The 130,228-nt window shown below is 40.3% G+C and overlaps 3 protein-coding genes across 3 annotated transcripts; all 3 read left to right on the forward strand.

The window, feature by feature from the left end:
• The first annotated feature begins 6,561 nt into the window (after positions 1–6,561).
• On the forward strand, positions 6,562–40,334 carry LOC115045130 (exostosin-1a-like). Its single transcript, XM_029504649.1, has 11 exons — positions 6,562–8,455; positions 28,133–28,226; positions 29,764–29,871; positions 30,254–30,373; positions 33,042–33,174; positions 33,703–33,821; positions 34,571–34,666; positions 35,903–35,992; positions 36,129–36,289; positions 36,422–36,593; positions 37,111–40,334. The coding sequence occupies exons 1-11, from the start codon at positions 7,503–7,505 to the stop codon at positions 37,294–37,296; spliced, it is 2,232 nt and encodes a 743-aa protein (XP_029360509.1). The 5' UTR covers positions 6,562–7,502; the 3' UTR covers positions 37,297–40,334.
• Positions 40,335–42,785: 2,451 nt separating this feature from the next.
• Positions 42,786–49,786, forward strand: LOC115044987 (double-strand-break repair protein rad21 homolog A-like). The gene is made up of 14 exons (XM_029504405.1): positions 42,786–42,918; positions 44,194–44,384; positions 44,657–44,786; positions 45,022–45,121; positions 45,284–45,390; positions 45,589–45,786; positions 45,894–46,019; positions 46,293–46,418; positions 46,658–46,881; positions 47,216–47,369; positions 47,544–47,689; positions 48,071–48,250; positions 48,531–48,614; positions 48,837–49,786. Exons 2-14 carry the CDS (start codon positions 44,241–44,243, stop codon positions 49,026–49,028), a joined length of 1,911 nt encoding a protein of 636 aa, XP_029360265.1. The 5' UTR covers positions 42,786–42,918; positions 44,194–44,240; the 3' UTR covers positions 49,029–49,786.
• Positions 49,787–50,088: 302 nt separating this feature from the next.
• LOC115045380 (eukaryotic translation initiation factor 3 subunit H) lies at positions 50,089–98,462 on the forward strand. Its single transcript, XM_029505029.1, has 8 exons — positions 50,089–50,219; positions 56,171–56,327; positions 77,913–78,080; positions 81,899–81,998; positions 84,685–84,834; positions 91,727–91,847; positions 97,583–97,715; positions 98,175–98,462. The coding sequence occupies exons 1-8, from the start codon at positions 50,118–50,120 to the stop codon at positions 98,267–98,269; spliced, it is 1,026 nt and encodes a 341-aa protein (XP_029360889.1). The 5' UTR covers positions 50,089–50,117; the 3' UTR covers positions 98,270–98,462.
• The last annotated feature ends 31,766 nt before the right edge of the window (positions 98,463–130,228 follow it).

Here is a 130,228-nt window from a genome sequence, read left to right on the forward strand (position 1 = left end):
CACATTTCAGGCTTCAAGGGGATGCGGTTATTTTCAAAGATAGAAGAGTGAGAAAAAGGCCCGAAGTGAAATCAAACCAACCGACAGTGGAAAACTTGAAGGGTAAATCCACAGGGAAGAAATAAAAATATCCTCTGACCTTCGGCTGACAAATATCCTTCTGACTTGCTCTGCCTCTCGTTGAAGGCTTCTGAAAGCCTTCCTGCCACTCCAACAGCTCATGAGTGTTAATGCAATAATAGTGAAACCTACTTTGTAAAAACCCAGATCCACCAGCAGCTGCTGAAAACGCTGCAGGCCTGCGGGACCAACATGTGGTCACCATGGATGAGCAAGCACGAGCCCTCGTGTTTCCTTCAAGTTGTGATTGAATTGGATTTTTATTGCCAATGCGTCTAACACACTGGCAGGCACTTCCTTTAAATAGTGTGAGCCAGAGGTTAATAACAGTCATATGGAGAGAGCTGTTTGTTTGACCTGTCATCTCTCTGTGTGGCAGAGCCAAGTTGTATCTCAGTCCTGGAGCAGTCGATGTGACCGTGCCAGAGGACACTGTCCGTCCTCATCATTCAACATTTACTGTATGTGATAAAACTGCTGTCAAGCTTTTGATACAACACTGCTCCCTTTATATGAATGACAAGCACAGAATTCCAAGTTTCGAGGGTAGTTTTTAAAGATGATCTTCTCAATGCTTTTACTACGACATTCATTGGTGCAGCGTGGTGCTCGCCAGGTGAATGGGAGACGGAGGATATGGCACGTGGGGAGCTAAGATGAGTTTAACATCCTTGGAAATGGGCTTCTTAATGCAACATTATTTCAGTGCATTTTATAGTGGGGCAAGGTGGAATGACAGCTGTAATTTAGATTCATAGCTCACCTCCTCATTGACCTGACTCTCCACAAACTGCCCGCTGTGTCCCTTCAGCCACTGGATTTATTGCCCATTTACCATCACACCAAGGTCACAGTCTCAGCAGCAGCTGGGTCAGCTACAGAGGTTTCCTGGAAAGAATCATGAAAGGTTTTCACTAATGAGGTCTCTTACTACACACTTCCTTTATTAACCTTACGGTGCCTTGAGGGTGTCCTCTTATTGTTCACGTTTTTTAGAGAAACTGATCTGAAATTTGCTCTTATAGTAACATGCTAGGTTGCCTGTGATTACAAAATATACGCTTGTTAAGGGCACAATAAATACATCGCAAAAATGACATTTTACCATATACATTAATGTTTCAAAAACATCTTTTATATTAATTGAGCCATTGACTGAAGTGTGACCAAATGGCCTGTGTGTCCTGCCCATTAAGAGCATTGACAGACCTCAGTTCTTATTGACTGTTGGGTCAGGTAATTACCATTTGTCAGTGAAACCCCTCAATGGGCTGACAAATGTTGATTCTCTCTTTCCTGTAAGCTACCTTATGTAAAATAAATTAAATATTGGATAATGATTTTAAGAAAGAGTGACAAAGCTTTATGAACTGGAGTGTTTACAGGTGTCTGTAAATAACTCTGAAGCCGTGCTGGCAGGATGTAAATATATATGCAGGGATGCTTGCTCGTGAACACTGTCCCCTTAGGTCCCATGTGACCTTTTTTAGTCACCGGTTAACTCTATTCAGCTGGACTAGTGATTAAATCCTTTCATGGCAGGAACTTTCACGCCACTGTGAACTGTGTAAGGTGATCAAAGGTTGCTCATTTTGTTGTCCAGTCCCACTGTTATTCTTCTTCATTGATCTTTTTCAGGCTCTGTTAGTGATAGCTGTACACAGAATTTGGCTCTATTTGGAATAAGACAGGATACAGCTTTCCATTGTTTCTGTCTCAATGCTCCTCCTGTCAGCAATCATTTAAGTGACATGTATCAAATTTAATTAGCGCTAAAATGAACTGCCATGCATTGCTGTTATTTAAATGTGTAGATGGGATTTGTGCTATTGTGTTTGCTTTTATATTGTTATATGAATTTAAATATGATCTCTCATGCTTAATGGTATGCGTGAATACACATTAAGTAAAATATCAATCATATGCACAGCCAGTATAGATTTTTCTATGTAATGTAAATATTGCATTCAAGATGATAAAATGGCATAGATGATTTAAATGCATTCTTTCTTTTCTGTCTGATAAATGTGAATTCAAAGTAAATATTTATATTATTATTTATCCATTGTTTTGACAAAGGATATATTATTAATTAATAAAGGCCTGGATGAATGATTAGCAAATATTTACAGTCATAGTAGCAGCAGTTTAACACTACATGATGGGATGTGAGGGAATTTCCCCCTGTCCCTGTGGATGGAGGATTTTATTAAGGCCTTGGTACAGATTTTAACCCTCCACTGTGTGTTTGGTCCAGTACATCAAGACTGACTTGGCCCCATAAAAATGTGTCTGCTTTAAATTTCCCTAAGGACTAAAGGACCAAACGCAAATACAGCACGACTTCTAACTAACAGAGAAGGGCTATAACATCACAAATATTCAATGCCAAAACATTTCCCTGTAGGACTTTTGAGGCTAACAAGCAGTTTCAGGACAAATATCAAATGCTGATTGTGGTAATACTCTAATATCAGATTTGATTAAGCAGCAGATGTCTTTTTTATTGCAAGTCATTATTGCTGTCATGCTTATTAGCATATAAATGGCTTCTAGGCCTACTGAGACCTAAAAGTTATTGCATGTGTAATTGAACCTGAGCTCTCCTTTGTGATTGAGATGTTCCAACACACACACATTGTTTTGAGGGGAAGGTAGCAAGCACATTGTATTCACACACAAATGAACTGACATGCACATTCACACAAGTGATTTTTGTCTGTTCCGATTTAATAACAATCATTAATTCTTAACACATAAGCACAGCAGTGGAAGAAAAACAGCAGGAAGACAATAAGGAGAAAACAATGAGGAATGTGACTGTAATTATGATGTCTACAATTATTGCGACCATACCAGTGATCATCAGACATCTCAACTTTTAGCACCTTGCACAGTTTCTAACAATTTGTGTCATCAGCCACACAATAATGACTGGAGCAGTAAGTTCTAAAGTTGTTTAGTTTCTAAGTTGTTTTTTTTTTGACTGACAGACTGATATTGATATTGACAGATCAAACAAGAGACATGCAAATAGTCACTATTTATTAAAATTACTGGTTGCAAATGCAGTGTATTTTTCACTTTCTACCAAAGGCTGTCTATTGTTCATTGTTGTTGTGCAATGAATGAACAGAATATCAGTCTTTTATGGAGAATAATAAACCTGGAATTTAAACAGGATTGTGACAGAGTGAGAGCTTTTTATAACTACCACTTAAATTTGTATGACAGTCCCATATGACACACACATAGAAATTACTGTCAGAAGCAGAAGTAGACTTTAATCATTCAGTGGAGTTAACCTTAGCCTTAACCTAATGGTGTCTTTCTCTCTGCCAGCAGTTTTGGCGACATTATATCGACAGCATTAAGGTGCTGTGAGTCACCATGAAATGAGGCGATCAGACCAATTGAAGAACAAGATATCTCTTTGAACTTTAAATGTCTCACAGTCTATGACCTTGGTGATATATTGGAAATTTGAAAAAAATTCCAAGATGTGAGTTGCACATTTGGAATACATTCATTTGTAGATGTCTTGTGCATGAAATCTTACACTTCATCCATAAAGATACGTAAATTGCAATTACAATCCACAGACAGCACGTGAACATTTTAATAGAAAGAACATTCACACAACTGATGAATGATGTGATGAGAAAGGAGTTTTTTAGGAATGAATGAGTTTTTATTAGTTTTGCTCCTGAACATTAATTAAGACCATCCAACTCTTGTATTTTGTTTCTGTTCTCAACATCCCAACCCACGCCTTAGCACAAAAACTTCTGCTATCTTAAGATAGCAAGCTTTACACAGAAGCAAAAGATTGGGCTTAAATTAGTGAACTTCAGAGGTGTTTGAGGACAGATTGTGTTGCATTGGGACAGTTGGACTCCCAATTTCCCCTTTTCTAATGTTTCCACGATTCTATGGTCGGTTAAAATGGCTTTCGTCAAATTTAAATTCATCCAAGAAGTGTCTTACTGGGAAGGAAAGGTAGCAGATATATATGAGTATATCAAGTAGCCCTCGAGTTAAATCCTTGGGGTTGATTCAAGTGGCCCTTCCTGCATCAAGGCACTGAAACATCCATTTGTCAAATGAACCCTTCATTTCTCTGTTAGGCCTGATCCTCTCAGATTTGATTTGTGCATTTCAGCATCAGCGCAGATAAATGAGGCTCGTCACCAAGGCTTTCAGTCTCAGTTGGGAATGGACATTAAATTATCACATCGAGGCTGTGCTCTACATGAAAGAGACACACATACACACATATGTAGCACACACATACACACCCACAAATCACTGTGCGTCCATGCACATGTCTAACAATTTTGCATATACCAAACGTTCATCTTTTTCATTTCAGTATATAACTGGAGAGCAAATAACAAATTTGCATTGCATTACAGTTATTAGTGACCTCAAAATGTACCCAGAAGGATATAATAAATCTCCATTTGGCTGTTTAGTTGCTTGGCTGGCTGACTCGCTGGCTGGCTGGCTGGCTGGGAAAACTACGCTGACCTGGGTGCATCCAAATTAGATACTGGCAGGGTTGCATGTATTACACAGTGGGAGTGCTGCTCTGGCTCAGTCATCCCGCTGCTCTAAATCTGGCCAGTGCTCAGGCCAGCAAACACAATGCAACAGGGACGCAGCATCTCTATATTCTCATTAAGATATAGATAATAACTACAGCAATAGATAGATAGATAGATAGATAGATAGAGAGAGAGAGAGAGAGAGAGAGAGAGAGAGAGAGAGAGAGAGAGTCCTTATTTAGTATATCTGTTGGCTTTGAAGTGAGGCAAATTAAAGTCAAAAATAAAAAGGTAAAAATTAGGTACTGTCAAAATTCCACATGAATAGACTGCTTTAAAGAGTTTAAATTAAAATTCTGTGACATACAAACCAAGCACATTGCCACTACACTGCTCAGTGTAGTGGCAAAAACTGAGGAACATTCATCTATCCACATCAGTCACCACTGGCACCCCCCTCGTAAATCAGTTAAAGGGATGAAAGAGTGAAGAGATGGAAGGAATGCCAGAGCAACAGAGGGAATGATGGAGAGACTAAGAAGGAAAAGGCAGGACATAGGTGAGGGAAACAGAAATGGGGGACACAAAGACAAAGGCAGAAGGTAGAAAATAAGGAGGTGGGCATCAAACCACTCCCTGTCTTTGATCAGTGGTCCATGGGGAACTGAGACAGCAGAGATAACTGGTCCATAGCTCCTGAGGAACGCAGACTCACATTCCTCCATGCTCTTTCCCCGCTTCTGCAAAATCACTTGTAGGCTTTCAGACCAGAGCAGCTGTAAAAACACATCATGGCTTCCTACATGCCAGAAAAGACCTGGCTGAAACACTGCGGTGCCATTGTCCTGCTGGTCTACATTCATTAGGGCAATTCCTCTTATGGCAAAGGCCTTTTTTTATCCATACCTCATGTTTTCAATCATATCCTGTTTTCATGTAGACTGAAAATAATGAATTCCCAATGGAGAGGTTAAAGGCTATGTGTGACAACAAGGCAGTGCTGTTGGGATCCAACTCCCAAAACCAAAATCCTGCAGACATAAAATTTTTTTATCTTTCAACAGATCACATTAATACAGGGATGTGAACCAACTCCCTCTGTGAAAAGTTTCCAGCCCAAAGGTCTTGTGCCAAGATGGTTTGTGGTAACCATGACGTATCAGGCAGCCTTACACTGTAAACCCATATATTAAGGGACTGTATAATATTTTTATGAACCAAAGCCCATTGGTGTATCTGCATTCAAATCTTTTAACCTCAAAAGCAACAAGAAAATTAGGGCTGACTGACAGTATTGAACCATAATGCTTCATTTATAATAGGATATGACACATCAAATTTTTTTTCAATAATTGCAGATCCTTCCAACTTGGTCAAATTGTCGTTTAGACAATATTTCATTAACTGTTCAGCCCTAATCAAAAATAATATTTCAGAGAGTCCATGAGGGATTAAATTTACTTTAGCTGTGCCCTTAGCTAATATGGACAACCTTCAGTATAGAGAGCGCGAGAAATCCTTCAAGTGCTCAGGAAAATAAATACCCAATTACTCTAATATGATTTATTCAAAAACTCCAGAATAAGCTGAATGACTAAATGTCTAACTACACCTCGGGGTGTGATGATTTTGCCATTGGATGCGCTGTCTCGATTTTTTTGTCCACAAAAAGCTATCGCAGGGAGAAGGATCTCCGACGGTCCGGCAGAGATCAACAGGCAGACCGCAAACCCCTCCTGTGGCCGAATCACGGCGGACGCTCTCCCGCTCGGTTCCGTCTGGATGTGAATGGGTGTGCTGGAAGCCCCGCCCACCGCGGGGTGCGCCGGCAGCCAATGGTAACGCACCGTGCGCCATCGGGCGGCGTCACATCATCATCAGCAGTCGTCCTGGTGGGAGCAACGCGCCGCGCCGCTCCGCCTGGCTCCGGTCTCTTCTGCACCCCTCGGTCCCGTGTATGCGTGTGTCTGTGCGTATGTGTGTGCCGGGGGCGAGTTCACAGGACCGGACACACCGACGGAGAAATTTGCCTGTCGGCTCCGGAGGGAGAGCGAGAAGGAGAGCTAAGTAGCGGAAGACAGAGGGGACATGTTCGCGGGCGGAGATCAAGGGCTGCCCGGCTGTCTTCACTTCCAAGCGGCGTTAAAGCTACTTTGATGCGACCACTTAGCTAACAAGCTAACTGGGAATGTTTTCAGAAACCAGCCAGGTAGTTAGCCTGCTTGCTAGCTGAGTCATCTGTGGAGATCGCTCTATACACTTAACAGACAGCCACGACACATTTATCTGGGTCCTGTAGTGAAATAAACACGACAACACCAGAGACTAGATGGTAGCTAATTTCAAACAGGGACAATAGTTGACTGTCCAGGCAACAAGTCTGGGAGACACCGCTGCTAAATAGGCTCAAGTTTGAACTCATTTTGTGTGGTGGTGGTGTTATTCACTGCGGGGCTGTGGTTAGCTAGAAAGTAGCATCCTGTGTTACGATGAGCGTTTCGGGCAAAGGAAAGGTAGTCCAGTACAAAGGAAAGTAGGGTGCCCCTTCACATACCCACGTCGGGGCACTCTGCTGCATAGGATAACCTGTTGTCACTCAATCGATGCAACTATTGACGGGGAGACGAGGTGGATGAACATTATAAGTCGCCCACATGCGTTGGATCAGCTCCCGGACTTGTGAAAGGCATCCGAAGCAGAAGGTGGGAGACGTGAGCGCACAGCCCTTGCAGCCCGGGGGAAGATGGCGGAGCGATCCCGCAGGAGGTGGTGAAACCAAAACTTGGGGACTTCTTGGATTTATTGCCAGCCATCTTATCTCAAATCATAGGACACATGCAGGCCAAAAAACGGTACTTAATCCTGTTCTCTGCCGGTGCGTGTTTCATCCTGTTGTTTTGTTTTGGAGGGATACAAGTCCCGCTGTCCAGACCGGGACCAAGCCGGCGTGATGACCGCAGCCTCTCCGGTTATCACCCCGGGGCTCGGTGGCGTCACTTCCCGGGGTACCTGCAGCCTTTCAGCCCCTGGGAGAAAGACCAGCACGATGATCTCAATGAACACATATCACCGAGGCAGAAGAGGGACGCCAACTCTGGCGTGTACATTGGAAAACGCTGCAGGATGGAGTCCTGTTTTGATTTCTCCCTGTGCGAGAGGAATGGATTTAAAGTTTACATCTACCCCCAGCAGAAAGGGGAGAAGATGTCAGAGAGTTATCAGAACATCTTGTCCTCGATTGAAGGGTCCAGGTTCTATACACTGAACCCAGCACAGGCATGTCTGTTTGTCTTGAGTCTGGACACACTGGACCGGGACCAGCTTTCACCCCAGTATGTTCACAACCTGAGGGCAAAAGTCCAGAGCCTTCCCCTGTGGAACGGAGGCAAAAACCACATCATCTTTAACTTATACTCTGGCACCTGGCCAGACTACACAGAGGACCTGGGGTTCGATATTGGCCTTGCAATGTTGGCCAAGGCCAGCATCAGCACAGAGAACTTCCGCCCCAACTTTGATGTTTCTATCCCTCTTTTCTCTAAAGACCACCCTAGGACAGGAGGAGAAAGAGGCTACCTGAAACATAACACCATTCCCCCGTACAGGAAGTACATGCTTGTTTTTAAGGGGAAGAGGTACCTAACTGGAATCGGTTCAGACACAAGGAACGCTTTGTATCATGTTCATAACTCAGAGGATGTTGTCCTCCTCACCACCTGTAAACATGGTAAGGACTGGCAGAAGCACAAGGATGCACGCTGCGATAAAGACAACGCAGAATATGACAAGTGAGTATCACCCAAATACACTCACTCAGAACTATGCACTTAGACTGCATGCAAGATAATTTCTATTTATTGTCTGTCTCATGTTGTCACTGTGAGTTTCAGATTCCACTCTGATCCAACAATGACAAAAAAGATAAAGTAGCGTGGGCTACTATAATGATCTCACTCACTAGGCTTATATTATTATGGGCAGGGGTCTGTTAATTTCTCTGCACCACATATATTTCAATTCATATTTTAAAGTTTCCTCGAATAAGGGCTTTTATCTGTTTTGCTCATGCTCTTTTATCACACTATTATTTCATTTCCTTCTGTTGTTTCCGGATGTGTAAGTTAAAGTTTCACTACCATGACAATCCCGAGCATTATGTCTCTGTCATATCCATTGTTTTTTCTGTATGCTTTTGAGACATGAGGAAATGTGATGAGAATGTATAGCGGCTTGAAGGCAATTTTGCATAGCCCGATTGCCTCAAACAGTTGGGTTCACTATCCAGTCCTACAGATAAGCCTTACTACTTTCTGTGCCCAAATCTGATGAGTAAACTGGCGTCTATCTCTGTGCTTTGGCTGCTGGGATTCATTTCATGTGCCCCCAGACTGTGCTGTGTTGTTACTGGTGACTGTGTGGCGCTGGGTGTTTGACTGTGGCTCTTTGGGGTGGATTAGTAGGGACAAAGCACTGGTGCCAGTAAGGGGAAGCCACTCTGGCCCCTGTTTGCTCAGTCATTTCCCAGACAAACCCAACTGCATCAGCCAGGAATGCCCCGGCCCCTACCTGTGTCCTGCGTGACCCCGCCGTTGTTCGGGGCCCTGCAGTGATTGACCCCAATGTTGTGTCTTAACTATGATGTTGTTGGCTGTTTGGTTTTGATGGCAAACTATTTCATAGTATCCGAAGACGTCAGTGATGACACTACACTGCAACATGAATTGCAGTGATTGTGGGTGAATATAGCCCTCTTCCAGTCCTTTTAACCAGGGGTGTGTTACTGTGTATTTTTTCACATTTTGATTGTTTAGCAGCAATCCTAATGTTTGTGTGCGCCTGTGCAGGTAAATATCAGCTTTAGTGATTCACTCATTGGCCCAGCAGAGGAACATTCTCCATATCACTCTTAAGACAGGAGCTATCTGCTCACTCACTGCCTCTCTCTGCCAGCTGACTGCTCACTGCCAAGTGCTGGCAGGGAGTGATTTCACAGAGTGAGATGGGTGGCATCAGAGCCATAACCCAAAGGAAAAAAATAATCCTTCTGTCATTAAGTAGCATAGAGGGAGAAACAGGCTTTGCGTATCTCACTAGCCCTCACCAGCTTAGCTTCATTGCATGACTACAGAATGTTCAGTAGTTCTCAGTCAGTACATCCTCAGTAAACCACACCACTATCAGTCAACAGGCTTTGGTTTGATCCCAAATCCACAGCCAAATTCCTGTTAAATTATATAAAATGATTTTACTCATTCCAGCCTCATCTTCTCCAGCTGCTCCAACGTTTGAGGTATTTTCTCAGTAAAATCAATTCGGTTCCGAGAATTTTTTGCACTTTAAAAGCAAGAAACATTAATTTTGCAGTTTTTTTTTTTTTTTTTTTTTTTAAAGTTTAGTTTTGCCAGCCTTCTTCATCCAAGCCCACTTTTGACTTTCACTGTGCTGGAAGATATGTACTCTGAGGTCTTACTCACGTTATGACCTTGCATCCTAGAATCAAGATCTCAGGGTTGAAAATGTGTACATCCCTCCATCTTCAACCACTTTCTGTTTCCGGGTCACGCTGGAGTCAATACCAGCTCACTCTGGGCAAGGGTGGGATACACCCTGGACAGGTCACCATCACAGGGCAACATACAGAGAGACAGAGACAAAAAAACCACTCAACTCACACTCAGACCTACAGATAAGTTAGAGTCACCAACTAAACATGCATGTCTTTGGACTCCACACAGAAAGGCCCCAGGCTGGAAACCGAATTCGTGACCTTCTTACTGTGGGGTGACTGCGCTATTACATTAATAGAAGTTTGTTTGGAGCAGATATGCTAAAAAATATCTTGAAAGTGCATCACACAACACAGAAAACCTTTTTGTCCTGTGTGAAATAATAACCTACTCCCCTTAGTGTACTTTGGTTTCATACCTGTTCAAAGGTTGAGACTAGCTGAAATGAATGATATGTCAAACATCATGGCATTCCTTGAAATCAGTGTTTTTCATTTTGGTTTTGGAAAGACTTCATATATGAGTGCAATGTTGTTGCCTATGACCGATGAATCATATATTATCCCTGCAGTAGGATGAGTGTAACCATGATCCCCAGAAGATGTTTAGTTCTGAGATCTAGGTGCGTCTAGCCTTGATCTATGCACAGTTGTGTGTGCCCTTACCTTTAACTACTTTGTTTCAATACTGATCAAAGCATTTGACTGTGTAGACCATCTGATTTTACATTAAGAGTTACTTTTGGGTTTTGTTTTTTTCGCCTGACATTTGGACTGATGCAATGGATTCATGAGACTGTAGAAGTTGAATCAGTTTTACTCTACCCATACCCAGACCCAGACCTGCTCCGTATCCCTGTCCTGGCACCTAGCAGTGCATGGCTTTCCAAGGGAATAGGACTTGGAGGGGCCAAGGCATGGGTGAGGTAGTACTCAAGAAAGGCAGTTTCCAAGGAAATCAATATTTGTTTTTGGGTCATTTTTCAGCTTTCCAGATGATAAGGCTTCTGACTTAACTATGCTGTAAACAATACACTGGCTGGAATAAGCAGCTGGCAGCAAATGTTAACCGTGATCTGAGATCTTACAAATATCTTCTGGGTGTTGCAGCTGTTTGTCAGACTTTCCTTTTTTTTTTTTTTTTTTTATTCATCTTCAACTCTTTATCCGTTTCTGGGTCGTGGGGGTTGCTAGAGCCAATCCCAGCTCACACTGGGGAAGGGAAGGGAAGGGAAGGGTCCACCCTGGACAGGTCAGCACTCCATCACAGGGCCAACACACAGAGACAGACACAGACACAGACCAACAACCACTCACACTCACACTTAAAGACAATTTAGAATCACCAGTTAACCCAAACATAATGTCTTTGGATGGTGGGAGGAAACCGGAGTACCTGAAGGAAACCCACGCAGGCATGGGGAGATCATCCAAACTCGGCACAGAAAGGCCCCAGAAATGGAAACTGAATCTGCAACCTTATTGTAGGGCAACAGCACTAACCACTGTGCCGCTGTGCTGCTGTCAGACTTATTTTGACTGAAGTTATTACATTGGCCTATATGTAAATTTGGTCTTACCAGCTCATGTTTATGTACATATTTATACTTGTCACATTAACATCTTACTCTTATAAAGCTCAGAATAATCTTAAGATTAAAGTGATTAAAATGTTGATTTAAAAAATGTTTGGGTTGTACAGAGTTTCTCATGTAGGTTGACATGTTTGACTGTGACTGGGTTGTGTTGTCGGTTATGCAGCCCCATGGGCCAGACAGTGCAGTCTGTGGTCTAACTGGGTGGAAGTAATAGTTTCTGTGCCTGGCTGTGGTCCTTTGTGCAACAAATCCCTCTTATCCTCTCCCACTGACAACAAGGAAGTTGTGACAGACTGAATGCAGCCTTGCACTGTAATTACCAAGTAATGGCCGTGCCACTTTTGTGTGATGGTTGAGACTTTGTGCTCCAGATGATCCAGATGCTTGGTAAATATATGGCGATTTTGTTGCACTCTGCATGGTCATGCACTTTGTATGTCATGGTTTTTGAAGAGGGGATCTGACTATATCTGGGCAGGACATTGCAAACTACATCAAATTATTAGATTTTGTTGGTTGCAATAACTGTATTTTTTTCCTGTGTTTTCTAACTGTTGTCCTGTGTTTGTTTTGTTAACAGCTTAGACATTTTGTTGAAACTCAGATAACCAAGAGGCTTGGAATGTTATGTTTTATGGTAATAGCTCTATAGTTTTGTGTTTCTTGGACTCTTCGCTACCATTAGGAAGATTGCGTGAACTTTACATTTGATGACATTGACTTGCTCTGCCAGAAGTCATATTTGAAAAAAGATCTGGAGCTTGCAAAGGGAATATATACACCCTGTGTTGTGATTAACCTATCTTTTTTGGCTGCCTGATTATAGAGTTCTTAGTTCTATTGGGTTTGTTGTTCAAAGCCTAAAAACCCAAAGCTCTTCGTTTGGCTTGCTTACTCGTCATGATTTGGCTGTTTCCAGGCATTGGGAAGAGTCAACTTTCTGCTTCTCTCTTCACCACACTCTGTCTGTCATACATCTGCTCTCAGCCACTGTGCACAAGCCTGTGATACAGCCAAAGGAGAGAGGAAAAAATACAGCAGGAGGCAGGTCAGAGGCAGTTTTAACCTCAAACTGAAAGCCTTCTCACAGCTTGTTTCCAATTAAGAGGCCCTGCCAAGCGAGAGAGTATGAGAGGGATAGACTGAGGGACATAGAAGAGTTGGAGACAAACTGAGAGAACGAGTTGGAGGGGAAAATGGCAGCACAAAGAGAGAGAGAGAGCATTGAGAGTCTGAGAACCAGAAAGGCAGGGGGAGAAAGTAAAAGCAAGTGAGAAAAAACACACGCTCACCATCCAACAGTGAGAGGTGAGTCTAATAGCTAGCTGTGTGCTGACGCTGGTCTACTAGGTGTATTTATAGACTTGTTGGATTTTAATCCTCAATATTGGCCAAAGCCCCTGGCAGAGGGCCACTAGCCAACTTGATGCAGGCTTTGCAGGGCTTTGGGAAAATGATAATCATTGGGGGAGGATGGTCAATCTCAAGAGTCCCTGCATATTAACAACTATAGATCCCTTTATTCACAGTCTTGTCTACTGTTTAAACACTTTGGTTTGACAGTCAGGTCCTTACCTTTAACAAGCTCTCGGTACACTTGTTCTTCATTCAGTCATGTCGCAATTGCATCTAAAATCAGGAAATGAAGCTAATATGATTTGATCTAGACAGCAAAAGCAATGCTTGTATTACTGAAAAATAGCCTGCCTTAAATTTGTTTCATGTTTCATGTAACCCTAACCCTAACCCACTATCAGCAACAGGAACATCTCACAAACTGTCAATTTGGCAGTCTGCATGTGGCATCTTTGTATTTCCCAAAACCCCTGACATGTGTAGGTAGATGCAGTTTGGAGGAGGAGAGCATCAGCTCCAGTTGCACCAGTGGCAGAGCCACAAATTATTTACATGTAGCATCCACAATACTCAAAAATACAAAAATCTTCTGTAGGGCCCTGACTAGGAAGACCTTTTAAAGAACTAATATTATAGAGGCACGATTAACATTTTGGCAGGTTACCCTGTTGCGTCTGCAGTTTCTATTTCTGTTATGCTGTGATTTTACAGATCTAAATAAGAAGAGACAATGCGTTATTAAATTCTATGACTTAAGTTTGTTAAAAGATTGCTTTCTCCAGAAGGTTCCTTAAGCTGCCATCCATCATAACTCAGCTCTGCCAGTAAACTACCACAGTCGGCCCTGCTAGAAAGACCCACATGATACAGCAGCCAGTGAAGAAGGCTGGTAACCCACAAAACCACCTTGCATAGATTGCATAATTACTTTTCATCAGATTTGGAAAGGATGCTATTTGTAAATTAATTTTCTGTTGTGCCATGCAAGTCCATGAAAAAAACAGTACAGGTTGAAAAAGTTAGAGGTACCCACAGTGTATGTGCAAAAGCCTCATCAGCAACTCCTCTCTTTTTTAGGGTTTATTTGTATATTAAGTTTCAGTTTTACCTACAACTTATCAAATTTATGTTTCCTATTTTCTCCAGTTGTTCTTAACAATGAATGAAGGTATAGCAATAACAATGCATCCAACATAGGAACTTTTTCTCAAGTGTACAGGATGTTGTATCAGTATGCTACAATGCTTTATCCCTGAAACTCCAGAGAGTGCTTCAGTATGTTCTCATCTCAATTGATGGCCATCTAATTTTTCACTGCCAGGATTTATACAGGGGGATTTTGAGGGTGACCAGAGGATATTATCATCAATGCTCACATCCAATCATTCAATTAATACAACCACTGCCAACTCACTCAATTTCATCTTGAGTTCAGCTAAGGGCCAAAGATTTAATGTCACCTAGTCTAGCCAAACTTAAGAATAGTCCAGATGTGCCAGTTTAAGGTACGACTGGTTGACATATTTTTCTTGTGTATTTGATCATGTGGGCTCAATGCTTTCACTGGTTTTCTACTCTCTCTTGTGCTTCCACGCCCCCTCGCTTATTCAAATTCAAATATGCTTTATTTGCTTGAATAGGTTTTAGCCGCTCTCTTACTCTCATTTGAGACTAGTTGTTCAGGACAGAATTGCCATTTGTTTGCCGTGCTCCCGCTCCATCTCAGCTTTTGTCCTGACAGGATGATGTATGTTTCATTCTTGGCAGCCATGTGCAGGTGATGTATTCCACTTGGAATGCAGGGAGAGGGGAATAAGGAATGGGATGTCCATGTGCCAGGCACAAGTGTGGTCAGTTCCAGGAAAACCATTTTTGCCATATATAGATGGACACATTTCCTTGCTTTTGGACAGTTGTGATAAAGTTTCAATGGGTGAAACTACTAGAGCAGGCAGTGCTGCTAAACAAAACAGATTTGAGAGGTTTGCTTTGGTCCACCTAAAGGTATTGTCTTACAGAAGGGGAAGTTTCAGATAAAAAATTGAATTATTATTTTGGGTGTCAGGTCAGGATGCATTGATAAGAAAAGAATCATGAAGCTTTGACTCGTAGATAAAAGTTTACTTTCAAAATGAAATTACCCTCAGACCTTGAAATAATATAGATATATAGATATGGAAACTTAGAAAACAATCACACAAGTCATTGAATCTCAGGTGAAACAAATAGAAAGAAAGGAAAATAAGGGTAGATTAAATTCCCCAACCAATACTGAAATAGTAATAAACTCCTTTTTTTTGTTAAAGCAGAACTTCTGCCCCATGCTATGGTTAAAGAGAGAGAGTGGATGGGGGTGAACTCTGAAAATAACCTTTGGTGATCCAGTTAACTGAATTAGTTAAAAGGCGAGTGGCAAAAGTGAAGAGAAATCCTATCAGTGTGAAAGTGAAAGGAAGAAAATATAAACTTACACTGAGATTGGTCTGTGCTTTGATTTTTTTTTTTCTTTCTTTCTTTCTTTTTTTTTTGTAAGCCAGTTGCCATTTGTTGATGTGAATAACATGATTTTTATGTAATTTGGACTTAATTAGAAATTAGCTTTAGTGACATAGAAAAGCATATAGAAGCTAAAAAATGACAAAGCGGATTTAAAATCAATAATCAATATATCACTGACAAAGTTATGTTAAGTGCCGTTGTGGAGCATCAAGAACAAAAGATATAACGTTACAGAACTAGCTCGTAATTCATTGAATCGGTATTTGCGTGATGTGGCACGTGTACGGTTCTTTCAAACACTCCGATTAGTCGCTTGGTCGGCATGACAGGGACTTTCTCAATTATCCCTCATGTACAATGAAATGTGTTGTGAGAGCTACATGCAGAATTAAGCAGCACTCTAAAACTACAACCAGCCAAATCCTATGGGCTTGTAATCTTTCAGTTAGTGTCGAGAGTACGCCTGCCAAGCCCTCAGACATTTTTCAATGTCTATAACTCTTGCTTACTGTTTTATATTTTCTTTAAATTTTTTGCACAAGGATTACGGTACAACTCAAATAGAAAAACAAATCTTCCTGAGTGTGTGGAGAGGAAATGACTAATATTAGTACATCTGTCCTTGTATATTTTCAAAGGTACTTTGGCACTGTATCATCATCACCACGTGAGACCATGTTGAGCTGTGTTAATGTAACCACTTTTGGCACCAGTGAAAAAATGTGAGCCACCATGTTGTCGGGCATTGCTGGGTAATGGCTTGGATCATCAGATAAAACTGGCATTCAAACATATGCGCACACACACACGGCCACGTTATCTTTTGCTGCCCTCCATTTTGACAGATAAGAGCTTCAGCCAGCACTATGAGAGGAAGTGAAGCTCTGGCACTCAGGATGATAACTCTGAGTATGTGATAGTCTTAACTCTTCTGTGAAATGATGGCTTTTCTTAGCCTGTTCTTTGTTGTAGTCTTTAAGAGACTGAATCAGACTCGCAATAACCTTTTAGCGACCAAATTATATCAGGAGGGAAAACAACTGAACTTTTGAATCAGAAAATTGGGAATTAAATGGCAAATGGGTAATCTTCACAAAGTCACTAAGCAACTATTTAGTTTACAAAGCGCTTGCTGTTATGCCAAATAGGTAATTGCTGTGATTGAGACTGAAACAACTTTCTAGTGAGACTATAATTTTGTGCCTGTTGGCTAAGCTTCATAGAGTTTGTTTTTTTTTTTTTCCCACCCCTTCTTTCACACAGTGAAATCTGTGACTTCCCCTTGTGAGGTCACTACCAGAGGGCAAGGCAGGAAGTTTTGTCTTTGATCTTTCCCGCTGTTCAAACTAATTACCTGCCTACAGCAACAAGCACTGCTGGCCGTGGAATTCATTAACAGATGATAAAGCTTAGCTCACTCAGAGGGGACTGTTGTGCAGTTGGCATTCTGCTCTGAGGTCTGGAGCTTACGTGAAACATTGACTGGAATTGATGTACAGAGAATTTAAGTTAGTTGGTTAGTTATTGCTTCTTTATTGTAATGATATAAAAAGATATAGTAAAGGGATGATGGCCATAATGGAAAGTAATGATTTCTGATGAAATGGTTCTCACTACCGGAACAGTTAAGGCTTCCATGAAAACAAATTATGACACAAAAGACTTGACTTTTGATATAGAATAGAGTGTATATGTTATTTTAAACATTGTTCTTGCCCCAGCCTCAGGACAAATTTCATACAACAGCTGACGTATGCATACCAACTTCATGCAACATATTCGCACCAAGAGCCGACCCTACCCAACTTGTGAACGGGTTGTGTTTCGATTGGCTATTCGTATCCTGAATTGTTTGTAACAGAGCATGTCTTAGCGCTAATGCGAAGAACTATGATTCTGGGATGATGTAGGCTATGGTGCTGTGTGGCTCACGGTCGGCAAGGGGATTGTTCCAAACACAATTTTCACCTGTGGCTCTCCGGTCATACTTCTGAATATCTGTAAAACAAATGTTCGTTAAGTAGAGTAGTGACTGTGTCAAAGTTTTTGAGATCACTAGATTTTCACCCAGCTGCAGTGAGTTCATATACACAGGTATTAATATAGCTTCATTGTTTTAATGGCCGGCTCATGCTCTTTCCATCAAATAGAATGTGACTGAGTCACAGAGGACCGAAATTTTGAAATTTTAGATCATCTGAACAGAAACATGTCCAAAGAAACCACTGGTATTACTTTGGAAGAGTTGAAAAAGGTAAGAGACCTGCTAATAAAAGGGGATGACCAATTTTAAGAGACCCACCATAACTACAACCCATCCAGTTCTCCCTCTGCTGTTTTTATAACACGTTACACATGTCTTTAATAGTCAGTGCCGCCCATTTTACATAATGTTTGGCATATTCCTTTTCTAGTTGGGTTATAGAACTTTTTATGAATATCAATTTATACTAAATTATATATATTAAATTTTTATCAATCTGTATAGGATGTTTGTCTGTATCTTTGCATCATCTGCTTGCATTCATCTATTATATTTTTCTCTGATCAATAATATGAAAAGGTATTAAGACTAACTTTAACTCTCAGGAAGGATCAATATGGCATCAATGAAAGCCAATTGATGTTGAGGTCTATGTGTGTATTATTGTATCTGTGTGGGATTAGGTCACCCTCCCCCACAGTTATCACATTAGTGTGCGAGGATTTATTAGATGGCTTAAAAACCGATGGGTGGTAGGAACAGTGTATTGCAAAGATAACCCTCCTGTGTGTGAAAGCTTTGTGAGAATGCCAATGGTACAGAAATGCCAGCGTAGGAAGTTGTACACATTTTATACAAATGTATTCTGTATTTAGCCAATGACATTGGTTACCAACTAAGCTGTGCTAATCAATGTAATTATTAGATAATTGTTAGACTTGCAGTACCCACTTGCTGGTAAAAGTAAACACAACACTGTAGAACTAATATGTCTGGCATTCACTGGCTGCGGTGAAACATGCTGGAGCTCTACTGGATGACAAACTTGTTGACTGGCTCTGTGGATGCTGATATCTCAGTGCTCTCAAGAAAAAAAAAGGTTGTTTAACTCAGCATCAGACATGCAACAAATAAAGCACTCCCTCTTCATCTTTAATTTCGAAGAGCATCGACAAAATGTTTGCCAAGTGCCACAGATCCCATTTAGCTGCTTCAATTTTGTGCATCCTCTGGGATAAACTGTAGCATTTTTGCCCCCCCATCATCATTAGTACACCAGCCACCCTGTAATCTCTCATTCTGTCACTGAGGCAATGGGGCCTCTCTCTCTGCTGTGGTCTTGTAATTGTGAGGTAATCATCTTTTCCCTCTTGAGAGCTAAAACACTGTGTTTACACTTGGTTTTTGGCGGCTTGACTTGGCGAGACTCTAATTCACTCACTCAGTAGCGGAATGAAGCTGCGCTTCTCATTATTTCACACTGGCTTTGCAGTCGTAGCTGTACTTTTCTCAGTGTATTACAGACATGTTGTCTTTGCAGATAATTTACTTTTCTCTTTTTTATATATATATATATATATATATATATAGTACATAATCATCCATTATGGTTTTGTTATTTGCCCACTTAGACAGAAAAAACATAATCTTCAAAACATTTAGGAACATTTCTTTGTAGAAACTGCATTGTTTGCTTGGGGTGATTTAAACTTGAATACTTTTTATAGAAATACAGTTTGAGAAAAATGAAATAATCCTTGTATCTATGTGTATGTACGGAATGTTTTTTCATTCTTGTGAACAATGAAATCTCAGTCCCCTCTATTTTATGTAGGCGAAGGCAGAATTTGTACAGAAAGCGATTTCGTTACAGGGAACTGAAAAAAAAATTCTTTCTTTTGTTTCTTTTCTATTTACCCTTTACTTTCATGGAAGTACTTCCAGTACTTTGATGGACCTCCAATCTCTAGGTTGAATTTTGGGAGAACAATTGCATTTTTAGTTGTCGTGCAGAGTTTGGTGGGGACAGTTGAAATAATCCATGTTGGCTTTTCAGTGCTGTCCTCTTGACTGCACTGTCCAAACACCCTCAGCTGACCTTAGCAGAGTTTCTGTGGATATTTGGTTTTTACAATATCCCCTGCTGTGTCCTCAGTCACAACTGTCGCATGACCCCACACTTGTGGTTGGACTCATGCTTCTGGTCCAAAAATGCAGTAGTCCATTGGGATGTAAATGGATAACACAAGTAAACAATATAAACCCTCACCTCTCTTCTCCCTGCTGCTACTCTGTCTTCATTTCACTCTTTCCCATGAATCACTTTCATGAAGCCATCCACTGGTATAAACAAAAAACACTGCAAGCCTGTACACTTTTTACACATTAACATGCTCATGTATATGGGTAATACAGTTTCACTTCTGCATCACCACCTCTTTTCTCAAATCACACCCACACACAAACAAACAAACACATAATACTTCAAAATGGGCAACTGAGTCCAAGAAGATCCTGGCCTAGCAGTCAACTCTTATCTTAATCCTGCTCTCAGTATGGTGGATATTGGGTCAGATCAGGCACAGCCCACAAGTCCATTTGATGGTACATTGATAAATTTATTTGATAGCAGTCCTTATCCTGACCCATCAGACATTACAAAGTCCCCTTGTCCCTGTCATGGCTGTAGTCATGGTTGCTTCGCCATTATAAAGTGGAAACAGTCTGCTGAGTGTTTTCCCCACTTCAAAAAAAAAAAAAAAATGCATGCAGAAACCTTCCACATGTTGATACATTCATGGAACTAGCAGTTAGATTCCTCTCCTTCTGCATCCTCCATCTTTAACTCTCCCCCTATGCATCATTCTTTGCTTCCTTGCTTCAAACTGCCTCACCCTCTCATTTAATCCATCTTTCCTTTACATTACTGTTTCCTAATTCTTATATCCTTCTGTCTCTACCTCAATTTGTTCCTGCTTGGCCGAGGCACAGAGACATTCCTGAACTGGACATTGCTTTTACAGAGCAGCCAGTGCAACGAAAGCAGTCCTGGCCAGGCTCTATCTCCAGCACAAGACCAGGGGCCACTCAGATGAATATGCTCAACTCTTTGCAATGAGACACTCTGACTGGCCTTTGTGTAAAGTGTAGATTAATTCATACGTTTATTAAGCCATTAAGCCATCAACCAAAACCTTGTTGGTTGATAGCTCGACTAAAAGATGTGGATTAGTTCCCTACTAGCTTCCAGAATGATTTTTAAAAAGTGAGATATAATTGAATAAATTACTATCAGTCTCAGATGAAAAATTAGGCAAAATTATTGAAACAGTGTCATGTTTCAAATATAAAAGCTGGTTTGTATTCACTGTCAGTTATTGCCATAGAGGAAAAGGATCTTTGTGGTCACAGCAGTAAAATAATTTCAACTGTATACCTCAAATGTATATTTTTATGTTGCTTCTCTTTACAATCCAGATCTGGCATTTTTGCACGGAGGGCTTTTCCATTAACAGTCATTTCATTATCGCTAAGACTCCCTTGTTCTGGTTCATGGTACCCAGAGAGCACATCAAAGCATCCCTCTCATCAGCCTCATCTAGCTGATGTGTGGCTGATTAGAGAAGTGGGCAAAGCTTCCTCCAAATTCATAAGGGAGTCAGTGAAAATCAGCAGCGATTTTATGATACAAACATTTTCTGGATAGATGCCGATAATTCTGCATTTGGTGAGTGTGTGTTGAACTCACTGGAAGCTACTCTGGGGCATGTATGACTCCTTTTTGAGGAGGAATATTTGTAGAGATGAAAAGGTTTTGCTTTTTGGTCCTCCTGTTGTGAGGGGCTTAAGATGGATGGAGACTCAGAAGTTGACTAAGAGGAAGAAGAGTGATAGAAGATTCAAAGCATGATAATTAGGTGAATTAACCTGGGGTCATGTGGAACTCTGGTAGAGATTGAGAACCCTTCTGTGTGTCTGTAAATGTTTTATAAAGCTGTCTTTGAACTCATTAACCAGAGGAAGATGAGTGAGTCCAGGGTGCCTTGAGGAAATGACTGTGTGCTTTGTTTTTCAAAAAGCCATGTTGGTACTCCCAACATCTTTACTTTATTGACTTCAAGTGGAGTGAATATCCGTCCTTCAACCTTATAAAGTAGGTCTTAAACTGTTGGAAAAGTATCTTCTTTTGTCATAAAGAGCAAAAAGAATTAACTTTCATCTTTTCTATGTGTTCTGAAAAAAGAAAAAAAAAAAAAAAGCACGATGATTCAAATATAATTATTCCACATACTGGAAATCAATGACAACTGGGAACTGATGCTGCAACATCAGGTTAATACCAAAAACTTTGGTATGGAAATCAAAGTTGACTGTCCTGAGTGGTGCTGTTTTTCTGCCAAAGTGCATGTACCATCAAGAGGTAAGGGCAGCCACGTTGTTTGATATGAAATCTGAAGACAAGCAGGCAGAGGAAACAATCACCGCAGCTCATGAACTGCAGGAAGAAAATGATGGTGGCGCAACAGTGAAGTCAGTCATACTTTCACACCTCAGTCTGTCAGTTGAAACTGCTGCTTGTGCGCACCTGCCTATCCGATGCCTATGCAGCCTCTGTTCTCTCTCGCTCTGTTTTTTGCAAGAACTGGGGAATTTCATAGTATTGTTACCTACTGCCAGATTTCTGGTATGTTGACATTTGTATCAGTTAAACACTTATTCCCGCATTCAGTTGCTTTTGGTTTTTCTGTTGCCTGAAAGATTAATTTCCTCAGTAGACACCAATTATCCATAATCATAAGGAAGTCTGCTGTGACTCAAGCTTCACCCTGAAGGGAGGTATGTTTAGATTTTTATTTGGACTTAATTCTCATATTACCTCTGAAATAAACTCTATGTGGGAAGTGGCTATTCATCCAGAATTAAAGGTGTTTCAACAGTGAATGACTTACCGGTGAAAGAGTAGAATAATTAATTATAATGATCCTTCAAATGTCGCGCCACAGCTGATGTTATATGGTGTAAGAATGGGTAGTCTTTTTCAGTTATTTATTTTTTTTTTCTATTGCTGCTGTTATCCACTTTTTCTTTCCTAGTATCATCTAGTCTTCATCACTGCTTAGAGTAGCATTAGTCAGCACCAGTGTTTTAGAAGAGTTGCTCATCTCTCATGGCTGCAGGTAAAACAGTGAAGATTAAGTACACTATTAAGAAGGTGTCAGACTTTGGACATTTCTGTATTTCATTCATAATAGTGGTGCCCATTAATCTCTAATTTTCCCATTCACTGCTGTATTTTAAGCTCCATAACTAATTTAGGTAAGTTAGTGTCATTCTCCTCAGTTTCTCTGGCTACTAAATTATTTATCGCCTATTCTTAAAGTTTCTAGTTATTGCCTGTGTCACATTTGTGGAATAGTTATCACTGTGCAACATGAATCCAGTCACCAGGTCAAGCTTCCAGGGGCCAGGCTCTTTCGTTGGAGTGGTATTGTATACTCATACAAGCTCAATAAATCCACAGCTAATGTCTAATGGCTTACTTTCTTCAGAGGTCTGATACACCCTCCTCATACCAGAGGCCAATCCACTTTCAAATGTCCATCTCTGATGTCTAATTAACCTCATGTAACACAAGTAAGGGACATGCTTTTTAACCCCACGATAGAGCCATTTGATTGCCCTGTGGAGATAATAACATTCATGTAATGATTGCTCCCATGCGTGACAAGGCTGCTTTTTCTTGTCGATTATTTTGCAGGTTATTTTCCGGTCTGTTACAAGACTTTGAAAAGATTTTGTTGTTGTTGTCGCTGTTGTTGGCGGCTCTTCAGGCCTGCCACTGTGCTACCTCTTGGTGTGCTGTCCTGTCAGGGGAAATAAAGCAGCAGGGACTGGCAGTGTCTCAAACTATAGAAGTCGCTCTGATGCGTATCACAGTGATCAAAACGATGCTTTGTGTGTGTCTGTGTGTGGTTCTGTTGCATGTGACGTTGTTGCCATGAGTGGTGCTGGCTACATGGGGCTTAGATACGACATTTGGTTTTTAACTGCTGTTTTTTCTTCCCTCCCTTTCTCATCTGATGACACTCACTTTTACTTGATGCCTTTCAGGATGAAATTCCTCTAACGCTAACTCTAACTTAAGTCATAGTCCTTGCAACAGCCAACTGCTCATCAGCATAACTCAGCTGAGAGAAAAGAGGAGGCAGAAAATGAGATATGGAGTCAATATGGGATGGAAGTTAGATGAGGGAGTAGGATAGCAGTATCTTCATTGTCTCTTAAGGGTTCTCCCTCTAACCAAGATGAGTCAAGGCTGCACTTTTTTTTTTTTTTTTTTCAAAATTGATTACGCCAATGCTCATTTCAAACCATTATGTTTACCTGCACTAAACACTAAACCCTTTAGTTTGTTACCTCTAAATTTTGAAAAAAAACAAACAAACAAAAAAAAAACAACATATGTCACACAATTGCTGAATGTTTGTACTTATTAATTTTGCAGGCTGGGTTTCAGGGCAAGATGCTCTCTATGCAGAAGAAAATTAAATGAAAAGGAGGTGAAAGGAGGATGATAGAAAAATCATGGCCATTTTTATTATGTGGAAGTTGCAAAAACTGGACCAATATTTTTTAAGAGAAAACCCAAATAATTGACTACCATGACCTGGTGTCATGGATGAACACAGCTCTTGTCCTAGGACAGAGGACAGTTTAGTGGCGCCCTCACGAACGTGCCAACTTGTCTTAAATCAGCTGCAGCAACCCTTCCTGTGATTGTGCTCCTCTCTCTGAGTATGTTAGAAATGTATGTGGTCTCTTCGGATTATGGAAGGCAAACACTTCGGCTGTTCTGAGGCTCCTCGGGCACTTGACAGAGTGAGCTGTGCATTTCTCTTTCACTCCATCCGTCCAACGTTGCTAGGAGACTGGTTGATGTTTTATGTTGACCCAGCTCACCTCCTGTTATTCTTTTCTCCTTCTGTGAAACAAACCATATGTCTTTCCTGCACCATTATTAAATGGCATTTTATTATACCCATTATTGTATCAATGCCTAGGATGCTGGTATAACAGTAGATGGTGACAGTCAACCCTTTGGGAGGCAGGTTCAAGCCACTTTTCCAAATAAGATTAAACCGACAGGAAGTTTAATTACTGTTCTTAGTTATGGTGTGGAAATGATGATGATGGATGTAAGATATGATTCACAATTATATCCCCGTTTGGATCTAAATCTGGTGAATTTGTTTACTACCTACATTTCCCATATCTCCTGAAATTATTTTGTAAGTTGCAGCAAAGAAGAAGCCACGGTGACTCTGCCTCCACGTTTTGATCTTTCAAGGCACTTCAGTTCAAAAAGTCAATTTTTCATAACACTAAAAATAAAAATAGAGGTTTAGAATATTTTTTGGTGAACTTGCATTTCTTTGGCATGATGCCTGCTTCCTCCAGTCAACTCGGTGTTGGTAAACAGACAAAAGAATTTCTACTTTTTTTCTTGTCTCAGTGTATGTGTGTGTCTCTGTCTCTCACACTTGCACACAGTGGTCACATGAAGAACTGTCATTTCTGTTGGATGGTTTCTGACCAAGAGCAACAGAATGGTCAGTGAATGTCCACAGTGTGGTCACTCTGATTGAACAGTTGGTCTAACACAAATCTTTGTCGAATGTGTCCATGTCCACCACATGCATTATCTCTGGTGAAGCTCTGTACACAGCTCTGCAGTAGGATAGGTTGGCTTGCAGTTAAAACAGCTGTGCCATTATTCCAACCTAGTCAAGTATGTGGTAAAATTATGTTCATTATATGCATTGTATGCAGTACCTGATTTTTATGAGAAATAAATGATGATGACACAGTGAAATACAGTAGATGGCTTCTGTTAGTGTTAAGCAGTGTAGCATTTCAGATGATACCATACTACGGATGTGTTTGAAAGACAAAGCACAAGCTCATTACATTCAACTGTTTGTTTTTTGTTTTTTTTCAGTGATTTCCAATCTGTTACTGTAAGACAGCTTTGCTCACCACCAGCCATCTGCGTGTCGAAGCACTGAAATTATGGGACAAGGCAGGATTTACCTTGTATCATGTCGAGTTAATTACTGACATTTGTGCAAGACACAGGGTATGATGAACTGCTCCCTGACATCTGTCCCATTTTTCCGCAACATGACTGACCTGTTAAACACCTATGTGTATCACACTTTAGAATTTGGGATAAATAAAATACCAAATGCACACCAGGACATGAGCTAGTTTATGAAGATGATGTTATTTTAACACTCATCCTTAACGTCTCCAGTGACACGCAGTATCATACTGTTAGCCTGCTCCTCCCCACAGGCAGCCATCTGGAAGAGTGTGGAAGAAAAGAGGTATGCATGGAGAGGAACATCTGGTCTTTTCCGAGTTTGCGCTGAAAGGAAATGTAATGGATGGGAGATTTACACCCAGCTAGGCCCATATATGGACCAACACTCTTGTTTTTATAAGCCTGTGAAGTGGTCAGCTCTTATGTGGCTCTCTGGATTATTTGTTTGACATTCATTACAATAGTCATATCTAATGGAATGAGACTAATGAATCAAGTCACAATTTCATAATATATGTGTACAGATGAGAACATGAGCACTTTGTCAAATTGTTGTTGTGGTCTTAATGCATTTCTGTATACATTAGTATGTTACTATAGATAGCAGCAAGCTTAACTGTAGCTTTTAGGCTTTTTGTGGCTGTTAATCTCCTCTAGAGTCACTGTAGTGGCTGTTAATTGTAAATGGTATGTATACTCTCAAGTAGGATTATCCAGATATATATTACATAGTCACAGTTAATTCAAAATTGGAGTTGATATTTTGCATTGCAATCCCATAGGATGTTTTTGTAAATTGTTAATGTAACATTTCATCAAGACCAAGACATTTTTTGGGGATGTACATGGTAACTGCAATGCAACTGCACATGGACAGTGGTGTTAAGCAAAGGAAAAAATAATGTGTCTACTTGTCCAGGACTTGCGTCAGAAAAACTTAGGTCACGCAGAATCTCGTGAGCTCAGCTTTCAGAAATAAAATTAGTGGGGCACATGCCCCCTGAAAACTAATATCCAAACTGGGAGTCATAATTTCCTCAGCACAATGCTTAGTTCTGAATGGCTAAAACTAGATCCATCTTCTTTAAGATATTTGTTTGTACATGTGTTGCTTCCCATCCCCAACTCAATGCCAGTGAACCTTGACAAACCATAATTCAAGTGAAATTTGCATGCATGGATTAAATATTTTTGCCGAGTAGCTTTCTTAGTTCCAACCACAACACTTTGAAGTGGTGTTTTAAAGTGTCAGATATTTCACTCAGTGTGATTATGCATTCCCGCTATAATGGAAAAGCTGGCTTGGCTCTTTGTGTCTTTGCTGATTGAAAAGCGGTATGGAGGGAAGCACTTGTTTGCCACTGAATTCAGAAATCATTTTCTTGACATTTGGCAGGCTTTCATGAGCAAGAACCAACTCAGCCGATTCCATTATGCAACACTCAATGTGGTAAAGATGACAGTTCTGTACACCATGCACTTCAGTTCCTAACCCATCATTGAATGAATTCAATTTGCGTGAATGAATGGTAGCTACTGAGTATCATTGAACTTGTTGCATTGTGTATATTTCTCTATTATGTGTCCCTATGCTGATGCAGTTCCATAACTCGGTGCCCATGACAGTCATACTGACACGCGTTTTGTCTGTGTAGTGACCTGTTGCCTTGAAGCGGAACTGTCAAGGCATTGGGTTTCCAGTGGGAGGGAAATTTACCATAACACTGACAATACATTTAGAGCGAGACAGAAGTGTAGCCTCAGGCATAATAAAGCCACATACACGTACACACACATACGAGGAGAGTGCAGGAGAACAGCTCCAACCACACCCATGATTTGCCCAAAAGACCTCACTTGCCTTTACACCCATATTTGCATTCTCATTTAAATGTGCCTATACATTTTTTAATAAATGTTCACAAATGCTTAAAAAATGACAGATGTATAGTGTGGACACTTTCAGTCACATCTGTCACACTTATAGTAAAGCTGTAGTGCATAACAACCAAATGCAAAAATACACACTTTCTGATAGACTATCCTGCATGTGTATAATATTGACACTGAAGGAATTCCAAGCAGCTCCTTAATCCAAGCAAGTGCTGACTGAGGCTTAGATTGGATGCAGAGCCCGAAGAAGAAACGAGATGTTAAGATGTGCAGGTGAGAGGGCAGGATGTTTAAAGATGCTCAGGAGAGGGGAAGAAAGAGGCGTCAAGTTCAAAAGAATTTTTCCTCAGACTACTTGTGACTTCCAGGTACTCAATTGTAAAGAAGAGATGACTTTTTAGTTCTGTCGTTTACTGTTGCACTGATACTGTTGGAAGAAGCCTGGTTCTGACGTATTAATTCCTTATAATTTGTTCCAATTTGTGATTTTTTTTTTTTTTTTTTTTTTTTGCTATCATTCTGCAGGTATGACTACAGAGAGATGCTGTACAACTCCACATTCTGTCTGGTTCCTCGAGGACGACGGCTTGGTTCCTTTCGCTTCTTAGAGGCCTTGCAGGTCAGGAACACAAAGATTGATGTTGCTCATTATTCCTTGATAGAGTTTTTAATAAATGTGAATAATTCAAATAGGATGCAGTGCTTTGAATTTTAGCAGATGCTGACAGTCTATCATCATTCTTCCAGCAGAAACATAGTAGTAAAGCAGTGGTTAGATCTAGAAAAAGCGGTGGTGTGAGTTACACCCAGTAGCTTTTTCCAGAGTACCTGAAGGAAAACCCACGCAGGCATGGGGAGAACATCCAAACTCGGCACATAAAGGCCCCAGACCTGGAAACTGAACCTTCTTATTGTGGCACAACAGCACTAACAACTCTGCTTGGAGTTGTGTTTTTATTTACAATTACAGAAATAATTTGTGAAAGAGACATTTTTGACTGAGAAGTATAGGGCAATGACTTTGTAAGGAGTAAGTGTGACAATTGGCTGAAGATGAAGGAGGCATGGGAGGGGAAAGTGGTGAAGCTGCAGATGAGGTTGCATACAGAGTTGGCTGGAGTGCAGGGCAAGACCATGGCCTGCTGGTATTAATGATGGAAGAAGGAATTTGGGGGAGGCTGAAGCTAAAGCAGGTTAGAGTGCTGTATTAGTTGCACAGTGGAGTATTCCAAAAGGCCAAATGGGACGTGGTGTGGTTGTCCAGGGTGGAAGAGCTAACATGAATAAGAGTAGGAAAGAGTAGTTTCAGCAGATTGCTGCCTGAGGAGATTAGAGGAGCACTTCAGCAGTCTGATGCTGGAGTGTGTGTATTGAGACCAATCAGAGAATGTTACTATCGGGTGCCATCACACTATCGGGCTAGTCGCTGCAGACAGGATGATTGATGTGCTGTGCAACGCTAACAAACACACACCTGAAGTTATAGCCCCACTATGCCCTTGCATTTAAGAACACACAAATAGGCAAACAGATTCAAAAGGGCATGCATACACACAAAAATATAGACACACACTTCAGTGCAATTTCATTAGGTTATAATACAGGCATTTCATTTTCAAGTATGTTGTGAAGTGTATCTTCTATTCCTGTGAAGACAATCATTTCACTGAAAGCTCACTGCATTGTTGCTTTGAGTGTCATCATCAAGGTCTGAAGTGCTACCGTATTTAATGGAAATGTGTTTGAAAATGTATTGGCCTGTTTGGTTAAATTACCAAATTCCATGTCTCTGGAAATGCACTTTGATGGCCTGGGTTTGCAAAGCACAAGCAAATGTTTTTCTTTTCTCTCTTATGCTCAGTCATCTTTATTTTATTTGCAGGCAAAAATAGCAATTATGTTATCAGGTGACAGCTGGCTCTTTCCTTATATAAATATTTCAATCCAAATATCATAGGGCAGTGACAGATACAAAACCTGTGTTCAACCTTTCTACACTAATAATTGTGTGCTATAATTCATCCATTCATAATTTCTTGTGGCTGTTTGCATTTTTTGCATTCTGTGGGTGTCACATTTATCACAGGTTCCACAAAGGCACTTTTTATGCAAATACCAATCTTTTACTTTGTGCGTGTTGTGTATTGCTCTCACAGGCAGCTTGTGTGCCAGTAATGCTAAGTAATGGCTGGGAGCTTCCTTTCTCTGAGATCATCGACTGGAACACAGCAGCTGTGATTGGGGATGAAAGGCTGCTATTACAGGTCGGCACAGCATCCACTTCTGTAAAAATGTAATACCTACCTATAGATGATGTACTCCAGAGTTTTGTCAACGCAAGGAAAAAAATCGTTCTGATCCAGACCCCATTGTCAAATTACTAGCTCCTTTTTTGAGCAGCTGTTTTGATGACAGAATGTTTTTATCAGATCATACAAATTGCACATCCTACACATCCTATGTGGGCCTTCCTCACATACCTCACACACCATGCTTTTAAGGCTGGTGTTGAGATGTGTGAGAATTTGTTGAGGCAGATCGTACAGTTGATCTACAGGCCCTTTGTGGAATAGACTCTCTTTCCAAAATATACAACCACTGTTGTGTTCCTTCTAGTATGTTAAGTTATGCTTACCTTTGTCCCAGATCCCCTCAACAGTGCACTCCATCCACCAGGATAAGATCCTTTCCCTGAGACAGCAGACGCAGTTCCTGTGGGAGGCTTACTTCAACTCTGTGGAGAAGATAGTACTGACCACACTGGAGGTAGACGCATATATCTATACATACACTGAAAATGCATGCATGCCAATTTCTTACAAGTCAAATTGTTTTCATTTTGCTGACAATTTGGCTGTTTGTAATAGAGAAAGCCATTCATGCTTGCAAACAGAGGTAACGAGCATCAAATACTAGTATGGCATGACTGTCCATATGTTACTTTACCACATGTTTGTTTTTTTTATCATTCCATTCTGTTTATCCTTAGTATTTTACTTTTTTCCAACACCTCACAGGTACCAACTATACACACACACACGATACTGTCTCTAGAACAAACTGCTTCCATATAGTATTAAATTGTTAACCAGTACTATCATGTTTTTGAGGCAGTTTCGTGCTGTGGCTTGGCAATCAATCATGTCAGTAATTTGTTCCTGTCAGAGTCTATTTATCTTTATTCTTCCTGCTGAGTACCAGGCTATCATACTGCTCTTGGTCTAGAATTACAAATAAGCAGAGATGAGAGCAAGGAGGAATGAAAGGGAACAAGGGAGTACTGTAGACAAACTGACGGGAGTGTATTATTCTACCTATTTTTTGCTGCAGCCACAACATGAGTTAGTATTTATGCATCTTCAGCGTCACCAGCCTCTCACTGTTGTACCTTGATTTGTGAAACAATAGTACATCTATAAATGATGGCAGGTAGTCTACCAGAATAGAAAGTGGAAAAAATAGATGCATCAGTGTTTTATCACTTATACCAGAGGTTTATTTAATTATTTTCAAAAGAATCTTCAGTTTAATGAAACAAAAAGGAAAAGCACTGACAATGTCAAGGTATCTTATATTTACTTTAAGCCTCATTGCTGACTGTGCTATCTAAGGGCAGCCCGTTGCTGCCCTCAGATAGTGTTACAGCGGCGTCATCCGTGGAGCTGGGAAGTCAGGGTGTTGGAAATCAGAGCTGGGATTTCTCTGTTAGCAGGGTGAAGTTACAGCCCCACAATAATCTTCAATCTGTTTACACTCTCAACATCATAACCCTGTTTGTTCCAAGACATGCCATAGTACTGATACAAGGTCAGGATTTTTGGCATCTAAAAACTTCATACAATATTACTGCTGAATTATATTTTGACTATTTTTTTATTTACGTTTTATAGAAAGTCGTCAACTAACGAGTATAATGTTTTCACTGAAGGCTCACCGAGCTGACTTTTTTTATAGCTACATGCCTTCAGGGGAAACTCGTAATAAAGATGTTGAAATCTCAGATTTTAATGGTGGATGTCTTTTATAATTTGTTGATTGTATATAGTACTAAAAAAGGCAAAAGATATTTGTTATACATTATTCCTAAAACATGTACAATGATTCATGTTTTCAGCTGTAATATTCATGCCAGCTTACCTTGCCAATCTATTCATATTAAATTCATAACAACCATTACACCTTATACTATTGATTTTATTTTTTCTCTACTGTTTTAACTATTCAAATGAGGATTCCTAAGGTCGACAATCGTTTTGCTTTGTTACTATTGGTACTAATAGCAAGTGATGTGAGCTAATTTACAGTTATGGGAGAGTAATATAACACAAGAAAATTTCCTCATAGAAATGTTGAGATTGCCTTGCGGGGCTGTTGCCGGCAGAGGGACGGCTGTGTCTGTTCCACAGTAATGTATGAACAAAGTGAGCAATATTGACTTTAGCTCTGTGCGTGTCTGTCTGTCTTTGTGTTTATCTGTCTGCGGTTGTCTGTTCTTGTATGCCACTCTGTGTATGTATATGTGTGTGTGTGTGTGTCCGTGAAGAGCAAGGAAATGTAAAAAAAAAACCAAACAGTTCTGCTGTTCTCTTGAGAAGTTGTTTTGGTGCGAATGGGAGAAATGTACAGTGGAAATGTCCTTCAGAGGCTCTCAGATCAAATTCTGTTTGACTCACTGTTAAAGTAGACACATTCTTTACTACTTTGGAAAAAAAATTATGTGACATATTTTAATGCCATTTTTATTTAATTATTTGTTTGTTTGTTGTCAGACAGAGCCATTGCCAAGAGGCCAAAGAACCGCCTGTGGCTCCGGAGCCGTGGGTTACTGATCCCTGCCCTCGGAATAGTAGCGAATTGTAGTTTTGATGGAAGAGGAAGAAGAATAATAAGAACAAAAATAACAAACGCAACCAATAACAATACTGACTCTGGGAAGAGCCAATGGACCTCTATAGCTATTGTCCATTGACTGTGCAGGGCCCTAGGGCACAAATGAAACACACACAAAAAAGCCTTATACAATAAAACAAAAAGAACATTGAATTATAGGATACATAATTGTTGCTTATGAGGAAATATATTGGCGTAATGAGCCACTCATTTGTAGTCTGTCGGTCCCCTGTTTTATTTGAAGTGACCCAGTTTCAATCTTTAATTTGAGAAGTGCCGGAAGATCTTTGTCTGTACTTGTTTTTCCAAACAGCATGTAAGACTGGCATTATTCTTTTTTTAATTTTAAGTGAATGGATCCATATCTCCCAAGATCAAGGAACAAAGCTAATTTCCTGCTGTTATCTTACAGAGTTTGAAAAGAAAAGCACTATGCTTCATGAGGGTTTCTTTAATGTTTTGACCCATGAGTCACACAGGAGGGCTGAGTGTTGCAAGCCTTGGATTTATCAACTGTCAAACTTGGTCTTCTGTATTTGTGCAGATCATCCAGGACCGGGTACTACAGCACACCTCAAGGAGTAACCTCATGTGGAACAATCTGCCTGGAGGTCTTTTTACCCTGCCTCAGTACTCAACATACCTGGGAGACTTCCCTTTCTATTACGCTAAGCTGGGTCAGTTAATTATTCATGCACACAGTATACAGAACTTGAAACAACCTCATTAATGACACACCCTCAGTTGTGATAAACTCATTTTCATTAAGAGACAGCACAGGAACAGCTGATCCATAGCATCTGCTCAATACTGCTAAGCTAACACGTGACATTGCCACTAGTTATGCAATCTATGTTTGTTAATTCATGATTTGTCTCAGAGAAGCTTACCAATTAGACCTACCATGTTGTCATGTTGTTGGTTAATTGAATACATATGTGGCTTGTTGTGGACTTTGGGATTTGGGTAACTGGCACCTTTTCCTTAACAAGCCTAATTAAAGTTGTTTCGCTTCACTGTATGTCAAGTAAACTCAACAAAATTCATTCATATAAAACTGGTTTATAATGTGTATACACGCACACTCACACACATACACAAATAACTTTGATTTGAGTGAATGATTCTGAAGGTCACCTTCCTGCTTATGTTACATATTTAAATTGCTCATTTTCTTGCCTTTAATGTACCCCAAACTTCTACAGGTATTAAGCCATACTCCAAGTTTACAGCAATCATTCATGTGGTGACTCCACTGGTCTCCCAGTCTCAGCCAGTCATAAAGCTGCTTGTGGCTGTGGCCAAATCCCAATATTGTGCCCAGGTAATTAAAAACCAAACACACAACACTACATTACTTTCCCACACCCGATCCACAGTGGAGATGTGCATGACTTTTCCAGGGAAGTAAATTATGTAGATACCTTAGCCAGGCTGTAAAAGCCTTGGCTTTGCACAACACAAGCCCCTCCTCTTTTCCTGTTTTTGAATTAGTACAGAGTTTCTCTTTGGAATGGGGTGAAAGGTACTATTAAACTGCTTTTTATATTCATATGGAGATGAAGGGATGCTGTTCTAATATTTCATAAACCTTAGTATGACAATAGATAAGACTCTCATTCGTGTACTAATGCACACTGCATCAAACTTAATATTATATATACATTTTCGATTACTATGCTGTTTTAATTAATACTATTTACTCGTTATAAGTAGTCTTTATAACTATGTTATATATCTGTAAAGCCTTTGAAGATAATTGACTGTGGTAGGATATAGCTTTTTTTTTTTTACCCATTCCTTCTCAAAACCATGTCATTTTACTAGATTTAGTAAATGAAGTTGTCAGCATATTTAGTTTAAGCACATACAGTCATACAGCATGTCATCACATTAACTATGGGGAGTGTTACAGCTCTAAAAATATGTCTGCAGTAGAAATTTGTGTCACACCAATAAAAATAAGGAAGGGAGCACTATCCAACTTTAAATTTATATTTTGAGATTGGTGCTGTACTCTACTGGATATGTTGTATACACAAAAATGTCTGAGCTTTACTTTCTTTTGTACAGGTGATAGTCCTGTGGAATTGTGACAAGCCTCTTCCTGCCAAGTACCGCTGGCCGACCCCCTCAGTCCCTGTCATTGTCATAGAAGGGGAAAGCAAGGTAAACACCTTAACTTGATACTTCTCGCAGTAAGCATTGTCACAGCCATTTCAAATTCAGTGCTTGCGGCCTGCAGGTGGATTTAGTTCAAAGCATTAAATATAAAACAGCAGCAACCCAACATTTTCAATGTATCCAGCTCAATCTGGCCTATTTCTCAAGGGCTTCGCAATAAGCATTTTTCTATTCTTTCCTAATTGGCAATAATAGAGTGCGTTTTACATCCCCCCACCCCTCCACCCATTTCATATTTTTTTCGCGTAGTTTTTAAAGTGATTGTATTTCGAAAAATGCAGTTATTCATTATTTCTTCATTTTAATTCAAATTCCTCAAAAAGTATGAATGACTTATTACAATAATGACAAGTAAGGAGTGCATCTCCTCAATCCATCAGCCAAACCTCCAATATATTTACTGCGTATTGGATTTAGTAACTGAGATCTTAAAAATATTAAGTGTGGACAAAATAGGACTGGGGATTAAGAATGAAAAACAAATCAGATCTTAAGCACACTGCCATATGTTACCTATCAGAACCATTTATGGGCTGTAAAATTGCTCAATTTTTTTAATGTTCAATGTGTTTTCATTTCATTTCATTTTCTGTAAAATGTATTAAGACAATTTACCATGGTGATTGTATACTTTGAATAAACTGGTTAACTGATATATAAGAACTGTTTGAATCTGCACTCAAATTTTTCCTGTTTATTGAAGCATTATTAAATGCACGATATCACTGACATCCAGATTATATTACTTACTGTTGTTAGATTTTATTTCATTAAGCCCTGGTCTTTTAAGTGAATACAAATGTGGCTACCAAGGTCACTGCTATCTGGGATAGAATGCGAAACACTATATCTCAATTGGCAGTTTATCTCAAACTGCCATTTAGATTACTGCTATTTAGTGCGCACTTCTAAAATTTCAAAAATTATTAGTATTAGTATTAGTTGAAATATTTGCATAGGTAGATAGCTGCCAAAATCAGAAACTGCATTGCTCATCAGGGAGTGTAACATGCTCCACTGATTTTAGATTTCTATCTTGCTGCATTTTGCTGTCATGGTGTCATGTCAGCTTGTATATTTAGCTGACTTTGCTGTTAATGCAGGACAATAAAATAACTCTGCAGTGTCAACAGACATGAGGCGGCTGGCACTTGTTCTCATATGACCATTTATCTTCCTTTACATATTTTTATTTTGTCTCTGCTGTGCAAATGAAACCAGGTGATAGGCAGTCGTTTTCTGCCCTATGACACCATCCCCACTGATGCTGTACTCAGTCTAGATGAGGACACCGTGCTTTCCACCACAGAGGTAAGTTACAGCAATTTATCAGCTGCACTGCATGTTCAACAAGTTTTATATATATATATATATATATCCCCTTTTGGCTGTATGTTTTCTCCCCATCACATCCATCTCTGTTAATGCCTCTCTGATCTTGGTTCAGGTGGACTTTGCCTTCACAGTGTGGCAGAGTTTCCCAGACCGCATTGTTGGCTATCCAGCCCGCAGCCACTTCTGGGACAGCAACAAGGGGCGGTGGGGATACACCTCCAAATGGACCAATGACTATTCCATGGTGCTGACTGGAGCTGCCATCTATCACAAGTACTGATGCTCTACTCTCTCTCTCTTTCTCACTATTTTCTGCTTCTGTGGTGGACTTCATTTGTCTCCATTGTAATTTTATATTCACTTTAACAATGATACAATTTTCTCTCAACCACTTTCTCTCTTTAGATACTACCACTACTTGTACACCACTTACCTTCCAGCCAGTCTGAAGGCGATGGTTGACCAGATGTCAAACTGTGAGGACATTCTGATGAATTTTCTGGTGTCATCAGTCTCTAAACTTCCACCCATAAAGGTCACCCAGAAGAAACAATACAAGGAGACCATGATGGGACAGGTGAGGCAGAATGATTAGGTTATAATACAGATTCATTTTACTATATTCTTTTAAGGTGAAACACTTAAGAAGAAATATATTTTATTTTAGTACTTTCAGAGGTAACATCAGAAATATTGTTCTTTAACAAATGAACATGAACAGAGGCATTTCAACAGAAAAAACTGCCCACATCAGTCAATGATTTAATTTTTACAATGCCTAGTAACAGACAGAGTTCTGATTATTATTGAGGGTGTTGGCCCTTTGACACACCATACACCACCACTCTAGCATTGTCAACTGTCGGGAGGAAAAACAGACCAATAGTTATTTGTTTATTACAATATGACATTTCAACAAAATAGAGCTCATGAATAATTACAATAGGCTTTGAAAGGTCGGAATAATCTGTGACGCATTATTCATTTTGTTGCCGTTTTTCTTTGCCTCTTGTCTATCTGCCCTCACTCTGCATTTTCTTCTCCCTGCCCTTCATTCTCTCTCACCATCCACCTCTACAACACCTCACCTCCAGAGCTCTCGGGCGTCTCGCTGGGCTGACCCAGACCACTTTGCCCAGCGTCAGACCTGCATGAACAAGTTTGCCAGCTGGTTTGGCACTATGCCCCTGGTCCATTCTCAGATGAGGCTGGATCCAGTCCTGTTCAAAGACCAAGTGTCCATACTACGGAAAAAGTACAGGGATATTGAGAGACTATAACCCTTCAGAGCCCCCCCGCTCTCTTGACACAGCAAAGAAGGAGTGAGGGGGCGGATATGTAGAGTAATGCAGAGCCTTTCCATGATTTCATGGATGGATCAATGGAGAAAGAAATGGGATTGGGATAATGGGGGAGGAAAGGAGGTAAAGAAACTAAAACAGAGCGGTTCAGCACATCCAGTGGTCTCCCTTTGTGCTTCCTCCATTTCTCCTCTCTACCCTCTCTCTAATGTGTATGGTTGGAACAGCAAAGGCCCCACAGTATATACTATGACTACTGACAACTGAAGAAAACTTGAGCTCTTTAAAATGCTCAACTTTGAACTAAAGTGAATTCACGGAGTTGGACATCGCTGCTGGCCGTTTAAGTACCCCAACAGTAGCAAACCACTCCCAGCTCCCCTGTCACTGAGAGAGATTGTCTGTTCTGCTCTGTACACTATGCACAGGTTCCTGGACGTTTTTGCTGACAGAATATTATTGATAATTATGACTGATTAATTATGAAGAGGATAACACTATTTTGGATTGTGTTTAGCTATTTTTTATACAGTGAATGAATGGCCTACTACTCTCTCTGTATTGTCTTAATTAAAACAAATAGCAGGTGGGTGAAAAGAGGAATGACAACCCCTCAACCATCGTTGATCTGATATTCACAGTGCCTCAAGTTTATCTAACAGCGTTGGGATGTGGGAATCTGAGAGAAAGGCATGGTGCTCAACAAGCACCTTGATCTTGCTGCTTTCTGGTTTGTTCTTGTTTTCGTGGTTTGTGATTTTTCTCAATAAACAGTAATAATTGATGAAATTATGGATCTATTTGTAAATTCTTCAGGTCAGCATTCACAATTATCTTTGTAGAAGTTGAACAAACTGAAATGTCATTATGTGTCATTCTACAACAAACTTGCAAAACCATTTAGACCTCAAAATTTAATGTTATGTAGGAATGGATATTTACATGTGCAAACTAAAATCATAACAGCAAGACATGTTCATTTTTTTTTTTTTTTTTTGGGGGGGGGGTGTTCATAAGCCAGGTAGAATGGTACTTTTATACATGCTGGCCTGAAGAACACTGGGTCATACGAGTTGCCTTGGCTAAAGGAGGCTGAGCTTGCCAATTGAGCGAACCAATGGTCTGTTATGAAACACAAACCACTGTGAAAGCTTGGGAATGTTTTCTGGGGGCTTGTTTAGATGATGGATATTTATGTACAGTTATTTTCTCTGTCATTAGCCCCAATTTCATTTTGTGCAGTGACGAGTTTGGCAGTAGCTCAAACTGACAAGTATGTGACAGAAGCTTACACTGTTCTCATCTATGAGCATCAAATGGTCTTTGATGTGATAAGGAAAAGAGTTGGCATGTTGCTAAGTAGATTGCTGCATTTTTTTCCTCATCACAGTGAACACCAAGGAGCAGATTGGCAATAATTCTCACTAAGCATTTGTGATATTGTTTCAAAAAAATCGTCCGGAATAATTTACACCTTTGGAGAGAGATTCCATATTAAATAATTGTTCTTGTTTGTGGTATTTGTTTTGGCATGAATTGGTGTAATTAGAAGCCATTCAATTTCCAATATATTTGCAGAATGCCAATTTGCATCTCTAATCACAGATTTACAGCTACTCAATCTTTGACGGACTCGGATTGAGAGTGGTATTGTGCCTGGGTAATATTCAGAGCAACTAAATGTAAATCCAGGATTTTTAGAGCGACCAAGTATGTCTCAGAAATTACATCTTCATCACTATGTGTGTATTTGTCTTCTAAATTTGAGACACATATCTCATTTGCTGCAAATCTGTTCATTGGCTGCCAAGTGTCAGTGGACCATGAAATTGGGTTTTTACAGATGGATCAATAGGCTAATTGGCTTAAACAAATATTACGTGTTTGGTCCCATTGATATTCGAGCTTAATTTTTCTGGTCTTGATGTGTCATATCAGATTATCTGGAAATGGTAATGTAATTTGATAACCTCAATTGTGCACTTGTGTGTTTAAATCACTGTGCATCATTAAGTGAGAGTTTATCTTTCCCAGCCAGCAGCATTTCTGTGTGAAATCTTGAAATCTAATCACACCAGCCCTGTCTCCTCCTTGACCAGTTCTAGATTCTTTCTTCTTTTTTTTCCCTGTTTTTATGGAAGATAAAACAATCATTTTGGGGCTGATAAATGCTAATAGATCGATTGTATTGATATGAGGGATGCCATGCATTCCCATATTTATTTGGTTCATTAAAGTATTTTCTGTTTATCTAAGAAAGTGTGTGAGAAAGCGCGGGGAGAAGGAAAGAGTATATGTGTGAGAGACTGAGGAGTCAGCTGCATTGTGTGTTTCACCGGTGAGGATGTGCTATCAGTTTGACAGCAAATAAACAATAATAGTATTACTAAACAGCTCTATCAAAACATTTGAGGATGGTCACAAACAGAACCGCATTTTAGAAATGACCTTGCTGAAATATTTCCTTGTCTTTTTCTTTTCCCTTCCTTATGTTGTTGTTGTTTAAGAGGGCAGGGAGTTCTATATTGATGTGCCTTCAGCAGTAATACACCAAGGTTTTTCCCCATCGGACTTGTGCAACAAACAGGTCTTGTTCTCATGTCTGTGTAGGTTATTTTTTTCTTTATCAGTATCCAGTAACACAGAATGGCTCCCTAAATTATGTTGTTTAACACTAGAATGCGACTAAAACTTATCACTACCCCTCTGATACTGACATTCCTGCCTTTTTGGTTATTTGAACATTTTTCAAGGTCTTGTAAGACTCATGCTGGTACATGCACTGCCTTGTATTATTCTTCTTGTGAGGGCCCAACAGTCCCTGCTTCCTGGTTGTCAAGTATAAGACATATAATGCACAAATAATTCTCTCTCAAAAGAAGTCTCAAATGAATCTCTGACTGCTCCCTTCATTCTCTCCTGTAACTGCAGACCTAATTTTATAGAGAATGCAAACGGAAAGATAGAGGAAAAATCACAATTTTGTAAAAGAGTTTTATAAAAATGAAAAATCAACAAATAAAATGTTTGATACAAATGGGTTGTCTCTTTGTGTGCATTGGCTCTTACTTTCCTGAACTTTCAAATTGGTTTTGGACTGAATATCCTCTGGTCCTTCAAATAAAATATGACTTTTGCTTCTCAAATATTGAAATGAAACACTCTACAATGTTCTCAGTTCAACTCGTGCGTTGTACACTTCCTTTTCCCTTGTTTCACGGTGCCATTCCTCTTCCTCTCTGACCTGTTAAAAGCCCATTTTCAGGATTTCCAAACATATTCTCTGTGTTAGTTCTATGTACTGCATCCACAAAGGGAGAGCCAAACTAAATAATATCTTTAGCTTCCTCCTTGTGTGTGTGTGAACCTCATCTTATGCCAAGAAAGTGAAGTGTTTACATAAATCTGTCAGGATGATTGGTTTAGACACACTGCATAAATAACAGCATCTCTCCAGGATGATCCCATGGTGCATGAGAGCTGCCACCTCAGCTGGAGCAACAGCTTCGGAAAAACACACACACACAAACACCAAACTGGGCAAAACTCATAAACCAAAAAGACATGCCATGTGTAAAAGCTGGATGAATGCCTATACAGGATAATCGATCTACTGTCATGCTAAAAGGAAAACCATTTGAACAATTGCACAAAGACTGCATCCACTCTGCATGGTGTTTGGACCATGTCCATGAGATCCAGATGTTAAGATGATGAAATAAATCCAAGAATGAAATTTACTTGAGATTGTACTGCTGTAGAGATGGAGCTCTCTATGCATGCAGTCAAATTTGATAAGCATCCTTCTTTCCTCTTTCATCTGTACTTCAGTTGTCATTGCAGCATGCTTGATTCCCAACTCTTGCTTTTTCCAGCCTTGTATTTGAGTTTGCTGTCTTGGTATGTGGGAAACACTGTTGCCATGGTGTCATGTTAACTTTATGGTGAACACTACAACTAACACTCCCAGGAGAAATTACTCTCACCACATTCTCCACTGTCGTACTGCATAAAGCTGCCCCATCACGGAAGAGTAGAAGGGGGCTCCCTGTGGCGACATAATTGAATACATTTTGAGTAGGCATATTATGGCACTATTAGCCAGCAACAATTATTTTCAAACACCATTTGCCAAGATAAAAAAAGTCCCCTATCCATTAGTGTATGCGTGTAAACCTCATTAAAAACATTTTGTTTTATTTCATCCAGCTGTGCAGATAATAACATACTTTTGGTATGTGGCAATAATCAGATGTTTAAGCTTTGTGACTCACACCTTTTGCGTTCACAAAGTAGCTCCTGTACAGTGGGAAAGTAACAAAACAGTGGAGGCTTTTTTCTCATTGGCTGTTTCAATGTATGTGTCACGTAATAGCAGCATTGCAATCAGTAATCTGGGTAAAACTCTCCTGTCTAACAAAACAAACTACAACAAACCTGTGACCACCTAGACGCGTGCAGCACTGTTATGATGTGTCATAAACCAAGTTCTGTGCAGGCTGCATAAATAATGAGATATCTATGCAGAAATGCCTTGATATGATAGTCCCATAAATTAGTGATGCACCCATTTTAAATGCAATGAAACCATGAAAAAAGATTGTCATTTTTTTAGCATTCAATTGTAGACCTACATTTAGGCAGATCAGACATCCAGCAGTTCACAGATGTTCACTTCATCTGACATACAATGGCATTACAGAGCACTTCAATAGTCGAACTAGGTTGTTAATAACACCAAAGTATAGCGTGGCTCATGTATGCATGTTAAGTTGTGTTATTATCCAACCAACCCTTGACAGTGACATGGAGCTCTGCTCCCTTTAAATCATCAACATGCTCCACTGGCAGCAGTTCCGCCGCAACAGATGCTGCAGCCTATGAGATAAATCCGCTTTACTGCATACCAATTTTGCAATTTGATTGTAGATGAGTCAGTCCCTCTGTCGGGCATGTTCATCCTCATCTCTGTATCTAATATGTAGTTTGGGAATTGGTTTTGTCGTCTGCAAGCAAGTCTGCACATTTCTCTGTGTACTGAGGATTTTGTTCAAAGAACAGATTTACCATCAAGCATATCATATTCCCTTCTCATGTCAACATGTTGTTGTTTATGGCGATTTTCTTCAAATGCATTATAATCAATGGACTCGTTCACTCACTGAACACTTTGTTTTGGCAGAGTTTGTCAAAGACATGTTTGTTTTTGGAAGATGGGGGAGTAGCTGGGACAGTTGGGGTGGGAACACAGCAGACAGTGGACATGTACAGTAAAAACAAGCAGTCATTATTTTTACTTGATTATTACTGTTGCTGTGATTATCGATCGTCGATGGTGTTCGTCTGCATGCACGCTGACTTCGCCTCTGTGTCCGCAGCGCCCCCTCCCTCTGCCGCCGCTCACAGCGGGCCGCAGTCGGGCTGCTGACTCCTCCTCCGCCATTTTTGACTGTAAACATCCTGCCGATTTTAAAAGGACAGCGGTGAGCGGGAGGAAGGCGACTGGCGCCATCTTGGCTGTTTTAATGAGTACAACAGGGGGCAATTCGCTGGGCGAAATAACTTAGTCATTGGATTTTCACTTTAACGGGGGTCCTGTCGGTAAGTGTGTTTGCGGGGGACAAACCGACGCGTTTCTTTGCGCGGAGTACGACGCTGAACAAACGTGCAGGTCTGTGTTTATTCGCCGCGGCCTTCGCTGAGCAGGGCGCCGTTAGCGACGAGCTAACGACAGCTTAGCCGGAGAGGGAAAAAGTCAGAGCAGCTTTCGGTGGGCGCCCTGCTCCTGGGAGCCGTACTCTTTGCGTGGGTCCATTATCTGCCGTCTTGGGCGAGATGTGGTTTTACTGCGAGGAACTTAATTCGATGTAAACATTCACGGCTCGCACGTACATCGTACGATGTCAGTGCTTCTTTTGTAGTTAGCTGGAAGCTAATTTAGTTGACCCACTTGATGGCGCCGACTATTTACTGGCGTAGACGAAGCTTTTGGCGCTCTTAGTGCGGTCCGGTAAACGCACAGTCGGGCTTCAGATAAGCACGCTGTTCGTGCTGGCCAAGAAAACGCGGTTCGTTGAAGCACAATGCGGGGAAAGTGTCGGTCGTCCGTGTGCAGACATGTGCATTTCCAGTGTTTGACTCTTTCATTGGGGAATAGGCGGAACTTGAATGGGGTCGGCGCTTGTTTTGGTTGCGTTAAAATCTCATTTTAATCAATACACCACGCGTGAAGGTCGAAGTTGTTTTCATCTAGACCAAACGCTAATCCACAGGAGGAGCTCTGCCGATTTTAGCAATATGATGGCTCATAAACTCATAACCGAGATTAGCAAGCGTTAGAGTAAGTAAGTCTGAAGTTTCCAGCGACAGCACGTCCCAGACTTTGTAGGCTCACAGTGCAGCCAGTGGTTAGTTAAAACTGAAGGGGACAAGGAGAAACCAGTGTGAAGTTTGACAGAAATGTGCTTTCCGTGCACATCCTTTGTCGTGATTGTACCCATGTAACAAAGAAGGAAATGTAGGTCCATCACGTTGAATAAATCTGTAAGCCAGGCAGATCTGCTCTTGGGTGGTCAAAATTGGTGTTTGGTATACTGCTGCATACTGTTAAGCGTCCTGTTGTCAACGATTAGTCAAGCTCTTAGTCTGTGCAGTAGTTTAGCACTTTCTGCAACTTTGATATTGAAATCATGAAGTATGGGATGACGGGGCTAGTTTTGCTTAAGAAAACAAAACAAATAAAAGAAATTGTTTCTTCAAAGGTATGGTCACATGCTTGAAATTCATATCTTGCACTTGGGTGCATCGCTCATTTTACCCTGGGCTTTTTCAGGATGCCTTCTCTTTATACATGAACACGTCTGTCATGTTTTCTAGGGAAGCTTCACTGCAGTGTGAGTGTGTGAGTAAGGGGAACCAGGGCCATGTTCTACGCCCACTTTGTCCTCAGCAAACGTGGGCCGCTGGCCAAGATCTGGCTAGCGGCCCATTGGGACAAGAAGCTGACCAAGGCCCATGTGTTTGAATGCAACTTGGAGAGCAGCGTGGAGAGCATCATCTCACCCAAGGTAACAAGGCAAGAGGGCGGTTTCTGCATTCTGGAGGTGCCGCTGTATGTCTTATGTAACTTGCTCAGGTGCTGGGGCTGTATTTTTATTTTGAACTCTCAATAATTAAAAGCAGGTATATGTCAGATTCCCCCCACCCCACCCTTCTTCCTTTCAGCTGCCACAATTTAATGCTGTCTGATCTATATAAAATGACCAATTGTATTTATAGACAGTGTCTTGCTTTTGTGCATATTGTTTTTAAAGTAATAAGTTGCCTTTTTCCTTTTTAGGTAAAGATGGCATTGCGTACATCAGGCCATCTGCTCCTTGGAGTGGTCCGAATCTACCACAGGAAGGCCAAGTACCTGCTTGCTGACTGTAATGAAGCCTTCATCAAAATTAAAATGGCTTTTAGGCCAGGTAAGAAATGCCAAGATGAAACCAGTTCTTTGCTTTGGGTTTTCAAATTTCTGGTACAATTGCATAAAGCAGAACGAAACAAAAAAGCTGCATGTTGCATCTTTGACTTCCTGCGCTACGCTTCTAATCTTTAATTTGTAGGCACATAGGAGTTTATAGGCCTAAACTACCTCAGAATTCATACCATCATGCAAATTTGTGTATTTGTAATATTATGACTTGTGTCTGACTTCAGGTGTTGTGGATCTACCTGAGGAAAACAGAGAGGCAGCTTACAATGCCATTACTTTACCTGAGGAATTCCATGACTTTGACCAGCCTCTTCCTGACCTGGAGTAAGTAGGCAACATTTACCTCTCTACTTTCAACTGCTCATTTGTTGAGAGAAAGGTATAAATTCGTGGTGATGCCTGTTCTTGTTATTAGCACAGATGCCTTCACATTGTGTCAACGCATTGACTGTTTCACCCAGTCCTGTTCTCTTTTGTGACAAATAGTGATATAGATGTGGCTCAACAGTTCACCCTCAACCAAAGCAGAGTAGAGGAGATCACGATGAGGGAGGATGTTGGCAACCTCAGCCTCCTGCAGGATAATGACTTTGGTAGGACACTGCACATAATGATATATACTTGAACCTCCCATTATGTATGCATAAACACATCTCTCTGTAATTGTAACATTTATTTTATCATAATGCAGACTCCTGAATATGAGAAAATGTTTTCAGAGTAAGTTAAACTTATGTGTAAAGGGAGAAAAAGTATGTTCATATTTTATAACAAAGTGCTGTACTCATCAGCTGACTTTGGTATGGATGACCGAGAAATGATGCGTGATGCCAGCACATTTGAGGAGGATATCATGCATGGTGCCACAGCCTCTAACCTTTTACTGGAAGCGGAGCCTGGCCCAGCAAATCTTCCTGACAAGTCCAACCACATGGAGTATGATGACTTTGGGGATGGCTCCATGGGCAACAGTGATGGGGGAATGTTGGGTAAGCACCAACCCCCCAACCCCGTTATATTGAATAATGTGGTCTGAAAGATATTAAGAATAGTGTAACAAAGAACTGTTTTTGAGTTGATCCTGTTATTTTCACAGTGGATAAGCTGCTGAGTTCTGAAGATGGTGGCGGTATCTTTGATGATCCTCCAGCTATTACAGAAAGTGTCATGATGCCCCCAGATCATGGAGATGACGAGGATGATTTTGACAACCTCCAGTCACGTAAGTAAAGCAGTTTTTTTTTTTTTTTTTTTTTTTTTTTGAGTGATTGCAAAGGATGTTAAACAGGAACTTCTGTTTTGTTGTTTGACTGATTATTTTGAATTTATCCCTACCCATTTCCATTTGTATCACTCTTCATTTATAAAGTATTTTCCATGGCCAGAACCTTTCTGATTTGGCCAGGAAAATCTGCTTAGTCATACTACAATAAATGGACTGTATATTGGGTCATCACTTGTCCATTTAAGGAGAAATGCAATTTTGTGTATCCAGCGGGTCCAGAGAGCCCAGACTCTGGCCCAGCAGAGCAACTACCAGCAATGGCTGATCAGACAGAACAGACCACCCTGGTTCACAATGAGGAGGAGGCCTTTGCCTTGGAGCCCATTGACATCACTGGTAAGATGCTCTGCCACATTTTTTTTTTTTAGTGATGAGTGTGTATTTTCATAAATATTGTAAGTACACTGTGAGAGTAAAGGTTGGTTAACATGTAGAGATGGCAAAGTGTTCCCCCTCCTATGCAACATTTGCAGAAATGTTCTGGATAAGCTGTCTGCAAAGTCTGATCATTGAACACTTTGTTTCTGCTAAAAAGCAGCCATCAACCACATGTTTGTTTGTTTTCTTGTGCGCAGTGAAAGAGACTAAAGCAAAGCGTAAGAGGAAGCTGATTGTGGACAGTGTGAAGGAGCTGGACAGTAAGACTATCAGGGCCCAGCTGTCTGACTACTCAGACATTGTCACCACCTTGGACCTTGCCCCTCCCACCAAGAAGCTTATGATGTGGAAGGAGACTGGAGGAGTGGAGAAGCTCTTCTCTCTGCCTGCTCAACCCCTGTGGAACGCCAGGCTGCTCAAGGTAACAAATGTTTGTTTTTTATTTTTGGATAAATGTTCTTCTTGGTCTCAGACGAAAATGGAAATAGACTATTAATGACATTGCCACTTACATTGATATAGATTTATAAATGGCAGCACTGGAGGGATGAGAGGTGGAGGATGTGATTGATGTTATCTGTCTTTTGTGTCTCTCTACACTCATGTTACTTCCTTAGAATACTCAGTGGAGTGTGTTGATTAATAATTTAAAAGACAATACTTTTGTCCTGTATCTAACTATTTAGAAAAATCCACAATATTTTTTTACACAACCATTTTTATTTATTTATTTTTAACTGATAAATCTCTGCCAGATGTTCACACGTTGCTTGACACCTCTGGTGCCAGATGAGCTGAGGAAGAGGAGAAAGGGTGGAGAAGCTGACAGTCTGGACGAGTTCCTCAAAGAGTTGGAAAACCCAGAGGTGCCTAGGGAGGAGATTATGGGTCAGCACAGAGATGTTATTGGTAAGTCATTTTGGAAGAGATTGGAGGAGCCCAGATCATATTGCTGGCATTTCATCAGTTGCAAAAGAGAAATCAGTGACTGGTTGCATAGATCTTCACTGAGACACCACTAATAAATTGGTTTGTTATTCACTGTTCACTGACCCATTTCATCATGAAATCTGTCTCCTTCAGACCAGACTATCATGGAAGAGCCTAGTATACTGGCAGCCTCCACAATGGAGGCCAGCAGAACGACCCTGGATGAGACAGTTATGCCTCCTCCTTCCACCCCCCGTGGTGTGAAACGCAAGACCCTAGAAAAAGAGGCCCCCCTTCCTGTAAGTTATTGTCAATTGTCAAATAAAAATACTGGAAATTAGGTTGCTTGTTTTTTCCTCAGCATGTCATGTGACAAAATGTAAAAAAGTGCTATTTATAGCTAGTTGTTTTCGTTGTCTTTGCAACTGAGCCATAATGTATGAAGTTTTTTTTTTTTTCCTCAGTGTTTAAAGTGCTGGCTGTTTCAGACTAAGTTCATAGGTTCACAATGGCCTGCTTCTGTCTCATGGAACAAAAAATAAATAAATAAATACAAATTTCAGAAGCAGTAAGCCTAGGAAGTGTCAACAGTCCAATGAAAGATGCAAAAATAATCAGTACAGTTGACTGCAGTTTGTCCCAGCTTGGTCCTAACCAGCACCCTGCTTTCCATTTTTCAGATGGCTCCGTTGGAGCAGCAGCCCGTGGCTGACCGCTCTGTCTTGTCTCAGAGGTTAGACATGCCTCAGGTGGAACTGCCCCCAGAGGAGAGCAGCGTTAACCTTACCCAGCTTGTCCCTGAGCTTGACCTCCTTAGTGAGAAGGGCAAAGACAAGAAGGATGAGAGTGATGAGGAAGAGGTGAGAGAAAAACCACTACTTTCTTTGTTACACTGGAATTTGTTGATTGTAGTAAGTATACAACAGGAATGCAGTTTGTCACTTTAAAATGTGCCTAAAGGACTGACATCAGGAAATATCACTAGAGGTAATAGAATGAAAGTGAAGCTAATCTAGAGAATCAATGTATTAGTACGCTCAGTAGCACTTCTCAGGGAATGCCAAAATGACCAGAGGCGCTTTGGGTGAATTTTACTTAACTGAGTATGAATTGATAATGATGACTCTTTATGATCTTCAGGAAGAGGAAGGTCAGGCTGGAGACCAGGATCAGGAGGAGAAGAGATGGAACAAGAGAACCCAGCAGATGCTGCACGGTCTTCAGGTATGAAAAAGACCAAACTATGGCTTTGTTATTTTGAAAAAGTTCCTATGCCCACAGGTTTAAATTCCCATATTTACCCTTTATTGGTTTGTATTCGGCATAGCTTAAAAGAAGCAAGGCAGAGAGATGGGGAGATGAACATCACTTGCTTGTTGCCTGTATTTTATTACCTCAGCTTAAAGGAAAGCACTTTTACTGAATTTCGTGTTTCTCTCTTCATAGCGCGTCATGGCTAAGACTGGTGCGGATTCGGTCAGCCTGCTTGACTTGTGCCGGAACAACAACAGGAAACAGGCAGCTGCCAAGTTTTACAGTTTCCTGGTCCTCAAAAAACAGCAAGCCATCGAGGTCACCCAGTCTGAGCCCTACAGCGATATCATTGCCACCGCTGGACCAAGATTCCATCTTATCTAGAGATTGGAAGAACAGACAGAACACTGTTCTTCCAACAGACATACTTTTATAATTACTCAAGTTTTTTGCCTTTTTTATTTTGTTTTCCTGTCAGCCCATTTTGTTTGTGGGGAACGGGTGGGAGTATTGGGGAATGGGTTTGAAACTTTTAAAAAGAAAAGGATTTTACTGTACCACAGATGGAATCATGCAGTATTCATTTGGGTCAAACAGCGGGAGGAAGAATGTTTAACAGTTATATTTATAAAGCAACATTTTTTAGACACCAATTTGTAAGCTTTGCTTCATTATATTTTGCAAGTTAAATTTCCATTGTCTGCTCATTCCATAGGTTTTGGCCCTCTCACACTGGAAATTATGCAGATTTTAGCTAAAGAGCCCTGTATTTTTCACATGGAATCTGGTGTTGACTCTTGTCATGTTTTGGAAAGGTACTGTTTTATTGCTCAGAAGTGTAACCTCTCCCACCTTCTCCTTGTTGCACTTGTTCCTTCATGAAAACAAATTCATTTGTCATTTTGGTAAATCTTACCTGGTAAATATCATGTTTCAGATGTATAATTCAGGCAATTTATCAGTCGAGGATTTTTTTTTTTTTTGTTTTGTACCTTTATGCTTATTCACCTTTTTGCATTATGTAACTAGGTAATGTACTTGTTACAGTTAAGTTCAGTATCCCACTTTTTTAGTCTTCTGGTAACTACTAGTTGTGATACATCTGTAAAGATTTGAAATAAAGTGTTTTAAGTGCTTGGTAAGTGGGTATTCATTTACAGTCTCATAAATAACATCTTATCCTTTTATAAATATGTATAACTATAACATTAAATAGAAAGACATACATGATGTATGATGGTTCATTCATTTATTATTCTGTTTTAGCTCAATTTGCATCTACTAGGACAAAAGAAGACTGGGACCTTTAAAATATAAGCAATGCATCAACCACGCTGTTATCCCAATTAACAGGATTTACACGTCTTGTCCACATAACCTTGTTTCTACACGGACAACAAAACCAACACCTCATCACCGGAAGTGTCCGTCGGTGAAATTGATCCTTCCTTTACCCGCGTGTATCAGCTGTAGATGGCTTCACGTAAAGATTCAGGTCCAGCAGCAAGCACCGGAATGGCTTCTACCGGCGGCACATTGGACTCTCCTGTCAAGCAGATCCAAATTGAAGGACTGGTAGGTGTCTCCGTGGTCCTGGCTCGACCCGGGAAGAGTTCCGGGGTTTGGTATGAGAGGAAGCCCTTTCTGAGTGTTAGCAGATGTGGATGCTAGCTAAAGTGTGAGCATCATCATGGCGGACAAATAATCTGTAGGGGAGTCTTTTATCCCGTTTACCGATCTTACAGTAATTTATCTGCGACTTCAATGGTGAAATTTCCCGAAACAAATGTTTGTATTTTGTGATGTATAGTAGGCACCAGGCTAAGTGAACATCGCATCCAGTTAGCTGATGTTAGCGTTCAGAGCTGAGTAACAGCGGGACTCCACTGAGGGCAGCTCCCTGCAGTGTCATCTCAAGCAAAGTCTGTGACTTTGTTTAGTAAAGAACGATGAAATGATGAAGATATGTCCTCAGCATCAGGTTTCTCAGCCGAAAACTAAAGTAAAGCTGTTAATACAAGTAATTGTTTTTAAATGTAATCATTTTCCAAATCCATCTATACATAATTGCCTGCAGCACATAGAATTTCATGAATGAACTCCTGATCTCTGGTCTTCTTTGTCAGGCCTTCGCACAAAACGTTTATGACTTTTACAAATAATTTATCTCTTTATGTAAAGGTACATTTCTGTTTTTTCTAATATGACCAATTTTGTATACTAAGAATATTGAATCATATGCATATCTCCTCCCTTTCATAGTTGATGTTCCCAAGCCATTAAGATGTTGAGATTTGGTGACACCATTGACAGTGTTTCCTAATCCCTGTTGTGGCACATGTTGAAATTTCAAATGGCCTAAAACACTGTACTTACATACGTTACATTCTGTAGTACCGCTATATGAACAGCAGAGGACAAACTTGCCCCATTGCCATGTACATGTTCATTGCCCCTGCTATCCTGAGCTGCACTGGATACAAAGCAGCTCATTTGACTGGTGTGCCTGAATGCAGTAGCAGAGCTTTAACTTGCCAGTGGCTGCTTTCCTTTTCACTTTCTCATTAAAGCTGCCCTCGAGTCTCAGGCCTAATTTCAAATCTAAATATTTCACCTCCATTTGTTTTATTTTCTTAATATATTTTGCGCATTTATGAACCAAATATTTTAATTGCAGCAGTTAGATAAAACAAACAAACAAACAACTGTTGTTGAAAGCTGTTTTCTGTGCACTTTATTTGGGACCAAGCTGTTGAAGAAAAGGTGTTTGTTTGAAATACAGTTATGAAACATTTTTCACCTGAATTGATATACAGCAGTTGCAGCTGTGTTGCGTCATGACCTGTCTGTCAGAGGTTTGCCTGAGGGTTGCCTACAGACAGTATCACCAACGCTGTGTAGTAAAATTGGATTGTTTCCTTGCTTTTGAAGCAGTTTCATTGGCTGATGTTGCCACAGGAGTGGAGTGCTGCACAGCGATGGGTTTCATTAAACACCTACTGGGATCACACAGCTGCCTGTACATTTTGGGAAGTATTTATTCATGCTGATGTGTGATGCACGTCAGACATGGGGCTTATTCACGTACCGTGAATTGAGGCAAAGTCAACGCACATTGTGCATCATATTTCTGGCACTGTGATATGAAAGCTCAGAGGCATAAAAAGGCAGGAAATATGTCAAAATGAGTTTTGGCATTTCTTTTACCAGTGGAAGACATTTTCTTTGTTTCGTTTATTTTGTTTGTTTTTTTCCCCAGTGAATATATGAATGAGCAAAACACTGGCAGAACAGTCCCTCCTTCCCCCTGAGGCTTCCACTGCTGGGCTCATCAGGAATGGGCTCAGGCTATTCAATGTGACACTGATAATCTGTAACACACAGAGACACAAGCGCTAACTCACTACCCGTTGTACAAACGTGTGCACCCATCCATCCAATGCAGTTACTCATAACTATGTTTCTTCTTATATTTCTTCATTATAGAATCTGCAATTTGTGTTTTCTTGATTTATTTTTTTTGAATTATTTATAGATCTAATCCAAACAGTTTGAATCCTGATGGATTTACTGGAGAAAATATGCTTTGATGCTACACCAGCTTCTCCTTGAGCAGAGCAACAAAGTGCTGTATGATTTTTACAGCGCATTGAGACAAACTCATGTTATTTCAACAAAGAAATCAGCCCAAAGTAATTGCAGCTATGAACTGACTTCATGCCGTGTGAATGTCACAGTGAAGCTGTTGACCTTGGTGTGGCTTCTTCTTGCTGTTCAGTTATTGTCATGAAATCACAGGAAAAAAAAAAAAGAATGGTGAAAAAGAATTCTGATGTGCTGAAACAGAACTTTTCCTCTGAAGGCAAATTCAATCCAATGCGAAAATGTTTGACTTTGCCACCAAAGATTGTAATGAAATACAATGACTGCGTCTCACTAACAGCACAACTAAAAAAAAACATGGAGATATTGATTTTAATGAAAATCTTCTAGCATTGCAGTGATATTCTTACATTGTTAGGAGCAATTTTTGCTGTATTTTGTACGAGATATTTAACTGCATTTGTCATTGCATGGTATGACAAACAAGTCATTTCATACTGTTTAATCTAAGAATTACAAGAGTAGCAGCTAATATAGAATAAACACAATTTTGCAGCTTCCCCGTGATTATTTCTTTCTCTATGTTGCAAAAACATCACCTATCGATTATGTCCGAGTCACTGACTATTGTTATCCAGTCTTGACCTGCCCAATACGAGTCTGACTTGGCCCAAACGCCTCCCCCCCAAAACCCTGCATTCAGAAATTATCTCATCAGGTCAACCCACAATGGCTGGGACTCTCAGATGAAGTGGGAATCTTCAATGGTCTTACCCCCATCCACACCATAACCTCAGCAGATGAGCCTTGCAACACAATGGTCTCCCAGTTGAGTGTATTAGAGGCAGCGTTGTGTTGAGATTTTGTGTACACAACAGCAGTGCAAAAAGAAAAACTCATTACGGGATTGTCTCTTTTGCTGTATTTTCTCATAACTTAATCCCTGTTGGGGTGGGAATTTAAGCCCTTTTGTGTGAGTGAAAGAGAAGATTTATGATAAGAATCAAAAGCAAGCAACAGGGGATTTGGACTGCAATTGATTTTGCACAATTCAATTTTAAGCTTGTTGATTTATAATGCGCTGTCCACATATCAATCTTGGGCCTCTCCACATGAGGTGAGCTGACTGGGCTAGCTGCTGGTGAGCTAGATCAATAAAGATGCAATTTGTGTGTGTGTGTGTTTGAGAGAGAGAAAGAGAAAGAGTGAGAAACAGGGCACTGGAGAGAATTAGCTTGAATGTTTTCATGTCGGTTCACACAAACTTGGAGCGTTCCATGCTTTGCTTAGAATACCTGATGGCATTTACTCAACGTCAGGAAGCCAGCACAACAAATCCACTGAAACCTCCCTCCGTCTATCCTTCCTTCCTCCCCTTTCTTTAGAGTAGATGCCTGTTCAGCTCATCTCTTGTAAGTAATTCTGTAGATTCAGGAGTTTTCTTAAAGCGCTGCTTGGATTTAATTTTATTTATTTGACCCGTCTCCTGTTGTTTTTGGCCAGTTGTCCATCTCTCCCTTCTAGACAGTTGCTATTTAAGTGTGATGAACAGATTGCCAAGAGTTAGATAGCTGAGAGCATTGTGTGTATCTGTGCTATCTGCTCTCACTGATGCAGGGACATTAGAAAAGCTATTTGTGGGCAGAAAAGGGAGCCAAAGCTCAAAGAAGGGCAGAGGGGCTTTGTAAAGTGGCTAAATCCCAAGGACTTTTACTGCTGCCCCCGTTCCCCTCCCTCATTCTTTTCGTCTCCCTTACTGTCATTTCTTCACCCATGGTGCCTTCACCTCCTCCCCTCTTTTGTCATCATTACTGATTACATTTTGACCTGCTGCTTTTCCTCTCCCTCATTTTTCCTCCATACCTTCCTACCACCTTCTCACTCATTTTTGCTTCTGTCTTTCTCTTTCTTGCTCCCTCCCTCTCTCTCTGTGCCCCCATCGATCCATTGTTTAGACCGTCCTATCGTCTCAGAGGAGCCCAGACAGGCAGAATGTCAGATTTGTTTTCCTCCCCACTCCACCCCATATCGTCTCCCTACCTGCCCGTAGCTCTTTTACTTGTTGCACGACAGGTCCAGCACCGTATTGAAATAAATCATCTCTCAAGACCAAGACAGATTTGTGTGCGTAGGCTAGTGAGACCAGTAAGGGCTCCCTCATGGTGGTGATGGGTGTTTTGTTGTGAGTATGGCTCCAGGACTGCCACCCTGCTCGTGTGTGTATGTGTGTATTATTAATGCCTCTGGCTGTGACCTGCCCACACTGTTATCAGCATGATTTATGCTCTCCCCTTCTCCTCTATGCTTTGAGTTTCTCGTCCTGTTCCTGTTCATTTAGACACTTTGCCTTATTTTCCTCAGTAGTTTCCTTTTTTTTGCTGGTCAGTACCTTTCCTGATAGGTAGGTGCATGTGTGTGTGGATGTGACTATGCCTACATATTGTGTGTGTGTGTGGAAATAAGCCAGTCATTTTTGTTCTATCCTTAGTGTCAGTGATGCCACATTAGAGTTTAAATCAGCTCCTCAATCAGGCTTGTCCTTTTGGCCCATTTTTATCTTGTATTAAAAATGTATGCATACAGTGATACATGCAGAGTCTGTCCCAATGAGGCACCACAGTGTGGGATATCAGGCTACAAGTCCAAATATACCCTCCCACTATCCCAGGGGAGCATTTCTCTTAAAGTTTGGGTTTGGGTTTTATTCTTTATGTGTGCCGCCTCTTCTTTCTCTAGTGTAAATTGCTAAGCTGAGTGCTGAGTACTAACTGGCCTTTTGTACGAACTGAAGATCAGTGTTGCAGCGGCGTTGGAGCCTGCAGGTGGTGCTTACCACTCAATTTACCACTCAACCGCAGCCAGTGATTGCCTGCGTAACTTGTCCCAGAATTTCCTCTTAACATAACAACACTTTTTGGCAACATCATGGTTTTATGTAATAGCTGTGTAGAATGGTGGCTGAGGATTTATTATGCAATTTAGTATTGATGTGACTCATGCTGTGTGCCCCCAGTTGAAATGAAATTGAATCACTTACCTTTTCACGAAAGGACATACTGGTTCCATTTTATTAGCTAAAGCTGTATGATTTTATGCAATACATTACAACTCTTTTTCATAAAGTATACCTTTTATAATGCTGTCTGTTATGTACTTCAGTGTCAAAAACACTGTCAAACAATGAACATGTTGTTTAAAGTTCTGGAAAAAAAAAAAACAAAGAAAAAAAAGAAACAAACAATGTGAAGGTAGGAAAAAACGGTAGGAGGTGTACATGATTATAAGTTGGCATTGATAATAATAACTTTTCCAAAGAAAATATTGGCCTATTTGTGGAATAATTTTTTAGCTTCAGGTCTTGGAGGAATGTTGGCACCCCGACAGCAGATCACTGCCATTTGGGGGTTTGAATTGTGAAGCGATGTGCTGTCAGCTTCTGCAGGATGCTATCAGCTGGAGGAAGTTGTAGCCCTGTAGCTTCCCATTGGTATTAATTAAATAGTATTTAATACGGAATAGTATTTAATGTGTTTGTACTGTGACAAAACATAAGGTATAAAAGATCAGAGAAAATAAAATGCAAATATTCAGCAGGAAAGATGAAAAAAGTGCCTTATAAAAAAAAAAAAAAAGACAAGAATAAAAATCAACATAACTAAGCTCAACAGAAACTAATGAGCACAAATCAACATGACAAGTGCATTGAATAACACAAATCAAAGAATGATAAAATGCGATAAGGAATGCTGTAACAGACACGATGTGCACGAACAACGGGGTAGATAAATAAATTGGCTTCAGTTCAGAAAGTGAAATAATTTTTCCCGAACTGTTACTGGAAAAAGAGCGAAGCCTCCCTGCCTCCCCCTGTTCTGATGCTGTAGTTCAATACCTCAGTGACGGTGCTCATTCTGTTTTCACAGGTGGTGCTGAAGATTATAAAGCACTACCAGGAAGAGGGCCAGGGCAGTGAGGTGGTTCAGGGCGTCCTGCTGGGGCTGGTTGTCGATGACCGGCTGGAGATCACCAACTGCTTCCCGTTTCCCCAACACACTGAGGATGACGCAGACTTCGATGAAGGTACCTGAGAGTTGCCTCCCTTTTCGTGGTATTCTATTGATCCTCCCCCCGCAGCTGAAGAAATGCACACACACACAATATGTATCATCATAGTTTAATATGAGTAAATGAAACATTGCTATGGTAGTTGAATGGTTTAAATACCATCAAGGCTGTGGTGGTATTTGCCTTTTTTTTTTTTTTTTTGATGAAACTCCAGCAAAGACTTCTTATTTGTAATTGACATTTTGTGTCGTGATGAATTGCACATCTCGAAACACATTTTAAGTAGCACTGTCGACTTGAATTGATATATCCTGTGTCACTGTATTAAGCAGAGAAATCTTTGTGCAAATTTTAAATTGTTTGACTTAGGAAATGTTTTAGTTGAGTGGTATTATGTAATGCAACAGTCTTTGACAGATGGGCTGAAAAGTCAGTTTCAAACCGTAGAGAGAAATTTTGAATAAAAAAAAAAACGATATTTTCATATGAACAGATGAATGGCACTGGAACTGGCGTTTTAATGCACCAAAACAGGACGGAAGTATAACGCAAATAATGCTAACTTTTATGTTGGTTTCCATGATAATATTGAGAGGGATTCAAAGCTCACTAAATTTTCCATAATCCTCAAGGCAACAATAGATTACTGGGGGACTGGACTATAGGAGCTAAGGTGCAACTACAACAACAGCCTGCTGACTGGTGCTCTTTTTTTCTTAGTTGTGTGCGCCAACGATGTTTCCAGGTGCAGCATTAAGGACAATGGGGACTTTTAACAAAGCTAACTGGGTGCTGTGTGTCCTACGCTGTCAGTGCTGGGGTTGATGTGTGAGGGCATTGGTACAGCTGTGGAATGGCTCACACATTTGGGTTTCAGGTGGGAGATGTGAACGTGCATGGGGTTTGATTTAGTTTTCATCTTGTGCATAGTGCCTTTCGTGCCCTGCCGCCCGTCAGTGCTCATATCAAAGGATGCCACGTCCTTTGACCTCTGCCTTTCCTTTGTCAAGCCATGTTGTTACCCGATCCTTGTTAGCACAACAAAATCTACCACAAGTCAGGCTGAAGGATGGGTAGGTGAACAGATGTGGGGAATGAAGGAAAGAGAGAAAATCCTGCTCTAACAGGCCTCCACTGCTAACAAGCAACTGTCAAAAATTCTGCACAAGACACAAGCGCCAGTGGTGGCTGAAAGTTGTTAGTGGCAGGAGCAACTCACTGTGAGCGTGCGTGTTTGTGTGTCTGTGTTGATGAGTGCCAAGGCTTGTTGTGGTTTTGACTTTTGATGTGCTGGATCTTCCTTCTGCCACTCTCTCAGTTAACAAGGGTTTCAGTGAGGAACGCTTTGCCATGAACCATAGAGAAAATGCACAGAGCTACAATGGAACACCTCAAGGTGACAGCTTTCAGGATATCTGTCACCGCAGATTCAAATTTTTAATAGAAATGTATTGCTAGTAAATCATGTTGTGTGTACAGTTGAAATTATGTCAAAATTATTACAGCTCAAGAAGGTACAGTGTGAAAGAGACAACTATAATCTGCACAATGTCTCTGTCTTTCCTCACAAAATATGTTTCTGCTACACTTTCAATTTCATCTACTAAATCACAAAGATGGAAAGAGTTAAAGAGGCAAAATCTGAAAAAAAAAAATGATTTTTATGCCTGTACTTTTGGTCATTTCCTTTTCATACTTCAGCCTGAATAGTCTACCCACGCACGCAGCTGACCAGCCAGACTGCTCTTTCTTCTCTCTCTGTCTCTTGTCAGCCCTAATTATTGGTGTTTCATCTGTGCCGATATTGGGGCAAGATGCCTCGACCTACTGCAGATGCACAAACAGCAGATTTTACTGCAGTCTCAACTGATCTTTGAAACTATTGTGAAATCATCCGTGGATAAAATGTTCGGCATGCTGAAATTTGACTAAAACTTCAGAGCTTAACCATAAAATCTTGAAGCTCATGTCTGTCAGATGACATCTTGGTTGATCAATCAATTCAGATTTTATTTATTAGCTAAAAACACTGTGCTTCCAAAACTGCTTCTATTGCCACATCACAGATGACAAACAAGAGCTCTTTGTAGTGTTTTGAGCAGTACCCAGGGAGGAAAGCTATTCTCAGTGAAATATCGCAGGCTGACAATGTCAGTGTCTTCTGCCCAAATTAATTATTTTCAACAAAGCTGGGCAGTGTATGTTCTTGGCAATGAAACAGCTCATTGCTTTAAACTAGGAGTAGTTAGTGTAGGTGCTGTTGTGCATGGGAAGTTATTTCGCCAACTTTCATTGTTGCTTTCATCGTGCTGGGTCGACTGCTCCTGGGAGGAATGTTTCTATCAGCTCACTATTATTCTGTGCCTAGTTTTTCTGAACTGGTATACGATTAGGAAACTTGCCAGAGAGGGAAGGGCCCATTTCTCAAAGTTTTGTTTTCTCACTTTCCCTGACAGTCTCTCTCCCTCTCTCTCTCTCTCTCTCTCTCTCTCACACACACACACAGGAGAAAATTGTCCGAAACCGGGTTTTGATGTATCAATTTTTGATAAATGTTCCACTGAGTCTGGCTAAATCTATGTTGTTGTTTGTTTGTTTTTTTTTTTTTTACTTTTTTGTGGGGGGAGGATCAGAATCTTTGACTATTGTATTGATTTTCTGATCCATATCAGTTAATTGTTACACTCTTCGATAATCTTGAGATTTAGCTTTAGAGACTCAGCAGAGCAGCATGCACTCTATTTACCTCCAATCACGCACCCAGAGCACGTTTGCTTTCCAAGGTCTGCATGTGTGGGTATATCCATTGCTCTGTTTAGCCATTGCCTGAACCAGAATTGTCTGTGTCAATGTACCTGAGTACTTGCTAGAGGCCCCTCTGATCAGAATTACAACTGCAATCTACTTCTAGAAGAAAGATGGATGGAATTGTCAGTGATGTGACATTGTTTGTGGGTTTTTGTTGTTGTTGTTGTTGTTGTTGTTGTTGTTGTTTCGAGTGTGTGTGGTTGTTGAGAGACCATTTTGTGTATGAGTGCTATGTTGCTTTTTCATCAACAGGTGCCAGTGTGGAGCTGTGTACGGCAGCTAATGTGACAAATATGAATGAGAAAAAGGCAGAGAAAGTTGGTCATTGAATGAGCACAGCAGATTCAGTTCTGATTAAAAACAAAAAAGTAAGGGGGGGGGGGTGTCGAGAAACCTTGATTTAACCCCCAACTCTCCTATCATTCATGTCCTTGCATACTCTGTCCTTGTGTCACTGGCAAAATTTATGAAGAGACATGTAGAAATGTAGTTAGTTATTCTCCAGGCATTTTGTGCAATAAGCACACAAGTAGCATTTTAATGATGCACTTTGGCCCTCTTCTTTAGTTGTGTTATCTGCAATAATGCAAAGCACTATCCTGAATGGTCTCTGAGTTTTGGACCCCACTAAGGAGGACAAATAATAGATTTGAATTAGACTTTGCATGGCATTAGTTGCGAAGCTCCTCTGTTCTGACACCTGGAGGCACACATAAAGAAACACCCTCTGCTCTTCATCACTTTCTTATTTCTGATTGTTGTGAGTATTGCTGATTGCTTTGAGAACCAACATACTTACTTTTGAGCTTTCAGCTCATTATTTGACTGCACCAGTCCATATGCTTCTGCATTTGACAGTGTGAGCATTTACTTTTTCTCGTTAAGTCCTAAAATGGTCTATCATGCACCTGTCTATTGTTGCTAGGGGTGTGCCAAAAAATCGATTCATATAAGAATCATGCTTCTCATTTACTATGATTCAGAATAGATTTAAAATGTCTTGAAATCGAATTTAAAAAATAAAACAAATCCACAGGCTGTCTGCCTCCATTTTGTATGTGGGATGTCCTGATGTCACCACAGAGCTGGTTCTAGAACATGCGAGGAAACTACAATAATGGAGGAAAGGCAAAGATTTGGTTCACTTTGGTTTTCACCTAGAGCCCTATAGAATCCGTTTTATTTTTTCCCAAATTCAGTTTGTATTTTTCCCATATTTGTTTTTTATTTTTGAAAATTCTGTTTTTAGCATTTAACGCAAATTTAACCCAGAGACAGTTTTAAGTACTTAAATATAGACAGTTTCTTCAGTTATAACTGAAAACATTTATGCTTCCAAACATTTAAGCACAAACGTAACAATGAAACATACGTCCCACAACTTTGGTGGAAATATCCAATCCTCTGCCAACATTTTTAAATTTCATCTATCCCCATGCTCTTTGGTTTTCTACCGATTACTGACATCTCCATTAAAGTACATGGTAGTCAACCTCTTTGTGTTGAGCTCACTGAGCGACTTGGCATTTAGCACTCAGACGCCCGCTTTACTGGTGGGGGGTGTGCATTATTAGTGACCCCCTCTAAGAATTGTCCCGACAGATATGTCCAGTCTGTTGTCAGGAGGGGTCCGTTCTAGTCTTTGGGAGTGGGGGGGGTCCGATATCTCATCTAGTCTTGACTCTCTGCAGGGGTCCGTTCTCTGGCGAGGTCCCGTCTCTGGCCTGGTCTGGTCCCGTCAAGTGTCAGGCCTGGTCTGGTTTAGTCTCTGGGGGGTCTGGTGTCTCATCTAGTCTGTTCTGGCCTAGTCTCTGGTCTAGTGTCTGCTCTCTGCAGGGGTCCGGTCTCGTCTCTGGGGAGGTTCCGTCACTGGTCTACTTAAGCAATATGCGATGTTTGTTTTATGCAACAGTTGCAACAATTCCATCTCAGCATGGATAAATGTATAAAACTTAATAAAAGTGGCAAAAACAATTTAATGTCTCCATTTGTCATTCTGCCTTGCAGAGTAGATCATGAGGATCCTTTGCACGCCTATAGATTGAAGCAGAAGTCATAATAAATCAAATCGTTTTTAAATCAATTTTGAATCGAATCGTAGCCATAAAAATCTGAATTGAATCAAATTATGAGATAGTAAAACATTCCCACCCATAATTGTTACACAGGTTTACTTTTTTTTTTTTTTTTTTTTAAATCATCCTCTCACTGACTACGAGCATAGAAATCTAAATCTGTGGGCTGCTGCTCCCATCTTCTGTGCTCATGCTAATAGATTATACAGACTTCACTGCCTATTTCCAAATAGTAGAGGAGTTATGTAAGTGACCTAAGTGGCTGGAATAAAGAGTTCAATTGTGGGTCTTTGGAGGTGATGCACTTTGACCAAAATTCTATGCAAAGCACAAAAACCAGGTTGAAAGACAAATCATTCGTGATCATGACAGTGAATCACAAACGAAGTTGTGTAATTTTCATTGTTCGGGATGGGAATTAAAGGTAGGTAAGGTATAAAACTAATTCATGGACAGAAGCATTTTTGGGTCACTTGTTTGGCTTGTAAGTAACAATTGTATCACTGCATCTGTTGCTCGGTACCAGTTGTGGGATGTGTATTAGATATTCAGCCCATGCGGCTTGCATTCAGCAGCAGGATGAGGAGGTATCCTGAAGGTAGAGCAAAAGTAACCCGTTCCTCATTTCCTTCCTCCTCTTACTTTCTAATACAGCTTCCGTGGCCCCCTCCCTTTCTCCCAACTTCCTGGTTAGGTAAAAGAGCCAGCCTCGCCCTTTCCACCATTTCCTTTCACCCTTTTCAGGAATCACTGAAACAGCTTTACTTGCTTTTCTACGCTTCACCATTCATTCTTTTATCTTTCCCTTCCCTTGTTCTCTTCCGAGTTGTCTTGACCTACTCCCTACCTTTCTTCTGTCCCTGCTACATCCATGGGCAAATTAATTAAGCAAGATGCTGTTGGAAAAAGAAATTATGTAAACACCCAACCAATGTGCTGTTGGTAATTATGTCCTGGAAATAAAGTATTCATTTTATATAAATTATATACCTAAATATCCAGGAAAGGGTTTGTGGTGTTTAATTTTTTTTTCCTCTGAGGAGAGCAGTGCACCAATGACAGCCCAAGAAAATGTGCCATTTGAAGTTATTATTTGTCTGTGCTTTGAGGAAATACTAACGCCACAGTAAAGGTAGCCACACACAATTCAGGTTTTGTTTGGATGAAGTCCATTTAAATTCATCTTGTGCATTTTAGATATTGACTAAATATGAAAGGCATGTTCATGGATTTTTTTTGCCCCGTGAAACATTTTTTTTTTCTTCCTGCCCAACACTTCCTTTTGGCTATCCTGCTGCCTCATGGCAAGCTGCTAGCTCTCTGCCTAGCAAAGGTGGAAGAGGCTGCCAGGCTCCCTGTCTGGGCTTGTGTTCTGCTTCAGATTGGCCCAGAGAACGGTTGGCACAATTGTGAAACAAACAAGTTTTAAGGGTTCTTGGTTTGGTTTAAGTAATTTGAGATTTATTTATTTTATTATTCATTTATTTTTGTGCCCATGCCAGTTGGACTCTGCATGCACCAAGGAGACATTTGACATGACACAATGTAACAACATTGTTAGTTCTCGACTCCTAACAAGACAGCTAATTAAAAATAGTACTGAAAGTTAGTCCTGATATATAAACAACCTGTAGTCATTAACAGGGTTGACTTTGCTGATTGGCACCCTCTTTTCAGTTTATTTGTTGTCATGTCGTTCCTGCTGTCTGTGTTGGAATTACTCAGCTAAGCAATTAACTCAGGTTGAAGTGAACGCTGCTGAATCTTATGGACTTTACACTCTAGTCCGTCTCCCCACAAGGGAAATGTGGGTGTTGAGACTAGAGCGCTAAAAGGAACTGAACGATGAGAGCAAACACTTCTGAAATTTTACAGTCATTTACAAATTTTGATGTCTGATGTTGAAAAGGTACCAGCCTCTCAAAAACCTGTTGAACTGTGACATCTGGGTTCTTGAAACTGTCTGAAGTCTTTGAAGCAGCTCCATTGAAAGGCCCTACACGCTCATGTGTTACATGCACAATTGGTGTTTTCACATATTATGTCTGATTGGACCTCAGGTTAGAGTTCTGTTTGTCTAGTTGTGGTGAAACATTTGTATTCCTCTGCATTACAGATATTATGCTTTCTTAACAAGCGATATAACACTATATATAACTGAGAAAGAAAATGAACATTACACTGTTATACTTAGTGTTCATAACACTGTGGAGGAAAAACACAACTTTCTCACAACTAGTTAAGTCTTTCCGTTCTTGCTCAGTGGTGGTTTTCTTTTTTGCTTGAAGAACATTTATGTTTAAAAAGATATTGTTAGGTTGTCAGGTCACGATGCTGTGTGATGTGTAAGATGGGACACCATTTATTGCTGAGCATGAGGCGTGTTTAGGATTCTCAGCGTATAGTCATCCTTCAGCTTCTGTCTCGGATACAAACTTGCAGGATTTGTCGGTACTTTTTGAAAATGATTGTTCATTCTTTCCTTTTTCTGATCAGTACACCTTTCTGAAATCATTTGGACTTGTCGAACACGGGTGGAACTAATAACGTGGATCTTGGTGGCTGCTGTTTTCTTTGTGTTGAGGTTCAGAGCCAGGCTCACTGGTTTGGTGTGGTGGAACAGAGCGCTTGCTAATGTTGTTAGTTACACCTGTGTTTGTCCTGTGTCAAAATGTATGCTGTGAAAAAGGTGTCTACCTCCTGTGATTTTTGCCTGCCAAAAGACTGTAAAACACAACAAATCCACCCTGCAATGTGCAACTCTTTTGTGAGGTGTTATTTGTAGTTGTCTTTGCCTGTCCCCACCACCCTCTCTTGCCAGCTATATATTTTGTGATTGTGAGTTTTGTTCCATCAGTCTGCAGCACTTTGCTGCAGAAAGCCTCTGCTCGATCAAAGCGTGGTCTTGCATACTAAAGGCAGTGTGGCCCTCTAATGGAACTACAACGTGGCTCATGTTAGTCCAAGCAATATTATACTTCATGACTGGTGTCTGGGTGGGAAAATGTTTCATCTACATACTGTGCAAAAGCAAATTTTTATACTATGCCATTGTATACATTTTTTTTAAATGCTAAGCTACCCTAAATTGGTTTATAATATCAATACCTGACTTCTCTAAACTGAACCTGTGCAATTTTCTACAACTAATGTTATGTAGCGTAAACATGACGACATAGACTCTAAAGATAAGTCTTTTCTTTGAAATGAGTTTGCAATAAATACCCTTTGAGCTGAAAGAAACTTTGCTGTTCATTTACAGCATCAGCAAAGAAAATGGTCGTACCATACTAAAATGTTAGAAGGTAGTAGGTGTAAGGAGGCAGCTTCTCACTCTTCACAACCTTGACAGAAGTATAACATCTCAAAATAGCTGAGCAGTTATTCCTAATGGCGATTCTCATACTGGTACATGTCAGCTGCTCCATTAATTAAAGTACTTGACATCACTGAAAGTGACACCGGCAGATCACGTGCAAATGATTATATTCTCTGGTATGCCATTTAGTGAATAAAAACAGGAGTGGCTAAAGTACTGCTACGTTTCCCCTTGTCACTTGTGGTCTGCTTTTAAAGACAAATGAAAAGCATGACATTTTCATGTTATAAAACGCAAAAGCAATTTTCTGTGTGAAAAGGTCATTTTATGACGACGGATAACGTACTTTTTAATGTCATTTTTAAAATAGTTTTTCAGCCATTGCATAGGCTTTAGTAAATCACATCTAAAATAAAACTAGTTTATCTCAGCCTCCCCTCAGTCTTTCATTGTAGCCAGTGCTCGACGAATAAACAGCAGCTGGTGGAGGGAATTCTTATTTAGCAGTGTAGAAATCTCCTCTGTTTTCAGTGTGGCTGGCAGGAGAGCTGCTGCACCTGCTTCAGATTCCTTTGGCACTTCTCCATCCATCATTGTCCATCCAATGGTCCTTGACACCTCCACTGAATATTCTACGTCTCTTGAGATTGTAGTGGATCGGTGTCTCCTTGCCTACCCTTTATCCTCCTCCTCTTCATTTTCGAATGTCCCCTTTGGTCTGCAGATGTTTTTATTATTTATAGGCTCGGCTACCTTTCTCTTTGTGATGTCCAAGTAACCAGAATTAAAATGGGCTCAAAGCCAGTCGAAACAAAATTTGGCAACCAGTCCCTTTGCTGCCCAGTTGGTTTTAACATGCTCATCAGCATTATGTCGGAAACAGCTGTTTCTGAAATTTTGAAGAAAATGTGTGCATTCATCCATCCTTCCTCTACCGCTTTTCCATTTCCGGGCCGCAGGGCTGCTGGAGCCAATCGCAGCTCAAACAGGGTGAGGGCGGGGTACACCCTGGACAGGTCAATCACAGGGCCAACACACAGAGACAGACAGAGACCAACAACCACTCATGCTCGCATTCACACCTACAGCCAATTTAGAGTCAGCAGTTAACGCAAACACGATGTCTTTGGATGGTGGGAGGAAACCCACGGAGGCACGGGGAGAACATGCAAACTCTGCACAGAAAGGACCCAGGCCAGGAACCAAACCCGCAACCTTTTCACCATAACGTCGCCGTGCTGCCCACAACACATTTATTAATTTGTTACTACTCAATAAAAGAGAAAACGTTGTCTTTTGGAAATTGTTTAGTTGTGAGCTACACTATGCAGCTGCAGATGGTGTTTTCTTTCTTTCACCACTGAGGCTGTACTGGATTTCTGTATGTCACAGCAAAGTGGCCCTAAAAAATTTAAGAAAACGTCTTCTAAATATACAGCTTAGGTGTGCTGCAGTTCATAACAATTACACTAGAAAACCACAGGTTGAGACATAAAATTGTGTGTAGTTGTGTATTTCCCCAACTTTTTCACCAGAATGTTTTTCTAAAAAAATAATAATTAAAGCTACAGAGAGATCATGCTGAAAAGTGTCCAAAAAACCAAAAAAAAATAAAAAATAAAAAAAATAAATCCAAAAACAAATAAAAAAAATCTTAATCTTCTTAAACCAAAGCAAAGAAATGGAAGTGAAAACATGAACAGAACTAATTAAGGCTAATTACATCAGCGTTTTCCTCCAGTGGGGTCTGCTAGGTTAGTCCTTGGTTTTGGGAGCTCTAATTGTCGTCTGTGGCAGACATTTTCATGGTGGGTTAATTGAAGTCAGGGGGATTAAAATGCCTCTTCCGAGATCCCCTGCTCCTCGCTGTAAATACACTATTCAGTGTGCAGTGAGATGTGTGTGTGTGTGTGTTTTATAAAAAGTTGGCTCTCTCCCGTTCTGATAAGGTCTTCCTTGGGGTTAGCCCTTCAATAGATCGCTTTACCTGCCCCAAATGGGAAATTGATTTTCTCTGTTTTTCCTTCCTCTCTCTCTGTGAGGCTAATTAGAAATCACTCTCCAACTACCTTTAAGGGAAATATATAAACATAAAAGATATGATGTGAACTGTTATGCAATTGGATTTTGGGGCGGGCACCTTCCTCAGTCTCTAAAAGATTCTCATTCGGCCTTTTGCTCCTTGTCCCCATGTCTCTCCCCCCTCTATTCCTCTGAGCTTTCTGTCTCTCTCTCACTATATTGTAGATCTGAGAGTGGCTGTTAGCAGCGAGCTGGAGCAGTATCTGCTTTTGAATGCTCATCCAGCGTTATAAATCAAGAGTGTGGGTCCCCTGGGTGCCGTCACCATTGCCATCAGTTCCACTGTTTTATTCATCTGCTCCTTTGTCTCATCACGATTCTGCCCCACATTAAATTTTGTGTGTGTGGAGGTGGGGTCAGAATGCATTATTGCAGACTGCTGCTAATCCAGGTGGGCTGTGGGGAGTAGGGTGAGGATAAAAGGTAAAGACAGGAGGATGTGACAAGGATGAGAGAAATGAAGAAAAAGGCTGAGGATGGCAAGAGAGGTGGAAAAGGAGGAATGTTGCAGTGATAATAGAGGAAAAGTTATGGGTGAGAATGAGAGCAACCATGCAAAAGAGTGAGGGCAAGAAGTAAACAGCTGTGAGAGAACACCTGGGGGAAATAAATAGTTGATAAAAAAGATGGAAGTTGGTGAAAAAATAACAAGAATGTCTTATGATGAGTAGATGGGATAGTGGCATTGAAAAGAAAGAGGATTGGAACCCATTTTCATGACTAGTAGTGTTCATAATGACACAGTGGCAGATCCCCAAACAGCAGCACAAGAGATTTAATCTCTCTTTAACTACTGTAGTATTAGTGTGTCTTTGACTGACTTGTTTTTATCAAGAAAAACTCTTTAGTTGCTAGTAGTTGCTCATGTGCTATCACAGCCCATGAATGGCCACAATGTCACTTATATGCAGGAAATGGGCAGCACTCTACTTGCAGACACCTCCGTGCCTAAAACAGTTCTGTTGGGCTGTGTTAATCACCTGTGGTCCTGTATTTACTCATGCAAGGCTGACAGCTGTTTTTTTTTTCCATTTACAAAGGTGAGACAATTAAGGATATGGATGAGACAAATTATGTGCCGCAGTTATTTCCTCTCCTGTGGAAGGTACCAAAACCCTTATGAAAGAGGCTAAAGCACCCACACATGTGAATAAATGAAATGGTTTTACTACTCTGCACCTGTGAGTTTTTCCCGTGGGGAGATGAGGGGTAGCCGAAGGTGTGAGCTTCAACAGAAGCAATAAACAACAAGTTCACTTTTACAAATATGTTTTTTTCTGTGTCAATAATGTCTACGGGTTTTTTTTAGTTGAATTTGATCCTTCCTTGTCTTTTTCGTACAAATATCATTTATGAAATTGTCTTGCGTTGTCTTATGTTTCAGGACTTTTAATATAGAGTAATTATGATGGCTCATAAAGTTTAATGGGCCAGCAGAAGTATAGTACCTTCCTACCTGTTGCAAACATACAGGCTGTTAAGGAATGTTGGAGAGGATATAAAAATATAACTTTTCTTTCTCCCATTCAAAAAGACAAAATAGGCACATATGTATATACAAGAAAACACACACAGAGACACAAGGAGCATTTTCTCCCTGCACATCATCTGCCCATTTCCACTATAAAAACAAAGACCTTATGACAAACAGCACTGTCAAATGTGCATATGGTGAACTCGTCAGTGTGTTATGCACACAAAGCAGCTGCCTCACATTGCTCTCACCCTCTCTGGTGCATCAGCTCATCACTGCACGCCAAGGGTGTGCTTGTGTGCCCATTTGTAGTCTAGCTTGTGTGTGTGTGTATGTGCATGAACGGGTAAGGGAGACAGCTCTCCGCGGGGCTTGCTTAACTAAGATTAATTGCACCTAATCCAGTGTGCCAGGTGGAACATGGACCACGATGGGTGAACTCACACACACACACACACACACACACACACACAGACGCTCTCACAAACAAGCACACACATCCCATTATAGTCTTGCTGCTGAAAATTAGCCTCGTGCCTCCTGACACCCTGGACTAGACCACAACTCGATAGCACCACTTACTTCCCGACAACGCGCACATTTATCACTGCTCCCTCTTTCCGACAGATGAACATGGGGACAGACAAAATGTCATGACAGGGGGATGAGCTATCTGCTCTCGCGTCATCACCAGCTGACCTTGACAATATGCGTTTGTCCTATTCTCTCTTTAAACCCGGAAGAGAAGGAATGAATCTGAACTTGGTTGCTTTGACAAGGGGTGGGCGATGTCTCGGTTATTTTTTAAATTTTCCGATAACGATAATCTGACAATATCCTGTTTCTTTTTTTTTTCTTTTTAAGCATAAATGCTCTCAATCGCCTCTTGATCACCAGGGAATCTATGGATAGACAGCATTTAACAACAATGACTCTTTTTTATTCTTAAAGTGTTTCGTGCATCTATTGCAAAACATCCACAGAAACATATATTATGGCATCCTGTGAAACGTTACCCAACAATACTGTGTGGCCATATTTGACAATAACCAACTCCAAATTGTGTCCAGGCTGTACATAAATCACGGGAATATAGCAAATAAGTTTTGCTTGAAAGTATCTTAAGCTTTTGTACAAAAGAAATACAATATTGTAAATAGATATCCATAAATTAAGATCAAAATCAAAATACTATTACCAATACTTCTAGAGTTCTCATATGCCACGTTTGCTGAAAGACTGACCTTGCTGGACGTGTTGTCAGGCAGGTTTACTGTGGCCGTAGCCGTGCTTGTGGAGTTGCAAACTTTTTCCTCGTCCTCATACTCATACTTTTGTATGGTTCGTCGCCAAGGGGTGCAACAGATTAGTAGTTGAACTACTTTTAACAGCTACTGCTTTTCGGCATATTTTGCAGAAAACAATTTGGCCGACGTCAGTCTTTTCAAATGCGAACCACTTCCAAGCTAGTGACGTCGACCCACGCTGTGGTATCAAATCATCCGCTGACTCAACACGACTCAATTAGCTTCCGCGGGCCACAAAACTCCATGTCTGCTGATTGGCTTACTTGGCTCATACGAGAGTCACAAGACAGAATCCTGCCCACTGATTGGCGTCTGAGGCATGCATTTCACAAATGAAGTCATTCAAGAACCTCTCCTTATATGCAGTCTCTTTTGTAATATTTGCAGATTGTCAATACAACTTTGACAATAATATCTTATCTTACATATCTTATCGATATATATCGCCCACCTCCAGCTTTGACACAATTATCCATAAGGCAACACGTCTCGAGGATCATGTATGTTTTCAGGCACATTTGAATCGGGAAAGAAAGAAAGATAATGTTAGCAATATGCTTACTGAGCAAGGCAATGTTAATAGATTGCTTTGGAAATTACCAGTCATGATTTTCAATTAGTTTGTTATTATAGTCATCTGTAGAGTGGAGTACCCTTCAGAAAACTGATTGACGGTGCCATTAAAGTTCACTTAAAACAATATCATTATGATGGAAACATGACTTTGAAAATAGAATCGGGTCTAGGAATGGCCAAGGTTTCATATTTTCTCAGTAGCTTAGCTTAATGTTTGCTTCATTGAAGATAGACCTTTACATAGAGAAGGTCATCACATCTAATTTTCTCATTAGCTAGTTTTTCCAACCATGAGTCATTTAGGCTCTTATCTCATTGACTGCTTATCCATTATTTATCACTTTCCAGTATTATAAAAGCTATTCTTAACTTTCTATTGTTTATTTTCCAGACATCATCCAACACAGCATATGTGAAACAGGTTGTTATAGCTCACTTAATTAGTTTTTTTTTTTTTTTTGTGTGTGTGTTTTTGTAAAAGCAACCCCTTTTTATGCCTTTCAAATTCTTCTTTACATCCACCTTCACAGTTATAGCACCCTTGGTTGAAAATCAACCCTCTGCCCCTAAATAGAAAACGACTCTTAATGCAGGTGGTTCTTTGGGGGAAGGGCTTAGTGTGAGTTTGTGTGCTGGTTATTTTTCATCTTTTTTAATCTAGGCTTGCCTTTATTGTCAGCTGCAGTAAATGGCGCCTCGGAGCCACCACCCTGCTCTGTACCTGTGGAAAAACAGCTGCTTAGTCAGCGCTTTCTCCAACCAACTGTACCCTATCAGTATGTGTGTGCGTGCGCGTCTTAGTGGCTGGAAGCAAAAAAAAAAAAAAGGGGGGGGGGGTGGTTAAGAGAGACACAAGGAAATTTAGAACAAATAAAAGAAATCAATCTGAGGCAGATGTAGGAAGCACTTTGGAACTAACCCCAGAGCAATGTCAGGCAGCTGAGGGGCCTAATTGGCATATTGTATTGTGCCAGTGGGACAAAAGAGGTGCTCCCTAAGAATAATACTCAGGCAGAACCCGTCAAATTGTTGAAGGGTTTCTCTTCAGTGCCATTTCATGAAAGAAGTAGCATTTGAAAAGATTTTATTCCATGCTTTATCACGTTGAGCCTCTGTTGCATGTCGGGAGCGTGATGTGGAGTCGGTGGGAAAGGATATAGTCAACATAGGTTTTGAGAACAAGAATTCTTTCTCATATGCAATTTAAATATCTCACCTCAAGGGTGTAGGGTATAGACTTTGCTTTACATTTGAGAATAACAAAGGATTCTTTTCTTTCTTTGTGGCTGCATCGTTTCACTTTCTTGCCTGATTACATTTCAGTCCATGAGGACTGAGCTTTGCCCTCAGGAATGAATTATGTGAAGCCAAAATGCGCAGGGCTTCAATGACACAGTGGGTCTTCACAAGCTGAGCACACAGAAGAGGGTTCATTTAAAATGATGAACAGACTCAGAGGAGTAGAAAAGTGCGTTTCTGCCACCAGGTATTCCTTGCTGTTGTTTAAGGAATCCAAAGTAGTAGTAAGGTAAGGAGGGAGGATAAATAGGGAAGCAGCGGCTGAGCAACACAGCAAAACAGCCAGGTAGACTCAAGGCCAAACATCAAAGTTCACTTTGTATGTAGTGTTTTGCTTGGTTGTACGTGGGGTAAATTTAAGCCATCGGTATTTAAAGAAGCTTAACAGGATTGTCACAGTCTTTTAGGGACCAAAAAGTGTAAACACATTGATGGTAAGAACCGCTCTCTATTTGTTTCTTGCAAAGCAGTTTGGAGTTTGCATTGAGAAGTAAATGAATGTCATAATAGAATGCCAAGTAAAATTATGTTGTCAGTAGTGCTGAATGGGTCACGAGCATGGACATTAAATTAGGCCTGGTATGTGGAGTCCTGAGGGCAAGATGCTGAAGCTGTGCAAACTACACCGGTCTTCACTGAGCAAAACCCTGATAGAACAAGGCCTCTTTAAATTGTAATGCACCTAAACATTATTTTGTTTTCCTCTCGCCTCTAAAGTATTTATGAAATGCTCAGATGAGCATGCTTTGTTGTCACCGCTGAGCACCACAGGCTGTATATGAGGAGTCAGTCATTCAGAGCATCCAACAAAACTAGCAGCTACATCAATCATCCAGAATGTACGTGTGTTTTTTCTCTTTCTACTTCGAAAGCATATTGATGGGTCAACAAAAAAAATAAATAAATGAATAAATACGTATTTTTATATACATGGCGTGCAGTTAAGAAAGTACTGAACATCACTGCTACTCTATGGAGTGCAGTTGAATCAGAGTTTAATATTTCTATTGTTAATATAAAGCTTTGAGTTTTTTCTTTTTCATCATTTCTCATAAAGGACATTTGAATAATGGTCTATTTAAAGCTCATAATTTTATGTCATTGTAAGTAAGAGAAGGAAAGTCCTTGACAAAGCGTAATCACATTATTTTTGATGGAGGTCTGATTGGCTCATCTAACCTCAATTTAAACCATTCATATGTGAGTGGGTGTGTGTAAACCCACAACAGACTTTCCAGGCAAGGTCCCTTCAGCCTGTCAAGGTGGTGATTAGAATGTGTTGTGACACACATATCCGCGCAACCTCACATTCTCATACAAGCGTGCACACTCGCACACATTTCGCTGCCTCTGCTGAGATGTTGTGGCCTGGAGCAGCATGCAAGGTCTGACGCAGTTCACCTCTTGTGTCATTGAGTGTTAAGCTCGGACTATCCATCTAGTTCATGGCAGAGATACACACACAGACACACTGGATGGCCCTTGTTGATTATGACTCTTAATGTGTAGTTTAGCTCCCAGCTGATAAATACCCCCACTCCACCATACATAACACAGAATAGTGCTTGATGTACATCATGCAGTACTTGGCATCCTTAGGCTCCACACTCCGTTCGATGTGTTTTCCACACATTTAAGCTCAACTAGCTGGTCATGAATGAAAACACATTCCTGTTTCCCCACACATTACCCCCACACTCTGCATCACATGCTTTCTTCCTCACTTTCTATTTCCTTTACCGAACAACTTCTTCACATATTTGTATCTCCATCTTTCCCACATATACACATGCAGTATTTCGTTGCCTCACATACAATCAAGCAGTACTAAGAAAACGGGCAAGCCCATTCCCTGTCTGGCTGGGGGATACAGATTGATTGATAGGGAGGCGACAGGGCAGTAGAAATGAGTGAGGAACAGCAAACAGTGGTGTACACTTGCCCTCAGTGCCTTAATGATACTGTTAAATTGGCTACTTTCTGGCTAATGCTGCCATTATGTCCAGAAAATATTACCACCAGACTTTGAAGTGAAACACTAGGCAGCAAAACCTCCTGTTTTTGTCCTTTTTGGAAAAACTAGATAGCTGGATACTGAACTAACTTGTTTTCTTAGCCTGATTAAATCTCAATCCCAGACAGGATTGAAGTATAACAATTTTATTGTAATTTTATCAAGAGGACCCTGCTGAAACAGGCCTGTAACCCCTGGTGGCTGCTGATACAGTTTAAGAAAGATGGAGAGAAGGTGTTGTAAAAGAAGTGTTAAAAATGGCCACCTTAGCTAGTTTAATTTTATCAAGATGATCAATCTTAGGCATGCGCACTAGACATCTTGTTAGACATATCTGTGCTGCCCAGCCCTGCCAGCTGTTTTTTCTTTAGTCTAGACAGTTGCTCCACTGAAAAGGATGGTGAATTACTTTTTTAAGGTCACCCCCACCTCAGTGGTCATTGAAAGAACAGAAAACATCATTCAATTTTGTGCCACCATTCAAATTACCGTAATCAGAACACAGATGGTACTTTTTAATCATATGCCTCTTTTTTCCCACATTTGAGTCGAGAAAATACAACTTTTCCCCTCTCACTCTGTCTCCTTGTTACTGAAGGTCACCAGAAGTTCCAGCCTCTTAAGTCAGTAATAGTTGTTTTGAGTTGAGTTGTTTTGTTATTTTCATTTCAAAGATTTTGCATGAAACCTGTTTTGTGCTGTTTTGTTAGGTTATTTTAAGAGGACTATTTGTTGTGAGTTTAGACATTTAGTAGATTTTATTAGTTTTTATTAAAGCTGAAAAGATTACTCGAGTAATGGTAAAAAATTTTATTCCACAAAATGATCGAGGCAATCTTGAATTAATTTCGCTCACATGTGACATACTCTGCTTGTGTTTCACACAGACAATTATTACTGACCTACGTTTCTGTATTCAATGTCACTATCATAGATAAGATGGAGCAAAGCCAAGAAACACCAGAAAAGATGGATTATGTCAAGAGTGTGGGACCATTTCAAGTTGCAAAAAATAGGAACACTGTGCTCTGCATCGACTGAGAAACTGAATTTGTAAATCATAACAGCACAACTATATTAAATGATGACTTAATTGATAGAATATGCCCAAATTTTAAAGAGAGCTTTATACATAGAGAGAGAGAGAGAGCTTTAATTCGACACACATGTATACACTGATATCATATGGCTGAATAGGCTGTTTAGACCCCACCACCACAGCTGAGGTGAACAAGGTAATGATCCAGAGGCATTTAAAAGGGTTTGTGCTCTGTATTAGATCGGTTGTCTATGAGCTGACTGGCCTTCCACTGACCTGCTGTCTCACTCAGCCATCTAAATCTCAGTTTAGATAACAGGCAGCGAGTCAGTTGGCTGTCTGCATGTGCTTCTGTCGATTTCATGCTGACCTAGGTATATCGTGTAGTACTTTGTTTGTAAGACTGCCTGTCTGCTGAAGTCTCTAGTGGAAGCTGAAAGTCATCCAGATGGGTATGTTACAAACCAATTCCCTGCCTTAGCTTGTGTTCTTTACATGTATTACACCTGTATACTTTTGATCCCAGCATTAATTAGAATGGCCATATCCATAAATCTACTGCAAAAGATAAAAGATCCCTTTTCTACATTTCTTTCTCTGTGTCATGTTCTGTGGGATCTTTGCCAACATGTGGCTTACCAGCTGCTGACCTACCAGCCCTGCAGAAACACCATTGTGCCCAATGTTCTCTGATGCACTTGTACGTCAGTACTGAGCTTTTGCATTTTTCAGCACTTCAGAAATGATTGCATAACCTTCCCCAGATTTTTGCCTTTTCACAGTTAAGTCTTTGAATCCTACACAAAAATTCAGAGAGCGGTCTGAAGGACAATGAGAAGAATGTGGAGGAAGCTTTAAAAACACCATGACTCTATACTTTAACATTAGATGTGGAAAGATACATTCACACTGAAGCCTTCCTAAGTGCATTGTAAATCAGGAGGTTAAGAGAAAAGCCAAATAGTAACTGCGATTCAACCATATAGTCACTTACTAAGACATTGCTGGGCCAACACTTAGTTTAAAACACTTTCTTAGTAGCTGAATACACATGCTCAGTTGCAAGTATTTTTGATGTGTTGTTAAACCACCTCATTGTCCCATCTGTTAAGTTTTCACAGACCATAATTTATTCAGGCAATATTTAGGGAACTGTTTATTTGATAATCGTTGTAATTTATTTATCTACCGTCAATTACACTTAGGTCAAGTCATAACAAAGTCCTCTATATAATTATAAATTGTATTAGATAAGTATTATGATAGCATAGCTTCCCTTTAAAATGGGAATAAACAGCATTAACAAAGTCCTTGTGTCTACTGGCTTGGACACAGAGTGGAGAGGAGATGCAGGGACACATCCCACACAGAGCTAATTCGTTTCACCAGTAATATGCAATTATGCTAAAAGGGAAGTCATAATTTTAAAAAGCAAATTAATATGACATTGTAAACACGATGAAGACAAATTGAGGTTGCAGAGGGTTGAGGTTTGTATAAGGTAGAAGGGATAGCTGCCTGGTTTTCCTGCATCTGTTGTCAATCCTGCAGACTACAGCCATCACTTTAGAGACAGGTCACTTTGTGCACAATTTACCTGCTAATGATAGGGTGTTGGAGCAGGTATACGCATCAGTGGGACCTGAGAGGTAAGTACCCGCACTGATTGGCATAGCAGTGCACAGGCAGATAGATACAGTACTTCGGTGGAAGGCTGCCTTCCCTCTCCATTCAGGTCTGTGTGTCTTGGAGTCTGCTGCAAGCCAGCCCCTAGCCATAGTCCCTCTCCAACAGACTAGCTCTGTCTGTCACGAACACTCTCTTCCTTCCTCCTACTGTTTATTTTTTGTTTTTTGTTTTGTGTGTTGCTTTTTTTTTTTTTTTTTTTTTAACTTCCTCTGTTACTTGTTTCACCCACACCATGTTTTAAATTCTCACAGACTTCTCATTCGTCACCACAGTCTTCTAAAGAAGACACTTGTATCTTCTCCCACCTGCTACCAAGACCAGACCAGCTAATTTTTCTCTCAGAAATATACTATACAAGTATTTCTCCTGTGGGTGTGCTACTGCACTTATGAATCACAGCTAAAAAAATACAGTGTCAGACACCCCCTAACATGTCGTCCTCCAGTGGTTTGAGACAGAATTGCTACTTGGTCTGCTGTATCTGTCCCTCCCCTATCTCACCCTTTATTCCCATCCTCTTCCTGTTCATCTACTTAGCTTGCTTTTGTCTCATTGAACATGTCAATCACAAAAGAAAAGGCAAGATAAAAGTGGCAGAATTGTACGCAGTGCAGCTCTGCATGGCGGGGGTGAATAGGGCCACTCAGCCTGTCTACGTCCACCTAGTGCTCCGAACTCGTGAAGAAGAGCCAACTCAGCAGCAATCCCTGGGATACTAATGTTCAATTGAGGGCAGACAATTGCCGAATTCTTTTTTTTCCTTTTGTTATTATTACTTTTGCTGTTTGTGTGTGTATTTTGTACAGCAGAGTGAAACACGAGATCTTGAAAAGATTCATGAGAACTTAATACAAATAGGAGTAGAGAGTATTGTGTACAGACTTTAGACTTTGTTCAATCTCAAACTTCGTCTGTGAGTCTTTTTGTATGAGCTTCATGAACTCTGTAAGGTCAGATGCCTAGAAGTGACCAGCTTGAAATGTTAATGTATTTTGACTCAAGTCATTCCCTGCTTTACATAACATCACCACCAGGGGTCCAATCCAGGCCTTTGGAAAGAAACCAAATGAGAACTGTGTCCTTGTAATAAGGTGACATTCCCCTTTTCTCAACACCCTCTCATTTCTTTGTGTTCCTGATCTCTTCTCCACAAATTTTCTCTTCTCCTTATTAGTTCCTTTTTACTCCATTCTCTCCTCTCTTTAGCACCTTCCTCCTCTGCTACCTCTGTCCTCTTAATATCCTCCCTCTTTTTTTCTGTCTCCTCCCCAGCCTCTCTCTCTTTCACTTCTTCTGCTTGTTCCTGTTAACAACCCCAGCAGGAGAAGGATGTGCTCTACAGACTGGGGTCTAGGGGGCCACAGCTGCCCAATAACACCCTGATTTATCAAAGTCTCCCAGCTAGCCTGCATGGAGATGCTGTTTCCCCTGCTTGTTTTGGTTGTTACTTACAGCCGTCGAGACAGGTTGTTTGTATTTCTGTCTGCGTGTCCTTAGAATGGGTCTGGTGTAATGAAATGGCTTTGCTGGTAATGTTATCCAACCTTCTCTCCTACAGCTGAAGACTGCCTTTGTATCTATCCTGCCATTGTCTCCCTACCAGAATATATTTACTGACAAGGAGGATGAGAAGGTGACTTGTGATCCGAGGCGACGTTCGTTTTATAAAGCTCTACCACAACCATTTGATAACAGAAGATGCAGCCTTTGTTTTTCTCTCTTTCAGTGAACTCCCTCACATCACATCTCTGTTGGTGTGTTTTTCACTGTGTTTCTCGCATCTTCTCCCCCTCTCACACAGTCTGTACACTATGTCCGGTTCCAGATGGAGTTGATGATATTCACACAATTTCAATTATGCTCATTCAGATTTTTTTTTCCTCTCTCTCCCCATTCCTACCCCTCTCTCTGCCTCTAGTCCAGTACCAGATGGAGATGATGCGTTCATTGCGTCACGTCAACATTGACCATCTGCATGTGGGCTGGTACCAGTCCACCTACTATGGGTCCTTTGTAAGCCGAGCATTGCTCGACTCCCAGTTCAGCTACCAGCATGCCATTGAAGAGTCAGTTGTACTCATCTATGGTGAGTAGACCTACAGAGAAAACTATATAAAGTATATGTTTTCATCATAAAGTTGTTTTCATGTCATCTACTGTACACCACCTCGTGATATCATGTTTCTGTTGACCTCCAAGTCTGCCCTGAAAATGTAATTTCATCACTTTATACTTTGAGGCATTTTTTGTATTTTTAATAATATTGACTAATGACCCTTGAATAGGAAGTTCCAATCAGTTCATTAAAATTTCATTCACAGCACAGTTTTATTGAAATTTCATAGAGCAACTAATTTTGTTTGGGGTGTGACACCAAGCCATGTCACAGGATACAAAAGCAACTTTAGCTTTCTTTACTTAGATTATGAAATGATGCTGTGTTTAAAAAACTGATTTACCGGGGTGTAGCAGTGGGTTATTTCTGGTTCTGGTCATATAGTCATCTAATTCTTGGCCAGTCTATCTCCATCATTGCCATGAAATGTTTAATTCTGGAAGCTGCAGAGAAATAAGTATACACAGAGAAGACCCACTACTATTTTGAGTTTGGTAAAACTGTTTGTGGTTTATGTTCATTTAGACACAGTCATTAACAATTTTTATGGTCAGATTGAGATTGAAGTTTAACAATAAAATTCTACATCAACACCAAGCACATTTCAAATATACTGAAAATACTGAAGAATATTGAGAAATATGTATCGGGAAATTTCCTTTATTACAAACCACAGAAGTTAAGGTTTTAGGTGGCTTTTGATGATGACATCCTTGGATGCATGTATGGTTGATGCAAAAACAGTAAGACACAGGTCCCTGTCCTGCGTCACAAAATTTCCGATAGCAAAATTACTGCGACGTGCCGCAGCATTAGCCTTGTCTGCTCGCAGGCTTACCGAGGCAAGAAAGCAGAAAGAGGCTGTGGTAAGTAGGCAAAATGGGCAGGACTAAAAAGTAGCAGCAGCTAATGCACAACTTCTGGAGGCTTCTTTCCTGCACCTGTGCCAAGGATAAACCGTTTAGAACTTCCCATTATTGCTTCACCACAGCTGCCATTGCTAATGGTGCTAAGCTTCTTTCAAATGACAACAATAATGAAACGTACACTACAGAATATAAAGGCTCGCCATCTGCCACGGTGACATTTATAGGTGTCAAACTAAATAATAATTCATAAACGCTACCACTGGCTTTTGTAAACAGTGGGGTCCAAATCACTCGAATGACTCATTGTACATGAAGTAAAGATTGGAGTCACACTCCAGACTTTAACAAACTATCAGATATTGACACGGGGAAATGACAAATAGTTTTAGGACAGTATTACATGCTTGTACTGTAAAATGTAAAATTTCTAATATGCTGAGTTTACACTCTTTGGAATTAGAAAAAGTAATAGGCACAAACAAACTGCAATCATTCTCTTTCTTTTCTTTAATCAGTTCAGGGTTTATCTTTTTTAAAGAGAAGTAGAGAAAGAAGCTGCAACTGCTATTGTTATTTTAAAAAGTGATGAAAATGACATCAGTCATGACATCATCATCAGTGCTTCAGCACTCCTGAGGATTAAAAAACTTCTCCCCACTCTGCTCTGCCTCCTCTGTGCTCACGTTGTACAAATCCGTGATTGACAAAGATTGATTTTAACCATCTGACACACGGATCCCTGTGATTTAGTCCTGCATTGAACAGGCCACTCAACACGCAGTCAGCCCTCCATCTGTTAACGAGGTGTCCTGTTAATGTCAATCAATAATGCAGCGCTTAATGGATCAAAGAAACTCAAAGGAATTATCTTTGTTTAAAGTCAAAGGGAAGGTAAATTGATTTCTTTTTTTGTTCTCTTTGTCATTAGGCCACCGGTCATATTATGCCAATAGATGAATTAATCAGGCCAACTGGCAAGTTAATAGCATCTGTCCAGTGACATCTCAGAGTTGGAGCACGTTGTTCAACCGCTTGGTGAAATGTGTTCACCATGACGGCAGGTTTCGAACAGGACTAGAACAGTTGCAGAGGAAAAGACAGGATAGGCACAGGGCTAACCTGCAAACAGCCGGATACACAGGTTTCAAGTCAGATTTATGAAACACAATGTCCCAGGCACAGGACATCATTAGAAGCAAGCACAATACTGGCTGGTGAATACCACACAGAAGTGAATATTCTATTTGACTCTCAGAGGAAGTGAATTGATTGCAATTTTTCAAAACTGACTTCAGGAGTTTGGATAACAGTTCAGTGGAGAATGGCTGGAATTAATTGACATTGGCTGTCAATTGTTAATTCTGTTTGGGATTTTCTGTTCTGTAGGCAAATTCTACTCACAGTGGGTTGTTGGGGGGGGGGAATAAATCTGAGGACATTTTCCGTTAGAATATAGCTTGGTGGCTGTCAGCCTGCCCAGTCTCAGCCCAATGTCCCCACTTTCCTTCTGTAGCAAAAAGCAAGTAACTTTGATGACAGAAGCATTTCTCAAGAGTTGGTCTAGATAGTTTTACCTTTTCTCAATTTTAACTGCTGCTTCAACTTGACTCCAGTTTAAGTAGATTTTATGAAATGGAAAACTTGCTGTGCAAGTGGACAAAGCAATAGCTCCTTCACTCCCTTCCCTCCTACTCAGATTTGCAAGCCAGTTCATCAGAATGGCTTTTGGGGGTGCAGCAGCAATTGGGGTCTTGCACAGTTGTGACACCATTGTGGAAGTAAAATCTGTCCATAGATAGACAGATGTGCAAACACCTGCCAAAGTCATTAAACCAAGCTTGTGCTACCCCCCCACCCCCCAACACACACACACACACACACGCACACACACAAAAGCAAAAACAACATAAGGAATGACTGTGCCAGTGCCTTTTTACTTGTTTTCACTCGGGACACTTGTGATTCTCATTTCATTTAGATGCCTTTTGTGTTTGTAAACACTAACCTAACACCTTTGATATGTGTAAAATTGGGAAATAAACACTCAGAGACAAAGAGTCTTAGTTGTGGGAAACAGCTTTTAATTTTTGGACAATGCCCATCCTGAATTAGCTGTCACTGCTGAACATTGCAATTTGGACTTTTGGGGTGGGCAGTGCATAATACAGTGACATATCACTGTATTTGGTAAATGAAAAGAACCTCATTTATCAGGACATTGTTGTCATTTGATGCCAAATTGTATAAGCGGATTTAGGGGTTAAATTTAGCTTTGTTTAATTGGTGCAAAAAAGAGGGGCACTTTAGAAATCAGTTACTGTATTTCAGCACCTTGTTTCAACAACATCTCAAGGAAATGGTTGAGTAAATTAAATGTTCACTTTGCTCTGAGGTCAACACACTAAATTACTTTAAGTAATCATTTGTTAAAGATACTATAGGATGTGAAAAGTACCTTTGTCTTTTGGTAGGATTGCATCCATTCTGCATACTTTGTCCTTTTTTGTACTCACTGTGTCACTCTGAGGGAGCACCTTTGAGAACCAGCTGCACTTTAACATATAAGATGCTTTGGAATCAAAGTGCTTAGCTGAATGCAGTTGTCTGTAAGGGTAAAAAATTGAGCACACTAATGAGAAGCTTTTTGACTTTGAAAACTTAGGTGGTAAAAACCAAAGGAAAAATGTTCTCAACTCAGTCAGCCATCTTAAAGGTGTCCTTGAGCAAGGCGCGAAACCACCATCTCCTTTATTACACACTGCTTAGGCTCAACTAGACAACACCAGAAAAATGTAATTTCTTATATTATGGAAATTTAAATTTAATTAGATTTTTCATTTTGTACATTTGTTTTTTTTTTTGTTATTATTATTATTATTATTATAATATACATTTCACCTCTCTCCTTTGTCATTCTAGATCCAATAAAGACGGCTCAAGGCTCCCTGTCCCTTAAGGCTTACAGGCTTACCCCAAAGCTCATGGAGATCTGCAAAGAGAAAGATTTCACACCTGAGGGGTGAGTAGCTCATAGAATAACTCACCAAATATGAAAAGTGTGCCTGACTCTCATGATACACACATAGATGTGTGGACGATCACAAATAGGTCTTGCGTTTTTGTTTTTTTTTTGTATGTGTGTGTATTTATGTGCAAATTCTAACCCGGAATTTGGATGGATTTAAATTATTAGATTTTACACTCTTTTGATTCTGCTTATTCATTTGATGCAAATTGTCTATATTTACATACACAGGAGAGACATTCAACAGCAACTATAGATGGTGACTGATGATGATGATTTATCAGTTTGTCCTTTCCCGTCAAAAAAATGTACCATGTTTACACTTTTCTGACCTCAAGGCTTATCGTAATTGCTTTTAAATTGCAGCTAAAAATGAATGTAATGAAGGGGCCATTTCCCAGCCAGGAATGGGAAATCTAAGTGTGCAGACTCGCATATGAATAAATACATGCATGAACACACACACTAACCAATGCAAGCTTAACAGCTCAATGAAGATTCCCAGCATCATGCTGTCCATTCAGAAAATATACATTCTAAATTCCACTAAAACAATTGTATTTGCAGGGAGATAGAACAATTAGACCACATAATTTAATTTCACCTTCCTATTTCCTCTGTATTTCTCTACCTGTCTCCCCATTACCAGCCATCCTGTTATTGACCCAGTGTGTTTGGGCCAGAATCAGGATCATTCTCTTTCTACAGCTTTTCATTAGTTCCTAAGATTTACTATGACTCTAATCTGTGACTACCAGAGTTCCAAATAAGTCCATGATTGAAAGAGGGCAGCTCAGGGCAGGAGGGGACATCACCACCACATAACACCAATCTAGTCTGTCCACCTATTTTTAGAATAGCATAGAAATCTGAATATCCTTTTTCCCCCCAATGATACAAAACTTCAAAAGTATTTCTTTTTTTTTTTCTCCCACTGCAGTGTGCAGAAAAAGCAGTCTCTTTCATGTTGGTGTTTTTGATGTTACATAAGCTTGCATATACTGTGCACCTTTTTGAAATGAAAGGCATGGAAAGATGAGTGTTGAATGAAACCATCCCTTTGAATTGTCCTCCAAGTCCACCGGGCTATTGAGGCAGTGGTCAATAGCCTCCACTTGAGCACACAATCTAAAGCATCAAATTAGTCAGCCTGCAACCTTTGAATTTGTCCAGCGGGGCTCAAATTCGAAAGAGCATGGCATTAAGTGTGCCAAAGTCCAGTAGGGTTGAGCAATTTGTCCTGCCTAGAATGGGTTGTCCCTCCATTTCTTCATAGACTCCTTTTTATATCACTCTGCAGGCATTTGAAAAGGTCATAATGTGCAGGAAATATTTTAAAGCACTCTAGATGAATAATTGTGCCAATATATATATAGCAAACAGTATTCAGATCATTATAGATTTTCCTTATAGTATGTTGTTATCCATACTGATTTTTGTCCTCCACACTGACAGCTGGAGGCAGGATTGGCCACTTCCACTGCCTTCGAGTCTCCTCTTGAAGTTTGCCTGAGGTGGTGCTCTACTTGGAATACAAAATAACTTCTATCAAAATGACCTTATCTGAATCAAATGATGTTCCACAACCCTATTTATCATACAGACAAGCATACCATAAACATCTTTGTTTGTGGTAGAGTGCGCATGGTGGATTAATGCAGCCAGCGTATTGATCCCATAACAAGCACAACACGTCTAACAAGCAAACATTAGACATATGCAGACATTAGTCTGTAGCTCATGCACTGTGCACAAGTGACAAGCTGAACCAATGCAGACAGTCAATGCCATTGGATTTATGTGAGACATTAACCAAGGTTTGAAGTTCTTTTTTGTGTTAACAAGACCATGTCGGAGAAAGAGAGAGAGTGAGAGATGCAGCTTTTAGATGCTGAGGAAGAAGGGGTGGTTAAAAATGGCTCAGTGCTTTGCATTTATCAGCTGAGCACATAATGAAAACTACTGAGTCTGACGTGGCCCAGGGAGGGGCAACATAACTGTCTTGTATCAAACCATTGTCAGATACTATAAGGCTGAGGTTCGGTTTAGTTAGAAGCATACAGCAAGTGGTAACAATACAAAACCCAATCTGTAACTTGTAAGAAGAAGCGCACATCCATGAGCAGTAAAAATTTAAATAAGTCCAAGCAGACTTGGAGGGATCTCTGCCATGAAAAAATGAAACAGGTGTCTGGGTAGAACAACTGTAAACCTCACCCACTTCCTGTTCATTCGAAAATATGTCAAAAAATCGGAGGAGAACTGAAAAACTGGACTTTTACTGGAAGGCTTTTGTTTGTTTGAGCCAGTCTCCACAACTGATTCATACTCACTCGTATGTGTTGTGTCTTTGTGCATCGACAGGCAAGCTTTGCCTTTAAAACCACTTAGTGTCTCAAGCAGAAAATTAAAGGGGTTCCCTTGAGTTTTAGTAAAGTATAGCTTTTTGTCCACACAACAGAAAAAAACACAGTGCCGTCACTTAAGAGTTGAAACTATGATTGTAATTCATATCACAAGATTAAGGAGAATTTAAGAGCATCTTCTGTAACAGAGAAATCCTTTCCAGTCTTATCAGAAATGGCACAAACATTACAGTACACTATAAACATGTCTACACCTCTGCTGCGAAAGCAAATTCTATCTCAACCTTCTTGTCTCTCTTTCTTTTACTCTTCAGCCTAAAGAAGGCCAACATCGGTTTCGAGCATATGTTCGAGGAGGTACCCATTATCATCAAGAATTCCCACCTCATCAACGTACTGATGTGGGAGCTGGAGGACAAATCCACAGTCGCCGACAAACACGAACTGCTCAACCTCTCAAGCAGGTCAGCAGCCATTTACTATGAGTGCCTGAGGGCTGGCATCTTGGTTGTAAAAGTGTTAAGTGTAAATGCTGGTGTATCTGCTATCTGGATTAACTATTTCACACGGGCTTCCCTTAAGGGATCAGCATTTACTAGATGCTTCTGCATCGTGTGGGGAATTGTGTCAATGAATCAACATCTGTCCTCGGTAAAACCTGACCTTCTGTCCTGTTGTAAATTTCTTAATCTAATACTTACATTGCTGGGAACACACCGGTGACAGCTGTGGATGCTCAGGAGTTGTCATACAGTTTGTAAGTTCATTCCTCGTTTTAAAGCAATACATTGTTTTGCTAAATAATATCTCTCCTATGAAGAACATGCAATTTAAATAAGTTGCACTTAGAAAGACATTAGTAAGCTCATAATAGCAGGAAGCTATTCAATCTTCAGACTTACAGTTGTGAAAGTGGACTCTTATTTCATGCCATCATTTTCATGCCATAAATTTGACCAGACCCTGTAAAATACTATTCCACAATCACATCCTGCAAATTGCAGTTGTTAACAAAGCGTTTGAATAATTTGATTCATTTGATTCATTTGCACTTGACCATCATGGTAGTGTGTAAATACATATCTACTCTATCTGCTAAAGAATACAGTGTCTTTCTTTAAAAGCAAGTCACAGTATCACTTAAATCCTGCTGGCTGTTTACACAGACAAGAGTTAAAGCTACTTCTAAATTAAAATTGATTTGACATTAGGGGACTCCTGGACATTAATCTGTGTCTTCTGCCCTCCTCTAAACTGTACCAGATTGAAGGAAGGACTACAAGGTATATTGATGTGTTCTGTCCTTTGTTTGCTCACCATACATGGCTTACATGGTGTTATCAAATACTTTTTAACTTTCCCTTTTGTATTACCATTGTCACATAGACCAAATTCTGAAATTACTTTATTTGGCTAATGTGTATTACTTTTGTATCCAGAGCTTTGTATAACTACAAAGAGCTGTATTACTACAGTGAATCACACATTCCTGCATTGCAATTAACACAGCCCAGTGTAGATGATTCTGACCCTGGACATAAACTGTCGCAAAGACAGACTTTGATTTGGGGGACTAGCTATATCAGAGAAGCTGAATGATTCAAAAGAAGATAATAAGATAATGTGCAGAATTGCGTAATCTACACTCTTCCTGTTTTTTGCGATGAGGAAACATGTCACCCAGTGTAGCTCTATGGCTCTTCTGTGTTAGTAATGTTAAAAGGATAATGTAATTACATCATTTGAAGGCATATTTGATCCTTTTTTCCTCCCTCTTTCAAACTAAATGTGGAGTCAAAATGAAGTCAGGCTAATATTTTAAAACCGAATTTTCATCACTACATTATCAGAGAGGTGGGGCCTTCAGTATCAGGGCATGACCTGTTACATGTGATTACAAGACTTTTTTTCACACGGCAGTTGATTGTGTCTCTTACTACCTGTAAATGCACAATACATTGAAAACAAACCTCAATATTTATTGTTTGGCTAAAATCTGCAACTCTCTTAGAGCTCACAGTCCACATGCACAAGTAGCCTGCTTCTTTTCGACTAGTCTGATTTCAGGAGCTCACTGGTGTGCCTCTGGAGAAGCATTGGGTGTTTGATTGGGATATATTGTCTAAAATGAGGTACAGTAAATGCCAAATCTAAATGTCAAAACATATTTATTCAGAAATGTCTCCGAAAGCAGGACTTGCTGCCAAACTTTGTCTTCCATTACTAATGAGCTCAATATGAACAAATATCCCCTCATCATATCAACTCAGCCAGGCTTTTTAAGTTTTGCATTTAGATCTCAGAGGCTCTCAGCATCATTCTCAGAAGAATTTATCAGCAATCATTTATGGAGATAAAACGCTCCAAGTGGAGCAACAGCTGTGAACTTGCTAATCAAAAAGCTTACCAGGGGCAGGTGTGACAAATTAGCACAATAACAACACAGTCCTGATTTGCACTGTTGGCGCGCAAGATCCACTGTGTTTAGTTATAGACAGTTGAGTAGAACAACTGTGTAGAACTGGAGTTGTTGAAACTTCCATCATCTGTATCTTGTGCCACAAGTAGCCCATCAATTACATGAATTCTTTGTATGGAATATCTGGCCAACCAAGCTTTGCGCCAGCACAGTCATTTGTTACAAATTGTCAAGAAGACTGAAAGAGAATACCTCACTTTTCTTGCATATTGCTCCATTTTCCAAGTGACTGCTCAAAGGTTGAAATATAGTTTTGTATATGACCCGAAGTGGGACAGAGGCAGCCCTCCCCTCCCCGTAGGTTTCCTGACATGAATGCTGATGGGAAGTCTGGTGAGATGAAATTGTTTCCTGAAGTTGTCAGATTGCTGCGCAGCCCTGTCCTTGTCTTCGATTGTAACGTCCATCTCTCTACATCTTCTGCTGACAGCCCCACCCTTTTCTCCTCATTTCCACCATCTCAAAAAAGTAAACGATAATGGGTTTTATTTAATGTTTTTCCTTTTGTCTCATTTTCCAATCTGCAGTCCCATTTGTCAATGTCATCTGTTTCTGAGGCTGAGTGAATGCATTTTCACTCCAGCAAACAGGATTGTTCTTACCACACATGATGATGTTGATGTGGTGATGGATTGCATGACTGTTTCATTTATTCATTTATGTTACTTGTCTCCCAGTGTTGAAAAGCCTCTTAATGTTTGCAATGTTACAAAGTAGTCTAAGTGTCATATATCTTAAATGATTCCCACTGTGGAATCAATCAGCCTTTAAACTCATATTTACTTTCTCTTTTGGAGTGTGAATAGTCTTCATCAAAAAACTTTCTCCTACAAGTGTAATCCTCTGATGTAACACCAGGAGTAGTCTGGCCTCAGACCTTTGGGACCCCTCTAAGTTGTTTGAGTGTACTGAGGGAGGACAGGAACTTTAAGAATCGATTTGAACTGCAGCTGGAGAAAGAATGAGACAAAAGTGAGGATTAATAGCTGGAAATAGGATCATGGATGAGGTGGTGACATACGTCACTCTGATTGAAAATTATCCTTGACAGACAAACTTTATCCATTGAAATTAGCTTGTCTTAAGCAGCGGCCATAGGTTCTACGGATAGTTTCTATGGTGGCTATTTCTTCTTTCCATTAATGGAATAATGACTGCAGACTGTCCGTCTGCACCAAGATCATCTGAAAGCTTTTTAATTTGCAGTATCAATTATCATGTTTTTTTGCACATTTAACTTTTTACCACAGTAGCATGATAGACATGTGAAGGTAATAATTAATGACATACTGCATTACAAAGACCCTTAGCCCAACCATAATATAACTGAAGGCCTATCCAAACCTAATTTGAGCCTGAACGCTAAAACCAACTCAAACAGCCATTTAAATATGTATACACAAACATGCACACACGCATACACACAGACTTCTGTTAAGTCTTGCTCAAACACTTGACACATGCATAAACGACAGATGTTTTCAAGGTTCCTGCTCTGACTAAATGATTTCCTTTGCATACATTATAAATGCACACTACACAAATTAGCTACCATCTCGCTTGATGAAACAGTTTTAGATCAGCTTTCGTCAGCGGGAATCTATTTTGACACAGTCAGAGGGACATAGTTGGGAGCTGTTATGGCGAGATTTGGTCCTGGTCCATCGGTTTTCATGTTTACAGCTCTGGTGTAGCAGTGCAGGGTTGACAAACTGACCACACAAACAGTGCTCTGAGGCAAGTGTGACGCACTGGAAGGGACTAAGGCAATCAACCTCTGGAAATAACTGTTGATGCCAAAGAAAGTCATATGTTTTTTTTTTTTTTCCCCTCAAAGTTGTCCATCTGTATGTTCTTGACTGTTAAATAAGCAAAGAGCGTAACCAAAAGTCCATTTGCAATATTTTCACACGGGCCTCTCGTAGATGATTGCATTTTTTATTTATATACACAATGCAGCTGCCTCTCTGCCATTTAAGATAAAGCCATAAAAGACCAAACATAAATCTTACAACAAAAGAGGTGTTTATCGGACGGTGAAGCATACAAGTTATAAATCAACAGTGGTTCCCAAGCAGGGTTCATGCTGTTATCTACATGCATGTGGTTACATTAGTGCCCTCTCTGTGCGAGCATGTTGGCCAGTAACTTTAATTAAGCTGCTGCTACTTAATTGTTGGTTGGTGTAACGGGTATAGTGAGGAGGGGTTCAGGTTGCGCATTCCTTTTTATGTTCACATGTTTACTTGTATGTTATCACAGGAATCTGAACTTTTGGTTTCTGCTCTCTTGACTGTTCTGGCTGCTGTCTTTCCTCTTCTTGTCAAGTCTACAAAAATGACAAAAACAATAATATACAGCTTTAATTAAAAAAATCTCCCCCTAATAGCGCACAGCAGAAAGTGCAAGACCTGGTGCTACTGCAACTTTTAATGTAAATTGATTTAATCAGTCATTTATGTTCCAGTTTGTGAACCTAATTCCATTACCATTCCCTTTTTAATTTAGTTTCTAATTACTTTCATAGCATCAGAATACTAAATCCATAGCTGTATTGGGATGAATATTAAAAATGTAATGTTTAAACCTTACCTTTTAATATTTTACAACACCCAAGGCCCTCGTGATATACGATTTATTGAAAACTGTGCACAAAATTTTTAAGTGGCTCAAGAGGACGTTTCCTTATGGATAAAGTTTGAAGTTCCACCACAGCAAAGCAAAGGAGCATTACTTACAAAAGCTACTTTTGTTATACTAACAAATGCTGCCTTGACTGCACAATGTGAAGCACTAAAATCTGAAGAAATAGACACCAATGACAGTTTTCATGGGAGCCTGTTTTCACTGAGGTACCAAATCCTCAATATCAATTTACAGTATGAAAGGTATTCCCAATCAATATTTTCTAGAATTAACGTGTGTGGAGAGGGCTTTTTTCCCCCGTCTAATTCATTTTGTACAGTGGTAGAAATTGGGAGTAGATTTTTTTTTTTTTTTTTTTTTCTCTTGGCAAGATTATTCTCCCCCTTAACAGAAGATGGAGAGTGGAGGAGCTGCAAGAGAGAGAGACATATTGATTTATATATATTAATTGAAAAATCTCAAAGCAGAGAGGAATGTAAGAAAAAAATCACACAAAACTCTCTCCACATACTCATACTCCACATACATTTACACACAAAGCAATTACATCAGCCCAACTGCACACAGAGCCAAAGCACACAATGTCGGCAGTCCTTGCGGCTACAATTGTCATTTAAATAAACAGTCAGAATCTGTTTCCCCCCAATGCCGGCTGCATTATGTAGCACCAAGACATTCATAAATGAAACAGTATAACCCTACAGAGAGAAACTACAAAAAGGAGAAGACTTGAAGTGGGGCAATGCAGGCTTCCCAAGGTTGAGTTTCAGTCAGTTGTGAGACATCCTGTTAAAAACAGGGCTCATGGGAGGAGAGAGAAAAGGGAAGGATGGTAGAGTTGTGTGTTGATTGTTGTCAGCATTGTCAGCACAGCACTGTTGGGGAAAAGACGAGGCATGTGAGCGGAGCAGAGATGTAGAACAGGGACAAGAGGTAGTGTCCTCGGGTCTGAGTACTGTCTAACCCCAAAAGAGAGGTTTCATCTCTCTTGGGAGACATAAAAGCAACATATCTGGTGTGAGGTGAACTCATAAGATGAGGTCAGAATAGATGGAAGATATTGAGTGTTTAAAAGATGTGGATGCAGCATTTTTAGACTTGAACTATGAGGGACATCTCAGAGCTTGGACGGTCTGAGTGTGCTGTGATGTAGCAGGGGCTATTTAAGAGCTTTTTTCTGTCAGTATTAGTACAGGATATAGTAGTATTGTGATGATAGCAGGTGAACTGGTTGAATGCAGCATATACCAGTAAAGGCAAGTATTGGTGCTCTCAGGCCTCTGCTAAACTTCCTCTGACATGGGAAGGGGTCAGCTGTAATTTTTTTCATAGACAGAAGTGTAACCCTTTAATTTGTGGTGTTGTGGAAGTTTTTCCTGAGAAGCTGATCAAATTATACAGACTGCATTTGCACCTGGGTAAAGAATAGTGAGGCCAGATCAACCTGGTGCTGTTGGGCAGAGCGTGGTGAACTTTAGCAGTTTGCATGGATCGGGGTTACATTATAATTCCTGGTTTAATGAGGTCCAGCTGACGTACAAGTACACAAAATTCTGTGAGCTGGTGATCAGACATGAGTACAGCATGGTGCTTCTTTAAGGTTTAAAACACGTCTTCGACAAAGTCAGTGTTATTTAGGTAAACCATTAACGTGTACATGCTCAGTTTGGTGATGCCTTGATCCATGCAGCAGCCATTACTCACTGTCACTGTAGTAGATCGACAGATTTACAGCAAGTTCTGAGGAAAGTCACTGTAGAAGAAGAAGTTGGATGTGATGATTAAAATACAGTGACTGTGTTGCAGTTTTACATGCTTCTCGGTTCCTCTTAAATACCTTGGCTATCTGAACAACAATATATTATGGAAGTAAGCAGAAAAGAGAATGATGTCATGGTTTTGATAACATCTGTTATCAAAACGCAGCCGTATGCAGTTTGTGTGGCCGCAGAAAGAGATGGAGTTTCGTTCAGTACAGTTCATGGGTCAATGCCTCCAGATGTCAGTGTGTCCACAAACCCTGAATTAATCGTGATTGTCAGACCAGTCACACTATTGATGTGTGGGAATGTGTACAACTTTATACATGGTGTCCATCGTGCGTTCTAAACACCACCGTGAGGTTTTTTTTTTTTTTTTTTGAATGAAACAATAAGCGTACAGAATTGAGAAGACATAGAACATAGAATTGAATAAAGTAATGTGTTGACATGTTGACAATTTTCTTCCAGCAACCACTTGGAGAAGAGTCTTCAGCTTCTTATGGATAGAGTGGACGATATGAGCCAAGACATTGTCAAATACAACACCTACAGCCGGAACCTGAGTAAGCAGCAGCAGCAGAAGCACCAGGTAAACTCATGCACAAACTTTCATGAACTGAAATCCCCACACCACCCACAGAAAGTGTACACAAACAGGCGCATTCACACAAATCACACTAGAGTCACGTTTCAGTGAGGAACAACTAACCCAAGAGGGAGGAGGTGAACGCCTTTAGGATAAACGTTTAATCCTATTTTAGAGATTTTAGAGAGAGCTGACTAAGAGGGCCACTTCACACATACAGTGGTGCTTTTTTTAAATACTTTTTTTTTTTTTTTTATTATTTCTCTTTCCAAAAATGCAATGTTGAAGCGAAACTGCCTATGATAAAAGTCCAAATTAAGTTGTTAATACCAGGAGATGACAGGAGGTGGACTGGAAGTCTGTTAGCCTAGAGGAAATGATCGCATGTCGTATGTTAGCAGATTGTTTGGGTGAATTTGGCCCAATTTTAGAGAGAAACAGTTGACCCCAGAACAGAAAATGATCAGTAAGACCCACACTCTGAATCCTGCAGGAGAGACTGAGAACAGGTGTTGAGGCTGGTAATATTCTACTAAAGTAACAGGCACTGTGGCCCAGTTTGTCAATGGGATCTAACAGAAAAACATTGATTTGTTACATTGTTTCATAAAGTTATTAAGGTTGTTAAAATTGATTTTGGTCAGCTCTGACCGGTGATAGGCTGTTCCCTCATGAACACTCATTTTTCTGATGGCTGTCAGGAGAAAAAAAATGGATCCCGGTTCTTCTCTAGGATGACAAGTCCCGTGGCACCATAGAGAGAATGTCTGTCTGAATTGAAGAAAGGAACCCTCCTGATGATGAAATTGCCAGCGATCAGAGCAGTTGACAGGCTAAAGCAGTGTACTTCATTGACCGTGATCTGCGGTGACCTTACCAGCTATGGTGTGACAGAAGTGTGTTGTGGTAGACATGCAGTTTGTCGAAAGACAATGGTCTGCAGCTTACTGCTGAGCAATGGGAGGAGGAGGAGAACATCTCCTCAAATTTTTTGGCTTTTTATCGTGGTGGACCAAACAGCTGCTTGATTCATGCCAGCAGCCAGTGGAGCGAAGTCAGTGGAAACTGGCATAGCCAGAGGGGAATCCAGGTTTGAAGGTAGTAAAACCGTGGGGGCATTTGCCGGAGGGCAGTTAGAACCATCGGAGCATCAATGGGATGGGTGTCATCTAAATGGTCTAATAGCGGTTGGAGGGGTCTCAGGAAGGCGATGAGACAGCCCCATCACAGTATTTATTATGACTGTGGCATCAACTGTTAATGACTGATGGTTATGTGTTGAGTAGAGGGAAAGCTGCAGACAAGTAGTTGGTCCCACAGAGCTGTGTGCTTGATGGCTGCAGGTGATATGTCTGAACAGTTTCATAGAAAGCTGTGAGATATCCTCCTGAAGGTCAGCAATCTGTTTGGAGCCTCGTAAAGTCGAAGGTCACAGTTGGTAAGGTTGAAAAATCCAGGGTTGGATATTTTAAAACCTTCAGTGAAAGCGACTGAGCCTGGTACAGGTACCAGGCGAAAACTTACACTATGTGATACATGCTGAGTCCCTCAGACATGATACCAATCAGCCCAAAAGCACACCTTCCAACCACAAAGCAAAAAATATTTCCAGCCCCATGTTTTGAGATACACCTACAGCCAAAGACTCAGCTGGAAAGCGGCAGGTATATTTCTCTCGGAGATGGACACAACCAATTGCAGCTGTAATCACAGCAGGCAGGCAGCAAAAGCACCAGGTAGCACAAACACAAAGACACTGACCCACAAACAGAAAATATGGCCCACCAGGCTTGAACATTAATGTAGATGCACCCGCTGAGACTCTAGAGCTGCAAATACAGCAAACTGCAAAGGTTAAGGATATAAGCATTACTTGTTAGGGTGATTTTAATAGGCAGTGACGTGCACATGGGACAGAGTAGGTTGAGCCCCAGTTTATAGTCAGTCTTATTGAGTCTGCTAGAGTTCCGTTTTATTGGGGGGGTTCAGGTCTGTGCAGCAGGCCGCTGTGTGTTCACTTGTTTGATAAGCCATCAAAAAAGTGGAGACTGCAAAAATGCTGACTTAAACGCTAGAAAACCCACAGTAACACACACGCACTGCTCTGCCTGATGATTGTACAATAAAGCTTTCAAATCTAAATTAGTGCTAAGAGAGCTAATCACCACCACCTACACGTGTGAGTAACTTCAAGCAAAGACACAGACAGGTTTAAAAGTCATCCCCGTTGTTTTGACCCGACATTAACAAGATAACAATGACTAATGCTAACCTTCAAAGATCTGTCATAGTTCTATTATTCCTCACCTTGCTGCTGCTGCTGCTGCTGACATGCATCCACTGCAGACCAGCATCGCTTGAATTTCAGACACGCTGCTCCATCTGCTGCATTTTTTTTCTTGTCAAAAATTGTTTATTCTCATCACCACATGGCCTGCTTCGGCGATGCAGTCATTAATTTTTCCCTATGTAAAGAAAATTTGGTTCATAAGGTTAAATACAATGCATCATGCTCAGACAATCTTCAGATACAGCTGGAACCGAGGAGCAGTTGAGCTCTACGGACACAGAGCTGGTATTAATATATGAATGCTTTGTTTTATTTTAATGAATAAGTGATAAAACAGTTTTAATTATTTTTGTAGCGGACACATCACAAACTAGAACTCTATTTAAAACTAGCAGCACTATTCGAAACACACACATACTCTGTGTGCAAGGGATCAAGACACACACATACACTCACATCTCCTCCAAGTACATAGCCAGAAGCACTTAAAAGAGCAGAACACACACACACACACCTATGAGAAGTCACATGTACCATCCGTAGCTACAACCTCGACCAGATGCTTCATAAACATCCAGCAACACATGCAAACAGAAAGGGTCAACACACACATTAGTCAGGAAAAATTTAAGCAAAGAGGCACAAGGTGACTTACAAGTGTGTAGTGAGCGTACACACAAACTCACACCTTTCGTTCAAGCAACTGCATCATCCTCACTGTCATTATTCTCTGCAAGTGGAAATGAGGAAATGTCTGAAGTGGTGAGTCGAGCTGAGTCGTCGTCATGTTGGCCGACAACAGATAAAGACGAGGCCAAGTTCACTCACCTTAAGACAGCTGGAAGCAAACATGCGTCTGTGATCACAGGTTGTCTTCTGAGTGCATGTGAGGCATTCACAACTTCTGCAAAGAAAATACACGCCTACATAGCCACACATCCTCAGGCCAATCACCCACACTGCAGCCATTATGATCCATCATCCTCCACTGCTGACCTTCTCATCATCACAGCCCCTGAGCATCACCCCGACACAAATACACACATACACACAGACATCCAGGAAGCTCATGTCATACACCGTATCATGCAGACAGCCTCTCCAATGGTAGCTACTTTGTTCACGTTTCATGTGGTTCTCTACAATGAACCAAAAATGCACACAGAAAAAGAAAGTGAGCCTCTATTACACCTTTCAGAAAGCTACAGGACTTGCTCTGTGTAATCTTGTGCTATTGACCCTGCTGCTTCCTGGACAAATGGAACCTTATTAATCATCATAGAAAGTTGCAAAAATGGCAGGTTGTGGAGAGGGCTCCATTTTTCATTTATAGCTCTCTGAATTTGGTAAATAGCCGGCTTGCAGGCGCAGTCTGTGGCCAAGTTCGTCTTTGTGCTTGGAAATGTATCTCACACTACCTTGTATTTATTAACTCTCTATTTTTATTTTCTCTTTTTTAACCCATAGAACCAGGCCACACTTGATATGGAGGGGTATATCAATCTTACGAATAAGCAATCATGATTCATGGTTAATAATAGAGGTTCCATAAACTCACACAGCGTATGGATCCAGTGTGCCAAATATACATCAGAGAAGCTATAATGAAGAGTATAGAGGTTTAACTGACACGTTTTGGACCAGGTTCAAAACAGGCCTGTGGAAAACTCCTAGAACTTGACATGTATATCTTTGATCTAAAGGGAATTGAAGGTTTATTGTACGAGACTAATGGATCCTGAAAGATCACAGTAATGAGAGGACACCAATCTGCATTCTCATACAAGTAGTTATAGTTGATAAACTAAAATATCTAAGAACAAAGAAAGTTGTAAATTTGTTTGTTGGTATGCTTCAATAAAATTCTCATTTTCAGCCTCTACACCAACAATACAAAATCTGAAGCCAACTGGACAATATATAGAAAATAAGCATTTTCTAACCAAAAATGTAGTTGTCACTTAACAGCATCCATTTTTACTCAGGGCAATAATATCCTAATATATTTTCTCCCATGGCAGTCATGATGTACCATGTGGTCAGAACTGATACTGAGCGGAATTGTACAGTAAAAAGACAATTTTCCCAACACAATTTGACTGTTAATTTATTTGGATGCAGTCTGACTTTAGTCACAGCTCAGATCTCTGGGAGGGTTTCATGCAAAAACCTCTAGTTTAGATACTAAAATGGGAGATTTTAGCCATCCTGCTTAAGCCAAACATCGCACACTGCCAGGAACACACTATCCCCGGTATTAAGTGTGGTGGTTCCAGCACTGTGCTGTGGGGATGCTTCTCTGCAGCAGATCCTGGAAGGCTTGTGGGGGCAGAGAGTAAAATAAATACAGAGGAATCCTGCTGCAAGAGAACTGCAACGTGAGACATTATTTCCCACTAAGACAGGAACCTCAAGCATGAAGCCAAAGCGACTCAGGGGACCAGACCTCAATCCAGTCCCTCACAGTCCCTGTGCAACTTGACAGAACTTGAACAGTTTGTGAAGAATAACTGGGAAAAATAGTAACAAAAGGTACCTCTTCTAGAGGCTGACTTAAAAGAGGATGCTTTATGATTGTACTTAATTTAGATCAATTCGATTTTTGGGGGGGTTTACTTCTAAACGAGGCAGATTTCTTCTTAGGCAGTGTGTGTCTATATTTAAATAAAAGCTGCACAAGCTTAAAACAGTTTTTTCTCTCTCTCTAGAATTTGCATAGTTATACATTAGCATTTTAATATTGCACAGTATTGCTGTGATGCAATGACAGGTAAAAACACAGGGTGCTGGTGTAAGGATCCAAATAGTCTTATTTTTCCTTTACTGCTTATCTTATCCATTTTTATCAGCATTGTGGGATGTTTGTTTGAAAGCACCAAGGATGCCCCCCCCCCAATCAGCCTCCCTTTCCAATGGTCTGTGTCATTCTCTCCTCCATCTTGCCAACTTAACAAGGCTTTTAGGATGGCCAGAGAACCAGCACCTCTCTGATTTACTGATCGTCGGGCCTCCACAACTCACTCCTTCTTTGTCAGCACTCGCACCTCTTCTTTTTCTTCTTTATCCCTTCTTTCAACACAATTGTCTACATTTCACTTAATTCTATATAGTTTCCATTGCCTGTCTGTCTTTTTCATACTATCTGCTGCTGCTCTTCTCTCCAACTCCCTCCTGTTATTTTGCCTCTTCCTGTTTCTGACTTACCTTTTCCTTTTTCTCACTTTTACTCCCACTCCTCACTTTCCTGTCATCACCTTTTTCTTTTGTCTTCAAATTCTCATCCAGTTTTTTCTTGCCTCCATCATTGCATGCCATCCTTTTCTGTCCATTTTATCTTTTTTATTTACACATTCCTCTTTCACAGTGCTATTTACGTTATGTGTTTTTTTTTTTTGTGGCTCTCCTCTGCTCATGTCACCCCTCTCTCCCTTTGCGTCCCTCCCCTCAGTACCTCCAGAGGCGACAGCAGGAAAACGCTCAGCGCCAGAGCAGAGGGGAGCCACCGCTGCCTGAGGAGGACATCACCAAAATGTTCAAGCCTCCACAGCCTCCACCACGTATGGACACGCTGCTCATTGCAGGTACACACACACACACACACACGCACTCGCACCGACACAAACACATAGGTGGCACTCTTCCCCAACACAAAGACCTCTTCCAAACAGCATCACCTGCCTCTGCTCCCCTCACAGGAGCTCAGGTTTGGTTTGGTAATTATAAACTCCATTATCTTGAAATTATATTAATTTGAGATTTATTGACTCAGTCTCTAACTTGACCGCCTTTTTCCCAGTTGTTTTACGCTGCTCTGATCGCAGCTCTCCTCCACCTTCTGACAACATTCTGATCCTTCTGTTTACTTAGTTCCCCGACTAATTTGATGTTTCGCTATGCTGCTTTTTCTACTCCCCACCCCTCTGTTTCTTGCCTCCACCTAATTGTCTAAATGTTTGTGCACAAATGCTCACATGTATGCATGTTTTTGTGAGTGTGCATTTGCGTGGATGGCATGTATTCATGTTGCTTCTCTCCAACAGGGCAAATTAATAACTACTGCCAAAATGTGAAGGAGTTTACCTCACAGAACCTTGGGAAGCTGTTCATGGCTGAAGCTCTCCAAGGCCACAACTAGAGGAGAGTTGACAGAGATGGGGAAGGAAAATACACAGGGGAGCAACAGAGATGCAACACCTTTAGAGCTTCACTACACAAGAGCTTCTTTTCTAAGAATTTATTCATTGTTTTTATGTCTAACTATATCTTGGATGAATGACATCTTTGCAGATTACTTCATTTTGATTTGAAATAAAAGACTTGCATCTCTACATCCTCTGACTCTTGGCGTTTTGTCACAGCTGAACTGTATTCAGCTTTTGATGGTGACTGCAGTGTTCTGTACTGTAGGTAAGGGCATTGTTTTGCTGCACAAAAAGTTTTTTCTGTTCAGAATATAAATATGCTAAAATGGATCTTGTGCATAAAGCATAATAATTATACACGAGAATGGTACTTATACATAATTTTATTGCTACATGCTTTTCGTCTTGCAGTTCAAACACCCAGCAGGTGAAACCAATTATTAGAGGATTTACTGAAGTGCCAGTTCACATTGTGGGAACAATGGTTTCCTTGTAAACAGAACTGCAGAACAGAACTGAGCAATAAATTGCCAGCTACACACTCAGCCCCCACCTTCTCATTGTGCCAAAGAGACTTCTCTGATTGTTCTCTTCTTTCCTGAGGTGAAATTACATGATACAGCAGAATCTGACTTTCTTCCACACAGGTAGCAATTAGAACCTATTCATTTTTGGGATGAATAAATAAACAACACAATCCCAGTAGTCAGATTTGGCATGAAACAAAGAACTGATAAGTTTTCAGACATTTGAAGAAGGAACTGCAGGTGTGCCTGACAGACATAGAGAAGCCGCCATCTCCACTGCCTGGCATTTCTTCTTTAGTGTGCTCTCTGTCACAACCTATAAATCTTTTCACACAATTTGGGCAATTACAGGCGAACCAATTAAGAGTTTTGAAGTTAATTCCCTTAAATGCACAGGGAAATGGATTATAAGGAGCAAATCTGTGCTGCTGCTGATAATGAGTGCAGGCCTGCTTTAGGATAAACATCACAGAGAACATTAAACATGCTGAGAGCTTCATACAAGTCGGACACACTCATTCACAGAAAACAAACGTCCTTAGCATGCTGCATGTGCTAATGAACACCTTTCTATATGCATACCCTCAAAAAAAAACATTTTATGGACTTAGTTTCAGTGCTTATTTGAATGGTTTTCTAATGCAAATGTTCCCCTCTAGGCCATGGAAATGTGTGATTTAACCTCTCGGCCTCAGAGATGATTTATGCAGTCGCTTGTCTCCGGTGTCAGCTCGGTGGAGACCCCATCAAACGGGAAAAGCTGTTGTAAGCCGGGCTTTGAAACGCACAGCTGTGGTCTGACTCAGCTTCAGGTTGGACCGCTACACATGGCCAACATTCCTGCTGATGTCCGGATCAGTCAATCACTCGGCCAAGCCCCGCCCCCTCCTGGCGCTAAATGCTGATTGGCCGGTCAGTTGGTGGTGATGGGAAATGGACGGCGGCCATGACGGCGGGCGGCTGTGCCAGCAAGGGCCCGAAACAGGCCGCTTCCCTCAAGAGTGGGAAACAACAGTTTTGTTCCACGAATGTGAAAAAGTGTGCCAGGCGGTAAAAGACATTAAAGAAAGCCCAACGCCACTTTCCCCCGGAATGTCTTGTAGGTAGCAGTTTATGAAAAGAGTAGAAGAAGGAGCTGACAAAAGCCAGAGAACGGAGGGCCTCGACTCTAATGGCCGGATGTACAGTATATGGAGCACGAACAGCCTTTACAATGCGGAGGTGAAGGAGGCTGAAATGTTACTCAGGGGCCATGAGAATAAGACAGAAATGCAGTCTGTACACTTGGTCAGGAGCCGGAGGAGAACAGGTGCGAACGGTTTCCGCTTCAGGCTGATGAGTGACTCAGCTGGCTGTTCTCATTCAGACGGCGGCTCTGACCTCGCCTCCGCTGAAAACTGCAACCAGGGCAGCTGATATCTACAATGCAGCGAAGGAAAAAGGGTCCCCGGTGAGCAGCCGACGGAGCATTCACCGGCAGGTTACCGGAAGCGACCGTGTCACGGCACCTGGTGTTCAGATCATCCATCACGGCAGAGTCCGGGTAAGATGCCACAGCATGTGCTCCATGCTGGATTCCTTCTCACCCTCTTAACTACATCACATATTATAACGCCAATATCTATTTAACTGCTAAAGATACAATCTTAATAAAATGATGAACACTTTCTGAAGTGATGGAAATGCTTTTATGAGTGATGAAATCACTTCAGAGGATAGTTTTCGTGAAATACGTCAGGCTTTCAATAACATCAGTCTGCTGGTTAATGCTGCAAAGACAAAAGTTATGTGACGGGGTCAACAAGGGACAGTATGTCTTGCGACATTACCTCTAGAGGTGGAACCATCAAAGCAGGTTAATGTCTATACATACCTAAAAATCTGGACAATTAGTGCACCGTGCCTCCCCTCACTATGTTGTTATGTCTGGGTAAAAATTGTTTCGATTTTTACATCTGCTTCCAAAGATGGTTCACATGACCGCACTTTTCTTGCCCGGCCTGTTGCTGAGTCTGCTGCTGCCGCTGATCGGAAGTTGTTACCAATAATATCAAAAATTGTTAACTTTGTCTAACTGCCTTTAAAGGCCCTCCTCTAAATTTCTTGAAAAAAATACTTGTAAATTTGATGTTTTCTGGTTTGCCAGGGTTAATTGTAAAACATTTTCTTCAAATAAAGGTTAAATTAGGGACTGAAAACAAGCTGCCTTCAGTATTATAGCTAGAGTGACGACACTTAAATTGTTATATTGACAATCTGTAGTGTGTAAAACAATGACCCAAAAATACTACCAGCCTGGAATGGCTTTGGGACAAGTCTCTGATTGTCCTTGGGTCGCCCACACTTAATTCTCAGAGAACATTTGTAGAGAGAGCCAACTTTCACTGGAGCTACCAATCCAGTCTGGGGGAGTCTTGGAGGAGCTGCCTGGAAGAATGGAAGGAATCCAGGTTCAGTTCATATAGATTTGACCAAAAGACGAGAATTTCATTTTTAATAGATTTTTATAATACCTAAAAAGCATGGTAGCTTCATCGTGGAAATGTAGAGTGATGGGCAAAATTGCAATTTTCTCCGTTTAAAATTAAATGCGAAACACACACAAATCCACCAAGTGAAGGTCTCTGGATGCTCTCTGAAGCAATTGCCTACATTATTTCTTAAATTGGAAAAGCAGTGTCTACAACTCTCATTCCAAGGCTAAATAACAGTTAAAAAAAAAAAAAGTCCCCTGGATGAGTAGACTAACACCCATACACAGTGGCTGAATCAACCAAAAGTGAAATGCAATGAGGAGAAAATTGGAACTGCTAAAATGTAGTGAAACAACATATTAATTCAAGACAACGTGGACCCCTTCAGGGTGCTCGGCCAAATAATTGCAGTAATACACAGCATGTGTTCATCAGGGAACAATCCTGTAAAGTGTTTTTCTGAATCTCTACCTGCTTGCTCACTCTAAATCTGTCTGCAGGACGGCATCACCTGAATACGTCTCACGTAACCGTAAGCCGTTTTGTTGTTGATCCTCCTCGGAGTATTGTGCATCTTAGATTTACCTCCTCGACAAATACAAGGACAGCACTTTTGTGGAGCTTGTCACCGGTGTCCAGCCCACCCACCATCAGGAAGCTGAATGATGGCTTTTCTTGCTCCATTTAATAAAGAGGCTGCTAGTGTGTGGTTCATTGTTTAGTAATTACAGTGCAGCCCTGTCTTGCTGTGTGTGCCAGTCCACTTCCCCGACCTGTGGTTAAACAGCATCTTCTAATTCAGTGGTTGATGTTATTTGACTTGCCATCAACATTGCCCAGTCAAGTAATAAGTTGTAGTGCTCTTGCTAATCATCAGCACAGTGTCATTAACAATAATTACAAGTCAAGCCACAAGATAAATGTTTATTGGAATGGTGACACACAAGCCGGAAATGATTTCTTTCCCAAATCATAACATGGTACCCTGACATACCGGCAGGATGGGAATTATTAATCCACCATAGAAGGCTAGGTTTATATTTATTAATTAAACGACCTCCTGCTTTGACAGGCACACCTGTGTTTATGATTGATGGACCGTGTGATGTGAGGCATTTCCTGCTTGAAGGCAGTGATGGTCTTTTGAACAGTGGCTTCTAATCAAAGTTAATCTGTTTGTAATTCTGAAGCTCCACCATAGGGTGACCTCGCACTTGAAGGTCGGCTGAGGCACAGCCACTGCTGCCCCCTGATCTTGAGGTTGTGTGAGGAATTTTGTACACCACCAATATTTATTTTTCAAAAGATCTTAAAATTCCCTCGACAGTAGCACCAGCATTGTGCAGAGCCGCCAAAACACTTGCCCCAGCAGAGTGCAAACGCGGTGAGAGTTTCAGCGTGTATCTAAAGCGACAATGTTTTGATTGGTGTGGGAAGCAGTTTGCACTGACTCATGGTAGAGCTCCAGGCCCAGAGTGGACATGTATGAGTCTTCCACATTGCTCCACTGCCATAAAAATCACGGCATTACTGTTAACTCTCACTATAAGCAAAAGTGAAGATGACAAATTGTTTAACATTTATGAGTTTCAGGGTCACTGAGGCCAAATGAAATGGTCACTTTCAAGGTATCCTTAATGATCATTCTCAACCTTCCAATATATAAATAGTAAATGTCTTTAAATGAATAGTAATTCAGTTCTAAGAGTGAATTTTGCCATTTTATGCAGTTTTAACACTTCTAAATTAATTGTACAATAACTATTTGACAATACATGAGCAGATTTATATGCATGTATAAATGACATGATGCAGTATTCTTTGTTAAAACACTATCTGCCACAGCTTTCAACAGCACCCCATAGCTGTCCTCATTAGATTGACTAGGCTTGATTTTGTTGCAAGTGAAGGCAGAAACTTCCCAAAAACATGAATGTAATGGTCATAATAATAATAATAATACATTGTATTTGTTTAGCACTCTTCAGGACAATCAAATATGCTTTATGGAGAATAGGCACAATTAATGATGTATTATATTAAGATAATTAACATAAGTAAAACTGCTCAAGGAATACAAGAACATGTTTTTATTAAAACAATATATATTATATGATATTAAATTTTGGACCACAGCTTCCAAACCACTTCACACCTTCTAACCACCAAGACTAGTTAGACGTAGTTGAGGGAAAATAAACATTCCATCTTTATCATGTCACAGTGAAAATAGGTTTTCTAGTCTAGTCTACACTGAGGCTGACACCTCAGCTGGATGGTGATGCATCCAGGTGAAGTGAAAACAGATCTTTTGCACATTATTGTAAAACACTAATTCTAATCTGTTGTAAATGGGAGTGGGGGATTTAGAATAAAGTTTTTTTTTTTTTTTTTTTTTTTTTTTTTTTAGACTTTTGTCATTTATATTATATTATATTTTTTGCCATTCAACAGAAGTGAGTCATTCTTTATAACACATTCATCATGTCATCATGATGGTGTAATGTAGCGTGACAAAGAGATTTTACCGACACACACTACAGCGTCCCACCATTCATCGAGGCACTTCACCTTTTGTTCCCTCTCCAAATATTGATCCATATTTTCAAATGCGGAGTACCTTTTCTCCATTATGCTGCTTGTTTTGATATGTTAAACTATTCGGAAGAAAGAGCTACACAGAAACCCACAGCAACAGCTGTATTTGCAATTTTTCTCTTCCACACTATGCTGCTCAATTAACCACGAGGCCAGTGTGAGTCAGTGAAAATGAGAATTACATCCTTAAATATGAGACAATTTTTTTTTTTTCACCCATGAGCAGCGCAGGCACCAAGTCGTTGGCCTTATGAGGCAATACTTAAACTTTCCGCCTCATCCTCTTAAGTGATTTCATTTGATCTCACAATTATTTTTTTATATAACTTTATGTAATGTCACTTATTATTCGATTTAAAAAAAATACCCTGAACTAGTGGTTTGAACTCAGCATGGGAACCAAATGAGGGCTTTAGCTGTGTAAACAGGCGGACATTTAGTAGGCTGCAATAGGAGGAAATACTTAATTAGGATTATTGGATTTGTCTCCACACCTTCATATTCTTGAGAAGAAGGCTGGGAGATGTCAGAGGATATAAGTTTGGTCTCATTTAATCAGTGAGTATGGCCTCCACAGCTCTGACCCCCGTGGTAATTTATTACAGTTCAAACACAAACACAAGCCCTTTCACTGTGCCTGCTGTCACCCTGTCATTGGTGATAGAGAGAATCAGCTGGCTGAATATAATGAAACTAGTTATTTCCCTGTCAACTCTGAATAGTGTTTTTTTTTTTTTTTTCCCTTTCTGCTCTCGCTCACTTTTTTTTTTTTTTTTTTTTTTTTTTTTTTCCTGCCACAGATATTGCCATGGCAACTGTGGATCCTGGATGGAGTAGCTGTTAAGGATGTAAAATAGTTCCCATGGAAAAATAATCTTGCAAATCCCCAAAACAAGAGCAGAAAGGAAGGCAGAAGTGGTTGTAGGAAGAGGTGTGGGTATGGTTAGGCAGTTTAGTATTTATGGGATTATACACACACGTCTCACTCAACCATCATTTGAATACATTTCTTCATGAAGCAACACTCTTACTTGTCATTGAGGCGGCTCTTTCTCATGGTCAATAGATTTAAACTGTGATGGACAACTGTATAGATTGAGCGTCGTGTTCTAGTTGCAGTTGGTCTCTGCCAGCGACCCGATTTGATGCCTGTCACCCAGCAGTGGCACAAATCCCGCAGGCCATTATGACGCTGGCTTAATCCCCGCAACAGAAGCCTTTCAAGAAGGGTTTGGGAGCATGATACCCTGTCTGTCACATGCATCCGTGGGCTTCAGGCAAGGCTGCAGTGCATTGTTGTGAACCCACTCCATCACTAGCGTCTTGCCTTATCCCCAAGCCACCAAGAGAAATGTACCGGATCTCCTTCTTCTGAAAATCAATCTCATGTTGCATGTAATCTTCTTCTGGGGTTTGTCTTTTTGCTGTTGATTCTCTGATTTTGCCTTGGCTGTTGCAAACAATAATGATTTTATTGATGTCTTGATTTTCAGCTTTACAAGGGTGTGTGTTAGAGCCGCCTATTGGTTCATTTACACAAGTTGTCATTAAAGGGTGCTTGCTGGTGAGAGTTGACCTAATTTGGTAGTTTATGTCCTTCAACTCCCTTTGATGCTCTAAGTTTTTTTTTCTTCGCCACAAGGTTCATATGAATTTTAGTGTGATTGTGGTAGTCAACATTTAGGGAAATGCAAACTTTGGTGAGATCAATTTTCCTTTTATGTCTACATGGAAAATGTGTAGACATAGCTGGGAGTAAATCGAATTTTATTTTTTGTAATGTGAAGACTTAAATTAGGAGTAATCAGCCAACTTTGCTTTCACAATAGCCCAAAAGTGCATTTTGAGCACCAACATGTGTCTAGTTGGATTCTGTATCTCAGGGGTCAAAAAGTCCACAGTATTGACAGCCTCTCTTACAGCCAAGCTGTGGTTGTACATCAGAGAGCAGCTCAACCTCATCGCCTTATTCAAGACAGAAATTTAATTGTGGTGATTTGTTTCCCCTGGTACATATATGCAGTTTGTCACCTTTTTTCTAATGCAAGTTTTTTTTTTTTTTTTTTGTGTGTGTGTGTGTTTTGTGTTTGTTGCTTCTTGTTCAGAACCAGAACTGTTATCTGTCATATTTGTGGGAATCTTGAATTTCTGAGTGCCCTTTTTTTTTTTTTTGCTGGCTTATCATATTTTCCCATGATGAAGAATATGAGAAAATGCGAAGCAGAGTGATTTCTTATAATTCATCATCTGCTTCCCTGTCCTCCTTAAATTCTGGAGATGCCAGGTTGCTCCGGCTACTGTGATTGATGGGATGCTTGTGACCCATAATAGACAGACCCACAATTAAAGCATGCTTTATTGCCAAGCTGTGAATCTCAAAGATAAATGCTGATAGCACACCCCCCTTTGATGTTCAATCATGCACTTCACGATTTTGTCTCAGCTTGTGTCCCTAGATTGAGTGATGTGCATTTGAATATTTCTTTCTTGCAGGTAAACATTAACATTCAGTTCACTCAGTCTTTCACTCATCCTCACCTCAGGTTCAGTCTATTTTGCCTTTTTCACAGACATTCACAGGGAAAACTGGCACTTAATTTAAGTCTGTTTATTTTCACGCTGTGTGCCCGTTGGACTAATGTACTACACAGGCTTTTATTTTGGAATTACTTATCAGTTGTTTGTGGAAATGGACCAAATTTTCTTCATTTCTTTCTCTTTCCTCTCTTAAGTTTTTTATTCTTTTGTCCTGGCTATATTCAAAATCCCACATTTTGGAGCCGTATTAAGTTGCAGTGGAGTCTCTCCATTGGGAGGGGATACATGTTCAGCCTCTAGATTTACCTCCACCAGCTTGCTTTGTTTTGTTTCTACCAGATTTTCCTAGGGAAACTACTGTGGGATTCCTTTTCCCAAGTGGAGGCCATGTTGAAACCATTTTATCAAATAGACTCAGGTGCTCTCTGACAGTGTGGCCAACCCTAGGCAGATGTCGATGATCGACCTTTTTCTGTGCATCCAGTTACCCAGGATTTTATTGGAAAAACCTGCATGACCAGAAGATAGATTTTTTTTTTTCCCCCTAAAGTAGATTATGAAGGACATTTGTCTCTTATCCACTGAGCCTTCAATTCATTGTCTAGTCTGCACTGTTTGTAAGACCGCATAGTAAGAATCATTTGTTATTGTGATGTCCCGATTTATTCATCAGATTGAACTATTGAGCAAGGATATCCTTTGCACAATCATCTTTAATAATAAGCCTTCCCAGACATTTTCCAGTGCTTGACTCTGAATGGAAATAGATGCACCCACAGAGGTGTTGTTGCGCATGGTTTTAGGCTTGGAGGCGCTGTCAGTTACTGAATTGTGTTGCGATACAGACTGCTAGGTTTGAGCGGAAAGCCTTGACAACTCCAGAACTTCTAAATGAAAAATGAGGCAAAGTTGATCCCTCTGCGTTTGCAATGACGTCATTCACAAAAGTCAGTCGATAGCTGGTAGCTGTTGGCAGGATATATATTTAAAGCAATCTATCGGAATGGCTGATTTCAGTGGAAACCACTCAGAGAGGGAGCTGTCAATGATAATACTTGATGCAAAGGGGTGATAAAACTTCCTCATCACTGTTGGTCTTCTGGGGACTTCCATATCATCCTGTGATCTTCTACAGTATTTCAATGCACAGAGCGAAATGCTTTCTGAAAGTCACTGACATTGATGTCGAAGGGTGCCTTCCATGCTGTGCTGCTCAATTATGTACACACACTGAAAATTTGATCAATGCCACCCCTTTCATTTTCAATTCTTTCTTGTTTCTCCCTCAACTTATTATACATTTTTGACTCTAATCAAAGTAGAGTTTAATATACACACGTAATGGACAACATTGCTGATCTCGCCTGTATGTGAGGGGAATTTAACTGCACAATTGTCTGTTAACATTTTGTATTTCTCAGCTTCAAATTATAATTTTTTTTTTTTTGCTGACTGAAGTTGTTCTAAATATACAGTATGTATCACACTGATAACTGCAGGTGCATTCAAAAAGTACACACATTGGAATCGTCACTGACCTTTTAACCATGCAACCAACCACATAATCCCCCAGAAGGCAAGAATACAGTGAAAATTAAGTGAATGAAAACATATTTTGTTATATTTTCCACTTTCAGACTTATTTTTATAGATTTATAGATATATAGATTTTGACTGGAATAAATGCTGATGCCTGGATCTTGAACCTTGTCGTTTGGGGTCCATGTATTTCTTTTGAGGGAAGCAGCAAGCCCACTGACATTCAATCAAATTATTTTGGCACAGTGATTCGCTGCCTCCACCTGTGACCTGAACCACACATAACGCAGTGCATGACAAGCACCGTGTAAATCAAACCACCAGGACACATATACACAGATGCTTAACTGGATCTCATGGTGAGACCTGACCAGCCATAGAGTGGACCTCATGTGCATCCATAAATAAGGCAGGCAGACATGGACACTGAGAACTGCAAATTCATCCTCATCTACAATATTTTAATTAATTTCCTCCCAAACCATCTGCAGGGTGATGTTGCACAACTTGGATGCAACTGCCAGCCTTGTTATTGCCGAATTGTGATGGAGAGTAAGCTTATGGCAGCTATAACAGGCTTTTGTAAGGTCATGATTGCCTGCAGATAAGTGATTTAGAGAGAATCAGGTTTATGCTTTCCAAACTCTCGGCCAGAGAAGAATGGGCCAAGGCCAGGCAGTTGTAAATTTTCTTTAAGTGTCAGCATTTTCCATATTGCTTACCTTAGGCCCTGCTGGAATAAATTCTCACTCAATTTTCAGAGCTAAAATTGATCATTGCTTGTACCTCTTTTCACTCCAGGGTCTCAAAAAATTGTCTGAGGGTGCTGTCTGTAGGCTTGTCTCACTGTATTTGGCTTGGCACCTTATCCATACACTCAGTAAAAAGAAATTTCTGGATCTTTCACCCAATTTAAAAGAAATTGGTTATGCTGCACAGGGCTGATTTGACATGGTCTGTGCACAAAAAGGTTCAGGCTCACTCCAACTGGATGTCTCGCCAAGGCGTATAAACAGGTACCACTGTCCACTGGGAAGTCAGGGTAAAATCCCCACACACTGTCTATATCCTGCAAAATGTTTTAGCAAACTTGCATTTCTACGAGTAGCATTATTCGGATCCCATTTGCCATTACATAACATGGCATAATTTAAATGACAGATTGTGACCTTGTACTGTAGAAATCCACAAGAAGATAATGGTACAGTCATTGATGAAAGATAATAGTTAGAAACTTGTAGTTCTCACGTCTAACATTATTATCAAAGAAATTACTTAAAAAAGAAGAAATTGAGAAAAAGAGTAGAATGTTGAAAGTTTTTCATTGAAAAAGATATCCGTTGTTCAATATTTGCTACATAATTTCGAACTAAATGGAAGACACATTAAATTAAGTAGAACCTATACAGGAAATAGCAACTTAAAAGTTCAATGGCAATAGAAAAATTATGGTATGACATAAAAAAGCCTCAATTACATCACTTTGCATATGTAGCTCCCATCTTTTCAGATCTCTACAAGGGGAAAATGGGCAGGCTTTTTTGCTCCCTTGAAATGGGCCCTAGAGTCACGGGCTAAGTGTCAGGGTGAGAATAAGCTGCTCTGTTGCGGAGCCCTCATCATATTTTGACAGTTCACAGATAGGTCTACACCAACACTGGCCCTGACATGAAGGCCAGTGATCTCTGAATCTCTTTAACTCACTCCTTACAGGAATGAGAGTGGGGAAGATGGCAGCTTAGTATTAATATTGACTGAGAGGCATGACAGTGTGGGTAGTCTGTATTGTCATACATAATGAAAATGTCTGAAAGAACCCTGATTTTCTATGTTCAAGAGCATTTTCTACAATTAACACATATAAAGAGCTGACCACTAATTAGAGTGGAGTGTTACATTTTTCCTCTCTTGCTATTTAGTTTGCATGCAGTGTATTCAGGGAGTATTTCAGATCCCTTGGATTATTTTCTATTTTGTTATATTGCATCTTTTTATAATCAAGCTAAACCTTATACCTCATTATGACAAAGCATAATGTAATTCTTTGAGACTAATATTGATAAAAAATATTCTGATAGGTGACTTGTGGGTGAGCTCCAGAAATACTGTTTAAAACTTCTGATCTGATCTTCATGGCAGAATAGTCAGATGCAAGCCATTCTTCAGTGAGAGTTTGCTAAAAAGAAATTAAAGGACTCTCAGACTGTCAGAAACAAGATTTTCTGGTCTGATGAACCGTGATTGAACTATTTAGCCTGAATTCTGTGTTAACTCTGGAGGAAACTACTTAAGAATCATGGAGCCTACTGTTATCTTGGGAACCTTTTTATTGCAGAACTTTCTGTCAACTTCCCAAGATCTGTGCCTCTTCTATCTTGGTATTATCTCTGATTTGCATTGTCAACTGAAAGACCCTCTAAAGCCAGGTCTGTGCCTCTTCACATCATGCCCAATCAGAATGTAGAAACATCTCAGATGATCAGAAGAAATGGGAAGGGTCTTAGTTGAATTTCATATCAAAGGGCCTGAATTTGAGTGGCGGGGTGGTGTGTTGGTTAGCACTGTCTGCTCACAGCAGGAATCTGGGTTCAAGTACAGTTAACTGCTTTAACTCTATACACACGTGCTGGTGCATCATATTTTTGTGCCGAAAATACTTGGATCTCTGAGTCACTTTGTTCCAGGTACACTTAAGGCTCTTCAGAGGAACAGCATGACATGCTGGAAAATATGCTTGACTGCAAATGTGGTAATGAAATAGCCTTGCTAGAAGGTGGCAACATTCACTGGAAACACCTTATAACCTCACTAATGAACACACAATTTCTATTTTTAATGTTTTCTCTGTAGCTGAATATGATTTCCTACTGGGAGAGGGAGCTGGACAAGAGGTCATAATACACACACTTTAGCACATTAGGAGCTGCGGTAGTCTACAATTGGAAAGTGATGGATTGGGCCAAGGCTTGCTGGTTAATAAGATAACTTCAGACAGACAGAGATGAGAGTTAACTCTGGCATTGCTTTGCTCCACTGCAGACAGCTCTAGGCCAGTAAATGAATGGAGTTTGCGCCTCAACAGCAGCTATTACAATTGTTCGTGTTCATGCTGGCTATGGAGCAATAGCAAACCTTATAAATAGATCATTTACTTCTTGTATTAATGCCCTGTTTATGTTAAGTTTATACAGTTATAGTGGTTGGCGTCATCTGTCTTTTCTTGTGGTCCATCATAAAATGGTAGTTAAAAGGAATTTAAATGTGAATATCTGTTGTAATAATGCCCTCCCTAGTCAATAAATATGGTGCAGGCTCAGGCAGCTGCCAGGTCAGTATGATTTCATGTGATCAGCAAATATTGTTTCTCTCACCCTGCAAGTCTGCTTGCTTGTTTGTGATCTTTTGATGCGTATACTCTTTTGACAGTATTAAGCAATCTGACAGTGACTGAGTGATTTAACTTCAACTGTCATCTTGAACCTCAGCAGGTTATTTGTTTTTCCTCAAGTTTTGCTTGCCAATAGTCAACAAAAACCTCATCTTGAGCCAAGACGCTTAAAAGTCTCTTTATTGTGAGGTAGAAAATTTGATGGTGTAGGTGCAGGTGGGAACCCATAGTGTTTATCGACTGATATGAGTGATACTGATCTGAAAGCAGTTATTTCCTCTCCACTGGGCTGTCATTTGGCTGGCTGAGTGAATCCAGCTTGGGCTTTAGCCTATTCTTTTACTGCCAGACGGCTGGGTGATTGGTGCTATGGCGGTCTGCTGTTGGCAGCTCACTGTTGTTGACTGATAAAAGGGGTCAGACGTAGCCGCACACCCACCATCAACCCACCTTGCCACTTAGTAGTCAGTCTCTTGTTGGCCAACTTGCAGTGAACAACACCAGGTCGCTCTCCTACCACGTGATAGCTTTTTAATAGCCAGCTTCTCCTTGAAACAGAAAGCCTTTTGCTCCTGCTCCTCGTTGCAAACAATCTCCACAATGGTGGGTCATCTGATTAGTTTTAGTAAAGATCGCATCGTCTCTTCATTGACTGCAGAACGACATAAGACCTCACAGAGAGGGCCACAGTTGGTTAATTGGCTATTATATTGAGCTGAAGTGGTTTAGATTTGAAGGAGAAAAGTCAGCTTCAAAGAAATACATTTCTTGGTAATGGTGCAACATGTGGAGATAAATGGATGTGAATCTCCCATCAAAAAGTAGGTTTACTGCATGGAGAATGGGAAATGATTTACCATACTGGCATATTTTCCAACCAGGTTTGACTTTTGTTTAAGGATTCTTTTAGTATCCCATCTCAGAAAGAAAGTAAAAAGGGCCTTAAAGTGATATTCACAGGCAGATGTAGCTAAAAGTCAAAATCTTAAAGGGTTTTTAAAGGTCTTAAAGGGTTAGCTGCCTTGAAGATTGACTGTTGCTTGATCCCAGTAAGATTTTTGTGTGGGAAATTGTGTAGTCCAAATACAGGATGAATCAGAGATATCAATTTTATGATGTGTATCACTGCAGTGTATCTATTGGATTTTCATCAGTTCAGTAAAAACTCAAAAACAACAAAGGGAAGATTTGCAGGTTATGTTGTGTCCTGTTGCTGTAAATCCTAACACAAGACACAAAAAAAATTCACAGCTGAGTCATTACTACAAGCTGGGGAAGTTCAACGTAGCATGGCCACATTTAGAAAATGAACAATTATAGCATCCAAAGAGATTCTGCAGCTCAAAACATACCAGCTCACCTTGAAGCCTCCTGGAGAGCCAACAAAGGGAATGCTTCAATCTGTTAGTTCTCAGAAGCTCGATGCCACGACTTTGCAGACACACCATGAATTTATTTACATGCTTCTTACCTTTGACATGGCAATGACAATTACCGTCAGGTTGCTATAGAAATTTTCTGCAAGCGTCACTCACAAGCCATCATGTTACAGGCCCATTTACTGAAGAAAACTATTACCTTCAGTTTTTCCTGCTTTCCGTTAGGTGGGCTGACTTTTCAAAATGCATTGCTAAGCATTATCTATGACTGCCTCGTGGTTGTTGCTAATTGATGCTGTTCATTATTCAGTTCATTATTTTAGTCTTGGCTGCTCAGATATCTGATTCATACTTACACCCTGCATTTAATCTGTCTGATCACACAGTCATGCAGTTGAACATAAGAAGCCTGAAAGGAGAATTAAGCCATCAATCCATACATGTGCAGGCTATTTTTAATGCTTTGAGTATTTGACAAATGTATCACAAATTTTTCATCAATTGAAGTGGAATTTCATGGATATTTTTTACTTACTATTTACCCATTTAAATACGATATTATTCATTTAAAGTAAACTGATCTGATTATTATTTCAGCACCAAAATTTAACTGGAGACTCAAAGAAACACATCACATTTAGAATTTGTGTCCCAAGGGTTTCTTAATGTCCATAATTGTATAAAAATGTAAAATGTATGAGTAGTGTATTTTTGCACACAATGCTAGATCAACATCTGCTACTCATTTATCTTTGTGCAGTGATGCTCAGGTGCTTCAGGAATCAGATGCTGCAAATGTCTGATTAAGCCGCACTAAATTTTGATGCTCTTTCCCACAACAGGCTGTTGAGCAGGGCCTGCATGTTATAGGATGGGATTGCTACTGTTCACACATGGTTTGCACTGCTTGACCAGAAGGCAACAGCATTGCACTAGTCTTTCTCGGCAACCAGATATTATCCCATTTTAGCTTTTACTAGTCAACATAAAAACGGAGAGTGATTACTTGGAATTGTGATTGTAGTAATGATAAACAATGTTCTTGCCCACTCAAAGGAGCAGTAGAAACAGCAGAAACAGCAGCCACAGCAACCAAATGGTGAAAATTCTTCAGCTGATGAGATCCCACATCAAAAATGACCTTTATTTAGTCCTTGTGTTGATAGTTTACTCAGGACATCTATCAGCTATCTAAGGGACATCTTGAATTACCGTTCAATTGCAGACAAACTGAAATTACCTCATTTGAATGCATTATTGAGTCCATAACTCCCACAAATGATACATTAAAATGTCATGATCAACACGTAATAGACCTTATGCCACTGGCAAAAATTCACTCAAGCACCAGAGACTGTATGCCTCAGATAAAAAGCCTACAAAAAAGAAGACAATTAGGACGTGAAAAAGAAATTACCAGCCTCATTGATGGGCCTGAATAGAGTCCCGGAGGAGGAAGAAGTAAAATGTAACGCTTCAACAAAAGGACATTAACGTGGATTCCTTCATTACTTTGGCTATAATGACCCTCCCCCACCAACACCTACAGTCTATCAACATGACCCAGCACGAAAAAGAATTTAGGATGGTTCATGGCAAAGTGTGTTCTTCAGATATGTGTCTGCCCCAGACAGACATTGTGAGGAGAAGAGGGCTCTGATGCCTTTGGTGTTAATTAATCCTTAGACATTTTGGGAACTTTCAGCATCTTGAACTGGTTGCATTCTGCTCTTCCTAAATTCAGTCTTAGTTAGAAGGTGCTCTCACTAAATTCAGTTAAATGGGGTCTACTGCAGCAAGTAGTTTTCCATAGAGATTAGCTGATATTTACACATATTTACACAAATTGTAATGTGAGGTGTAAGAAACCTAATGAGCTTGTTAACAAAACTAACATTAGCACGATAAACAGTAGAAGTTACTCTTTGTTTACATTGAAGTTGGTTGGACAGTGTTGCACTGCATCTATTTTTTTAGCTGCCAGATTCACACAGTCACTGCTGGGATATTTGTTAACTTTCATTAATGGGAGAAAAGTCTTAAATGAACTTGTTGTTTCCAGGGACTTGTACAGGACTATAAAAAGAGAAAGTAATGGATTTGTGCTCATACCAGTCCTGGACTCAGTGACTGCACTGTCTGAGCTGTAAATCTGTAATCACCCTTCTCCTAGAGGAAAATATGTAATCCTAATAAGCACCTTAAAAATATTAAAGCATTTGTTGTTGATTTATTTTTTTTTATTAAAGCTCTGGAATCAAAGTTCAACTCCAATGTGCTTTTGGCTGCCTTGAACCTTCAATATGAAACAACACAGTTTACTTTCTGCAAACACATCAAGTACCATATTGATCACCTTGAAGGCAAATATTAGAGACGGGAGGTAAAGTTCCTCATTACTGCCCTCGATCCATTGAAATAATTACCACAGGCACTCGAAAAGTTATGCAGCAATTAAGCCGAGTTGCATAATGTGAGCTCAATTATCTCAAAGTACAGACAGGAATCCATGTAGATATACACTGAAAATTATTACACAGTTGTACTTGTTCTTAACATTGGTCACGCTAAGAACAAGTGCTGTAGTGAGTAATTAATACAAGAGCGAATTTAAGGAGCAGAGGTGAGAACTTCAAATGTGAATCGCATCATCAAATAAGCTGCTAATGATGTTGGCTTTAATTTCAATAATAAAGAGATGTATTTTCTTGAATTGTACTTCAGTTATGGAGGAGGAGATTTAAAATTTGAATAGTAAGCTAAGATGAGATGGCATTCAAGTCTGTCAAATATTTGATAGTTGTATGAATGTTTGATCAGTGGTTCATACAAGTGAGTGATGTGTGGGAGGACAGGAGTTTTATTTATTGTTTCACCTCGTATAACGGTTTCTGTCTCTGAACCACTGAAGACGATCCACTGTTGGTGAACTCAAAGAACAAATATGACAAAGTATAAACTGCCATTGATTTCATGACAAAGGAAACCTTCTTTTTTTTAATTCACAAAACAGAGAAAGGAGGTATTTGTAAAAGTATCCTCCCTTTTAACCAGTTAACTATTCCGATTTAGCGGAGTTTTATCAGACTATTATTTCAGAGCTGGGTTTTCTCTTTTTTTCCTCTCTTGTGATAAAGCCAACCAACATATCAACCGGCAGCGTGTCTGTGTCATAATCCTCTCCTTCTAAACTTTTTCTTACTCCTGACTCACCGAAATCACAAAATCTCTAATGATAACTGTTATACTGATGCTTTAACCAAAGTCCTGTGGAATTGGATAATTCTCTGCACAGTGGCTCACTGATGATGCTTTGAAATTTTTGTCACTCAGAAGAGGCATCCTTGATAGTCAATTTTAGTTCCAGCGAATATCACCATTATGTGTAGACTTGATAATAATATACAAGCGTGTGTGTCACTCCCAAGCAGGTACAAATGGGTCTCCTATAAACGACTTGAGAGCCTTGGCTCATCATTATTTTAGGCTCACATCTAATAATGGAAGAAGGATGTAGAGATAGAGAGTGATGGAGCGGGAGCAAGGTGGAGGACTGGAGTGCCCTCACAGTCCCAGACACAGATGGACAAGATGAGAGGGGAACACAAGCACAGCTGAGGCCTTGCAGCGTGGCGTATTATAAGACCAGGAATCAGTGAGCCCCAGCTCTGCGCTGATGACACTGGCTTTACTGCTACTCAGTCATTCGCCGCCCTCACCAGTAACCCTGGGGATGTGACTCGCTGAGCACAGTTGCATCAAAATTAAAGGCACTTTTCTCCTCTAAGATCAAAAGTTTTCTAGGCTCTGCCAAAATTGTCTCTAGTGGAGGTATGATGTACAATTTGAGAAGTACACAAATGCCCAAAACCATTAGCAACAGGGAAATAAAGCTCAACTCAAAGTACATCAGAGTGATATGCATGTTCTAATTAGGATGGCTTAGTCAAATATGTCTTCCATCTGTTTGGCCAGAAATCTTTTGGCTGGATTTTGCTGGCCAATATCGAAAGTTTGAGCCAAAGTTTGATTTATCATCTTTGACATTTTGCAGTTCCAAATTACCATAATCATTACGCGCTACATCAGAGCTTTTCATAAAGACTGTAGTTTATGACAGATGGGTTGGTTTGACCCATTGTGACTTCCATCCTTTATAAAATCCCTTAAGGCACATGCATAAAAATCATGTTTGTCAGAACCTCAGACAGGGACAATGAATTTAATCCTTTAATGGGAAAGTAAAGAAAGAAGGTATCTATTCAGGCATGAACGCTTGTTTTGCATTCTGCATAATATATGCTGCACTGGATGAGTGTATCCACTAAATGCCTAGAATGGAAAATGTGAAAATTGTCAAAAGTTATATCCCTGGCTTCACAGTCCCTGTGAGATGGAACACAATGGATACGGTACCTGAACTCTGCACAGCAGAGAAAGACTAGTAATCTTCCACCAGGGCTTCAGTGGGGAGGAGAAGAAAGCACCCAATAGCATCAGACACTTCTTATCCATTTTGTGAAGAGAGAAGAATGAGAAAAGAACATGAACACATTACCTCAACCTCAGTCTAAACTACTGCAGGGAATGGAAAGAAAAGAACAGACACAAGTCACAAGAGAGATAGAATATAGAATTCTTTACATGTCCACTCTAGGGGCTTTACGTGAACCATTGTGCATATAATACTAATTGTAAGCAAACTAGGAAGTAGATAAGCTACAACAACAAATGATATCCTATGAATACCATTACTATTTTAGGGAACACACAGTGCCACAGAATAATTTTGATATCCACAATGCACCATCCAGCAGGGAGGAAAAGCCAGAACTGATCAAAACTCTGACCCTTTTCACCTTCACCTGATCTGCTTCTCCTCTCACAGAGGAAATTTTCAGGTAGAAAACACAGAACAAAGTGACTCTGCAGACCAAAGCTAGTTTCCAAGGTAACAGCGAACAGCCCCCCTTTGGATCGAATGGCTATTTTCCACACCTGTACCTTTGCCACAACTACTGAGCTATGTATATTTCAACATGCTCTATGAATATATGCCTGACGGGAACGGCTGCGACAGAGGTGAAAGCAACATAGATACCGAAAAGACGTAAATAATACAGCTCCCCCTCATTATCTGTATCACGCTGGTATGGATGGTGGCTGCTTTGCATCCTTTGGCCTGGTCATCACTGCCATTTCACTGTGGGTAATGCCACTCCATTCTTTTTCTTCAGTTTCCTTCTCCAACTCTAATCTTCACCGTGCCCTGTTTTGTGTGTGGGTCTTCCTCACACTGCCTTTTCCTTCCCCCAGATCTCCCAGTGCAATCTCTGATTCCAACTGTCCTCATGTGACTCTTTTTGTCCTTTCAGTCTGTCAGAGTGGCCCCCATCTCTCAATATATAATTAGCACACTGCCCTGCTGTAAGAGAGGAGTCATCTGACACCACCTGTTATGTCCTGGATTTGGGGCATGAGTGCACAACATGGAAAACAAGAGGCGGAGAGCAAGTATTGATGCAAAAGAATGCAATTTATTGCTACATGGTGTGAACAGTACTTGCAGTCAGTGAAGTTCAAATTCAGGGTAAAATCAAAGACCAAAACAAAAATAAACAAAACCAGCCTATCATTCTAACGAGAGCTGTGCCTAATTCCAGTAACTACTGACAAGCGAAGGTTCTCTAAACTTAGTTTCACAAAATTTTTCAAAGTTTTGTAGTCACAAAGGTTGGAGCCTGCAGAGAAATGTAGCGACGCTGTCAACGAACAACCCATTTCTGTGTGGCGTCGCAGCTCAAGAGGGTCTTTTAATTGAGTAACTATACCAGCTAGCTTTGGGACATCTTCGTCTTTAACTGACAGAAATGGGAAACAAGTTAGAAATTAGTTGAGTATTAATGAAATAGATACGTCACCTGTAGATGTGTGGGCCTTGCTGTGGCATTTGTTTGTGACAATAATTTTATCTCACTCCAGCATTTCTTGGATTTTTTTTTTTTTTTCTTTTTTACATTGCGGACCTGAATATGTACTTACTTTCAAAATTCTTCACCTATTTATAAACGTAAATGAGAAAAATAAAATAAAAAAAAAATAGACATGGGGTAACTAATTACTTCTCCTTTGGAAATAACCAGATGGAAAGGCACTTCATGTGGCAGACCCTCCATGTGAATGCACAAATAAATTGAGGGTGTTTAAGATGAAGGTGTAGGCGCCGGATTAGAATTGAGGCCAAATCTCCACCTCACATTAGAGAATGGAGGTTAAATCGGTTGGAGTCCAGATCAGTCAGTCTACTTTGTGTTGCGCTGATTTTCCACCTGAGTAGTGTTGTCTGAGTTCAAACTTCAAAAGTTCACTTCAAACAGATAAATACGAACTAGTTAATATTCATAGATCAATTTTGTACAATTTTGAACTAAGTTCATGGTCCCAAATATGAACTTGTTCATATTAATTCATTATTTTACATAAATCAACAAAATTACTTTCAATAAAACCTTCTCCTACCTGTCCATCATTAGCTGCACATTTTTTAACACTCCAAAATTATACAAATTATTTGATACAATTAATAATCAGAGACAGGAGAAAACACAATGTTGAGATTGATGATACGCTATCACTTAAATAATGTGTCATCATGATGAGATGTAGATTATAGAGAGTAGGAAAACTAAGTGCAGTGTAAGGTACAGAGTATATGTAATTGAAATTTCATTTAGCCAAATTATGCATGGATCACTCCAAAACAATAAGCGGTTTTCATTTATTTGTATCTAAATCTCGACCAAATCCAATGTAGCACTAACTTCTTCAGTGCCAGTATCTTTGTCTGATTTGCTAACCATGCTCGACCATCATGGAAAACTTGTTCCTTTTCAAAAAATATGAACGTGTTCGTCAAACACCATTCATGCACAGCAACTGAACACGAGGCGTTTTGTTTATCATTTGATTCCATCAGATTTTAAGTGGTTTCTCTGATGCGTTCTAAAGTACAAGTCTGGAACCAAGGCATTATGCCTACCACACTTTAAACTGCTGATAAACCCGTTCACAGGTCCAAGGTCCGTCCTGCTCCTCTGTGGAGACGCATAAGTTTAATCCTCTGGGTATTCAAAGGAGTGTTTCAAGTTCCCCCTCAGACTGGAGTACCACCAGATTTGCGCCTGAGATGTGAGTGGCAGCAGAAGGTCTGTGCTGCCTTTTCAACATCTAAACTCTCAGGTACACTAATCATCTGAGGCTTTGCTTTTATTTCTGTACCTTCCTTTACTGGCTGCTCTGATTTTGATCTCTCCCATTATGTTCATTCCAAGGAGCAGAGACGTTTCAGATTAATAACAAATCAGCTAATGTGCTGATATATTATTGATATGTAAGGAGAGCCTGATAAGATTGGAACTTTGTGCTAAACCCATCAATATCAATTAATATTTTATACGTCAAAAGAGAGAGAAAGGGGAGCATGGCAGCATAGTGGTTAGAGCTGCTGCCCCACAACAGGAAGGTCACGGGTTCAAAAGTTACAAGAACAAATAACTTTCCCAGTGATGACCAGAACAGGAAAAATAGCAGGCGAGACTACACATTATGTTAAAATTGATCTAGGTTTAGTGGAGTATGACGAGAGAAAATAGTTACTTTCAGTCTGTGAAGCTGGAAACTACAGGGGGACAAACCTTTTGCAATTACGCTGTTTTGTGCATTCACAGCTCATAAAATCTCATTTTCATTCAAGGCACTAGTAAATAAACATCACGTGCTGCAGCTCAAAAACTAACAGTTGTACATCTCACATTGACAATTCACTTTGCTGTTGGAGAAAGCAAAGGCTTGGATTTATTAAACAGTCAAACCCGCTCAGGAACCAATGACCTCAAACAAGTAGCTGTCACTGCACAATGTTCAGAAGGGATTTCAAAACATCCTCCTTACAGACCTGCATTTACACAGCCTTATTCTTAGGACATGTGCTTTGAGTGTCTTTAGATCATTCCACAGCATCTGAATTGGGTTTTGGGCCTGAGCCTTGACAAGGCTCTCAAGTTTATTTTCCTTGTTTGAACAGGCTTTATTAAATTTACTTTGATGTGAAGGGTCAGTCTCTGCTGTATCAACAAACTTCTACCAACATTCACCAAATGGACATCCAGATGTCTTTATACACTCGGGAGATCGAACTGTCCACCCCCAGAGACAGAAAACTCTCAAATATCGACAATCCATCCATCAACTTCACTACAGGGATAATGTTTACCTGTAGGGCCCATTTTAGGCCTCATCTATTAATGCATGTTATTCTCTAACAATTCAAATTTGTTCAATCTAAGAAATATTGACACAATAGCATTGTGGAATACCAAGGCTTCTCGGGGAAACTTAAGGGATGTGTTGACTTTCTTTGAAGCAGTGGCGTCCTCTTTATTGATGTTCCATGAAACAATTGAACTCGTATGTTAACTGCAGTTGTGGTCCTTTGTGCCACTAAGCATCACTCAGCTGGACGTCCATTTGAGTAGCAGTAGAGCCAACGCTTCTCCAACCTATAGACAGTTTGACCTGAATTTCTGAACTCAGGAGGACAAGCTCTGATCCTAAGTTTTTGTCTTGTCCTCGTTTGTTTGCTTAATTTTGTGAAATGTGATTCATTTCACAGCTGTTTCTTGTGAATAGCAAACTTCAAAACAAAACAAACAATTTTTTTTTTCTCAATTAGTTATTGAAAACCACACCCACAAACATTTGCACTTGATTATAACTATGGGATGTCAATAGGCTGGGGAGCCTTTATGCACTCTGTTTTAGTGTACAAATAATATTCTTGACAAAGCCACTGTGATGTCTCTTTGGCTTGTGAATTGTTTCTTGATGAATTGCCATCTTGGTTTTTTTAGCCACAGAGCAGAAACTATATTTGGAATTTAGCGCTAAGGAGGAGCAAGGGCACGATCTGATGTACTTCGTCTGTATTTTTAGTAGGGGTGCAATGGTACAGGTAGCCCACGGTAAGGTCCGTACCTCAGTTTTGGTACGCATTTTTTTTCTCCCAAAATGATTTCTTTATTTTGCTTGTCAGAACAAGTTCCAAACAATTTTGGTCCTGAATTACACTTTCAGTTAACAGTTGATTAACAAATCAGACACTTAGTAGTAGACTTAATAGTAGCCTATTTTTCCTTGCTTACTACTTACACCACAGCATAAAAAGTGTATAAAAAATTAAAATTAAATTAAAGTGCCTCTTAGCATTGACTACTAGTATACATAAATAGTTGCATTGCTGTAAGTAACGTCGTTATTTTTTTCAGTAACAGGTAATCTAAGTAATTACTATTTCCAGCATTACAATGCCGCAGAAGTGATGATGATTGGCTAAGGCAGAGTAAGATTTCATGGTAAGCCAAACAGGCCTTGTGGGCCTTGTTGCACACAAACACACACAGGCACAGCAGCCTCACACAAACTTTCAGAGATAACGTGCAGCAATGGCGAGTCCGGAGCATTCAGAGGTAAAGTTGTCGTTGCAGAAGTTTTCCTTCTTCCGTGTGTGTGAGCAGCAACAGCGTGATAGGTTAGTCACTGTGAGTAGGCGGAGGCACAACAGTGATTGGACATTAACTTGCGGGGGAGGGCTTTAGCCTGGACAGTCAGACACACACACACACAAACACACACATGCGGCAATGCAGCCTGACTTGTACTGAAAACCCGCGGGACATAAGGGTGTATGGTAGGGGTGGGAATCTTTTACTATCTCACAATTTAATTTGATTCCGATTTGATTCAAGTCTATGATTTGATTCAAAATGACCAGACCCCTGCAGAGAGTAGAGACTAGACCAGATCAGACCAGACTAGGCCAGACCAGAGACAGGACTCCTCCAGAGACTAGAGCAGACCAGACTAGACCAGAGACGGGACCTTGTTTCTAGCTGCGTTCCACTCTGCCTTATTGTCCATGTTTTACCAAATTGAGCCAGAATTTAAAAGATGAACATCGTGTTTTGTGGGAGAAGACTTGAAGTCAGGTTTTGACAAAGGTATGTAGCTGAGAAGGAACAAGGTTCTGTTGTTACCATTGACCCTTTTACTCGGCGAACCTGGAAGTTAAATCAGCCTCCTTCTGGATCCGACAAAGGACAGCATCAACAACACTGCACTGATAGAACCAGCATCAGCTAGTATGCAGGTCTTCACAGAGAATACAGACATCTCCCTCACTACACAAAGCTGCAATGTCAATACAGGGAATGTATGTTGAATAAAATAGAAATACACTATTCAATAATTGATTTTCAACAAATTTTGCAAAGCTGTTTGAATTTCTGGGCATTTTGAAATGAACTCTTACAGGATTTTTGTTGAATTTCCCTCTGGGTTGAATCCCTGTCCTGTCAGGGTCAGTAGACAAACAGTGTAATGGCATGGCTGACATTGTAATTTGTGTGCATCTTAATGACTGTTGCCCTGAGCTCTTTGCCCAGTTTCCCAGCAAGACCTGCGAAGGTCAGCATGTCTTCCCAGCAGACTCAATTGCTCACACAAATGTTGTCAGACGACAGCGTTACACACACATGCTGCCTTGAAACGGTTCATGAGCCTCATCTTTCTCTCCTTTCATGACTTTGATAGTTTCAGTTATTTTCTGCCGGCAAATAAAATGTATTTTCTGTATCACGAAGTACTTGTAATTGTAATTTGTTTGGCAGTTTGGACCCAAACATACCGTTGTGGCTCATATTGTATTTATAGTTTACTTGGCCGTTTGCAGCAATGATGCTGAGCATGTAGAGTCAAAGTGACGTCACGGCCACTTTACACTTCCCTGTACTTAAACTGATGCCATCTGTGGCTGCTGAAAATCAAGAATGCAATGTGCTCCTCAGTATAAGACTGCCAATGTTACGTCATACTTTTTGGCTACAGTGCATTCCAAGCATTGTTTAGAGATTTTTCTATAGTGGTGGACATTGCAGTGACTCAAAAGCAGGATTTACACATGGCCCAAGTCTCCTTAATCAAAAGGAAATCTTTGACTTAGATGTGGAAGTTCTAGGTCAGAATTAATCTGATAGCATTTTTTTCAACATTCACTCAGGCTAATTTAGATTAGGAACATTAATACCAAATGAGGAACACATGGGCCAAAGTCACAGATGGAAAATTACCACAGATGTGATGAAAGTTTAGTTAAGTCCTGGTGTAATCTTCATACTGTGAATGCACTCCATATTCCCTGAATCAAAGTGACACCCTTACCTTGTTGTTGTTGTTGTTGTTGTTGTTGTTGTTTTTGTATGCCGACACAATCGGTCACTAATCAATAGCTTTACTGAAATGTTGCACTTGTGACTTTCTGGAATCTGAGACAGTATTTACTCCATATTTTTTTCACTTGTACATAAGAAAATCTTATTTCAATAGTAATACATATTTTGTAAACTTTCATTCATTATTTCTGTCTTAAGTCAGGGTATTTCCAAAATAAAACTCTAAAGTAAAATTATCTGTAAATGGTGAATCAAACACTAAAATCTGATACACCATTTGGAGCTGAACTATGATACACCACAGACACAGAATCAGTTCTGACCACCCACTGTCTATGATGCTGCATGCTTTTTTTTTAACAAGCTGCACATAAATACTGTTGTTACAACTTACCAAATGAGCTTGGAATTTTGTGCTCACAAAGAGAGAGGTATGAAACGCGAGATGAATTCAGTGCAATTCCGGGGCACCACCCTGGAACCAGTGACTAAGTCCAAATAGGTCTCTATAGAGTCAAAAGGGGGCCTTGACTTAACTAAGGAGGAGCCAAGTAGCCCTGTGACAAAACGGGGAACATCTTTAACTAGCAAGTGTTGACTATATCTATCAAGGTTACTTCAGTACTTACTACTGTGTGTGTGTGTGCGTGTGCGTGTGCGCGTGCGTGCGTGCGGAGCACAAAATGGCAGACCAGGATGACTACAGCCAAAATGGCCAACACCAAGCTGGCGAACACTTCAAAACGGGAGGGGACAGTGATGTCGACTTGGTCTTGGGTTTTATGTAGTGGGTGCCACCCGGGTCCTCACGAGGCCCCAAAGTGAAAACGTGTGTGCGTGCGATGCCGACCTGTAGATTTATGTTCACGTGCAGTCAACTTGACGCCCGGTTGACTGACCCTTAAGCAAGAAAGAAAGAAAAGAGGAGGTAGAAAGAGGACATTATAGGGCTGCAGCTATTGAATATTTTGGTAATCAAGTTTTCTACTGAAAATTCCATCGATTAATCGGGTAAAACATTTTTTAGTTAAAGAGCAATGAAATATACATGAGAAAATAAGACATCTCACTTAATTATAAACAATTGTTTTCCTTTTTCCTCCATCTCTCCGCTGCTAAAACCAAACATGTCTGCCCCCTCCTCCTCCTTCTTCCTTTGTGTGCTTGACGTCAGCACGTTGTGCCACATTAAAGTTGTCCGGGTGAAATACCCTGCTCAATTCAAAACAATTCATCGATAATTTTTTTGTAATTGAGGTACTCAAATTATTCAAGGAATCGTTTCAGCCCTAGAAGTGACCCTACATGAATCAAGACCCTTGGTAACACCTGGAAATGTGGACACTTATAAAGCACTTTAAATACAACCACAGCTGACACAAAGTGCTGTACATGATTGAGTGCGTGCCTTGTAACTGGTGAAATTACAGTGCACTCCCCGTGGAGTTATGGCCAAGAGATCTGCAGAGCGCATGTTCAAATAAAATAAAACATTCAGTAATGGGGGGCACAGCGGCATAGTGGTTAGCACTGTAGGCCCACAATAAGTAGGCCGCAGGTTCGGTGTGTAGAGTTTGCATGTTCTCCTCGTGCCTTTGTGGGTTTCCTTCCACCATCCAAAGACATGTTTGGGTTGGTGACTCTAAATTGTCTGTAGGTCTGAGTGTGAGTGTAAGTGTCTGTCTGTCTCTGTGTGTTGGCCCTGTGATGGACTGGTGACCCTGCCCACACAGAGTGTGAGCTGGGATTGGCTCCAGCACCCCCCGTGACCTGGAAACTGATAAATGGTAGAAGATGAATTAGGGAACGAATTGATATTGGACACTCTCGGTCACCGCATGAGACCTGGCAACTTTGATATGTCTGCGCACTGAACAGAAAGGCAAGTTCACTTTGTGGGCACAGTGGTCTGTGTAACCACAATGAAGATACTGCAAGCAGTCCCATGACCAGAGTTCATAGAGCCTCTGACCAATTGGGGGGGGGCCGTGTCCGCACAACCCAGGCTAAGCGTCTGAATTTTCAAAAAATCCTTTTGATCATTTCTTCTCATCTCAACTCCTATCAGGCTTTTCACATGGTTGTAGGCCTCTATTTGTTCTCAGCACATGGTTATGGACATAACCAAATGCACATGCTTTGTTTCATAGTTGTATTACGGACTCACTAATGCACACAGTCTGTTTCACAAATGCACACGCTTCGGCTCACAAATATAATTTTTATGAAAACTGTGTTACACATTTATCTGACTATCCCCTCGTTGTAAATCATGCATGTCATGTCATTGAATTAGTCGAAGCGTTCTTGTATCACACAAGGTTCACACAAATGAGAAGCAGTTTGTAAATGCACATTCAGCAATTCGTATGATCTGTGAATTTATCTTACAAGTGTGCCTCAAAATAATAATTCTGAAGCAGAGCGTGGGCATTTCCGAATTTGTATTACAAGTTTGCATAAAAATTATATTTGTGAACCAAAGCGTGTGCGAAACAGATTGTGTGCATTGGTGAGTCTGAAATACAACTTTGAAACAAAGTGTGTGCATTCGTGAGAAACCCTGCGAGAGTTCACTCATTATGAGACTGTTCTGGCTCCATACATGGTCAGTACCACAATAATATAGTTGCTTGATATGTGAGGAGGTTGTGCTCAGCTTGTAGGCACCTTGCCATCCCTGCTCTTACTGGTTCTGACTAACTGATGAATCATTCGACCAAATGGTTTTCATGTTACACACCTTTTCAGCCATTGTGCGATTAGAATTCTTCTCAGCCTCCTTGAATTATTCACAGAATCCGGTCGGACCTCAAATTCTTTCAATGTGACAAAAGGCATGTTTTGAACATTTTGTGATATTTATTCCTCCTGTTGAGATATTATTTCTCTCATTGGAAATGGTCTTTGCAGCTAAATTAAATGGCTTTGATGGAATTTCAGCACAAACCTTGAAACCAGTGCACAAACCAGTGCAGTGTGTATTATAAGTCAGGTAGTACTGATGAAGGTAGAATAATAGCCAAATTCTGCTCCGGAGACAAGCTGTGGTTTTGGCTGTGTGTCAGAGCAAAACCTTGTCCACTCTATCAAATTAGTATTCAGGCAATTGTGATTTGAATGTTGTACTCACTGTAGTTTTCTCTGGCAAGGTACCTAGCTCAGAACAATGGTGTAAAAGCTTGGTTTTAAGACAATATAGCTCTAGTTTTTAAAATTAATCATAAGTTACTGCTCAAATTTAGTTTTATTTCAAATGATAACTGCGTTTTCATGTATGTGACCTTTCACTAAGTTACAGTTACGGTCAGTTGAGGGCCTAACCCTTAGACCTAGACTGTAATATCTAATATGAAACGGGGAAGTAATAGCAATAGAAAGCCACAAACCTTCTCACATGACTTCGCTTTATTTATACTCTGCTTTTTGGTACCATCTAGTTGCAAACCGACACCTCCTACAGACAGACAAGCAGCACTATAATTTTCTAACCGCTGCAGCTGTAAGTCAACACATGAATTAAATATACCTTTCAGTGAGTCCCTTCCAGCTATGATTTTCCTCCAAAGGGGAGTTTTTAAAGCGTGCAGAGGCTCTCTACTCCTTTCAAATCACCCAGGCCTTAAACATAGTACCGTTTGAACTCATGGTCAAAAAAATAACCACAGAAACTGAAAAACTTTTGTCTCAACCATTATAAGGATGTCACACTTTCTTCTCTTTTTTTCTCATTACGTTTCCATCATATTTGACATTTAGAACCACGGTCATACAGTAAGATAAAAATGTATGTGTAAAGAAAATGTTTGATATTAATTGGTTCATGCTTGCATGATAATGGAGGATGAATTATCATATTTCACCAGAAATGATTTCAAAACAAAGTGCAGGGCAGCATTTTGAATGGATGTAAAATCTGACAATATGCTTTCAAATGTTGAACAGGAGATGTTCCTGAGAATACCTGGCTTTCCTCTACTGTGCCTCCTTTCACATAGATCCAATAATGGATGTCACAAAATGGCTACCCTTTTAAAAGCATTATTTGTAGGTAATGAAACCATGTAGAATAAAGCATTTTGGGGAATGTGTGTATATGATACGTGGTGGTGATCAGATGCGACTGTAAACCAGGTGCGTTTACTTACGCAGGGATTGTGATTGCAATGGGTTTTTGAGACGGGATGGAGAATGCAATCTAAGCAGGTGAATTGGCAGCTTTGCTGTGGCTGTGCTGAGCAGACTGCTAAATAAGGTCTTCTCTTGTCCAGGGAAAGCGCTGGGACTGTGGCAAGAAGCGAGAGTGAGAGAGAGAGACGGGAAAAGGGTTACTGAGGAGAACCAAGGGCAGAAGGAGCGAATGATGGAAACAGATGGGGAGCCAGGGAGGTGGGGTGGGAGAGAGACCAAGGAAAGATAGACGGCAGCCATGGAGTAGTGAGGACAATAGAGGGTAAGGGAGGGAGTGAGTGTGAGACAAGCACCTTAGAAAATCAAGCAGCCAGTCGATTCCCCAGAGAGGCAGTGAATCTGGCTGTGGCTGACTGATCCAGTGCTGTGCTGCGCTGTGTGAGAGGGGGCAATAACAAGCTGAGTAATGGGATTGTGCCACTGCAGATTGTGTGTGAACAGGTTGGGTTCTGGGTGTTCCCACATGTCACGTTAGCACTGGCCTGAGTAAGACGGGACTGAACAAGAGCCAATTCTGTCTGTTTTGCTCACAACATCTATAGGTTCACCCATTTATTTTTAATGGATAAGCTTGGGCGTATTTGATGTTTTATTTACTGGAAAGTACCAAATACGGAGGACCAACATTGCCAAAATTAAAGCCAAATTCATAAGCAAATAAATGGATCAATAAATAAATTAACGTCATTGGATTTAATGAATCAATCCATTTATTTATTTGTTTTACATTTTGGCAGTGTTGGTCTTCCATTACCAAACACAGCTAGCCAAAACCTGACATCACTCATTCCTTTAGGGGTGGCAATCTTTTACTATCTCACGATTTGATTCCGATTTTTGGGACTACGAGTCGATTCAAAAGGATTTGATTCACAATGATTTCTGCTTTAATCTATATCATGATCTACTCCAGTCTGCTTTGCAAGACAGAATGACAAATGGAGACATTTAAGTGTCTTTTTAACATTTATGAAGTTTTAAACATTTATCCATGATGAGATGGAATTGTTGCAACTGTAGCATGAAAGCAATATCACATATTGCTTAAGTAACAAAAATAAAAGTGAAAAAAATAGTGCAGTTAAACATTTTCCAAACTTTGCACACTGCGAAGTTCAAGTTCAAGCTCGGTTTCCTGGGCATTTGGTAAATAGGGCCCTATAAAATCTGTGATCATGGATTTTTTTTTTTTATCCCCTAGACTAAAAAGGAACTTATTTGTCGGGAAAATTCTCAGAGGTGGTCACTAATAATGCGCGCCCCCCACCAGTGAAGCGGCTGTCTGAGTGCTAAGTCACTCACTGAGCTCAACACAAAGAGGTTGACTATCATGTACTCCAAGGGAGATGTCAGTAATCAGTGGAAAACCAAAGAGCGTTTAAATAGAAGAAACTAAGAAGTTTACAGTTGACATTTCCACCAAAGTTGTGGGATGTATGTTTTATTGTTTTTGCTTCATTGTGTGGAAGCATTAAAGTTTTCAGTTATAATTGAAAAAAATATCGGATCAGATTTGTACGATCATTTTGGTCCTTGTGTACCCTGAAAGCATCTGTTTTCCAAGTGGTATGTTTCCAGCCAGTCATGCTTTAGAGAGCGTAAGACAAACAGAACAACAAACATGATTGGCTGAATTTCTTGCCACATTTTGTCTGTATGACAAAAAGGTAAACCTGCTATCCCCAAACAGCAGGTGGCCTCCAGACCTCTTGATTTTACTTATTAGTTCTCACTTTTTATTTGTGTTTGGGGGACACATTAGTGCAACCCAATGCTGTTGTGCCGTGAATCTATTCCATACTGATACTGAGACTCGGGCTGAATGATTTTGGAAAATAATCTAATTAAGATTTTTTTCTCTAATATTGCATTTTGCTTTGTTTTTTTTTTTTAATTATTATTTCATCCTCCTTTTTTTTTTTTTTTTTCAACAAAACGTCATGAATTATTTTACTTTGGCCAACACAATATTAGATATGCTTAGTATAGAATGTTCTTTCCCATCGGCCGGGTGTCTTCATTAGAATTAAAAG

The sequence above is a fragment of the Echeneis naucrates genome, chromosome 6 (genome assembly GCF_900963305.1).
Source record: "Echeneis naucrates chromosome 6, fEcheNa1.1, whole genome shotgun sequence".
Lineage (NCBI taxonomy): Eukaryota > Metazoa > Chordata > Actinopteri > Carangiformes > Echeneidae > Echeneis > Echeneis naucrates.

Coding starts and splice junctions, on each gene's coding strand:
- LOC115044987 (XM_029504405.1), top strand. CDS start 44,241: ATGTTCTACGCCCACTTTGTCCTCAGCAAACGTGGGCCGCTGGCCAAG. Junction 45,122..45,283: donor CAGCCTCTTCCTGACCTGGA/GTAAGTAGGCAA, acceptor TGTGACAAATAG/TGATATAGATGTGGCTCAAC. Junction 45,391..45,588: donor CCTGCAGGATAATGACTTTG/GTAGGACACTGC, acceptor TGTACTCATCAG/CTGACTTTGGTATGGATGAC.
- LOC115045380 (XM_029505029.1), top strand. CDS start 50,118: ATGGCTTCACGTAAAGATTCAGGTCCAGCAGCAAGCACCGGAATGGCT. Junction 50,220..56,170: donor AGATCCAAATTGAAGGACTG/GTAGGTGTCTCC, acceptor CTGTTTTCACAG/GTGGTGCTGAAGATTATAAA. Junction 84,835..91,726: donor CTGCTCAACCTCTCAAGCAG/GTCAGCAGCCAT, acceptor ATTTTCTTCCAG/CAACCACTTGGAGAAGAGTC.
- LOC115045130 (XM_029504649.1), top strand. CDS start 7,503: ATGCAGGCCAAAAAACGGTACTTAATCCTGTTCTCTGCCGGTGCGTGT. Junction 33,822..34,570: donor AATCCCAATATTGTGCCCAG/GTAATTAAAAAC, acceptor TCTTTTGTACAG/GTGATAGTCCTGTGGAATTG. Junction 35,993..36,128: donor CCGTGCTTTCCACCACAGAG/GTAAGTTACAGC, acceptor ATCTTGGTTCAG/GTGGACTTTGCCTTCACAGT.